Source organism: Nicotiana tomentosiformis, chromosome 7 (assembly GCF_000390325.3).
Source record: "Nicotiana tomentosiformis chromosome 7, ASM39032v3, whole genome shotgun sequence".
NCBI classification, from domain to species: Eukaryota; Viridiplantae; Streptophyta; class Magnoliopsida; order Solanales; family Solanaceae; genus Nicotiana; species Nicotiana tomentosiformis.
Genome location: NC_090818.1, coordinates 22,847,412 through 22,991,590, shown reverse-complemented (window position 1 = coordinate 22,991,590; position 144,179 = coordinate 22,847,412). Strand labels below are relative to the sequence as shown.

At 37.6% G+C, this 144,179-nt stretch overlaps 5 protein-coding genes and 3 long non-coding RNA genes across 12 annotated transcripts in view; 4 read left to right on the top strand and 4 right to left on the bottom strand.

The window, feature by feature from the left end:
* Positions 1 to 26,964: 26,964 nt before the first annotated feature.
* Positions 26,965 to 30,003, bottom strand: LOC138895352 (probable F-box protein At1g60180). Its single transcript, XM_070180032.1, has 3 exons — positions 29,005 to 30,003; positions 27,813 to 27,992; positions 26,965 to 27,282 (listed from the first exon to the last, which is right to left on the bottom strand). The coding sequence occupies exons 1-3, from the start codon at positions 29,821 to 29,823 to the stop codon at positions 26,965 to 26,967; spliced, it is 1,317 nt and encodes a 438-aa protein (XP_070036133.1). The 5' UTR covers positions 29,824 to 30,003.
* A 9,853-nt stretch (positions 30,004 to 39,856) lies between these two features.
* LOC104090933 (protein LAZ1-like) lies at positions 39,857 to 52,347 on the bottom strand. Of its 4 annotated transcripts, XR_011409583.1 has the most exons (9): positions 51,963 to 52,346; positions 51,823 to 51,879; positions 50,299 to 50,407; positions 48,994 to 49,178; positions 48,814 to 48,902; positions 48,210 to 48,471; positions 47,780 to 48,031; positions 44,757 to 47,299; positions 40,555 to 44,439 (listed from the first exon to the last, which is right to left on the bottom strand). XR_011409583.1 is itself a non-coding variant. In XM_070181387.1 (8 exons), the coding sequence occupies exons 1-8, from the start codon at positions 52,143 to 52,145 to the stop codon at positions 40,264 to 40,266; spliced, it is 1,482 nt and encodes a 493-aa protein (XP_070037488.1). In that variant the 5' UTR covers positions 52,146 to 52,342; the 3' UTR covers positions 39,857 to 40,263. The 4 variants fall into 4 exon arrangements, 2 of the variants coding, with proteins under 2 accessions (XP_070037488.1, XP_018624541.1); XR_011409584.1 differs by lacking the exon at positions 44,757 to 47,299 and having other exon boundaries at positions 39,857 to 40,608; positions 47,780 to 48,036; positions 51,963 to 52,347; XM_070181387.1 differs by lacking the exon at positions 44,757 to 47,299 and having other exon boundaries at positions 39,857 to 40,608; positions 51,963 to 52,342.
* An 806-nt stretch (positions 52,348 to 53,153) lies between these two features.
* Positions 53,154 to 58,842, top strand: LOC104090932 (uncharacterized). The gene is made up of 2 exons (XR_685021.4): positions 53,154 to 53,613; positions 56,364 to 58,842. It is a non-coding gene; the product is annotated as an uncharacterized lncRNA (long non-coding RNA).
* A 9,965-nt stretch (positions 58,843 to 68,807) lies between these two features.
* Positions 68,808 to 69,445, bottom strand: LOC138895118 (uncharacterized). Its single transcript, XR_011409318.1, has 2 exons — positions 69,263 to 69,445; positions 68,808 to 69,167 (listed from the first exon to the last, which is right to left on the bottom strand). It is a non-coding gene; the product is annotated as an uncharacterized lncRNA (long non-coding RNA).
* A 5,827-nt stretch (positions 69,446 to 75,272) lies between these two features.
* On the bottom strand, positions 75,273 to 80,585 carry LOC104111333 (probable protein phosphatase 2C 52). 2 transcript variants are annotated; one of them, XM_009621010.4, is made up of 6 exons: positions 80,447 to 80,585; positions 78,873 to 79,356; positions 78,362 to 78,706; positions 78,156 to 78,273; positions 77,849 to 78,072; positions 75,273 to 75,821 (listed from the first exon to the last, which is right to left on the bottom strand). In XM_009621010.4, exons 2-6 carry the CDS (start codon positions 79,131 to 79,133, stop codon positions 75,351 to 75,353), a joined length of 1,419 nt encoding a protein of 472 aa, XP_009619305.1. In that variant the 5' UTR covers positions 79,134 to 79,356; positions 80,447 to 80,585; the 3' UTR covers positions 75,273 to 75,350. The 2 variants fall into 2 exon arrangements, with proteins under 2 accessions (XP_009619305.1, XP_009619304.1); XM_009621009.4 differs by lacking the exon at positions 80,447 to 80,585 and adding an exon at positions 79,719 to 79,876.
* Positions 78,641 to 79,017, top strand: LOC138896443 (uncharacterized). Its single transcript, XR_011409582.1, has 2 exons — positions 78,641 to 78,759; positions 78,847 to 79,017. It is a non-coding gene; the product is annotated as an uncharacterized lncRNA (long non-coding RNA).
* Positions 80,586 to 119,342: 38,757 nt separating the features above from the next.
* On the top strand, positions 119,343 to 119,726 carry LOC138895351 (uncharacterized). Its single transcript, XM_070180031.1, has one exon. It carries the CDS (start codon positions 119,343 to 119,345, stop codon positions 119,724 to 119,726), a length of 384 nt encoding a protein of 127 aa, XP_070036132.1.
* Positions 119,727 to 143,509: 23,783 nt separating this feature from the next.
* Positions 143,510 to 144,179, top strand: part of LOC104111334 (photosystem II repair protein PSB27-H1, chloroplastic) — a 963-nt gene continuing 293 nt past the window's right edge. Inside the window, exon 1 of the mRNA XM_009621012.4 lies at positions 143,510 to 144,179. This exon is cut by the window's right edge and continues 293 nt beyond it. Within this exon, the coding sequence (XP_009619307.1) occupies positions 143,758 to 144,179 (422 nt within the window). The 5' untranslated portion in view covers positions 143,510 to 143,757.

Genomic DNA, 144,179 nt, shown 5'->3' with positions numbered 1-144,179 from the left:
CTGTGGAATAGGTGGGGCCTGAGAAATCCGTAGAGGTGCACCACTCCTAAGTCTGGGGCAATCCCTCATGATATGACGAGTGTCACCATACTCAAAATAAGCCCTCGGAGTACGTGGCTGCTGGGACTGGTTCGGGCCTGATCGACTAGACTGCCCGCTGAAAGCACCCCGTACAGGAGGTATAGAAGACACTAGCAGTGTATAATATGGAACCTGAGGTCTGGGAGTTGCCGGAATACCACTGGAAGCTGGAAATGCTGAATGAATAGGACGACTCACATAACCTCTACTATGACAGGCTGCAACTGGGGCACGAGAATTATTATATGTGCCAGAATCTTGGGGTCTCTTAACTTCCCTCTCTTCCCTCTCCCGAGTCCGCATACCTTCCAATCTCCTAGCAATTGACACCACTTGTTGGTATGTGATGTCCATCTCTAACTCTTGGGCCATACTGTATCTGATACTAGGGTGGAGACCCTCAATAAATCTACGAACCCGCTCTCGAACAGTAGCAACTAAGGCTGGTGCATGCCTAGCCAAATCACTGAATCGGACCGCATATTCTGACACGGTCATAGAACCCCGGCGCAACTGCTCAAACTTTGCGTGCCATGCATATCTAAGACTTTGAGGAACATACTCCCTTAAGAAATTATAGAATTATTTCTAGCCATAATTAATTCGATACAGTCAACAAAAATTATAGAATTATTTCTATAAGAAAATACTACATTTTCAATAAAAATCCGAAATTAACCCAAAAATGGCCCGTGGAGCCCACGTCTCGGAATCCGGCAAAAGTTACGAAATATGAGCACCCATTCAATCGCGAGTCTAACCATACCAAAATGACTAAATGCCAATAAAAATTCGACCCTCAAATCCTCAAATCTATCCATGAGGGTTTTTCAAAATTTTCCAACTTAAATCACTAATTAAATGTTAAAAACAGTGATGAAATCGGGTAATCTAACCAAGATTGAGTTAAGAACACTTACTCTGATGTTTTCTCTGAAAATCTCCCAAAATTCGCCTCAATCCGAGATCCAAATCGTTAAAAATGGAAAATGAACTTAAACATTCTGCCCAGTGGTTTCTTCTTCGCAAACGCGACCCTTGTCTCGCATTCACGAAGCACAAAAATGTGCTGCCCAACTTTCCTCTTCGCGAACGCGACCAACGCTTCGCGAACGCGACCAACGCGAAGCTTTGCAAACTCAGACCTTCGCGAACGCGTCCCTTACCTCGCGAACGCATAGAACAAAAGACTGGGGTTCCTAGCTGCCTCACTCTCCTTCGCGAACGCGACGCCACTCACACGTTCGCGATGCACACACTACCCTACCCTTCGCGTTCGCGTCCTCTCCTCCGCGAACGCGTAGAACAAAATTCTCACTAAGGACAAAAATGATTTGTTAACCATCCGGAACACGCCCGAGTCCCTCGGGACCTCAACCAAATATACCAACAAGTCCTAATACATCATACAAACTTAGTCGAGTCTTCAAATCACATCCAACAACACTAAAAATATGAATCACATAGATTCAAGCCTAATAAACTTTGAAACTTCAAATTTCTACAAATGACTTCGGAACCTATCAAATCACGTCCGATTTACCTCAAATTTTGCGCACAAGTCATAAATGACATAATGGAGGTACTCAAATTTTCAGAATCGGATTTCGACCCGATATCAAAAAGACAATCCCTCGGTCAAACTTCCCAAAAATTCAACTTTCGGCATTTCAAGCCTAATTCAACTACGTTCTTCCAAATAAAATTCCGATCACGCTCCTAAGTCCAAAATTACCATACGGAGCTGTTGGAATCATCAAAATTCTATTCTGGGGTAGTTTGCACATAATTCGACATCCGGTCACTATTTGAATTTAAACTTTTAATTGTTTTCTTCAAAATTCCATATCTCGGGCTAGGGACCTCGGAATTTGATTTCGGGCATACACCCAACTCCCAAATCATGATACGAACCTATCGAAACTGTCAAAATACTCATCCGAGTCCATTTGCAAAAAATGTTGACCAAGGTCAACTCAGTTGAGTTTTAAAGCTCTAATTCACATTTTAATTCATTTTTCCCATAAAAACTTTCCGAAAAATTTTACGGACTGCGCACGCAAGTCGAGTAATGATAAATAGTGCTCTTTGAGGTCTTAGAACAAAGAATTAATTATTAAATTTAAAGATGACATTTTGGGTCATCACATGGACGACACATTGTAATAATGGTTGAACAACCCTGGCACCCTTATAACCCCTCTGTAGCATCACAAACCGTTGGTGCATAGTTGATAACGAGTGCACAATTTCATACACGAGTGGATGCAAAAGAACATAAGATATATGCTTCAAGCTGAATAAATGTCGCACGATAAGGAATGAAAGAAGTGAATGTTTCCTACTAGCTTTGTAGCCTCTCGAAGATAAGTACAGACGTCTCTGTACCGATTCGCAAGACCCTACTAAACTCGTTCGTGACTCGTAGAACCTATGAATCTAAAGCTCTGATACCAACTTGTCACGACCCAAAATCCCACCACAGGCGTCGTGATGGCACCTAGTCTTTAATACTAGGTAAGCCGATTTCTATTACATTTTGAAGCCTTTTTTAAAAATAAGTAACCAAAACTAACAGTGGAATAAATATGATTATACAACCTCCCAAGACTGGTAGTACTGAGTCATGAACTCTAACTGAATACATGGAATGATCACGAGGACCAAATATACAATACTGTTTGACTAAAAATTAACAGTATAATGAAATGAACAGACTCCAAGGGACTGTGACGACCAAGCAGCTCTACCTTGAATCCTTGCGATCACATTCTAACTTTGTCCGGGTCCGATACCTCCAATACCTGCTCTGCACAAAATTATGCAGAAGTGTAGTATGAGCACACCACGATCGGTACCCAGTAAATATCAAGACTAACCTCAGTGGAGTAGAGATGAGGTACAGTCAAGACACTCACTAGTCTAATAGCCTGTGCAATATAATATATAAGATAGTAGGCAGCAGATAACAATAAGGACATCATAAAACAACCAGTGATATGCACATCAAGACAACAAAACACCATTTAATATCGCTCAACAAATAATAAATACAAGTACACCTAATTAAATCAAATTCTGCAAATAAATGTCCTTCACATATAATTCTACCAAATAACTCTTCTTAAAATATAATTTTTCTCAAATAAAATATCTTTCAAATATAATTCTATCATATAATACTTTCTAAATAAAAATCCTTCCAAATAAATATTTTGAATATAATTCTTCAATTAAAAAATCACCATATGATGCCTCATTTCAAAATCATAAAAATATGGGTCTCAGCCCATTTTCATATCTCCACAGAAATTCGTGCCCATAATTAAATCATCATATTTTTCCAGCACCTCGTACCCTCATTTCATATCACAACTGCACGGATAATTCACATGCCAATATCCTCAATGTATATAAGATCCACATGATCAATTTATTTCCACTAAAGTGAGTTTAGAATTTTTAAATAAAGTAAGAAATCATTAAAGAAATGAGTTTATTTTTTAACTCGTGTTGGTGAAGAAAATGACATTTCAATTAAAATGAAACATCCGACGACTACTAATTTGGATGTAAAATTTATTAAATTAAATCATAATAGTAATTTCTTTTATTCGGAACAACTCAATTCTCGAAAATCAGTAAAAACCATAAACACAAATCAGTTGAGTCTTGTACAAAGAGCCAAAGCCAACACAATACAACAAGGAATACCAAAATACATAATAAAATTAAATAATACATCATGGAAGAACACAATAATTTATATATCACGGAAAAACAAAATAACCAACGACAAGTGCATTCATAGAAAAATATGCAAGACATGGGGATCTCCCGAGGTACCGCCTCGTAGTCCCAAAAGTAAATATGCAAGACAGGGGATCTCCCGGAATACCGTTCCGTAGTCCCAAAGTAAATATGCATTGCAGGTGGATCTCCCGGAATACCATTCCGTAGTCCCAAAGTAAATATGTCGTTCCGTAGTCCCAAAGTAAATATGCAAGGCAGGGGGATCTCCTAGAATACCGTTCCGTAGTCCCAAAGTAAATATGCAGGGCAGGGGGATCTCCTGGAATACCGTTCCATAGTCGCGAAGAAAATATGATTTCAACAACTGCACATCAAGTGCTCACATATCACAAATGCCTCATCAAGTGCTCAAATATTTCAACTTGCCACAAAAATCAACAATACATCATTTTCCACAATAAGGATCCCATGGCTCGACCATAATGTCAACAAAATCTTAACAAAATATCCGGGAGTGAACAACTCAACAAAATAATATTTCACATAAATTCAAGGTGGCAATCACACCAAATCATCATTTAAAAACAAATTCAACAAACAAGGATCTAGGCATGACAAATAGAGGATTTCATAAGTGCCAATATTTTCCAACTTAATACATAAGGGCGTCTAAGGATTTTAATCAACGAAAATTGCACATATAAACCAAGTACATACTCGTCACCTCGCGCACATGGTTTTTAATTACACAATTTGCACATAATACTCAATGCCTAAGGGGTATTTCCCCCATTCGAGGTTAAGCAAGACACTTACCTTTTTGAAGTTATGCACATATTCCAAAATTGCCTTCTTTCTTGAATTGACCTCCGGACCGCTCAAATCTATCCAAATTAATTGTATAACTTCATTAAAATTCACCGGAAATAATTCCGGATAATAATACGTCGACTTAAAAATTTATTCCAAAAAGTCGACAAAAGTCAACGCGGGGCCCGCCCCTCGGAACCCGGCATAATTTTCATGAAATCCAAACACCCATTCAATACGAGTTCAACCATACTAATTTTATCGAATTCCAATAACAACTCGACCTTAAAATCTTAAATTTTTATTTTTGGAAGATGTTTACAAAAATCCTGATTTCTTCCATTAAAATCCGAATTAAACGGTGAATATAATCATAGATTCATTAAATATAAATACTTTAGGATATAGAACACTTACCCCAATCCATATGGTGAAAATCACCTCAAAAATCGCTTCAATCCGTCAAAACTTTTTGTACAAAACTCCAAATGATGAATTGTTTAACTTTCTGAAAACTAGATTCCAAGGTCTGTAACTTTCATTTGTTTCTCATCTCCAATTCCTTATATATTTCGAGATACAAGCTTCCAAAGTCAGCCCTATACAACAGATATTTCCAAACTCTTCCCGAATAGCCTGTATTTTATCTACAATACCTTTTTGTACACAACTCCAAGTGATAAATGGTTTACCTTTCTGAAAACTAGACACAAAGAGCTACAACTTTTAATTTTGGATCATCTCCAAATTCCTTATAGATTGCGAGATACGAGCTTTCAAAGTTGGGTCAGTGCGGCAGGAGTTTCCTCTACGCGATCGCGAAAAGGCTTCCGCGATCGCAATTCACAGTCTCCAAACAACAAAATTGCTCTTCGCAATCGCTATCGTTTGTCCGCGATCGTGAAGCATACCTCTGTGGCATAAAACCAGCAACTAAAAATGGCCTAGAAATGATCTGAAACCACCCCGAAACTCACCTGAGACACTCGAAATCCTGTCTGAGCATACCAACCAGTCCCAATACATAACACGAACCTGCTCGAGGCCTCAAATCACATCAAACGATATCAAAATTACGAATCACACCTCAAATCAAAATCTATGAACTTTGAACTTTCAAATTCTATATCTTGTGCCGAAACAGATCAAATCAATTCAGAATGACTTCAAATTTTTGCACACAAGTCATAATTGGCATAACTAAGCTATTCCAATTTCCAGAATCGGATTTCGACCCTTATATCAAAAAGTCAACCCCCGGTCAAACTTCCCAAAAATTCATCTTTCGTCATTTCAAGCCTAATTCAACTACATACCTCCAAATAATTTTTCGGACATGCTCCTAAGTCCATAATCACCATACGGAGCTATTGACGTCATCAAAATTCCATTCCGGAGTTATTTGCTCAAAAGTCAACTCTCTGATCAACTCTTTCCATTTAAGCTTCTAAATAAGGATTGTTCTTTTAATAAAATTCTGAATCTTCAGTAATTATAACTCTACCACATCCGCAGGTCATAATACATATTGCGAAGCTGCTCGATAGCTTAAGTCATTGAACGGGGCATAAATTCTTAAAACGACAAGTCGGGTTGTTACACAATGGGATATTATTTCTATCACACTTTTGACCATAAAGTGTTTGTGGCTAGAGGAGCAACCTTTTAGAAAAGGAAATTTCTTTTGGAAGGAGATTGTAGTGGGGAAATAGAACTTAATGAAGTTCAAGAAACTAATGAATCAACACAAAATTAAGATCATAAGACACAAGTTGAAGAACCTTTATTGGATGTTTCAAAGTTGAAAAAGAAGTTGCCATCTTCAAAGGCTGAAGTTCAATAACTAAATGTAGTTCAAGAACAGGTTAATGAACCAGTTCCAAACCAAATTGAACAACAATCAAATCCAGCACAAGGTGAACAAGTTGTACAAGCACCTCTTAGAAGGTCTACACGAGAACGTCAAGTACCAACTAGATTAAATCTAATGGTATAATATGATGTATCAAATGAGGTTGATCATAATGATGATGACCTTAAGACCTATGAAGAGGCTATACATAGTTCTGACTATGAGAGATGGCAAAAGGCCATGGAATCCAAAATGGAATCCATGAAAGAAAAGAAAGTATGGACTTTAGTTGAACCTTCAAAGGATATAAAATCTATAGGTTGTAAATGGGTTTTTAAGAAAAAGATTGGAGCAGACGGAAAGGTGGAGACCTATAAAGCCCGTCTTGTTGCCAAGGGATATCGTCAGAAAGAAGGAGTCGACTATGACGAGACTTTCTCTCCTGTGGAAATGCTCAAATCAATTCGGATTTTGCTTGCTATAGAAGCATACTATGATTATGAAATATGGCAAATGAATGTGAAAACAGGTTTCCTTAATGGTGAGCTAGAAGAGGATGTATACATGACACAACCTAAAGGTTTCACATCTCCGTCTGATCATAATAAAATTTGCAAGCTACGAAGATCCATTTATAGACTAAAGCAAGCTTCTCGAAGTTGGAATATTCGTTTTAACAAGACAATCGACAAGTTCAATTTTGTTAGATGCAGAGAAGAGCCATGTGTGTACAAAAAGGTTAGTGGGAGCACAATTATATTCTTAGTATTGTATGTTGATGATATATTACTCATAGGGAATGATATACCGGCATTGCAAAGTACCAAAATTTGGCTATCTGAACAGTTCTCCATGAAAAGCTTGGGAGAAACAACTCATATATTGGGAATAAAGATCTATAGAGATAGATCAAGGAAGCTGCTTGGACTTTCCCAGTCTTTGTACATTGATACCATTTTGAAAAGGTATAACATGGATAATTTCAAAAGAGGCTATCTACCGATAGGCACTGGAATCACTCTCAGTAGGGAGGATTGTCCTAAAACACCTGAAGAGAGAGAACGTATAGGTAGAATCCCATACGCTAGTGCAGTGGGAGCTATCATGTATACCATGACATGTACACGTCCTGATGTGGCTTATGCACTTGGAGTGACTAGCCGATATCAGGAAAATCCTAGTGAGGAACATTAGAAGGTGGAGAAGACCATCCTTAAGTACTTAAGAAGGACTAAAGACCAATTGCTTATCTATGGAGATTCTAAGTTGAAACTTGAAGTTTATATTGATGCAAGTTTCTCTTCAGATAGAGATAATAGCAAATCTATTTTTGGTTATGTATTCACCTTAAATGGTGTCGTATTCCAAACAAGCTACAGTAGCTGATTCAGTAGCTGAAGCAGAATATATAACAGCTAGTAAAGTTGTTAAGAAAGTTGTGTGGATGAAACAATTCTTAACTGAACTTGGTGTAGTTCTTTCAATAGAAGGTGTAGTTCCATTATTGGGTGACAATACTGGAGCCATTTCTCAAGCAAAAGAACCAAGATCACACAAAAAATCCAAACATGTTCTGCGAAGGTATCACTTGATAAGAGAAATCAATGAACATGGAGATATTGAGATACAAAAGGTTGATGGAAAGGAAAATGCTGCAGACCCATTCACTAAAGCTCTTGGCGTAAAGGAGTTTGCCAAGCACAATTAAAAATTGGGAATGAAGTACAAGAGCAATTGGCTCTAGGGCAAGTGGGAGATTGTTGGGGATATAGTAGATATTGTCACGACCCAAAATCCCACCACAGGCGTCGTGATGGCACCTAGTCTCTAAGACCAGGTAAGCCGATTTCAATAACATTTTGAAGCCATTGTTTTTAGGTAATCAAAACTAACAGCGGAACAAAAGTGAATATACAACCTCCCAAGACTGGTAGTACTAAGTCACGAACTCTAACTGAATACATAGAATGATCACGAGGACCAAATATACAATATTGTTTGATTAAAAATTAACAGTATAATGAAATGAACAGACTCTAAGGGACTGCGACGACCAAGCAGCTCTACCTTGAATCCTTGCAATCACATTCTAACTCTGTCTGGGTCCGATACCTCCAATACCTGGCTCTGCACAAAAATGTGCAGAAGTATAGTATGAGTACACCACGGTCGGTACCCAGTAAGTATCAAGACTAACCTCAGTGGAGTAGAGACGAGCTACAGTCAAGAAACTCACTAGTCTATTAACATGTGCAATATAGTATACAAAATAATACTAGAAAGTAACTAGCAATGATAACAACAAAATCAACCAGTGATATAACATCAATGCAACAAGAACATCATAATTATTGCTCAGACGAATAAGGAACACAAGTACAACCAATTAATCAAGTTCTTCAAATACAAATTCTTTCACCTATATGTTTTTCAAATAAAAATCTTCAGGATGTAATACTTTCCAATAAATATATTTTCAAGTAAAAGTCACCATGTGACACCTCATTTCACAATCATAAAAATTACGGGTCTCAGCCCACTTTCATATTTTTCACGGTACCTCGTGCCCATATTTCTATCACAACCACACGGACAACTCACCTGTCCATAATAAAAGTATATAAGATCCGTAGGATCAATTTATTTTCAATAAAGTAAGTTTACAATTTTTTTTTAATCAAGTAAAAAATCAACAAAGAAATGAATTTATTTTAGAATTCATATGAGTGAAGAAAATAACATTTGCACTTAAATTAAAGCATCAGATAACCACTAATTTAGATGTAAAACTATTTAATTTAAAACATAATAATTCCTTTTATTTAAATCAACTCAATCATCAAACATCAGTAAGAAAAAAAAAAAGAAATATACTTCTTCGGAGTCATGTGCTAAAAAGCCAAAGCCAACACAATATAATTAGGAGCATAAAACACATAATAATAAAGTCAACTAGTACATCACGGAAGAAAACAAGAATTTACATATTAAATGAAATAAAATCACCCAAGACAAGAACATAAATAAAGAAATATCAACAGGGCACTCCCGAGGTACCGCCTCGTTGTCCCAAATAATAATTAAATTTACAATATCTCATTTTCTTATATCACCGCGGGAGCCTTCACATTTAATTTTAAAGAAATTATTTTCCTGAAATAGCATCCCGCGTTTTAGCCACCCTTATCACACCGCATGACTTCTAGTAGTTCCTCTACTAGCCACGCGTTTCAAGCCACCCTTATCTCACCGCATGCATTTCAATACCCTGACCTTATATCACCGGATGACTTCTAGTAGTTCCCCTACTAGCCACGCGTTTCAAGCCACCCTTATCTCACTGTTTGCATATCAATATCACAATATTTCACAAATCACACCTCAAGTGCCCAAATATCACAACAAAATACAACTTGCACCTCAACTGCTCACATATCACAAATTGTACGTCAAGTGCTCAAATATTTCAACTTGCCACAAAAATCAACAACACATTATTTTTTCACAATAAGGAGCCACGACTCGATCATAATGTGCACAATATCTTAACAAAATGTTCTTGAGTGAACAACTCAACCGAATAATATTTCACAATTTGGCACTTTGCCTCAATATGATTCACGGCCTTTATAATTCAATACCAAATTTTCAACAACGTGAACTAAAAATTAATTCATCAAGGAATAACACTTCTTTTAAATCACAACTTCAGGAAATAAATAGATTTATTCATCTTATTAACTAAATTTTTCATTTAAATTATCTGTGGGTAAAATCAATAATGAAAGTATTTTCCATAAAAATGGCAACTCAAACAAACACAGAGTTCACATAAAAGTCAAGTAGCAATCACACCAAATTATCATATAAAAACAACCTCGGCAAACAAGGAATGAGGCATGACAAATAAGGGATTTAATAAGTTACAACGATTTTCCAACTTAATACTTTAGGGCGTCTACGAATTTCAACAGTTATAATTTGCACATATAAACCAAGTACGTACTCGTCACCTCGCATACATGGTTTTCAATTACAAAATTTTCACATAAGACTCAATGCCTAAGGGGTAATTCCCCCACTCGGGGTTAAGCAAGACACTTACCTTTTTGAAGTTATGCCGATATTCCAAAATTGCCTTCTTGCTTGAATTGACCTCCGCACCGCTAAAATCTATTCAAATCAGTTGTATAACTTCATTAAAATTCATCGGAAATAATTCTGGATAATAAAACGTCGACTTAAACATTTATTCCAAAAATTCAACAAAAGTCAACGCGGGGCCCGCTTCTCGGAACCCAACAAAATTTCCACGAAATCCGAACACACATTCCGATATGAGTTCAACCATACCAATTTTATCAAATTTCAATAACAAATCGACTTCCAAATCTTAAATTTGTGGTTTATGAAGTTTATATAATTTTTCCCAAATTTCCATCTCAAAGTACAAATTAAATGATGAAATCAGTGATATATTCATGTATATTAACCAAATCCGAGTTAGAATCACTTACCTCGATGAATTTCTTGAAAAACCCACGAACAATCGTCTCAAACCGAGCTTCCAAAGTCCAAAAATGAAATAAAAACCTAAACCTCAGATATATAGTACATCCTCTGAACTTCCAATGTGCGGTCCGCACAAAATTGGTGCGGCCTCACATCCCCAGCTCCTGCGGTCGCACAAAAATGGTGCGGTCGCACAAAAATGGTGCGGCCGCACTCTCTTGGAACTACACTGCCAGGCTTTAGTATTTAGGCCATAACTTTCTCTACAGATGCCTCAGCACTCCCGAAACTCATCCGGAATCTCCCGGACACAAACCATATATGAATTTCAATCATAAAACACGCTACGGACCTGATCGCGCACTCAAAACACTGAAAAGAGGTCGTCTTGACACGATATTGACGATGGACAAACTCCCAAATTTTTTAACTTTACTAATCTCTCAACCAATGATCCAAAAATACACCCAAGCCCCTCGGGACCTCAACCAAATATAGCAACACGTCCCAAAATACAATACGAACTTAGTGGAGGCTTCAAATCTAGTCAAACAACGTCAAAATTACGAATCGTACCTCGAATCGAATTATGAGTTTTTGAATCTCCCAACTTCTACATTTTGCACCGAAACGTATCAAATCAATCCGGAATGACTTCAAATTTTGCACACAAGTCATAAATGACATAATGTAGGTATTCAATTTTCAGAATCGGATTCCGGCCCCAATATCAACTCGTTTCTTTTAAGCTTCTTAAATAAAAATTGTTCTTTTAATTAAATTTTGAATCTTTCGAAAATCAAACTCGACCATACCCGCGGGTCATAATACTTATTACGAAGTTGCTCAAGACTTTAAGTCATTGAACGGGGCATTAATTCTTAAAACGACAAGTCGGGTCGTTACATTCTCCACCTCTTAAACAAATGTTCGTCCTCGAACGTGCTAAGAATTATTCTGAGGTTACCAAATTGATGATTTTACTTTTACATAAATACTCACAGTTGATCTCCCGTTACCGCATTTGAGATAATCCCGACAACACCATCTCATTTGAGATTATTTCTTTTATCCATATTTGTAAACTTTAAGATCAATTTCTCACACTCCAACATTTTCAAAAGGCCTGATTTTTTACAACAACGCACGGTATTAGTCTCAACTGGCTATAGCAACTCGTGCCTACGCACACATCAACTTTCTTGACAGTGTTGAAGTACTTCAAAAAATTTCTGGTGTGTTACATTCTTTCCCGCTTAGGATCATTCGCCCTCAAACACATAACATAATTTATCTCTTCTTTTGCACATATCAATCTCCCAAAATTTTCTAACTCCCAAATTTTTCAGAAATTTCGGCAATGTCTCCCATGTAATTGGGCCTATCCACCTGCCAGAGTAACACCAAAACAACTCCTAACAACACATCCACAACCCAACAAAATACCAAAATGTATATATCAATAACACTAATCGAGCATTATAAGCACTGCATTATCACAATGATATCAGGACATGAAGCACATTATATGTATGCTCATCACCACATCTCTGGTCTTAAAAGTCGTTCATAATTAATTCCAGCATCATCAATTAATCTCATATTAACCCCCACCTCATTTCGAATTTTTACAACACTGACAACAAAATGTGAGGAATGAAGACTTCATGATTACTTACTCGGATAAATGAGTCACATTTAACGCAACCTGGTCACTCATCTCATAGGCTAAAACTCAATGTTTACAGCACGAAAATGGCTGAATATGCACAGAAAATATACAAGAATTATCAAATAATCCTAACAGGCATGACTCCCTATTAATATTATTGTACAGATTAAATTTCACACAGGGAGAATTTTAAACTCATAAATATTTCACCACAAGGACCTCGTCCTTATATGACTTCCACTGCGGCTTATAGCCCGGTTTAAATATTTCACATCATATAAAAATGCGAGGATTTCATCCTCAACTCCGAATCACAAGTATTTTGCACATTGTGCCAACTGAAATTTCAATTTCCTTTCTTTCTTCTTTTCAAAATATTTCATAAATAGTTTTCACAACACATAATGAACCCTCATACTGGTAGGGCATACAATTCATAAAAATTGGAATCAATTATTTCGAAACACATTAAACCCACTGTAATGAATAATAAAAAATTTTTTGGACTTATAGCCCTCAATGATGTACAAAAATAAAATGACAGGCACGGGCTCACATCTTCAAATCTCCCAACAGGGATAAACATATAAGTGGGTCACAAGAATTACGAAGCTCACCCATAAGCAGAGCATAATAGGAGAACTCACCTCAATATTCAGAACCGAATCAAATTAAGGGAAAATATCCTTTTATAACAAATCAGGATCGTACCTGTAACGACATCATCTGGTGTATCGGCCTCAGCCAAATCATAGCGATTATATCAACGGGTCGAGTCTCTACCTCTTAGGCGCCCTCTACCCGCCTGTCCTCCACCCCTAACTGGTTGTGCCCGTGGAGTATTACCTGCATTGGGGCCTATAGTCTGAGTGTTCTGATAAAATCCACCCCTCCCAAGTCTGGGATAGACTCTCATAATGTGACTAGTATCACCACACTCATAACAACCCCTCTGAGGTAGCGATTTCTCGTACTGAGTCTGTGCCGGATAACTGGAATAACCATTATAGGAATCCCGTGTCGGCGGTGCATTGTAAGAACTTACTAGAGCACTCCGAGTAACCTGATGTGTGGACTGAGCTGGCCGACTGGTCGAGCCTCTGCTATAATGGGTCCTAGTTGAAGAGTAAAATCCACTAAACCCTCCAGATCTTCGAGACCTTTTGGCCTCCTTAGAATCCCTTTCCTTGCCTAAAACACCCTCAATGTTCTTTGCAATCTCCATTACTTGTTGAAATGGAGTATCAATTTGCAACTCTCGAGCCATGCATATTTTAATATCATAATCTAGCCCCTCAATGAATCTACAGACCCATTCTCTAACTGTAGGAACCAAGATAGGTGCATGACGGGCTAACTCACTGAACCTGATAGCATATTCTGACACTGTCATAGTACCCTGACGCAACCGTTCAAACTATGTGCGCCACACATCTCGGAGAGTCTGGGGAACAAACTCTTTCAAGAACATTTCCTAAAATTGACCCCAAGTTGGTGGTGTTGCATCGGCTGGTCTACCTTCTTCATAGATTTTCTACCACTGATACGCTGCGCCTGACAGGTGAAATGTAGTAAAGGCAACTCCATTCACTTTCACAATACCATGGTGCGGAGAATACGGTGACAATTTTCTAGAAATCCTTGGGCATCCTCTGTAGTTGTGCCACTGAAAGTAGGTGGACTATACCTCTTAAACCTTTCAAGTCTCTTTTGTTCTTTTTCTGATGCCTCTGGTCTGACCTCAGGCCGAACCGGAATAACAGGTTATACCGGTACTACACCCAGAACCTGACCAACATGAACCTGTTGCTCTGGAGTTGTGGTAGGAGTCTGGGCTACTCCCCCAATCTGCGAAATATATGGTGCAACAGAGATCAATCCAGCCTGAGTTAATGTACAAAACATACTCAAGAACTGTGTTAAAGTCTCCTGAAGTCCGGGGGTAACAACAAGTGCTTCTGGTACCTGTCCCCCAACTGGAACTACTGGCGGCTCCTCAACTGTTGTTCTGACATGTGCTCTAGTCGCGGCACGTGCCCTTCCTCGACTTCTGCCTCGGCCTCGGCCTCGGCCTCTACCTCGGCCCTAGCCTTTGCAGCCCTAGCGGTATGTGTGGATGCCTACTCAGCTAACCCGGTAGCACGTGTCCTCACCATATGTGAGAGAATAGATATACAAAGGCTCCAATTCTACAATCAACAAATCCGCACAACAGGAATGAAAAAAGTGGATATTTCCTAACAGCTCTGTACCTCTCGAAGATAAGTACAGACGTCTCTGTACCGATCCACAAAACTCTACTAGACTCATTCGTGACTTGTAGAACCTATGAACCTAGAGCTCTGATACTAACTTGTCACGACCTAAAATTCCACCACAGGCGTCGTGATGGCACCTAGTCTCTAAGACTAGGTAAGTCGATTTCATTTACATTTTGAAGCCATTTTTTTAGGTAATCAAAACTAACAGTGGAAAAAAAGTGAATATACAACCTCCCAAGACTGGTAGTACTGAGTCACGAACTCTAACTGAATACATAGAATGATCACGAAGACAAAATATACAATACTGTTTGATTAAAAATTAATAGTATAATGAAATGAACAGACTCCAAGGGACTGCAACGACCAAGCAGCTCTACCTTGAATCCTTGCGATCACATTCTAACTCTGTCCGGGTCCGATACCTCCAATACCTGGCTCTGCACAAAAATGTGCAGAAGTGTAGTATGAGTACACCACGGTCGGTACCCAGTAAGTATCAAGACTAACCTCAGTGGAGTAGAGACGAGGTACAGTCAAGACACTCACTAGTCTATTAACATGTGCAATATAGTATACAAAATAATACTAGAAAGTAACTAGCAATGATAACAACAAAATCAACCAGTGATATAACATCAATGCAACAAGAACATCATAATTATTGCCCAAACGAATAAGGAACACAAGTACAACCAATTAATCAAGTTCTTCAAATATAAATTCTTTCGCCTATATGTTTTGCAACTAAAAATCTTCAGGATATAATACTTTCCAATAAATATATTTTCAAGTAAAAGTCACCATGTGACATCTCATTTCACAATCAGAAAAATTATGGGTCTCAACCCACTTTCATATTTTTCACAGCACCTCGTGCCCATATTTCTATCACAACCACACGGATAACTCACGTGTCCTTAATAAAAGTATATAAGATCCGCATGATCAATTTATTTTCAATAAAGTAAGTTTACAAAAAAAATTTAATCAAGTAAGAAATCAACAAAGAAATGAATTTATTTTAGAATTCATTTGGGTGAAGAAAATAACTTTTGCACTTAAATTAAAGCATCAGATAACCACTAATTTGGATGTAAAACTATTTAATTTAAAACATAATAATTCCTTTTATTTAAATCAACTCAATCATCGAACATCAGTAAGAAAAAATAGAAATATACTTCTTCAGAGTCACGTGCTAAAAAGTCAAAGCCAACACAATATAACTAGGAGCACAAAACACAAAATAATAAAGTCAACTAGTACATCACGGAAGAAGACAAGAATTTACATATTAAATGAAACAAAATCACCCAAGACAAGAACATAAATAAAGAAATATCAACAGGACACTCCCGAGGTACCGCCTCGTAGTCCCAAATCATAATTAAATTCACAATATCTTATTTCCTTATATTACCGCGGGAGCCTTCACATTTAATTTTAAAGAAATCATTTTTCCCGAAATAGCATCCCGCGTTTTAGCCACCCTTATCACACCGCATGACTTCTAGTAGTTTCCCTACTAGCCACGTGTTTCAAGCCACCCTTATCACACTGCATGCATTTCAACATCCTAACCTTATATCACCGCATGACTTCTAGTAGTTCCCCTACTAGCCACGCGTTTCAAGCCACCCTTATCTCACCGTATGCGTATCAATATCACAATATTTCACAAATCGAACCTCAAGTGCCCAAATATCACAGCAAAATACAACTTGCACCTCAACTACTCACATATCACAAATTGCACGTCAAGTGCTCAAATATTTTAACTTGCCACAAAAATCAACAACACATTATTTTTCCACAATAAGGAGCCATGACTCGATCATAATGTGCACAACATCTTAACAAAATGTTCTTGAGTGAACAACTCAACCGAATAATATTTCACAATTTGGCACTTTGCCTCAATATGATTCACGACCTTTATAATTCAATACCAAATTTTTAACAACGTGAACTGAAAAGTAATTCATCAAGGAACAACACCTCTTTTAAATCACAACTTCAGGAAATAAATAGATTTATTCATCTTATTAACTAAATTTTTCATTTAAATTATATTTTGGTAAAATCAATAATGAAAGTATTTTCCATAAAAATGGAAACTCAAACAAACACAGAGTTCACATAAAAGTCAAGTAGCAATCACACCAAATTATCATATAAAAACAACCTCGGCAAACAAGGAATGAGGCATGACAAATCAGGGATTTAATAAGTTACAACGATTTTTCAACTTAATACTTAAGGGTGTCTACGAATTTCAACAGATATAATTTGCACATATAAACCAAGTACGTACTCGTCACCTCGCGTACATGGTTTTCAATTACAAACTTTTCACATAAGACTCAATGCCTAAGGGGTAATTCCCCCACTCGAGGTTAAGCAAGACACTTACCTTTTTGAAGTTATGCCGATATTCCAAAATCGCCTTCTTGCTTGAATTGACCTCCATACCGCTCAAATCTATTCAAATCAGTTGTATAACTTCATTAAAATTCATCAGAAACAATTCCGGATAATAAAACGTCGACTTAAAAATTTATTCCGAAAAGTCAACAAATGTCAACGCGGGGCCCGCTTCTCGGAACCCGACAAAATTTTTACGAAATCCAAACACACATTCCGATATGAGTTCAACCATACCAATTTTATCAAATTCCACTAACAAATCGACCTCTAAATCTTAAATTTGTGGTTTATGAAGTTTCTATAATGTTTCCCAAATTTCCATCTCAAAGTACTAATTAAATGATGAAATCAGTGATATATTCAAGTATATTAACCAAATCTGAGTTAGAGTCACTTACCCCGATGAATTTCTTGAAAACCCCACAAACAATCATCTCAAATCGAGCTCCCAAAGTCCAAAATTGAAACAATAACCTAAACCTCGGATATATAGTACATCCTCTGAACTTCCAATGTGCTGTCCGCACAAAAATGGTACGGCCGCACATCCCCAGCTTCTGCGGTCGCACAAAAATGGTGCGGCCGCACTCTCATGGAACTGCACTGCCAGGCTTTAGTATTTTGGCCATAACTTTCTCTACAGATGCCTCAGCACTCCCGCAACTCATCCGGAACCTCCTGGACACAAACCATATGTGAATTTCAATCATAAAACACGCTACCGACCTGCTCGCGCACTCAAAACACTGAAAAGAGGTCGTCTTGACACGATATTGACCATGGCCAAAATCCTAAATTTTTTAACTTTACTAATCTCTCAACCAATGATCCAAAATTACACCCAAGCCCCTCGGTGTCACAACCCAAATTAACCCTCCGTAAGGTGTCGTGATGGCACATAGTCTTTATGACTAGGTAAGCCTAATATTACAAAAAAACATAAAGAAAAACATAACATTTTTAAAGATCAACAACATATTGTGAATTGCCAATAGTAGTACCACTCGGCATATACAAAATAATTTCTCAAGACCCGGAATATCACTAAGTCACAAGCTGCTATAATCTATGTAGCTCTATACAAAAGTCTGAAGATAATAAAGAGAGTCTCTAGGCGAGGTAGTGGAAGGGGACTCCGAAGATCTACGGACGAAAGCAGTAGTACCTTGAAGTCTCCTAAAATCAGCAGCACACACTAGCCCAGAGGCTGATGACTCACACCTGGATCTGTACATGAAAACATGTGCAGGGAAGGGCATGAGTACACCAAAATAGTACCTAGTAAGTGCCAAGCCTAACCTCGGCCGAGTAGTGACGAGGACAGGTCAAGGCCCTATCGGAGTAAATATAATAAATTAAACAATAAAAGATATAAGTAAAATTTACGGTAACACAGTTAAAGAAATTCTTAAAAATTTAACAGTTAAGGGAGCCCTCAGCTCAGAACAAGGTAAACACAGTGGGAAAGATCCCGGTATACCGGCCCGTAGTTCCAAATGAATATGCAGTACAGGGGGGGATCTCCCGAAATATGTCTGTAGTCCCAAAGTAAATATGCAGTGCTGGGGGATCTCCCGGAATACGTCCGTAGTCCCAAAGTAAATATGCAGTGCTGGGGGATCTCCCGGAATACGTCTGTAGTCCCAAAGTAAATATGCAACGCTAGATGAAATGACAGGTATGGCATCGAGTTATACGGTTTATACTGAACACAGATAAGGAAAATAGGGACTTAACTAAGCATGGCGCACAAAATGTCAAATAGGCAGTTAAAACACGTAAGCATACTCCTCTAATCTAAGCTAAATAATTAAACGTATTAGTGCAATTTAATAAGGGAAAACAGTTTATGATTTAGAAAGGAAAAATGGGATTTTTGCAATAATAGCCCATGTACGTACTCGTCACCTCACGTACACGGCGCACACACATCAATTAATATCAAACATCTTAAGGGAAAAGTCCCCAACACAAGGTTAGGCAAGCCACCTACTTCGAACCGCTCAAATCAACTCGATATCACGTTCTTGCCATGAATATCCGACTCCAAATGACCCGAATCTATTCAAATTAATTGCATAATGGAAATATAACTACAAGTAACTAATTTAGCTAATTAATTCGAAACTAAAACGTTAAATTAGGGAAAATGCCCAAAACGTCTCCCCGGGCCCACGTCTCGAAATCGGGTAAAAATTACAAATTATGAACACCCATTCACTCACGAGTTCACTTGAATAAGAATCATCTAAATCCGACGTCAAATTCCCATTCAAATCTCAGATTTACAATTGGGGAACCTTTTCCCCCATTTCCAAACTTCTACCCTCAATTTCCATAATTAGACGAGGAAAACAACAATAGATTACTGTATTATGATCAAAAGAGAGTTAGAATTAGTTACCCAATAGTTCTCCTTCAAAAACCCTCGAGAAATCGTCTCCCACCGAGCCCTAAATCGGTTTTTGTGTTATGAAATTTCAAACCCTCGAACATCACCCTCATCTCCAATTTATTCGTGGTTTTAAGTGTTTTTGACTATTATAAAAACTTATTTGGAGACCAAGGAGAGGGGTCATCTTCGGCAACCAACCGGTGGAGTGTCATCCCTGAGGATCTGGGGAGCTAACTCACTGAAATGGACTGCATATTTCGACACAGTCATAGCACCCTGACGCAGCTGCTCAAACTCTGCGCTCCAAGCATCCCTGAGGATCTGGGGAACATACTCACGCAAGAACATCTCTGAAAATTGAGTCCAAATGAGTGAGGTTGCCTCGTCCAGACTACTCAGCTCATAGACACGCCACCACTAATATGCCGCTCCCCTCAGCTGGAAAGCAGTGAACAAAACCCCACTCGTCTCCACAATGCCCATAGTGCGAAGAATACGATGACACTCCTCAAGAAAACCTAGAGCATCATCTGAAGCTAGTCCGCTGAAAGTAGGTGGGTGGTACTTCTTGTACCTCTCAAGTCTGAGTTGCTCTGCCTCAGAAGCAACTACCCTGATCTCATGCTAAACACAGTGGGAAATCTTCCGGGATACTGTCCCGTAGTTCCAAATGAATATGCAGTACAGGGGGATCTCCCGGAATACATCCGTAGTCCCAAAGTAAATATGCAGTGCTGGGGGATCTCCCGGAATACGTCTGTAGTCCCAAAGTAAATATGCAGTGATGGGGATCTCCCGGAATACGTCCGTAGTCCCAAATTAAATATGCAAGGCAGGGGGATCTCCCGAAATACGTACGTAGTCCTAATTTAAATGTGCAACGCAAGATGAAATGGCAGGTATGGCATCGAGTTATACAATTTATACTGAACACAGATAAGGAAAATAGGGACTGAACTAAGCATGGTGCACAGAATGTCAATTACGCAGTTAAAACACATAAGCATGCTCCTCTAATCTAAGCTAAATAATTAAACGTATTAGTACAGTTTAATAAGGGAAAACAGTTTATGATTTAGAAAGGAAAAACGGAATTTTTGCAATAATAGCCCGTGTACGTTCTCGTCACTTCACGTACACGGCACCCACACATCAATTAATATCAAACATCTTAAGGGAAATGTTCCCAACGCAAGGTTAGGCAAGCCACTTACCTCCAACCAAGCTCAATCAATCGGTCACAATGCCTTTCCATCGAATATCCGGCTCCGAATGGCCCAAATCTAGCCAAAAACAATTACATATCATAAATACAACAATAATAGACTCTTCTAATTAATGAAATCAACATTTTAACGAAAATTTCGAAACTAACTCAAAAATTGTCTGTGGGACCCACGTCTCAGAATCGGGTAAAAGTCACAAAATACGAACACCCATTCCCTCACGAGTCTACGAGTCTAACCATATAAAATTTGCTCAAATCCGACCACAAATCCCCTTCAAAACTCGAAATCTTTGTTGAAGAAGTTCTTCCAAAATTTTCCCAATTTCAACCCCCAAAATCCGAAATTAAAGAGGAAGTTAATGATAGATTATTGGGATATAACTATAAAGGAGTTAAGAATCGTTACCCAATCGATATCTCTGAAAATCCCTCAAAATCTCGTCCAAATCCGAGATCCCTATCTCAAGTTTTTGGAAAAATGGCAAAACCCCCATTTTTGGAAATTTTAACACTGCCCAGTGATTCTTTAATCGCGATCGCGGCAATAGCCTCGCGATTGCGAAGAACAACTTTGATGCCCCAGAAATTACTCTACGTGATCGCGTAAAACACCACACGAACGCAATGCTCTGGCTCCCCTACTCACGCTATCGCGAACATCCGCACGCGTTCGCGATGAGCAAAGCGCGTGGTCCAACTTTGGAGCACTTAACCCTACGCGATCGCGACCTTGTCTCGCGTTCGCGGAGCACCACCTCATATCACTACACGTTCGCATGACCACGTTCGCGAACGTGAAGAACAATTCCATCCTCTGCCCAGCTAAGCCTACGTGATCGCGGGTCACCCCACGCGATCGCGTATAAGGAAACTAGAACTCAAACACCAGGATCTCCCGGAATACGTCCGTTGTCCCAAAGTAAATATGCAGTGCTGGGGGATCTCCCGGAATACGTCTGTAGTCCCAAAGTAAATATGCAGTGCTGGGGGATCTCCCGGAATACATCTGTAGTCCCAAAGTAAATATGCAGTGCTGGGGGATCTCCCGGAATACGTCCGTAGTCCCAAAGTAAATATGCAACGCAAGATGAAATGGCAGGTATGGCATCGAGTTATACGGTTTATACTGAACACAGATAAGGAAAATAGGGACTTAACTAAGCATGGCGCACAAAATATCAAATAGGCAGTTAAAACACGTAAGCATACTCCTCTAATCTAAGCTAAACCATTAAATGTATTAGTGCAATTTAATAAGGGAAAACAGTTTATGATTTAGAAAGGAAAAATGGGATTTTTGCAATAATAGCCCATGTACGTACTCGTCACCTCACGTACACGGCGCCTACACATCAATTAATATCAAACATCTTAAGGGAAAAGTCCCCAACACAAGGTTAGGCAAGCCACTTACCTCGAACCGCTCAAATCAACTCGATATCACGTTCTTGCCACGAATATCCGACTCCAAATGGCCCGAATCTATTCAAATTAATTGCATAATGGAAATATAACTACAAGTAACTAATTTAGCTAATTAATTCGAAGCTAAAGCGTGAAATTAGGGAAAACGCCCAAAAAGTCTCCCCGGGCCCACGTCTCGAAATCGGGTAAAATTACAAATTATGAACACCCATTCACTCACGAGTTCACTCGAATAAAAATCATCTAAATCCGACGTCAAATTCCCATTCAAATCTCAGATTTTTAATTGGAGAACCTTTTCCCCCATTTCCAAACTTCTACCCTCAATTTCCTTAATTAGACGAGGAAAACAGCAATAGATTAATGTATTATGATCAAAATAGAGTTAGAATTAGTTACCCAATAGTTCTCCTTCGAAAATCATCGAGAAATCGTCTCCCACCGTGCTCTAAATCGAATTTTGTGTTATGAAATTTCAAAACCTCGAACATCACCCTCATCTCCAATTTATTCGTGGTTTTAAGTGTTTTTGACTATTATAAAAACTTATTTGGAGACCAAGGAGAGGGGTCATCTTCGGCAACCAACCGGTGGAGCCGGCCTCCCCGCCGTCCCCCCTGCCCGATCAGAAAGATTTGTACGGAATGTCCTACTCCTGCCTGAGCTTTCCGATCAACCAATCCCCTATTTCAGGGACATTTGTGCTAGGTAGGCCCAGGGATCACTGATTAGTCGAATGAGCCCATCTCTCTGGCCTATCATTTGTTGGTCGATCCGGCTGGCGGCTCCTGCGTATGAGTATATGTCACTAATCGAAGTTTCAAAAGCCAAAAGAGAGGCCAGCTTCTTTTGAATGGGTCACCAATAGAACCGTCAGTTCTTCAGAATTTGGGTCTGATTATAGGTACCATCCATTCTTAACCTTGGATCCACTTTTCTGGCCAGTGATTTTCGCACATGCGCGTATGGGGCCGCACATGCGGAAAAATCAATGCAGGTGCGAAGTTCACTTATCAGGGCTGGGTACGCACTTGCGCGCTTGAGTCCGCAACTGCGGATGCGCTTTTGTGCTCAATCGTCTGCTTCTACGGAACTTTTGGTCCTTCTCACCTTCGCATCTGCGACTGCCCTTCTGCAGATGCGGCTCCGCTCCTGCGACTCACTCGTCGCATATGCGACCATTGACTCCCTGGCCTAAAAGCGCACCTGCGATCCCAACCTCGCTTCTGCGAGGCCGCACCTGCGGAATCCCCATCGTAGGTGCGAAAACATAAGAACCAACAACTCAAAAATTCCTCTAAGTCCAAGCTCTCACCCGTTAAGCATCTAAAACACACCCGAGGCCCCCGGGACCTCAACCAAACATACCAACCAATCCTAAAATACCATACGAACTTAGTCGAGCCTTCAAACCACATCGAACAACACCAAAATCATGAATTAAGCACGGATTCAAGCCTAAGAATTTTTAAAAAATTCCAAATTCTACAAACGATGCCGAACTACATCAAATCTAGTCCGAATGACCTCATATTTTACACACATGTCACAAATGACACCACGAACCTATAGCCACTTCGGAATTCCATTCCGAACTCGATATCAAAATTTCCACTATTGGCCGAAATCGCCGAAAAACTAACTTTCGCCAATTCAAGCCTAAATCTACCACAGACCTCCAAAACACATTATGGACGTGCTCCTAACCCCAAAATCACTCAACGAAGCTAACGGAGCCGTCGGAATTCCATTCCAGATCCGTCTTCACACAGTTTCGATTACGGTCCAAACTCTAAGGCTTAAACTCACAACTAGGGATTAAGTGTCCCAAAACTCTCAGAATTCCATAACCAATCACACCGGCAAGTCCCAAAAGCAGAAACAAATATGGGAAAAACAGATATTAGGGGATCGGGGCTCTAATTCTCAAAACGACCGACCGGGTCGTTACACTCGGGACCTCAACCAAATATACCAACACATCCCAAAATACAATACGAACTTAGTGGAGGCTTCAAATCTCGTCAAACAACGTCAAAATTACGAATCGCGCCTCAAATCGAATTATCAGTTTTCGAATCTCCCAACTTCTATGTTCTGTGCCGAAACGTATCAAATCAATTCGGAATTACTTCAAATTTTACACACAAGTCATAAATGACATAATGTAGGTATTCCAATTTTCAGAATTGGAGTCCGGTCCCAATAGCAAAAAGTCAACTCTCCGGTCAACTCTTTTCTTTTAAGCTTCTTAAATAAGAATTATTCTTTTAATTAAATTCTGAATCTTTCGAAAATCAAACTTGACCACACCCGCGGGTCATAATACCTTTTACGAAGTTGCTCGAGACCTTAAGTCACTGAACAAGGCGTTAATTCTTAAAATGACAACTCGGGTCGTTACAGATATGCCCTAGATCCAATCTCACATTTGATGATTTGAACGTATTTTTATGAACGTTATTTGATATAAAACATATATGGCATTTGATATTCTTTTATCATTGTTATTATTAATTATTTAATTAACTTGATAAGGTCCTTAATTAAATTTTGAGACTTGTCATCATGATGGAGATCATGATAATGAGGGTAAAATTTCTTATAATTTAATCTAAATTTATTCTTGATCATAGGATTATTAAATTGGACATTAGTAATCCGGTTAGATCAATATTTATGTGATTATCTTTATTGGATAAAGATTAGTTGATCTTATAAACTAAATCACATAGATAAATGATGCATATAGAGATATGATCATTGAACCGACTCATTGGATAATTCCTAATAGTCAGAATTACCATAAACTGTCAATATGATAATCTCTTGAAGAATGTGATGTAAGAGTTTCCTTTGACCTGAGATCGTCATAGTAATTGACAAGTTATTTATTGTGCTTTGATACTAGATACCTATGGCCCTAGAGCTATAGTTGAAAAGATATTGGGTATGACTAAATACTTGTAGAAGTAGTGATTGATCAACATGGAATCTGTCGACTCTTGGTAATGAGTTTAAGCTCCATGTTGCCATGAATTATTAACGATCAAATTAGGACCTTGGTCAGGACAATTGAATGAAAGAAGAAAAGAGTTTCTTAGGTCATTCAATGGTCGATTATATTTGACATGAACATATAGTTGGTCGCCTATTAGGATTTGACAGTTGAACCATATCCTAGGGTAACCCAGAGCTATAAGGACAGAAGGAAATACTACATTATTCATCTATCGGTTCTTGAGAGTAAATTGTATTCTTCATGCTATCCGGTCGTTAAGAAGTGTTGCTAGACGCCACCCTTGATTAGTATACTGATATGATCAATTTACTACCGGCTTAGTATTGAACCTATGGGGTCGCACACTAACGAGTGTTCTGATCTTTGCTAAAGAATTAATTATTTTATTGTTTGATAATTAAATTAAAGAATTTGATTAGTCAAATAAAATAAATTATTAGTCCAAACGAAATATTATAATGTTTGCTAGCACAGAGGATATAATTAATATTGTGAACAAATTGAAGTTTTCTATTTGGAATTGAAAATTAAATTATCTCTTGGTTGAAATATATATGTGATATATATACATATAATTAATGTTTATTTATATAAAGTATGTATATAATATATTATTTGGAAATCCAATTTATAATTGGACGGACAACAAAGTCCAAAAATGGACGTGAGATTAGTTCAAACCCATTAAATATGGGATTGATATTTTTTAATATAAAATATTAGTTAATTCTCATAATCCAATCAAATTTGGAATTGAATTGGAACGTCCATAAAGGACAAGCTGACGACGGCGCACGTATCCCATTAGGAATGGTATATACGTTTCTCCAATGGAAAATTTCATAAGTTTATTTTGGAATAAACTTTTACCTAAGTAAATCATTACCTCAACCAGATAGGAAAAGGGTTTACAAGTGATGCTATATAAAGGATGATAAAAAAATTTGCCACATTAAGTCTTGAGAATAAAAATCACTTTGTGAAAGAAGAATACAATACAAAGCCAAGAGAGAAAATACAATTACAAGAAAAGTGTTTCTTGATCTTCTACCGTTGAGTTGAGATTTGTGAGAAAAATTCCAGCACAAGCTTTCATTCAATTTGTTCGTGTATTTCATTAATCAAAGAGTTTATAGCAAGGATCGGTCTCGGTGTGAATACGCATAGAGTCTTCGCACTATCGATGAAATAAGACTCTCTTCACCAGGTACGTCTTAGACCCGATCTTTAACATGTAAATAAACCCCTCGCAGCAGAAGAATGGATGTCGTACATACAAGTCTTCATAGCTATTATTATCGTCTCTTCTTTTTCTGACTAATCCTTAGTAACCCATCTTCGGCCACGAACTTGGATACCCATCTCCAACAGGAAAACTCTTCAACAGTTTATTACAGAAAATGCAGGAAGCGGTCCACGGTACAATTCATTGAGCACATTATTATCATAAGTTCAACTTATAAACACAAACAGTGTAAATAATTTTTAAACTATATAGGTAAATCATTTTGAAGGGTTCACCATCAATAGAAAATCACTGCAGCAGAGGCAGAGGCTTTTGGGGCATTCATTAGCCTCTCCTCGAATTCCTGAACCTTACCAGACATAAGAGTAATTGGGCCATAGATCCACGTCTGCTTCTCCGTGAATATCACCATTTCCTCTAACACCATGGAACTCCTGAGCAAATATTCCACAAAATGAATCACATGCTTCTCCATTACGAAACCAGCTACCTCCACCGTCTTGAGGTGATGAGTTAAGCACTGGACAGGAGTATCTACCATATTCCAAAATTCATCTCCATCAAAGTCATATGGGTGAATCCACGAGGTTGCGTTCTAAAATAAGCACAAGAGGAAATATCCAGTTAAGAATTGTCCTGAGCTATGCATAACGGATACTAACAAGGACTCGGAACTACAAAATCTTAGGGTAACACATTATGAAAATACATCTATAGTTACTGTGAAACAAACATAGAAAATCATACATGTTTAGAAATTTAAGTTTTCACCTTGAAGAAACATGATGTCTTATGTTTCTACTTGATGGTTTCTCATGACTCCCCAAATAATGAGTAAAAAGGAGATTAGGGAAAAAAAATCCTATTTGCATATAGTAGAGAGACACTCACATTTCACAGTAGGGTCCCTTATATGAAATTTAAAAATGCTATTTTTAAAATAATGGAAAATTCCAAAGTTAGTATTCAACACATCCCAACATGCCAACTCGGGTTAGTGTCCTACCAGTGTCTGATACCAACATGTTTCCAAATCTTTAGGGTCAATGATAATAGGCTCGACTCAAACATTGCAAAGAATACAGTTAACAGCAAGAGCAATAAAACAATTAAATTTTGTCATACTCGGGATGGATAATCATAGTAAGCAGTTATTTCAATGATAAGATTCTCCAAGCTAGGACAGTGCTTCAGCAAGTTCAGTATTCCTGGTAAGTGCCATTTCACAAAATCCAATTGAAGGTGAAGCATCTTGCAACTGAAGGTCGGAGCTGGTAGATTTGTCAACTGCCATGAAGAAAATACCTAGGCAGACAAAAAATAAAACACAAAAGTTAAAGAAACTAAATACATAGATTTTTGCGTTGGGGTATTCAAACGCTTGGTCAACATTCTTTGTTGCTATGTGAAACATGAGTATTCCCCCATCTATTTATTTGAATAATGCATCTCTACACCATGAAAAAGATATTGTCTGTAAGTTCAATTTAAGATTAAACACATTTGACGCTTAAACACATTCAATGCGCTGCACAAATTTGGTGTGTGCTTCAGCACATAAGTAAATTAGTGTGTTGGCCAAAAGGACTATGTCTAAAAGGAAATGGTCCTATGCACTGTGAACGGTGCTTCTAAGTTATCAAGAAAATAAGGAGGTTTCTTCCTTAGGTATTGATATGATAAAGAATGCAATCAAAGAGATGCTTACAATAGCAAAGAATGCTGCATCCACCAAATTTGACGTAAATGCTTGCTAAACTGAACCATGAAAATGCAGACATCTAAATTGCTTAGAGGAAGTAGCCCACAGTCATATGACAGCTTCACTATACTCTGAGTTTTTATTGTCTAGCCTCCATAAGACTCTACATTAAAGAATATGCCTTTTGCTGATTGCACATTTACCATTTCTGAGTTTATGGAAAACAATATGAGAAGGTTGTGTTTGTAATCTGATGATATTAAAATAAAACTTTCTTTTTTCGATAAATTAAAATGAAATTTCTTAAGAAAAGCAGAGAAGCACAAACACAAAATGACAATTTAATCAAGGACGAGTGCTGACAACCACAAGGTACAAAATCATTAAAAAACTGAATGCATAATATACATGAAATGTTGATGGACGCCTAAACCTGAGACCTTAAAGACAAAGTCCAACACCATAACCCCTCAGGTCCATAAATTTATTGATATTCCATATCTTGAATAGAAGAGTTTATAGTTAGTGTGTCCACCTAAAACGCTATTTCTCCATAGAGTCAGAAATCTCAAATATACCTGGAGAAGTTGTTGAGAAAGAGAAAAAGCCACATACTAGAGCAAACCAGGAACATAGCTTGAGAGTTTTGGCCCCTGTAATTGTTTGGAGGAGTATTCTCATTTCTTGATAATCATTGTACTCTTTGAAATCAAACTTCTCCATACGATTGACAGACACTTCAACAATAGATGCTACATTGGTAATATCCAGCACCTCCACAGTTCCAGACATGTCTAATGATAGGAGAGTTGGACAGGAGACGTGTATCCTTGTTCCAAACCATCTAATGCCAAGTACCAATGTCTTTAAATTCGAATTGAGCAGAACCAGTCTTCTATGGCCGTAGCAAAACCACAGAGTCAATTCCTCAAGCACCGGGCAACTAGATAGAATATAATCCATCGATTGATCCATTAGCATAACATTATCAAGATAAAATGTTGTTAGAGCCTTCAGCTCGCTCTTCTTTTTCGCATTTATCTTACAGTATGCCAATCGGAGTTCAACCAAATGAGGACTGCTTAGAACAAAATTAGGCAGATCATAATAAGCCTGGGGCTCAAATGTACCATGTGCAGAGAAAGACAAGTCAAGGACCTTCAAATTCTTATTTAATGCGAACTGGATCCAGGTACCAATTTCATTAGCCATTCTTTTCTCACTCCTCAAACAGTCATACTGCCATCTGTCTGTTCTACTGGATACTCTCTGTCGAACTGAATGAGATAAGCTAAAATAAAAATCAAGGCATAACTTATAAAGAGTTGGGCTCTTATTAAGAAGAAGCACATGACGAACAAAGTTCAAGAACCTTTCGTCATAGTCAGGACGATTAGCTTGACTATAATAGACGCAGTTGTGCCCCGGAAACATGCATTGATCAAAAGTGAGTGTGTGGATGAATGGCCAGAGGTGATTAAATCATCGAATCAAGATTGTGTTCAGAGAATCGATTGTTGGCAATAAGGAGAGAATATGGATGAGGATGGCATCTGGTAGTCCACTTATACGGTCTTCGTTAAAGTTACAGCTTCTTTGCCTTGCAGACATATTCCTTCTGTAAAACAACATAGCACATTTTTAGGTGCGATAAATTGCAAGCTATGAAATGACTGAGCATATGTTATTCCTAGAAACCAAGAGGCACAGAACAAGAACTTTCCTCCCTCTAGTTAATCAGGCTGAGAAATCCTCGAGCGATAATCTCAGCATATTAAATTTCCATTTAGAGATAACAATTCATGATGATAAAACATGGGATCAAAGAGATTGGGAAACTTTTTAAGTAATTACCATTCATAGTTTGGATCAAAAAGTTTCTAAGTAATTTCATTAAGGACATACATCTGCCGAAGATCCAAAACTGAATGCATAACCTTCTATACGAGGCAAATTGATCCCGATACAATGAGGGAACATATACCGATGAGGATACACTATACGACATTTGAAGACCATTATGTGCAACAACAATGACAAGAGAGAATGAACCTGCAAGTGCTTTCATAATGAAGCACTTCAACCCTGGAGAGAAAAAAGCCCCAGATCAACTTTCCTGAAGCAAATACTTCAGCTTCCTCGGAACAGAAGAACGATGTAGTAGAGAGGGAAAAAAACTCCAGATTTCGAAGGCAGCATCAGCGTGCGTTGCAAGTCTTCAAAGCAATTATTATCTGCTCTTGTTTTTCTGACTAATCCTTAGTAACCAATCTTCGGCCACGAACTTGGATACCCATCTCCAATAGGAAAGCCCTTCAACAGTTTATTACAGAAAATGCAGGAAACGGTCCCCGGCACAATTCATTATGCACATTATTATCATAGAGTTTTAACTTAAATACACCGATAGTGTAATAATTTTTACACTATCTAGGCAAATCATTCTGAAGGGTTCACCATCAATAGAAAACCACTGCAGCAGAGGCTTTTGGTGCATTCATTAGCCTCTCCTCGAGTTCCTGAACCTTATAAGACATAAGAGTAATTGGGCCATAGATCCACGTTTGCTTCTCCGCGAATATCACCATTTCCTCTAACACCATGGAACTCCTGAGCAAATATTCCACAAAATGAATCACATGCTTCTCCATTACGAAACCAGCTACCTCCACCGTCTTGAGGTGATGAGTCAAGCACTGGACAGGAGTAACTACTATATTCCAAAATTCATCTCCATCAAAGTCATATGAGTGAATCCACGAAGTTGCGTTCTAAAATAAGCACAAGAGGAAATATCCAGTTAAGAATTGTCCCGAACTATGTATAATGGATACTAACAAGGACTCGGAACTGCAAAATCTTAGGGTAACACATTATGAAAATACATCTACAGTTACTGTGAAACAAACATCGAAAATCATACATGTTTAAAAATTTAAGTTTCCACCCTGAAGAAACATGATGTCTTATGTTTTCTACTTGATGGTTTCTCATGACTCCCCAAATAACGAGTAAAAAGGAGATTAGGGAAAAAAGTCCTATTTGCATATAGTACAGAGACACTCACATTTCACAGTAGGGTCATTTATATGAAATATGAAAATGATATTCTTTTATATAAAAAAAAAAGGAAACTGCCAAAGTTAGTATCCCAATCATGCCAACTCGGGTTAGTGTCCTACCAGTGTCTAACACCAACATGTATTACCATTGCAAAGAACACAGTTAACAGCAAGAGCAATAAAACAAATAAATTTTGTCTTACTCGGGATGGATAATCATAGTAAGTAGTTATTTCGATGATAAGATTTTCCAAGCAAGGACAGTGCTTCAGCAAGTTCAGTATTCCTGGTAAGTGCCATTTCACAAAATCCAATTGAAGGTGAAGCGTCTTGCAACTGAAGGTCGGAGCTGGTAGATTTGTCAACTACCATGAAGAAAATACCTAGGCAGACAAAAAATAAAACACAAAAGTTAAAGAAACTAAATAAATAGATTTTTGCATAAGAATATTCAAGCCCTTGGTCAACATTCTTTGTTTCTATGTGAAACATGAGTATTCTCCATCTATTTATTTGAACAATGCATCTCTACACCATGAAAAATATATTTTCTGTAAGTTCAAATTAAGATTAAACACATTTGACGCTTAAACACATTCAATGCGATGCACAAATTTGGTGTGTGCTTCAGCACATAAGTAAATTCTTGTGTTGGCGAAAAAGACTATGTTTAAAAGGAAATGGTCCTATGCACTATGAACAATGCTTCTAAGTGATCAAGAAAACAAGGAGGTTTCTTCCTTATGTATTGACATGATAAAGAATGCAATCAAACGGATGCTTACAGTAGCAAAGAATGCTGCATCCACCAAATTTGATATAAATGCTTGCTAAACTGAACCATGAAAATGCAGACATCTAAATTGCTTAGAGGAAGTAGCCTACAGTCATATGACAGCTTCAATATACTTTAGTTTTTATTGTCTAGCCTCCATAAGACCCTACATGAAAGAATATGCCTTTTGCTGTAGGACTTAGGATATTGACTTATCTACCATTTCTGAGTTTATGGAAAACAACATGAGAAGGGTGTGTTTGTAATCTGATGATATTGAAATAAAACTTTCTTTCTTTTTCGATAAATTAAAATGAAATTTCTTAAGAAAAACAGAGAAGCACAAACTAAAGATGACGATTTAATCAACAAGGACTTGTGCTGACAGCCACAAGGTAAGTGACAAAAGCATTAAAAAACTGATTGCACAATGTAAATGAAATGTTGATGGATGCCTAAACCTAAGACGTTAAAGACAAAGAGCCCGTTTGGATTGGCTTATTTCAAGTGCTTTTAAGGCAGAATAACTTTAAAGTCATTTTGTAATGTTTGGATAAAGTAAAAAAAGTGCTTTTAAGCACTTGTTTTTAAGTTAAAATGACAAAAACAAGCCAAAAGTCAAAAGCTAGAATTACTAACTTATTGGTTTATCCTTACAAGTCACTTAAAAAAAGCCCATCCAAACGGGCTCAAAGTCCAAAACCATAACCCCTCCGGTCCATAAATTTATTGATATTCCATATCTTGAATAGAAGAGTTTATAGTTAGTATGTCCACCTAAAAGGCTATTTCTCCATAGAGTCAGAAATCTCAAATATACCTGGAGAAGTTGTGGAGAAAGAGAAAAAGCCACATACCAGAGCAAACCAGGAACATAGCTTGAGAGTTTTGGCCCCAGTAATTGTTTGGAGGAGTATTCTCATTTCTTGATAATCCTTGTACTCTTTGAAATCAAACTTCTCCATACGATTGACAGACACTTCAACAATAGATGCTACATTGATAATATCCAGTACCTCCACAGTTTCAGACATGTCTAATGATAGGAGAGTTGGACATGAGACGTGTATCCTTGTTCCAAACCATCTAATGCCAAGTACCAATGTCTTTAAATTCGAATTGAGCAGAACCAGTCTTCTATGGCCGTAGCAAAACCACAGAGTCAATTCCTCAAGCACCGGGCAACCAGATAGAATATAATCCATCGATTGATCCATTAGCATAACATTATCAAGAGAAAATGTTGTTAGAGCCTTCAACTCGCTCTTCTTTTTTGCATTGATCTTACAGTATGCCAATCGGAGTTCAACCAAATGAGGACTGCTTAGAATAAAATTAGGCAGATCATAATAAGCCCAGGGCTCAAATGTACCATGTGCAGAGATGGACAAGTCAAGGACCTTCAAATTCTTATTTAATGCGAACTGGATCCAAGTACCAATTTCATTAGCCATTCTTTTCTCACTCCTCAAACAGTCATACTGCCATCTGTTGGATACTCTCTGTCGAATTGAATGAGATATGCTAAAATGAAAATCAAGGCAGAACTTATAAAGAGTTGGGCTCTTATTAAGAAGAATCACATGACGAATAAAGTTCAAGAACCTTTCGTCATAGTCAGGACGATTAGCTTGACTATAATAGACATAGTTATGCCCCGGAAACATGCATTGATCAAAAGTGAGTGTGTGGATGAATGGCCAGAGGTGATTAAATCGTCGAATCAAGATTGTGTTCAGAGAATCGATTGTTGGCAATAAGGAGAGAATATGGATGAGGATGGCATCTGGTAGTCCACTTATACGGTCTTCATTAAAGTTACAGCTTCTTTGCCTTGCAGACATATTCCTTCTGTAAGACAACATAGCACATTTTTAGGTGCGATAAATTGCAAGCTATGAAATGACTGAGCATATGCTGTTCCTAGAAACCAAGAGGCACATAACAAGAACTTTCCTTCCTCTAGTTAATCAGGCTGAGAAATCCTCGAGCGATAATCTCAGCATATTAAATTTCCATTTAGAGATAACAATTCATGATGATAAAACATGGGATCAAATAGATTGGGAAACTTTTTAAGTAATTACCACTCATAGTTTGGATTAAAAAATTTCTAAGACAAGGCAAATGTATTTTTAGATTCAATCACTTTCTAAGTGTACCCACTGATATAAAAAACAAACTTCAAAAGGAATCCACTTAGAAGAGTTTTAAGGGAAAAAGAAATGTATACGCGCACATATCCAAGGCATCCACCTAAAAGATAAACAAACAGAATCATAAACCAAAAGAAAAGCTTAACAAGTTTCTAGTATCTAAACCTAAAAAATATCAACAGAAATACATGGACCAATAAGTAGCAATGCAGCTCAGGTTACAATGTCACATAACTACATTTTATTCGGAGATCCAAAAATTTGAAAACAACGCAGCAACCCGGATTTGCTATTCTGAATGGGCCCTACCAAAAGTTTACCGGCACACAAATGTGATAAGCGCATAAAATGTATACCAATTCTCTTTTGTAGATGACCTCAATCCAAAATCTCATATATAGCGTCGAGCTTACAATAGACTCAAACCAAATTTTAACCATAAAAGGGAGACAAAATTTTAATATCTAAAACCAGAGTACTTAGACCTTTTACACCCTGAAACAGAAAGAAACTGAAAATCATAAGATGCATTGATAAAAGAAAGATCCAATACAGTTTAAATCAAAGCAGGATTCTCATTCGGGATTCAACATTTTGAACACAATGCAAAATCCTAGATTTGCCAAACCTAAACGCCCCTACCAAAAATGAACCTGTATAAACATATGAGCAATTCCAGCCATAAAGTTAACAATTATCCAAAAGGAAAGAGAATGAATAGCATAACATTTTTTCATATACCTGTTTCAGGACTGATTTTTCTAGTGTTAGATAAGAAATCAAGCCCTCTTTTAGCGCAAGTTACACACTCGCCTATTTAGTACAGAAACGATATGAGTTTTGCTTCTGAAAATTACAGTGTTACACGAAACTTATATAGAGGATATCAGGCGCTTTCGGCCAAAATATCTTACCACTAGGCTCACTCCGGTGCATGCTTTGCTGTCAGTAAATTAGATACAATCGTCCGCTATAAGCAACCCTCGCTTCGCAATAAATAAGTCAAAAATTATATATATGTCAATAACTTCATATCACAAGGGTTATATGTAACCAATCATAAAAGTAGTATAACGTCGCAAAAATACAACACAGCCATAACAGGAAATCTAAAACTACTCCTATATATTAAATTCCTAAATTATTCACGCGACCTTGTTCCTACCATATAGAGCTACTCAAATTGAGAAATTCTTACTTAAATGAAAAAGGAATAATCAAGGTATTTACCTCAAGTATTCAGAAACCACGTCGCTCTTTTATCTGAATTTGTATGAGTGCCACTGCGTTGACCTAGATTCCAGCAACCACAAGCGTCTAAGATGACTCCATTGTCAATAAAAAACTGCATTTTCGCCTTAAAGCGGAAAAATAACTCCAGTTCCATTGCCAACAATCGATTCTCTCAACACAAACTAAATCCGAATTTCCTTGACCCCAAATACTTTTGTAGATCAACTTTTCTTCCCTTTTGGAATTCCAAATAAATTGCAAGCATACTTCCTAACCGCACTCTTTGTCATCGATTTCTTCCCAAAAGTAAAAGATAAAAACATACTTGGTTCAATGCGATCAAACAATAACATAGTCCAAGAGTCCGCCCGAGCTACCAATAAATTTATTTATTGTAAAAACTAAATAATAAGCAAATTTCTAAAATGTGCAGCTCTCATGTTCACAAAGCACAATATTAGGTCAGAATTATCAACACACTTCATATCAATTTCAAATTCTTGAGCTTAATCTTAGGATTAAAACCATAGCCCCACAAATGTTTTTACACAAATAAACATGTAATTCAAATCAAAAGAGCTTAATACCACGGTGTGGATTCATATTTCATAGTTCATATACGCATGCATGAATTCAAATCAAAAGAGCTTAATACTACTATGATTTGAAAAAATTATACAGAATTTTAAATAATTACTATGAATGAGCAGCAACAAGCCATCAATACTAGTATTATTTGGTTTAATTTTAACAAAATATTTCTTCCCTGAGTGAGGACTGAATCACCATTGCAGCAGAAAACACTATTTAAGCAAATATTCAGAAATTGATTAAAGGGGAAACCCTCAACTGGGCCAAGATCGGTGTTACACTTAACAGCTTCAATTTCGACTTTCACGGTCTCCAATATTTATCTTAATCAACTGCACTCACAATTCCAAATTAATTAAAGTCCTATTTACTATATGTATTTCCAGCTATTCAAACTCATTCATATATTAATTTCACATTTGGTCCATAAACTTTAGCCACTATATAATTCAAGTCATGAAACTATTTTATTTTACGCTAAAGTATTCGAATTATATGTTAATTGCTCAAAAAATACACATGACTTCAGGTTGTGACAATGTCATTCTTCATGCATCCAAGCTATGTTTTGTCGCTCTATAACTTTTAAGTCACAAAATTATAATAAAATTAAACTCATTGTAAAATATATTTAAATAAATAAATAAAAAGTATATTATAGAAAAATAATTCATAAAAAAGATTACTATGTACTTTAAAGTAATATCTTTGTAACTTATGGTCTTGTTATTGTGACTTGATTTTGTTGGAGAAATATACTTTCTTGAACTTTATACTTACTTAAGAAGTTTAAATAGAAAGTGATTAAGAAAGTGAAAAATGTAATAAGATTTAAATAAAATAATAAGTTTTGAATTTAATATCTATTAAATCTAAAATGTTAGTACTAAGTTGCATAATAATGTTAATTTTAGTATTTCAAATTAGCACATGTTAAAAATATTACTCCATTAATTTGCTAAAATTTACTCCAACTACTTTAGCATATTATTCGATATATACTATTTTTTATTTTCTCTTGTTCTTTTTACTTAAAACTTCTTGAACTGCAAGAGAAACATAGCGCTTCATAAACTTAATTAATAAGTAGTTAGAGTTAATAAGTGATTTTTTTTTGGGGGGGGGGGGAGGGGGTGGTCTTAAGAACTGCACTAAATTTTTTTTTAGTTGGTAGAACTTGTACTGACATTTAAGTTAATTATCCTGTTTTGGGAGTGGCAAATTGACAAAATCTACTAACTTTTGTATTAACTTCAGTTCATATTTATCCTAGTAAAACACATAAAGATAATCTGGAATTGAAATCTGATCATATCCATAGTTATAAACTCTGGCCTAATTAGTGTAGCTAATGTATTCCCTGCACTAGTGGTGCTTTTTGTTGAAGTTTGGTGATTGTTATATTTATGGTCAAATTTTACTCTCTCTTCCCACTACTAGAAATCCGGTAAAAATCGACCACAAAAACCGACCAACGTTGGTCGGTAATGGTCAAAAACCGACCAAAACGCGACCATTTACGTGTGGACGGTATTTTTGTGGTCGGAAAGGCATACCGACCAAAGTTGGTCGGAAATTACCGACCAACTTTGGTCGGTCAATTAAATTAAAAAAAAAATATTGCAAAAAAAATCGACCAAAGTTGGTCGGTATTTTAATTATGTAATAAAAATATTCACCATCTAGGAATCGAACCAGAGTCTGTACTGTGGCAGAATACTATTCTACCACTAGACCATTGATACATTTTGTTTTAAGACTATCTTTTATTTGATTTATATTCTTTAATTGAATTTTCGCACGAAAATAACCGACCAAAGTTAGTCGGTTTTATTAAAAAGTAAAATTACCGAACAAAGTTGGTCGGTTTTTTTAAATGACCGGCCGAATTAACCGACTAATTTTGGTCGGTTTTTTTAATATTAATTTTTATTTATTTTAATTGAAAAAACCGACCAAAGTTGGTCGGTTTCTTGAAACATAAATTTCGCGGGACACAAAAATAGTTTTCCGTATTTTTGCGCAAAAGAAAACCGACCAAAGTTGGTCGGTTTCGTAAAAAAAATATATATTTTTTTTTTTTTTGAAAAACCGACCAACTTTGGTCGGTTTTTTAACCGTCAGTCGATCTTGGTCGGTTTTTGCCAAATTTCTAGTAGTGTCCCTTTTCATATTTTTCGCATACTCCTTAAGAAAGATATATATAATAGCTCTAGTTTGTTAGTTTTAATTGGAATAATAAGGATATATTAAAAAAAAGTAACATAAATAATTTCTTGTTTTTCTAAAACGCCAATACTTTTAAAATAAATCAACTTTGTTAACACGACTAATATTTGAAATAGGAGGAAGTAGTGGTAAATGCTATGACGAACACTAATTTTAGTCTTTTACCCGTAAACAATTGACTTGGGAGCACTTGGACAAAAGAAATTTTATAGAATCTATAACTGACTTCAAATTCGTACTCATCAGGAAAATAATGATAACTCTAATATTATCTCCAGTTATCCTCATAAACCACTAGATAATGTAGCATTGAAGTCTGTTCACATCTCTTAGTTTTCAGTTACAAACTTGGGTTTGTATTTGACCTTGGACTTATCGCAATTTGTTTGTATCTGCATGGCAAGCACAAAAAGATAGTTTATAACAGCTAGTATCGGCAGAGGCGGATCCAGTGTGAGAGTTACGGGTTCAATTGAACTCATAACTTTCGACGCAGAGTAGAAATTTATGTGTAAAAATTTATTAAAATTACAAAAATAATAGATTTGAACCCATAACTTTAAATATATAATGGGTTCAATGTTAAAAATCTTAAAAATTGAACCCATAAAATTTAAATCCTGGATCCGCCTCTGAGTATCGGTATCGTTTGTACTAATGTGGAAATTAATGCCAACTCCATATCTACTTATCCTCATAAATCACAAGATAACTTAAAATTAAAGTCTAACCACATCAATTTGTACATTAATGTCTAACCACATCAATTTGTAGTCAAGATCTTATTTGCATAGCTCATGCTTTGATCATAAACTCGTCAGTTCTTTCAAAAAAAAAATGAGTCGCAAAAGAAAAAGATAATAGATTGAGGCTTTAGGTAAAATTGATCAACCCTTTACTATTTCACCAATTCTTTTGAAGTAAACCAAATTTTGGCCTTTAAAATCTCAACATAATCAAACAAGTTGTCTTGGTCAAGTTCAAATAGAAAGGAAACGTCAACCGATCTATCTTAAGTAAGAATTAGTACATTCATCTAATTTTATTAAGACGGAATTTACCTATTCAAAAACTACGTTAAAAAAATATAATCACCACATTTAATTGATAAAAATATTTAAAGATGTTTGAAGTTCATAGTCGAAAGAAAAGAAAAGACAATTGTGCATATACATTGTATTACTAAACTAATACACACTTTACTGCACCTGTAGCGACTGAGTACATAAAAATACCAAAATGAATATTTGAGAAGCTTTGCACTAATTAAAACTGTTGTTTTTGCTGTTAGATTATTTTGTCATGTCTCAGCAAAGTATACCCAAGTCAGTTATTGAAGGTCTTGTGCTAAAATATTGTAGCATTGACATACTGGCTTAGCTCAAAGCAAAATGCTTTCTTTCAATAAATTATCAGTAAAATGCTGGAGAAAAACACCATCTGATAGATTAATGGCTGTGATCGAGTTAATTTCATTAAGGACATACATCTGCCGAAGATCCAAAACTGAATGCATAACCTTCTATACGAGGCAAACTGATCCCAATACAATGAGGGACCATATACCGATGAGGATACATCTATACAACATTTGAAGACCATTATGTGCAACAATAATGACAAGAGAGAACGAATCTGCAAGTGCTTTCATAATGTAGCACTTAACTCTGGAGAAAAAAAGCCCCAGATCAACTTTGCTGAAGCAAATACTTAAACTTCCTCGGAGCAGAAGAATGATGTAATGAAGAGCTAAACAACTCCAGATTTTTGAAGGCAGAGGTGCGCATCAAGTCTTCAAAGCAATTATTTTCTGTTCTTGTTTTTCTGACTAATCCTTAGTAACCCATCTTCGGCCACGAACTTGGATACCACCAAAGCTCTGATCACTGCTACTTTCTCCACCACTTTCTGCACTGGTATATCCAGATTTCCGGGAGCGGTGCTTCTTTTTCCTGGAAGTTCCACTGTCACTAATGCTTCCATGTAAAAGGGGATCATCTATCCCACGTATGACTCTCCGTGCTGGAGACGATGTTGCAATGCAACTGTCATCCTTCGTTCGCTTCTCTTTCTCATGCTTCTTTATGTTCTGAGAGATCTTATGCAATTTTTGAATTCCTTTCTCTACAGGCTCCACTGCTTGGGTTACCGTGAATTTCAAATCATTCACTATCTGGTAGAAAGTATTTGTTAACAAGGGAATCAACGATAAGAGGGAGATAGAAGAAATAAGAATGCCAATCGTTTCAGATTGATATTTTACTTTTCACAAGATAGTAGGTAAAGATCAACACCATATATATTAAAGTTGGATATAGGATCCTTTCTATCCAACCTACTTTATTAAAGCCTGTTTCATTCCAATACTAAATGAATTATGGTTTAAAGCAAATTTGAAGTTATCTAAAAGTAGAGGTTCTTTGGATCTCGCACTTATCTCAACACTGACATACAAGTCTATAACCAAACTAAAGAACTCTTGATGAACATCGAACCTAATTTCTTGATTCCATGAGATTGTATGTCATTTGAGACAACTACTCTCCAAAATCATTAGATCTACCTCTTTCCCTCTTTACTGTTCTCCTCTATTATATTATAGCACATATGAACTGTACATTTGGAGTCTACATCGGAGGTAGTGTCAAACCATCTCAGGAGACCAGCAATTCTATCCTCTATGTCTTGAACCCTCTATTAGATGTGAATTTATTTTGTCCAATCCTATATGACCTTAAAAGCTCATCTTATTGGTATGGCCTTTAGGGGCCTAACATGCTCTGACATATCGCATTCACTTTATTACTGTGAGAAGGCACGGGAAAAAATATGTTATTGATATTGGATGATAAATACAATACAAGAGGTCCCTATTTATAGCTATACAGTACAAGGAGATATTACTCCTCTTCCAATGTGGGACAAGACTACACTATACATATCTATAAACTAACACTCCCCCTCAAGCCGGTGCATACACATCATATGTACCGAGCTTGTTACACATGTAACTAATACGAGAACCAATAAGAGACTTAGTGAAAATATCTGCTAGTTGATCATTCGACTTTACAAACTTTGTAACAATATCTCCTGAAAGTATTTTTTCTCTGACAAAGTGACAGTCGATCTCAATGTGTTTAGTCCTCTCATAGAACACCGGATTTGACGCAATATGAAGAGCAGCTTGGTTATCACACACTAGTTCCATCTTGCTGATTTCTCCGAACTTTAACTCCTTGAGCAACTGCTTGATCCAAACTAACTCACACGTCGCCATAGCCATGGCCCGATATTCGGCTTCGGCGCTAGATCGAGCAACTACATTCTGTTTCTTGCTCTTCCACGAGACCAAATTACCTCCTACTAGAACACAATATCCAGACGTAGAACGTCTATCAAAAGGTGATCCTGCCCAATCAGCATCTGTGTACCCAACAATCTGCTCGTGGCCTCGATCCTCGAATAGTAATCCTTTGCCTGGAGCTGACTTTATATACCGAAGAATGCGAACAACTGCATCCCAGTGACTATCACATGGAGAATCCATAAACTGACTTACAACACTCACCGGAAAAGAAATGTCAGGTCTAGTCACTGTGAGGTAATTCAATTTGCCAACCAACCTCCTATATCTCGTAGGGTCTCTAAGAGGCTCCCCATGTCCAGGCAGAAGCTTAGCATTCGGATCCATAGGAGAGTCAATAGGTCTACAACCCATCATTCCAGTCTCCTCAAGAATGTCTAAGGCATACTTTCACTGTGAAATAACAATACCTGAGCTAGACTGAGCGACCTCAATACCTAGAAAATACTTCAATCTGTCCAGATCTTTAGTCTAGAAGTGTTGAAAGAGATGTTCCTTCAGATTAGTAATACCATCCTGATCATTACCAGTAATAACAATATCATCAACATAAACCACTAGATAAATACACAGATTAGGAGCAGAATGCCGATAAAACACAGAGTGATCAGCCTCACTACGAGTCATGCCGAACTCCTGAATAATTGTGCTGAACTTACCAAATCAAGCTCGAGGGGACTGTTTCAAACCATATAGTGACTTACGCAATCTGCACACAACCATTAAACTCCCCCTAAGCAACAAAACCAGGTGGTTGCTCCATATAAACTTTTTCCTCAAGATCACCGTGGAGAAAAGCATTCTTAATATCTAACTGATAAAGAGGACAATGACGTACAGCAGCCATGGACAAAAAGAGACGAACAGATGCTACTTTAGCCACGGGAGAGAAAGTATCACTATAATCAAGCCCAAAAATCTGAGTATATCTTTTTGCAACAAGACGAGCCTTAAGCCTATCAACCTGGCCATCCGGGCCGACTTTGACTGCATAAACCCAACGACAACCAACAATAGACTTACCTGCAGGAAGAGAAACAAGCTCCCAAGTGTCACTCGCATGTAAAGCAGACATCTCGTCAATCATAGCATGTCGTCATCCTGGATGAGATAATGCCTCACCTGTAGACTTAGGGATAGAAACAGTGGACAAAGAAGATATAAAAGTATAATGTGGTGACGACAGACGATGATAACTTAAACTGACATAGTGGGAATTAGGATTAAGTGTGGATCGTACAGCTTTGCGGAGTGCAATTGGTTGACTAAGAGGAGACAAGTCCGCAGTAGGTGCAAAATCTGATGCGGGGCGTGAATCACCTGGGCCTGATGCTGGATGTGGACGACGATGATAAGCCAAGAGTGGTGGAGCTGCAGAAGGTTGAACTGGATTATGTGGAGGAACTGGAGCTATAGGTGGTGGAGCTACAACCGGAGTTGTAGGTGGTGGAACTGGAGCTATAGGTGGTGGAGCTACAACCGGAGTTGTAGGTGGTGGAACTGGAGCTATAGGTGGTAGAGCTACAACTGGAGCTATAGGTGGTGGAGCTACAACTGAAGCTGTAGGTGGTGGAGCTGGAGTGACTGAATCTCCAAAAGATGAAACTGGTAGTACCTCAGAAATATGTAAGTGATGACCTGAACCTGTGAAGTATGATTGGGTTTCAAAGAAGGTAACATCAGCAGACATAAGGTACCGTTGGAGGTCAGGAGAGTAGCATCGATACCCCTTTTGTGTTCTCGAGAAACCCAGAAATACGCACTTAAGAGCACGAGGAGCTAACTTATCTGTTCCCGGAGTAAGGTTATGGACAAAACAAGTGCTTCCAAAGATACGGGGTGGAAGAGAGAACAAAGGTAAGTGGGGAAACATGACAGAGAATGGAACTTGGTTCTGGATAGCTGAAGATGGCATACGATTAATAAGATAGCAAGATGTAAGAACTGGCATCCCCCCAAAAACGCAACGGAGCATGAGATTGTATGAGTAGGGTACGAGCAGTTTCAATAAGATGTCTATTCTTTCTTTCAGCTACCCCATTTTGTTGAGATGTGTACGGACAAGATGTTTGATGAATAATCCCATGAGATTTCATAAACTGCTGAAATGGGGAAGACAAATACTCTCGGGCATTATCACTACGAAATGTGCGAATAGAAACCCCAAATTGATTTTGAATTTCAGCGTGGAAGGTCTGGAAAATAGAAAACAGCTCAGATCGATTTTTTATCAAAAATATCCAAGTACAACTGGAATAATCATCAATGAAATTGACAAAGTAGCGGAATCCTAAGGTGGAACTGACCCGACTAGGACCCCCAAACATCTGAATGGACTAAAGTAAAAGGTGACTCTGCTCGATTATCAAGACGCCGAGGGAAATGGGAGCGGGTATGCTTACCGAGCTGACATGACTCACACTCTAGAGCTGACAAGTGAGATAAACCAGATACCATTTTCTGAAGTTTTGACAAACTGGGATGTCCCAACCGTTTATGTAATAAATCTGGTGAATCAGTAACAGGACAAGTTGTAGAAGGAAGACAAGATGTGAGTCCATGTGATTTAGCAAGGATAAGGTAATAAAGTCCGTTTGATTCACGCCCGGTACCAATGATCCGCCCCGTACTGCGTTCCTGTATAAAAACATGGTCATCAAGAACTAAAACAGCACATTTAAGTGATTTGGCTAAGCGACTAACAGTTATGAGATTAAAAGGACTATTGGAAATATAAAGGACTGAATCTAAAGGTAAGGAAGGAAGCGGGCTTGCTTGACCTATTGCAGTTGCCATGGTTTGAGACCCATTGGCCATTGTGACTTCTGGAAGAGATTGAGATTACGAAATAGTAGTGAAAAGAGATTTGTTACCAGAAATATGATCTGATGCACCTGAATCAATGACCCAAGACTCAGAGGATGAAGATTGGGAGAAACAAGTCACGTTATTACCTGTTTGAACAACAGAAGCTATCTCAGAAGATGTCTGCTTACATGCTTTATACTGAAGGAACTCAATATACTCTGCTAAAGAAACCATCCGACTATTCAAAGCATCGGTTCCCATGTCGCTACAATTAGTAGTAGTAGGGTTAACTTGAAATAGTGAAAATAAGTAACTCCTGTGAAAAAACTGAAGAAATAGCTTGAAAAACACTGTTTACAGCAGGAAAACAGAACATTGCTCTGTGCCAGAAACACTGTTCACGCCGGAAATACTGTAGCTCGTCGGAAAATTCCAAAGTTGTCGGAATTTGTTCTAACCAGGATGGATAGACTTGGAATTACTTTACGAGCAAGCTGTCCTGAAGAAATATTTTCAAAAAATGGCCAGAAGGTCACTGTTCACACCGGAAAAATATAAAAGTGGCCGGAATTTGATTTGAATTAGATGGGTAGGCTCGGAATTTTGAGGAGAACATACTGTCCTGAAGAAGCTTCGCGAAAAAATGGCCGGAAAGTGGCCGGAACCCTCGCCGGAAAAGTTGTTGCCGGCGTGTGGAGGAGCGTGGCGGCTTTTCTGCCGGATAAAATTTCAGGGGTTGGTAGTCGGAGGGTGATCTACCTTGTGGTGGTGTTGGTTTTAGCACAACACCTACAGAAAGTGACTTTCACTTAGACAAGCCTTAGATCACCGGAAAAATTATACGATGACTAAGTTCTTTCTTCCCGGTTAACGCTGGAAAGACGCACAGCGATCTTTTCTCACTAATGCTCTGATACTATGTGAGAAGGCACGGGAGAAAATATGTTATTGATATTGGATGATAAATACAATACAAGAGGTCCCTATTTATAGCTATACACTACAAGGAGATATTACTCATCTTCCAATGTGGGACAAGACTACACTATACATATCAATAAACTAACAATTAGATATATTCTTATATGCATAACGTTCATGCAGCACTTCTCCATTTCAATTATCCTAAGTACTACATCTTTATCTATCAATTCTCTCTGGAAGACTCAGCTTAAATATCTTGCTTGGCTACATTAGGTAAAATAATCTCGTCTAATCTCACTTCATCTCCATTCTTAGGTGCTAGATTTTTTACTTCATATACTTTTTTTTTTTAAAAGTAGAAGTGTCGGACAATGAGCAAACTGTGCTCTAGAGGAGAACCAAACCTGCGAGCTTCAAGTAGTTTTGATATACTGCAGTCTGCATATACTGTGTTACTTCTATTATCTTAAAACACCTTACTTTCTAGTTCATATAGTTCTTCTCCATAATTCGAACTTCTAGCCGAATTTTTCACGAGTTCTATCAATAACACTATCATTTTTAATTATACTGCACCATGGAACCTCATGTATTCCTATTGATTATCTCATCCACAACTAGGGTAAAGAAGTGTAGATAGGGGTGATCATTCGCAGTTAGGTTAGGATTAAGAATACTTCGATTTAATTTTAAGCTTCCGGATTTAAGAAATTACAATTCAAATCAAACAAGCTCAGTTTGTTTCGGTTTTTTAGAGTTTGATTTCGGATTAATCGGTTTGGTTATTTGGATTTTAGTTTAAGACTAAGTTGGGCTGCTTCTTACCCGGAAAAAAAAAATCCAAATAAAGTACTCATGTAAAAATTGCCTTAACAATTCCTATCTACTTCAGTCACTACTCAGCTTCAGCTATAGATTTGAGGCTTTCAGCAAAAGAGCAAAAAGCGGCAATAGTGGTGAGAGAAAAAATAAGGAGAAGTGAACTTAGATGTTTTTTCCTTTTTCCATTAAGGTAAATGATAACTAAAAATTCTCGAAAAATCCAAATAAAAAGGAACAGAAATAATAATAATAATAATAATAATAATAATAATAATAATAATAATAATAATAATAATAACAACAATAAAATAATAATATATATTTCACACTGTTTTTTCTAAAAATGCCCGAACACTATTCTTAGCTTCATAAATTAAACTAACAGTTGTCACCATCACCAACGAGCCAGTCAGTGAACTGGTTAATTAAAGAAAATGAGCAATCACTTAGTAATCACAGCGACTGGCCGCCCATTATTCGGATCCACTGAGAAAACCATATCAGCACTATCATGATTCTGTTATCACTTAGACCAGAAAATAAAATCTAAACTTGCCCAACCCTGGCAACTGTGTGACCAGCTATGGTCCATTGGTACATCCCTAAGACCGGTATCATTTCATCAGTCTATCCTAGTGTCAAGAATAGATTCTACCACTTCTCCACAAGCCAAGAAGAAGGATAATGAGATAACTCAGACACTAAGCAAAATACATCATCCAATCCCACCCCAAGAACAATGTGATGAAAGTGTTGGATAAACTAGGAAACTCAACAATTTCCCTACATTTTAGAAAATTGTAGCATTGGCAAGATTCACATAGTTGAGCTGAATACAGTACTATAGATTCAGTATTCCCTTTTGTTCATTCCTTGTCCCCCGTTCTTATTTTGGACTATATATTCTTATCTTGACCACAGTGAATGACAGAGTTCATGGATGCTGAAAAGAAATAGGAACTTAGAGTTCAATCACAGGTATGATTGCCAGGACCCCTCCTGCACTTGTCATTAATCAAAACGGGAAGACTTGATTTTGGATGGTGAGGATATCTTAGAAAGTTGAGTTATCCTGAAAAAGGCAAATAAGCTCTTTGCTTTCAAATAACATATCGGTAATATCAAGAACGACATAAGCTAATTCAACCTATCGTGGTGTATTCCCTGGTATTAAAGAACAGAAAAGGTAAGGTGCAGAAAATGCAATAGGATCAATTCCTTGGAATGTCCATTTCTTTTATCCTTAACTCTCTCTCTCATGACAATTAGGAGTATCAGCACCCGGATAAGACTTCAGTTGCTGAGAAGATTATTGAGATCTCATCATTTGTAATACATAGTTGTGAGGTTTTGACTCAGTTGTACGGAGATTCAAAAGATATAAGATAGCTCAAATCTTTAGCAAAGAGAAAGAGGCACTTACATATTCTCCACCTCCAATAAAGACATCCTTAACGCTTTCTCTAATTGTCATTCTGCTCTTAGTATCAATGTCAGGTTGAGGAAGGCGTAATTTGGTCGGACGCTCACTGTCTCTAACTTCCTCAGGATCTACTGGCAAGTCAGCAGACACATAATCCCCAAGAACAGCAACAGCCCCAGTATAGCGTTCTCCCATCAGCTCGTACGGTTTTGCTGGGAAGACATAAAGATGAACTGCAGAAGCAACACCCATCTGTACTGGATGAATAAACAGAGCTGTTAAAAAACTGTCGAAGTAAATCAAGCATCACTAGATCACCGATAAAAACTTAAAGCATAACATGCATCCATAATAAAATTCTAAAAATCATAAAAGCAAATATTCAGTACACTATGAGTAATATATGCACGGCCAATTTCAGAACAATTACCTCGATGCATATGATGAAATCTTGAATACTGGATTTAAATTGCAAAGCTTCAGCTATTGGACTTCGAAACAAACCAAGGCTACAGAGAAGAGCTATAGCCACGCCTTGCCACCAAGTTAAGAAGACAATTGACTTGAACGTCAAAAACTTGTACAGCGGTTTGATGTGAGCTAATTCATTCTTTGTAATGGCATAAAATTGTACTAAACAATACAGCGCCCATGATTGACTGAAATTTAAAACCACTGCCACATATGGATACCTAAAAAAGCAGAATTGAAGCAAGAGATAGTATTAATTACATGTAGATCAGCCCAATAAGTCATAGCACAGTACTGAAAAATCTTCCAGATTACAATAGCTTGTAGGACTATCTACCACATGAATGCTATGGAAATTTTATGGCATGAAACTTGGTGTTAATAAAGGACGATATTTGCCTACTTTAGAGAAATGTACTTGGAACTTGCAACTATCGAGGCATGTCCAGTCATTATCCATAAACTAATAAGAGGCCTTTTTTTTTAAAGGTACTGATTGTATTAATAAAGAAGCGTAACAAGAGTGCTAGATCTGTACAAGAATAATAAGAGGTCTTTCTTACCCACAATTCCACTTGAAGTCTCCTTCACAATACACATCAAAAGCTTCAAGAATCACTGCTGAAATAGCGGTTAATGCTTTTATGATCATCTACAAAGAAAATTGTCTATCACGTTAATCACAAGGAAAAGATGATCATAGCTTTTTAATATATAAGATCTAAGTCAGGTAGCATGCTCACATATTGGACAATTCCAAATTTGATAACTTGGTAGACCCACTGACCAAGCTTCCATGGCTTTAAAAAGTAATTCATAGGAAAAAGATGCTTGACAACCCCCTTCTCAGAGCCATGATCTAGTAGTGGCATCTTTGGAGCTGCACGCCCTTCCCTCTCCATAAATAGTATAGCCCTCTCCTCCCCACCTAAGTCACAAAATTTAAAAGAAGGAAAAAAGCAACTTTTTAGTAATGTTCTAAAAACATACTTGTAGAATCAAACTTTCAACACAGGTTTAATCATGGTAGTCTTCAGTCAGCATTTTCAAAAATACAAGAGAACCTAGAAAGTTCATCAGCCAAGAAGACATGCCAACCCTTTATATCAAAGGGCCATGTGTTAACATGTAAGAGAGTAAAAATCAAATGATTCATTGACCTCAGTGACTCTTTGAGCTCTTATCAAAGAAGAATAGAAGAGAAAAGTACACTATCCAATGTCCTCAACTTTCTAGAAAAAGGAAATCACATATTTTTCTTTAGGCTGTAACGTATGAATTACTGTCCTGAATTTACACATTAAGGGACCATTTGGTTGGCTGCTATAGTAAAGATACATAAGTAATACAGTGTTTGGTTGGTCGCATAAGAAAAGATAATCTCAGCATAATTATTGCGACATTTTGTTGGCCGCATAAGTAAAAATGATCTCCGCATAACTAAATGCAGTGTTTGGTTAGTGGTATAAAATGTAATACATTCATAACTTCTTTTTTCTTTTCTTTTTTTAAACAACCGTGGTGTTCGGGCCAACTTCTGCTACCTCAATTATTCTGTCGTGTACCTACTATCTTCCACCAGCACATATACTAGGCAACTCTGCTCACCAAGGCTTAGGCAAATGGAAAGAAATCATCTACTATTTTGTCTCTGCTGGAAATTTGAACCCTTGACTCCAAGGTTTGTACCCACATCATTGACCATAAGGACACAACCTTGGGTGCTACAAACATACTTATAAGGGAATCTTCATATTATTTTGGGAACAAAATGTGGAACAAGATATAAGTATTAGCAATATGTGGATAAGAGTATCTACAGATAATAAAAATGTCCTTAAAGTGGGTAATCCCTGCATACACATGCCATGTATTATTTTTCACTACACACTGATCCTTATTATTACCCACTACATAGCAACTCCTACATTGTTATTAACAACATAAAAAGCATTGCATTATTGTCTAGACATAACTAGTATACGAACCAAACGACCCCTAAATAAAAGTTAGCAAGATCAAGTTTAAGACAAAAAACTTAACCATACCTAAGCATGCAACAAGATACCTCCCAAAGCAGTACATAGCAAAGGATTCATAGCAATCCCGCAGTATCCCAATGTGAACACTAACTGCTGGATGTACCAATGACACAAACTGTGAAAAATAAACGTAGAATTAGAAAATTGACAAAGTATAATCTAACAGAGTTCAATGACAACCAACTTGAGATTGACCGGATACTTGGAGCTGATATTCAATAAAATATATGCCTTTAGGCAATTACATCAATAACTCAGTCAATGTAACGAATTCAACTTTGTGAGAGAAGTATATTGTATAAATTTCATAACTTACAATATCTATAGTAGCATGCAATGTTAAATGTATGTCTCATTTATTCAATTCAATTGACTGCAGTCAAAAGCAAAACATATTTGCTAATGAATGTTGTTAGTTTATATATAAAGAGATGGAAGGGACCATGTAAAAGAACATGTCACCCCCGCTAAAACTCGAACATTTTCTGGAAAACTCACTTTAGATCAACTTTATAAGTGCTCGCTATCTGTAGGTTATCAATTTATTTATGACCAACATGGATATCTTTACACCGTATATATTCCTTTTCTCCTCTATCCCTAGTAAAGTTTTGACTTTTCAAATATCTAGGAAAATAATAATATTGGAAAATAGGATTTATCTTTCTTTGCCCTTACTTTTCTTTTGTTTTGGTGCTTTAATGTAATTCTCTTCAGTCAAACTAGTTTAAAAATAAAAAGATATATCCCACTTGTTTTGGCTTCAGAAGTATACGCATTATAAATATGTAAGAGAACAGCAGAAAGACGCAGTTGAACATGTAGGTTGTACATAAAAAAGAGAAAATGTGCTCAGAAATCCTTGGTAGATCACAGTTAAAACTTAACCGATGACACCATACAACAACTACAAACCCAGTGGGATCCCACAAGTGGAACCCGGAGAGGATAAAGTATACGCAGACCTTACTTCTACCTTACGAAGGTGGAGAGACTGTTTCCGGTAGACCCTCGGCTCAAGAATAGTGAAAAAGAAGCAATAAACAAATAATAGCAATGATAGGTAATAGGCAACGGAAGCAAATGGCGAAGCATGTAAGCAAGAAAAGATAAATTAAAAGACGAAGCCTTCTTCCCCTCAATGAACAACAAAAAAAGACTAGACTTGAGAAGCTATAACAAAAAATAAATTCCACTAGTAAAGAACATGGGATAGCACAACTTAAGCTGACACGTGAATGTTACTCTCTTTCTGCACTTCATTAGCAACTCTTTTAGCAATCTTTCTTTTTTTCCATTCAACAATCAAGACCTACCATATGTTCTCTATTTCTCAGATCGTTTACTCTCCAAGGGCTTTACAAAACTAGTTAAGTCAGAAGTGTGGAGAAGCGGAAGAACTCATAGAACCTTCACCACAAAAAAAAGGGAGTGATCATGTCCAACTTACGCAAAAAAATCAAAACTTTATCTACACCCAAATTGATATAAACCACTATAGCTAACAAAGAATATATATTTTTAACTTACCGATTCAACTGCATAACAAGGCACCATCAAAATCACACCAATCAAAAACTTTTGTTCCTGCCAACACAAAATGAAAACACTATCTTATTAGAAAAACCGAAAATGATAAAAACAAACAGAATTAAGAGAAATAATTGTACCTCAGGGTTTTTGTAAGCAGAGAGATGTTCAAATAGGAGGTACATAGAAAGTGTGAGAGAAACAACAACGAAAACTCCAGCAAGTAGTGTTGCCCATACAGGAGGTGAGTAATTACTGAAAAGGCCATGAATGACCTGATTCAAATGCTCCGATGATGATGATATTGATATTATCCCTTGCATCAGCTACGATTTTTAGGGTTCCGATGATCGGAGCTCATATGATTTTTTTTCTCCGGTTGAATTTTGGTAAATGTTAAAATAAATATTTTCAAAAAAAATTGGAAGTTGAATTTTGAATGAATGATTGGTAGGATTCGTTGAAGCTCCTTCCTGATTATTTTTTATTTTTTTCTTTTTCTCAAAGTCGAGTTCTGTCGAAGCTTTTGTACTATTTATGATTTGGTCCCTTGAAGTTTTGGGTTTGTTTTTCTGTCGTCATTATAAGTGAACAGAAGCGGTCTTTTATTTGGAATTTCCGAGATTAGAAGGGCCCAACAGTAATTGAAAATGATAGAGGAAGGGTGTTCCAGAAAAATGAAAATATAGTCGAAAATTGAATCAAATCTATTTAAAAAATTTATATGAATTTGATTTGCTATTAAATAAGGAAAAATTATATCAAATCAACATATAAATATGCTTATCTTTTATATAAGAATTAAAATTTGAGACAACTTTTTCTTGACCTGCTAAAATCATCCTTTTGTTTGAAATGTAATATCTAGTATAACTATTATAGATGATTGAGTCTTATTTATTTAAGAAGTTGATTCTAATTTGTATTATAAACTTTTTATCAAGGTATTATTTAGCTATTTCAATCCTTGTTTTTTATTTTTACAAGTCAATATTTATTGAGCTCTTATATTTTTTTCTATTTTGAATATTGCTTTATTGTAAACTCCTACAATAAACAAAGCATATCAGATTTTAAAAATATAAAAGAAGTCTTACAAGACGATTGTTTTGTTTTATGAGAGATTGGATTTAATTTTGAAAAATTAACTTTGAGATTGTGAATTATTTTTTAAGTAATAGGTTTAAAAGTAATGTTAAAATTAAGATCTGCTCTGCATTTAAAAGTAACTTAAAGTTGTCTTTACTTTGAGTACTAATAAAATTTTATTTAAAAATAAATATAAATTAAATGAGAGCGACCAAATTGGGTGTCTCATAATTTTTTTTAAACCGATGATAAATGTTAAGTCATGGATTTAGTTCTCCTTGTATATAGGGAAACTTGTAGCTCATAACATAGGTCAATGAAATTGGAGAAAACCTAGGAGGCCATGGTTCAAAACTTCAAATTCCAGCAAAGACTATGCTATAGGTGATTTCTTTACCAAGTCACGTGTGGTGCATATGCGAGCGACAAAGCGCGGGTATACTAAAAAGAAACAAAGAAGCAGAGAAGCCAAAGGCAGATCTACAGCTACAAAATAAATTCTTTGATCTGCGGTTTTGTTTGGGAATAAGAATAATGGGAAAGGTGGAATCAAACGAAGACGCCTCAAATCAGAAGAAGAGGGTGAAGAGAAACCATGGATCCACTAAATTCTTTGTGTTTTTAGATTATGTATTCCTCTTTGTATTCTTTTGTTTCCTCTGCTACATTCTCTTCAAAATGGTCGGGATTTGATCTATCCAGGTAATTCTTGCAACCACTTTTTGATATATGTTTCAACTGTCTATTTCTTTAGCTTCCCATTTCGTTTTCCGTATTATTTGACTCAATTGTTGCATCTGAGCTTAAATATTTGTATTTGTGATAATTGTGAATGTTGGGATCCGAAAAATGGGAGATTTAAGATGCCTAAACCATTTAGAAGATAAAAGGCTCAAATTTTAAAACTGTTTACTCGGTTTCTTGGTGAAAAACTTTGTATAGAAACCTGAGATATATAGGACATATTGGTTACTATTAATTTGAGAAAGCGAGCTTAAATTGTGCCTCATGAACAGTGATGATTCATATACCCAGACCCTAAATTGCTTGGGATTGAGGCGTAGTTGTTTGATTTGAGATAGTGGATATCTCTCTCTTAAAGTATTTCACAAACTCTATGACGAATGGGTTTCAAGTCACCTGCATCAATTGGGAAGTTCATTTCATAGGGGTTTTTGAATGTGTTATTCCCGCCAATATTGCTGTATTTGTAAATAATAATTCTGCAAAATATAAGTTAACGTAATGAAACAGTAATTAATTCGAGCCCACTGAATTCACAGTGTTTCCTTAAGGAATTTAATCCCCTCCTAGTACCCAAGGTTATGGATTATTTCCTCCCAGGATAGAACGAATCACACACTGGTGTAGCGGTACTTCAAACCCCAGTGTTTCAGCGAACACAAAGTTCGGTAGCAAATCACACTTACAGTTGCTTTGTTTGAACTTAAAAACAATGCAGAACGAAGGAGTAGAAACTCAGAAAATCGTATGGAAATGCTGAGAGAAAGGAGTGCAATGTATAGCCAAATATGTTGAGCGATTTCAGGATTTCAGTTTGTGTGCTGCGTGTTGAGTGTTTTTCTTCAACAGTTGCTGCACATATATATAGCAGCCAGTGTTGAAGAAGACCAATCGTCCACCCTCCATGGTGGAGCAAGCATTAGCTTGTTTGTGGAGCAAGCACATTCATGTTTGTAAGAGCATTAGGCGGCTACCAAATGGTCAATACACGGATTGGAAAATATCCGTTACAAATGCGGATAATCTTACGTTAATATTTACTATTAACAAATAAATTTGGTCCAAAAAATTAATCAATCAATGACCAAATCCGAAGCCGAAGCCGAAGCCGAGCCGAGCGAGCGACGACGACGACGGCGCGAGGCTTGCTTTCTTCTTAACTCTTTAAGAGCTACAAGAAGAGCAATTATATATATACCCACCAAAAATCTTTTCCTCTTCCAATATGGGACAATGTCTCATTGTCAAGAGGGGAAACTTAAAATTTTACTCAAAATTTCATTTTCCCTCCATTTCCCATTCACCCTCATTTTAAGACTATTTCATCTTAAAAACAAAAAACTCAACAGAATGACCCCAAGTACTGTAAGCTAGTGAAGATATCTTTGATTAGCCGAGTGTTTGGTTAATTTGGAGTTTGTTTAGTGAATTGTACAATGGAGAAATTTGAGACATCGGCTGCAATTGGATTGGTCCCCAAAGCTAAACCATATCCTTGCCAACAGTTCCGGTGTTGAGAACAATTTTTGGCTCGGGTTCTTTTGAAGAAAGAAATTGTGGTTTGGAATAGTATCTCGATTGCTAATTTGAAAAAGAAAAATCTCTAGTTTATTGGTACTTTAATGGTGGCTGTTTAGCAGTCCGTGAATACAAAGGGCCTTGTAGCAGGAGTAGTATCTTCTCTAATTTCGGTACGTGGCTTCTATATCTAATTTCGTCTTTTCTTGTGATGGTAAACATAGGAGGATCCAGCATTTAAGCTTGAAGCCATTTAATAAGATACGAGTTTGCTTTTCCAGCTATTGCATGTATTTTGGAAAACCAGTAGGAAGTACCTATATGTGTGTATATCGGTGCTGGAAACGGGCTCCTTTAGAGTTAGTTGAAAGAGAAAATCTGTTGCTAAGAAAATTAAAGTTTTCTAGGAAAAAGGGTAGATAAAGTAATGTTGTTGAGTGCATTGATCTAAGAGTGGAAAACTGGCTGGAACTTTTCATCCCAATCTGGATCGTTTGTACTATGAGCAGCCCTGTATTCTCTGAACTTAAGTTTGATGTCTTTTGTTCCTCAACCAATCTGGATCTTATTAGGTGATGTGCTATTTATGAGACCCATTGATTGCAAACTGAATTATGGACCTGGATGTTCTTGAGGTTGTTCATTAGTATAACACTGAAGCTTTTTGCCCAAGTTATCAGCTAGCTCATTTTCATAGTTATCGTTGTTGTTATTCAAAGCTCTAGTTAATCTTTCCAACTATTCTAATATGCGAAAAACTAAAGATAGATGTGCAGATTTTCATTGCTTTTAAGCTTGAAAATGAAACATCATAAGGGAAAAGGATAATGAAGAAGAAGAAGAAGACGACATTTGAGGATTGCTTTGCTATTTGAGGTTCTTATGTGCAAGCATGGCTCGCACATTCGTCTTGATACTTTGGCAACCGCAAAGATGTCCTTTCTTTGAGTTTTTCTTGAATCTCCAATTCCCAGAACACATGCTCTTAGAAAAGTTGGGACCCTATAAAAGTTGAAATACATGAAGTGTGCATGCTACCATTGAAGGATAAATGGGTGTCCATTAGTATCGTCTATCAAAATATTTATGTCGAATCACTAATGTATATAGAAAAACACGTGCATGAGAGCCTGCAATTATCCAATTTCCTGAACCATTCCTTTGATCATTACATTTGTCTTGATTTTCAGGTTTAATGATAAGCTATATCCAGATCAATAGAGTCCAAGTTCTTATGAAATGCAAAACTGCTGGTTTATTCCAGTTTAGAGATTCTTTCCTTCTTATTTTGGACACTGAGATATGGAGAGGAATGAAGTTGTTGCACTGGTGTTCTGTGTCAAATTCACCTATGCCACGCGAGTTACTTGTTTAATATACTTAAAATATATGACATTGAGTAGCTTTCTTGGTGTGCCTGATCACACAATTTACATGTTGATATGGCGCTGAAAATATTCGGATGCTCAATTGATAACTTCTAGGATCTCCTTCACTATTCCAAAATTATTTTTATTCTTTTTAACTTGGGCACAAGCGAAATATACCATATTGATGGGGACTCGAAATCATCATTTCAGTTTGATATTATTTCCAATAAGTATATCAGCCAAGGCAAAGGTTTAAATAATGATCTTTTGGTAAGTATGACTTATTTGTTCGACGTTGATAAAGCCTGCAGATGGCTTCTGTTAGTGTAAAAGTAGTTGGAAATTTGAATACTGTAGACTGTAGTTGCTTTCTCCTTTTCCTGTGTTGATATAAGAGAAGGGGACACGATTATCTCTAGTGCTTTAATAGAAGCATCGTCAGCTAAGTAGTGTCTAATATTTGAATTGACTGCATTTCCATGATTCCATCTCATCGTTATTGCTCTATAGGCTACACTATCACAAGTTTCAAATTAGGCTACTTTATCTTCTTAAATGCAATAAAGAATTTGGTTTCTCAAGTACTCATTCGGAGTTTTGTTTGTTGTCCTCCTAACCATTAACCAATGACCATAACATCTTTAGGGTTACCTACAAAATGCAGCATTAAAATGAGGTATGGTTCTGCTGTGTGTACTTTGTCAGTTCTTACAACTGTGGTCACTATCCCTTCTTCCTATAATTTTCTGAGCTAAGTCAGGCGCAAAATCCAGCCACCTAATTAAACAATTTCCGGCATTTCAATAGTGAGCATTGTGCACATACTACTCTCCACAAACCCTACTTGTGGAATTACACTAGGTTTTATTGTTGTTATTGTTGTTGCAGTGGTGACGTTCCAATTGCGACATAATTAGAGTGGTTTCTCTCATGGGCAAATAACCATTTGAGCATGAAAAATAAAAAATAAAAACACTGAGGATATTGAAAGATTTATTCAGTGAAGAATACATCTTATATATGGTGAGGGTAACTTGAACATTGAAAAAATTGTGAGATATTGACAGAGACATAAGATGGCATATATTCGTGTAGAAAAGTGGTTGGGAGGAGGTAATGTTTCAACTTGTGGTTGACATGACCTTATTCAAAGAGCATTATTTTCGGGACCATCAATGGTTAGTCTATTTTACACACTCGACTATACATCGAGTAGGCAAAACTAATGTAATATAGCCATATACCTCTCCTTATTTCCCCTTTTCTCCTGAGGCATTGAGTGGCTGTTTTTGTTTTTTTGGTTAAATTCCAGCATACTTCTAGTGAAATTTGAGTAATATATATCTCTCATTTTTGCATAGAACAGCTTTTCAGTGAACTTTGTCTCTTAATTACTCATGCCAATCATCCATCTAATTAAACTGTACTGGAACCAGATGAATGTTATCACTTAAAATTATTGTATTTGTAATCACCTTATAAGTGACGGTATAATTATTATTTTTATACATAGAACTAAACTCTTCCTCCTTAGGGTCTAAAATAATTGTGCCAGCCGCTGGGGCACTAAATGAGGAGTGATTCCAGTTCTGGAATTGTATTTTGTTGGATGCCTTACAATATTTAACTCTGTTCTTCCAACTGCAATAGTATTAAGTAATAATTTATGGTCATATAATTAAGACAGATAACAGTGACATTTATTGGAGAAACACTAGAAAGTCATACTCCTCTTAAACCTAACACCCAAGATTAGAGATAGATAACCAAACAATATTTCAAAAACACAACCCCCCCGACACTACATTTGCATACTTATTTCATGAACGATAAATGACGGAATCAAAACTAAAGAAACTCAATGACGAGATGGTGGTAGGGGGATGCTTCCACCACCTGGAATTTCAGTGCCAGTTCCTGGGTTGGGAATAATGAAACCAGTGCCAGTATTGGTACCAGTGATAGGATTGTAAGTGAAAGGGTTGAAATGAGAGCCTTTAGGAGGGACAACAACACGGCCAAATCCTGGAATTAGAACAGTGCCATCGTACTCTATGTAAGAGTCTGGTTGTTTTTTGTCACTGATTTTAGTGCTCTTGTAATTTGGGATGTCACGCCCCCCAAGTGCATGCCCTGAGAAAGAGAGTAAAATAATATTGAGGATAATTAAGATGAAGGAAAATATGGAATAGTGTCCATAGTTGGCCATTGTTGAGGAATTTTTAGGTAGATACAAGATTCAAAGATTTATCAACAAAACAATGAAAGTTTTTGGGAGGGAAACTGTTGCTTAATTGCTGATGGAGTAAGATTGTGAACAAGACCGTTTTATAGGAGAAGTATGTGGCAAAGTTGGGTGGATTTTTGGCGGTGCATTATTAGGCCAGAGATTCTTGTTTCAAGTGGTGCATGCATGCATAATATGAGTACTACTCCTATAGGAGAATAATAAATATTATGTTTTGAATAAATAACTTTAAAACTATAATAAATTAAATGATAAAATCATAAGACTGAACACATCTAAGTTAAAATCCTGCAACCACCTCTTCGATCGAGAGAAGCCAATAGTCCCCGAAGCCCACAAATATGCCTTAAAGTCCCAACTGCTTTTTCAGTCAGCAAATATTGCACCGTATCTGTTTGTTACCGTCATTTGTATATTTATTGCACGTTAATATATCTGTGAGATCTACTACCAATCTACCATGGAAATTTCGTGGCGTTCTTTATTCTTTTGTTTTAAGCAGGGCAGGCTGAAGTGCCACGCAGGTAAGACATATGCCTTAGGCCCCCAATTTTGAGGGACCCCAAATTTAAAAGGAATATGTTATATGTTAGTAATTTTTTTCTTAAAAAAATTTATGTATTTTATAGTAAAACTTTTATCATCGTGAAGTTGATGTGATTGTTGAGCGATGAAAAAGTCCTCCCGAGTAAAGTAAACATATCTTTAGGATATAATCTTTATTTTGCATTTTTTATATTCTGACCATTAAAGCATAATAGTCACTCTAATATTGATGTCTTAGACTTATATTTCGAATTAAAAGCGTTAAAAAAAGTATTACAAATAGCAGATAATACTCTCATCGATATACTTAATTATATAAAAAACTTGATTCTTTTGCAAATGCCTAACAGTCGCCTCAACGGAAAGAAATTTTTCAAAATAAAAATAGATAAAATCTTATATAAGATCAATAACGTCTCAACAATGATTAAATCAGTTAGCTATATTATCGATTAAAAAATAATTACTAAAAAAATTGATTATAAAAATTTGGGCCTCTAATTTAAAGCTGACAGGCCAAAAGTATGTTGAGCCGACCCCGATGGTTTGGTCTATAGATTTAAAAATCTGATACAATTGGTTTAGTTTGGTAATTGCAAAATCCGAACCAACCCGATCTATGTACACCCCTACTTAACCTATCATATTCCAGTCTCGATTAATCACACAAGGGGCGAGCCCGGTTTTGACCGTATACAATTTTAATTATCAAATCTAATTTATTTTGTAATTTCTTGTCAGTATTTGCAAATTAAATGGAATTTGTTTCTGCCTCAACGTAGTTATTAGTTGCTCATTTTCACTGTTATTTTATGATTTATCTACTGTCGATTTCAGTTAAATTAAATTTGTTCTTCATTCGAGTTGAATTGTTTTTTTAAATTTCGTTAGCATAAGAATTCTTTATCTAGCTTCATCGAATACTGAGAACAGTAATTTGAGAAGTTATCAAGCGCATGAATCTAATTGCACTGATATTTGTTTATTGTTAATGGTAGTGCTCTCCTTGTTCTTGAAACAAAATGAACATATATTTGGAATATATAGTCAGAAACGCCGTTATATAAATTCCTTTATCATTTTTCTGTTAATGGGATCGGATTACATTATATATTATATTCCTTTATCATTTTTTTATTACATAGTAAATTTATTTCAGTACAGTTCTTACTAGACATGAAATTTGTTGAGGTTTTGTATTTAAGATGAAATATTCTTAAAATGAGGGTGAATGGGAAATGGAGGGAAAATGAAATTTTGAGTAAAATTTTAAGTTTCCCCCTCTTGACAATGAGACATTGTCCCATATTGGAAGAGGAAGACATTTTTGGTCGGTATATATATAATTGCTCTTCTTGTAGCTCTTAAAGAGTTAAGAAGAAAGCAAGCCTCGCGCCGTCGTCGTCGTCGCTCGGCTACGGCTTCGGCTTCGGATCTTGCACTCCTTCTTGGCTGCTATATATATGAGCAGCAAATGTTGAAGAAAGATACTCAACTCAACATACAATTCGCTCAACAAATTGGCTATACATTGCATTCCTTCCTCTCAGAACTTCCATACGTTTTTCTGAGTATATACTCCTTCGTTCTGCATTGTTTTTAACTTCAAACAAAGCAACTGTAAGTGTGATTTGCTACCGAACTTTGTGTTCGCCGAAACACTGGGGTTTGAAGTACCGCTACACCAGTGTGTTATTCGTTCTATCCTGGGAGGAAATAATCCATTACCTTGGGTACTAGGAGGGGATTAAATTCCTTAAGGAAACACTGTGAATTCAGTGGGCTCGAATTTATTATTATTGTTTCATTACGTTAACTTATATTTTGCAGAATTAATATTTACAAATACAGCAATATTGACCGGGAATAACAATCTTAAGGAATTTAATATTTATTTCTGTACTTGTGTTATTCTTATTATTCTGCAAACTAAAACCTTTGTGGTTTGTGTACTCCCGTTTTGGAGAGTTAAGCCTTCGTGGCGTTTTGTTGGATATTAAAATCTACGTGATTTTTACTCCAGTTTGAAAACGTGTATTAAACGTTTGTTTGTGTCATTCTTTTACAGAAAAAATGATGACTGAAAACGAAAACCAAGCTGTTCCGATGGTAACTGCCAACGCATCGACAAGCCGAACACCGACGTTGGCACCGGCAGAAAAACCCGAAAAAAATTTCGGGATTGATTTCAAGCGCTGGCAGCAGAAGATGTTCTTCTATCTAACTACGTTATGTCTACAGAAGTTCATCAAGGAAGATGTTCCTGATCTGCCAGATAAAACTCCAGAGAATGAACGCTTTCTCGTGATTGAAGCGTGGAAGCATTCTGATTTTTTATGCAAGAATTATATTCTTAGCAGACTGGATGATAATCTGTATAATGTATACAGTAGCATGGAAACGTCAAAAGAATTGTGGAATGCGCTTGAAAAGAAATATAAAACTGAAGATGCCGGGATGAAGAAATTCGTTGCCGTAAAATTTTTGGACTACAAAATAGTAGATAGCAAATCTGTTATTACCCAAGTCCAGGAATTGCAAGTGATTATTCATGATCTACTTGCTGAAGGTCTTGTCATCAACGAAGCATTCCAAGTAGCAGCAATGATTGAGAAGTTGCCTCCGTTGTGGAAGGACTTCAAAAATTATTTGAAACACAAACGAAAGGAAATGTCCCTTGAAGATCTCATTGTTCGGTTGAGAATCGAAGAGGACAATAAAGCTGCTGAAAGGAGAGGCCGTGGAAATTCAACAATAATGGGAGCAAATATTGTTGAAGCTAACAAAAAGAGGAAGAAGGCTTCTGGTCCGAAATACAACCCAAGCAAGAAGCGGTTCAGTGGAAACTGCTACAACTGTGGGAAAACCGGACACAAATCTACGGAGTGTCGTGCTCCGAAGAAAGACAAGAAAAGGGGTCAAGCAAACATGGTAGTAAACCATGATGATGTTGATAACTTGTGTGCCATGCTCTCTGAATGTAACTTGGTGGGAAATCCTAAACTGTGGTGGTTTGATTCAGGAGCCACTCGCCATGTTTGTGCAGTTAGAGAGGCTTTTGCTACCTATGCTCTTGCTGAACCCGGAGAGACAGTTTATATGGGAAATGCTTCAACAGCAAAAGTTGAAGGATATGGGAAGGTATTTCTAAAAATGACTTCTGGCAAGGTCATGACTTTGAACAATGTCCTTCATGTTCCCGAAATGAGAAAGAATTTAGTCTCTACTGGACTTCTTGTTAAGCACGGTTTTAAGTGCATTTTTGTATCCAACAAGGTTGTAATTAGTAAGAATGAAATATTTGTGGGAAAAGGTTACCTCACCGAGGGCCTTTTCAACCTAAATGTAATGGTTGTTGAAAATAATAATAATATTTCAGCTTCTTCTTACTTACTTGAGTCAAATGATTTATGGCATGTACGTTTGGGTCATGTCAATTATAAAACCTTGCGAAAAATGATTAACTTGGAAGTACTGCCCAAGTTTGAATGCGAAAAATCAAAATGTCAAACATGTGTGGAATCTAAGTATGTTAAACATCCTTATAAGTCAGTTGAAAGGAATTCAAATCCTTTAGACTTAATTCACACAGATATTTGTGACATGAAGTCAATACCATCTCGCGGTGGAAAGAAGTATTTCATAACTTTTATTGACGATGGTACTCGATATTGCTATGTTTACTTACTGAATAGTAAAGATGAAGCAATAGACGCATTCAGGCAATACAAAAATAAAGTTGAAACGCAACTTAACAAGAAAGTAAAAATGATAAGAAGTGATAGGGGTGGTGAATATGAATCTCCTTTTGAAGAAATATGTTTAGAATATGGAATTATTCATCAAACAACAGCCCCTTACACGCCCCAATCTAATGGGATTGCGGAAAGAAAGAATCGCACATTAAAGGAGATGATGAATGCGTTGTTGATAAGTTCTGGTTTGCCACAGAACTTGTGGGGGAAAGCCATTCTTACGGCTAATCGAATATTAAATCGAGTGCCCCATAGCAAAACACAATCCATTCCATATGAAAAATAGAAAGGAAGGAAGCCCAACTTGAATTACTTTAAAGTGTGGGGGTGTTTGGCAAAAGTGCAAGTTCCTAAACCCAAAAGGGTAAAGATAGGACCGAAAACCGTTGATTGTGTTTTCATAGGATATGCGACAAATAGTAAAGCATATCGATTTCTGGTTCATAAATCAGAAAATCCCGACATTCATAATAATACGGTTATAGAATCAGATAATGCTGAGTTCTTTGAAAATATATATCCGTATAAAAAGGAATGTGAGTCGTTTGATGAAGGATCTAAATGACCTCGGGAAGAAACAAAAGAAAGTACATGTAATCAGGAGAATCCAAGACGTAGTAAACGTCAAAGAACGTCTACTTCATTTGGACCAGATTTTGTGACTTTCTTATTGGAGAATGAGCCTCAAACATTTAAAGAAGCTATGACTTCTTCGGAATCATTATTTTGGAAAGAGGCAGTCAATAGTGAAATAGAATCCATATTGAACAACCATACATGGGAATTGGCTGATCTTCCTCCTGGAAATAAACCTTTGGGTTCTAAATGGATTTTTAAGAGAAAAATCAAAGATGATAGCACTATTGATAAATTCAAGGCAAGGCTCGTAGTCAAAGGGTATAGATAACGAGAAGGTCTAGACTACTTTGATACATACTCTCTAGTTACAAGAATTACGTCCATACGGATGTTAGTAGCATTAGCTGCAGTGTATGGTCTTGAAATTCATCAAATGGATGTTAAGACTGCCTTCTTAAATGGAGAGTTGGAGGAAGAAATTTACATGGAACAACCTGAAGGGTTTGTGGTTCCAGGTAAAGAAAAGAAGGTATGTAGACTTGTTAAGTCTCTTTACGGACTAAAACAAGCACCCAAACAATGGCATGCGAAATTTGACCAAACAATGTTGTCAAATGGTTTTAAGATAAATGAATGTGATAAATGTGTGTACATTAAAAATGTTCCAAATCACATAGTCATTGTTTGCCTATATGTGGATGATATGCTGATAATGAGTAATGACATTGCCAACATAAATGCTACTAAGCATATGCTCAATAGCAAGTTTGATATGAAAGACTTGGGAGTTGCTGATTTAATTCTGAGAATTAAGATCCATAAGACTCCTCAAGGTCTGGCATTGTCACAATCTCATTATATTAAGACAGTACTTGAAAAATTCAAGCACTTGGGCTTTAAAGTTGCAAAGACTCCAATTGACGTGAATCTTGCATTAGCAAAGAACAAAGGCCAAAGCATATCACAATTGGATTATGCTCGTGTGTTGGGATGCTTAATGTATATCATGAATTGTACACGACCAGATATAGCTTGTGCTATAAGTAAACTGAGTCGATATACGAGCAATCCAGGCCAATCTCATTGGATGGCAATGAAACGAGTTTTGGGATATTTAGAACATACCCAGAACTTTGAATTGCACTACAGTAATTTCCCTGCGGTGATTGAGGGATACTGTGATGCAAATTGGATCACCGGTTCAACTGATTCTAAGTCCACGAGTGGATATGTATTCACTATTGGTGGAGGAGCGGTATCTTGGAAGTCGTCCAAACAAACATGTATTGCCCGCTCTACAATGGAGGCTGAATTCATAGCCTTAGATAAAGCCGGTGAAGAAGCTGAATGGCTCCGGAATTTCTTGGAAGACATTCCATTTTGGCCCAAACCGTTGGCACCAATATGCATACATTGTGATAGTCAAGCGGCAATTGGAAGGGCTGGGAGCGTTATGTATAACGGTAAATCTCGTCATATACGACGAAGACATAAAACCGTTAGACAATTACTCTCTAGAGGAATTATCACGATTGACTATGTAAAGTCAAGTGATAATGTGTCGGATCCACTTACAAAAGGCCTAACTAGAGAGGTAGTTGAGAAATCATCAAGGGAATGGGGCTATGGCCGAGAACAACTCATTGTGGCGGTAACTCTACCTAGAAGACTGGAGATCCCAAGATCTAGGTTCAAGGAGATCAAACAAAGTCATTAATGATGGTTCAACATTGTCAAATAAAATTTTAGTCCGTTCTCGTGATGAGACAATGTTCAGTACCAAGGATAAAGCATTAAGGCTTTTTAATGATTTCTAAATTTGATACGGGGTATATCAAATAGTGTATCTACAGGATGACACGTTTAGGAATCACCTATGTAAGTGTGAAGTGTTAGCCGCTTCAAGGAGAACTTTGTAAGGCCAGTTCTCTACGCACTTATGAAACCAGGCGGTGTTCATGGCTGAAACGAACACAATAATGAGAACCAAAGACGGTTAAGGGTTGATTGTGTGACTTATGGTTGTCTAGGTATACACCAAAGATCGACGGTTCAAAGATATCAAATCTACCGATTGACCGAGTATATCCGACATAAGTTTACTACGGAAAGTTCAAAGGGAAACCTACTTATCCAGATGCGATTAATCCTTACTTGTAAATCACACAGTTTTTCCATGCATACTTCCGTGATATAGTCATTCCCCATTCATGTGGGGGATTGTTGAGGTTTTGTATTTAAGATGAAATATTCTTAAAATGAGGGTGAATGGGAAATGGAGGGAAAATAAAATTTTGAGTAAAATTTTAAGTTTCCCCCTCTTGACAATGAGACATTGTCCCATATTGGAAGAGGAAGACATTTTTGGTGGGTATATATATAATTGCTCTTCTTGTAGATCTTAAAGAATTAAGAAGAAAGCAAGCCTCGCGCCGTCGTCATCGTCGCTCGCTCGGCTTCGGCTTCGGCTTCGGCTTTGGATTTGGATTTGGATTTGGATTTGAATTTGGTCAAATGATCGATTGATTGATTAATTTTTTGGACCAAATTTATTTGTTAATAGTAAATATTAACGTAAGATTATCCGTATTTGTAACGGATATTTTCCAATCCGTGTATTTGATCATTGGCAGCCGGATAATGGTCTTCCCACCATGAAGTGCTTGCTCCACCATGAAGTGCTTGCTCCACCATGAATGTAATGCTTGCTCCACCATGAAGGGTGGACGTTTGGCTTGCACTCCCTCTTGGTTGCTATAAATAGGAGCAGCAAATGTTGAAGTGAAACACTCGGAACTCAACTGAAATTACCAAGAACTCAACATACAATTGGCTATACATTGCACTCCTTCCTCTCAGAACTTCCATACGTTCTTCTGAGTATATACTCCTTCGTTCTGCATTGTTTTTAACTTCAAACAAAGCAACTGTAAGTGTGATTTGCTACCGAACTTTGTGTTCGCTGAAACACTGGGGTTTGAAGTACCGCTACACCAGTGTGTTATTCGTTCTATCCTGGGAGGAAATAATCCATTACCTTGGGTACTAAGAGGGGATTAAATTCCTTAAGGAAACACTGTGAATTCAGTGGGCTCGAATTTATTATTGTTCATAACTTTAACTTATATTTTATAGAATTATTATTTACAAATACAGCAATATTGGCTGGAATAACAAAATTTTAATAACCGAAGAAAAAACGCTATGGAATATTCTCTTTATTCTTAAGTGATAAGATCAGACTCTTAGTATCACGAATTTTTATTGTTTGCCTGTAATAGCTATTAGCTCATTCTCTATATATATTTTTTATGCTCAATCTTTCTGATTTCCTTTTTCAATCTAAGAGGTAAGCAAAGTGACTATTTAATGATAAACATGAGCGTTTAGAGGTGCTCAACCTTAATCATTTGATACACTAAGCATTTAATCACATACTTAACGATATTCCTCCTCATATCTTTTAACTAGTGATTTTTTCGCGCTTCGTGCGATTTTAGATTAAAGAAAATTATTTAACTGTGGCCCAAATAGCACACATGCGCTTCCTCTTCTGCGGGCAACAAGCGCTTCTATGCACACGCACCTGCGAAGTAAGTTTGCTTCTGCGCCCCCGGCCATCTTGGCCAACACCGCTTCTGCGACCTCTCCTCCGCATCTACAACCTCGCAGGTGGGGAATATTCCTCACACCTGCGCTCCAAGGCCATCTCCACAAATCCTGCACCTACGATGACTCACCACATATGCGTAACCGCATCTGCGGCCACTTCCTCGGCAAGTGTGATGACACCAGACTTTGGCTGCAACAGCATCCCTCTACGTCCAAATTTCAATCTATATTCAATCCGTCACCCGAGGCCCCCAGGGCCCATCCAAACATGCCAACATATCCTAAAATATGATACAAACTTAGTCAAACCCTCAAATCATATCAAACAATATCAAAACACTAATCGCACCCCAATTCAAGCTTATTGAAACCAATGAATTTTCAACTTATACAATCGATGCCGAAACTTATCAAACCAACTCTGATTGACCTCAAATTTTGCACATAAGTCATAAATGACACAATGGGCCTATTCCAACTTTCAGAACCAAATTCTGAGGCCGGTAACCACAAAGTCAACTCTCGGTCAAACTTCTCAGCTCTCCAAACTTCAACTTTTCCAATTTTCGCCAATTCAAGCCAAAATTAACTACGAACCTCCAAATCAATATCTGAACACACTCCTAAGTCCAAAATCACCATACGAAGCTATCGGAACCATGAAAACTCCATTATGGAGTCATGTTCACATAAGTTGGCATCCGGTTAACTCTTTCAACTTAGGCTTCCAACCTTGGGACTAAATGCCCAATTCATTCCTAAACATCCTCGAAACCAAGCCATATGTGATTATGGAAAATTCGAACAAAATGAGACAAGCTAGAAATATATAGTAACAAGGATTTGCTACGCTTGAGAAGATCAGGAAAAAACTTACAGAAACATCCATAAATCTAGCTATAAAAAATTGAGCATAAGAGAATATTATAGTGGCTAATTTACTGTAGTAGTAAGCCTCAAGGAAGAGTCTTATTTTTGTCAAGTGAAAAAACTTCGTAAAAATAATATTAATAGTAAATTAACGGCTCAAAATAATTATAAAAGCAACTAAAGTTAAGAGTCTAAATTAGAGAAAGGAAAAAAAAATAACCGTACTAAATTATCTTTATCCTTTGGGAAAAAATCTTTAGAAGGGCAGTTTTGGAATAACGGTCAACTTGTTTCTACGTGACTTACAGATCACACGGGTTCGAAATGTGAAAATAACCAATAATGCTTGTATCAAGGTAGTGTGAGACCTTTTCTCGAACCATGTATGAACGTAAAATATTTTGTACACCGAGTTACCCTTTGTACTTTGGGGAAAAATCTTTACCCCACTTTCAGTCCATTATCACGAAATAGTCACTTTTTGCAAGGACATTGTTAAAACTTGATTGACGAGCAATTGACGAGCAAAATCACTGAAGATTATTTGAGTTCATAGTGAGCTCAGAGAGAGAGAGAGACGAAAGCTTCTAGGTTTTCTATTTTGCTCAAAAGTCCAAAAATAAAAATCTAGCCTTACAAAATATGTTGTTCCTCCTATCTATAAGTGGGTGAGTCCACTAATTACACTACAGACTAAAATAAATACAATATGGGCTTCTGGGCTCAATAGTAAAAGAAAGAAATTAGCCCAATTGGTTAAGTGATATCATTTGCTTGTATCTCAACACTCCCCGGCAAGTTGGGGGGTGAGATAACCCCTAACTTGCGAAGATGCAGATGATGAATAGCTCCCCCCAACGATTTAGTGAACATATCAGCAAGCTGATTGGCACTGGAAGTGTGAAGCAGCTGAAGCAGACCTTCATTCAACTTGGTGCAAACAAAATGGCAATCCAACTCAATGTGCTTGGTGCGCTCATGGACGACAGGGTTCTTAGCAATGTGGATGGTTGGCTGGTTATCACAAAACAGAGTAACAAGAGAAGAAAAGACAACACCAAAATCAGAAAGAAGCATGCAAACCCAAGTGATTTCAGCAGTGGCCTTACTCATAGACCTGTATTCGGCCTCTGCAGATGACAAAGAGACTACAGATTGCTTCTTGGACTTTCAGCCGACAAGACATCCCCCTAATAGAATGCAAAACCCATTGATGGACTTCCTATTATCCGGGCAAGAACCCCAATCACTATCACAATATACACTGAGAGAAAGATCAGGAGAATTATTGTAGAAAACACCAAAATCAAGAGTACCCTTGAGATACTTGAGCAAACGTAAAGCAGCCTGCATGTGAGGAAGGCAAGACTTCTGCATAAACTGACTTAAATGTTGCACTGCAAAGCAAATATCAGGTCTTGTATGGGTTGAGAAATTGAGTTTACCCACTAAACACCTATAAGTCTCAGGATTGGGCAGGGGATCACCATGATCAGCCTGCAGCTTGTCATGCATCTCAAGGGGAGATATAACTGAAGAACAATCATAGGAGTGGAACTCTTTGAGGAGATCATGCACAAATTTTTTCTGATGCAGCAACACCCCACCCTCAGAATACAACACTTCAATACCCAGAAAATAGTTAAGATGGCCTAAATCCTTAATCTTAAATTGATCATGGAGGAAGCTTTTCACAACATCAATCTCACACATATCTGTCCTAGTGATGATGATATCATCAATATATACCACTAAGAGTACTAAGGTATTACCAGAACCCTTAGTAAAAAGTGAATAATCATTGAAAGAATGCACATAACCTCTAGAGGACAAAATTTGAGACAACTTGGCATACCATTGCCTTGAAGCTTGCCTCAAACTATATAAAGATCTTTTCAGTTTACAAACCAAAGGAGTGGAAGTAGAAGCAGAAGATGCAGTATATACTGAAAGATCAGGTAGGAGCTTCATAAAAACTTCTTCATCTAAGTCCCCATGCAAGAAAGCATTATTAACATCTAGTTGGAAAAGTGGCCAATTTCTTTTAACAGCTACAACAATCAAAGTTTTAATAGTAGACATTTTAACTACAGATGAAAAGGTTTCATTGAAATCTATGCCTTCAACTTTTGTATCACCTCTAACCACAAGCCTAGCTTTATATCTTTCTATACTCCCATCAGCTTTGTACTTAATTTTGTATACCCATTTGCAGCCAATTGGTTTCTTGCCTTTGGGTAACTCAACTATGTCCCAAGTACCATTAGTCTCCAATGCCTCAAACTCTTTTCTCATAGCATTCTGCCACTCAGGGATAACTTCTGCCTGAGAATAAGTAGTAGGCTCAAATGCATGATGCTCACTAGAAGTAGACACAACAGTTGAATTAGCAGACCTGGAGCTAGGATTAGGGAGAGTGCAGACATAATTCTGTAGATAAGAATGAGGATTGTGAGTCCTAGATGATCTCCTTAAAGGAGGGAAATCAGATTCAAAGAAAGAAAATGGGAGATTAGAGGAAGTAAGAGAGTTGGGACTAGAAGAAACAGGGAGATTAGAGTTGTTGTTCAGAGTATTTCAGAATCAGAAGGAGCAGGATTAGAGGGATGAGGAGAAGCAGGGGATGTTGATGATGGGACAGGGTAAAATAGATCATGGGAGAGTGAAGAATGTTGCTTAACAGTGTGATCAAAGCAGGCAAAAAATGGCATATTTGACATGGTAGGGGAAGAAGATCCAAATTTAACAAAAGGAAAGACATGTTCATGAATTATAACATCTCTGGAGATAAGACAGACTTTATTCTGTAAATCATACAGCTTATAGCCTTTCTTCCCAAAGGGATAACCAATGAACACACAGGGAATGACCTTAGGCTGCAGTTTGTCCCTATGAGGTTTTGGAACAGTTGAGTAACATAAGCAGCCAAAAGCTCTAAGATTTGAGTATGTAGGGAATTTGTTATATAAGATCTCATAGGGACTCTTGTCCTTTAACACACTATAAGGAAACTTATTTATCAAGTAGGTGGCTGTGAGTATGCAGTCTCCCCAAAATCTAAGAGGGAGACCAGATTGGAAAAGAAGAGCTCTAGCAGTTTCTAAAAGATGTCTGTGTTTCCTTTCCACAACTCCATTTTGTTGTGGAGTGTGAGGATATGTTGTCTGATGCAATATCCCTTTCTCAGAAAATTTTTTTGATCCAAGAGTGTTGGATCCCACCTCCAAGGCATTATCACTTCTTACATGTTGAACTTTCAATTGGAATTGAGTTTCAGTCATAGCAATGAAGGCTTTTAAGATGTCAAAAGCATTGCTTTTGGCTCCCATTAGGTGGGTCCAGGTGGCTCTTGAAAAGTCATCAACAATGGTCATAAAATATTTGGAGCCAGTATAGGTAGGAGAGTGATATGGACCCCAGGTGTCAATGTGGATCAACTGAAAAGGCCTTGTGGATTGTATACTACTATCAGGAAATGGTAATCTTGTTTGTCTGGCTAGTGGACATATTGGGCAAGAAAAAGATTGTTTGGAAGATAACTATGAACCAAGCATAGAGATATGTTTCATTCTAGAAAAAGGAATATGCCCAAGCCTATAATGCCAAACCACATCCATTTTATTGATATTATTCAGAATTGCATCAGTATTTACATGTGTTTCATCAGCATCAGCAACATTGACATTCTTTACATTTGCTTGTATCTCAGGAAAAACACAAACAGGGGAAATAACAGGGGGAATAACAGGGGAAGTAATACTAGAAGAGTAATTGGATGTAGTATTGGGAGAAGCAACATGAGGAAGTAGGAGCTTATAGAGATTGTGGTCCAGTTTACTAAGAACCAGAGGCATCTTCAGAGAAGGGGCATGTATAGCACAAAGAATTCTGGTAAATAGAACAATCTTATTGTATTGTTCTAACAACTTATGAACTGAAATTAGATTGTATTGAAAAGAAGGAACATAAAGAATATGATGAATTGTGAAATTTGAAAATAAGGTCAAAGATCCTACTAAATGAACTTTGACTTTGTAACCATTTAGTAGAGAAACTAGACAAGGCATAGGTAGTGTTTTCAGATTAAAAAGTAAATCCTTATGAGAAGTCATGTGGTCAAAAGCTCCAAAGTTTATTATCCAAACAAAACTATCTACTTGTGAAAGCATGCATGACTTGAGCAGAATACTTTCTGATAACAGCTTACCAGCAAAGTTAGCAGAAGCCATCAGAGTGGGAGTAGAGGAGGAATCAGCAGATACATGAGATTGTTGTAGTAATATCATCAGCTGGGAGAATTGACCTTGTGTTAAACCAGGAACCATTGAAACATTACTAGATTCAGATGACTTGACAGAATCAGGAACCATACTAGAATCCACATTAGTAGGAGGGCAAGGAGAGTTCACTTCAACATGAGCTGCAGTTTTCCTACTGCCAGGCCCTTTTGTGAACTTAAAATTTGAAGGATACCCATGTAGCTTGTAGCACTTGTCAATGGTGTGACCTGGTTTCTTACAATATTTGCATGTTAGGGCTCTTTGAGTATCAAAATTGACTCTGTAAGGAAAACCTTGCTTAGACACCCCCAGCATTGAAAGAGGCAGATGTAGGGAGAAACTAAGGAGAAGTAGAAACCTGCCTCTACTTCTCATCTAACAACAATATACTGTAGACAGTGCTCACAGATGGAAAATGCTTAATCATGAATATATTGCTTCTAGTTTGCACATATATATCATTGAGACCTATCAAAAATTGATACACCTTTTGAACATCATCATCTTTCTGATAATCAGATTTGAACCCACAATTGCTACAGGACCTGACTATACTGATTCACAAGGCATCAATTTCATCCCACAATTGCTTAATTTTGTTGAACTATGAAGCAATATCAAGTGATCCTTGTGAGATGTGAGCAAGTTATTTCTTAAGCTCAAATACCCTTGCAGCATCTGCTTGATCATATCTTTCCTCCAACTCACTCCAAATATCTTTGGCAAGTTCAGAGTACTCAACACTACGAGCAATGTCTTTGGACAGGGAGTTGGTTAACCAAGAGACGACCAAATCATTACACCTCTGCAACTGTCTCGCCAAGGGAGAACTGTCAGGAGGCTTAACTGAAGATCCATTAATGAAATCCAGTTTATTTCTAACAGACAAGGCCACAAGGATGGTTCGTCTCCAACTCCCATACCCAGTACCATCAAAAGGGTACAGAAACTAAAGAAGACCTTAAAACATCAGACGGATGCACATAAAAGGAATGACATGGATGCGTATAATCATCCTCATGAAAAACTTAACGAGAAGTATTAGAACGAACAGTTAGTAACGCAAATGTGGAATCATCATTCGGCATTTTGTACACAATTAATGAGGAAAAGATACGCACACAAACAAACAATGAGGAGAGATAACTAAGGTTACCAAATTTCCTTCGTGACCGGAAGGAACAACGGCCTTGTAAAACAAAATCAGTGGCAAGGACGAGCAAACCCTAGCTGAATGAGCAGTTTCAGAAATCACCAAACCCTAGGTTGAGAAAGACGCCTCAGATAATATCAAAATAAGTTCGATCAATCAACAGTCGTCGTCAACACCGGAAAAACTCAAAACAGTGATGAAAAACTCGTCGGAAAAGCTCAGAATCGCGAAGAAGCAGCGAAACCTCAAAACTCCAATGAAAATGTGTGAGGGTAACATCGGACGAGAGGTAATTACCCAATCTATCCAGATCTGGGCTCTGATACCATGTTAAAACTTGATTGACGGGCAAAATCACTGAAGATTATTTGAGTTCATAGTGAGTTCAGAGAGAGAGACGGAAGCTTCTAGGTTTTCTATTTTGCTCAAAAGTCCGAAAATAAAAATCTAGCCTTACAAAATATTTTGTTCCTCCTATCTATAAGTGGGTCAGTCCACTAATTACACTACAGACTAAAATAAATACAATATGGGCTTCTGGGCCCAATAGTAAAAAAAAGAAATTAGCCCAATTGGTTAAGTGATATCATTTTCTTGTATCATCCTTACACCTCCTTGGGCACTCTGTCTCATTTTCCTTTCCCCTAAAAATCAAACGCCAAACTTTTACACCCAAAGTGGAACCAACCAAAAGTTGGTTCTTTTTGTGTAAGGATTTAATGTCTACACTTCTAGGTTCATTTCTTGAATGTCTTAGTTTTCTTGTGACGTGTTTTATTGCCACAACACAATTAGCTAAGAGGGATATATAGAGGATACTCAATGATCAAGAAAAATCAGATCTTCGGAGTCGTTTTAAAAGGGGACCATTGGACAAATATGTCAATTCTCGTAACACATCTTTGAATACAAATATCGAACACTAATACTGTCTAATCATTTGCATTAATGAGGACCTGACACGTTAAAGATAATTATAAAGGTATATGATAATGATATGGGATAAATAATTGCCTATCACTATAGGAATTATGTTTTTTGCCTGCTTTGTTAATTTGAAATATGATAAAAGCAACATAATGAAATGAAGATGTTCCACAAGTTGTGAACCCCACCACATGCAAGGCTCTTATGCAGCCTCATTTATTTATTGTGAAAGAGACTAATAGCCTATTTGGTCAAAACAAATTTAGGTCATATGTGTGTTGTTTTTTTTCAAAAATTGAGGTGTTTGGCCAAGTTTTTTTTAAAAAAAAAAAAAAAAATCAGAAGAAACAGAAGTTGTTTTTGAGAAGAAAAAAAAAAATAACTTCTCTCCAAAAGTACCTTTGAGAAAAATACACTTAGAAATAATTTTTAAAAACTTAGCCAAACACTGATTACTTCTCAAAAGTGATTTTTAAATTAATTAATCAAACACAAACTGCTTATCACCAAAAATACTTTAAAAAAAATATTTTTCAAAATAAACTGATTTTAGAAGCTTGGCCAAACATGCTATAAAATCATATATGAGGGGCTAAAATTTGTGGCACGCTAAAAAATTAAAGAATACACAAACAATTTTTATGATATATCACCCTTGGCATGATAATATCTTAAAGAAAATTAGACTTTACAGTTAGACCTTAACTGAGTGCATAAACCAAACCCCAAATGCATCATAAACGTAACAGACTAAGATGCTGCAGCAAAATTATATATCCTTACACTTTAATAAACGAATTTATATTACATTACAACAAATATAATTGAATTAAAAGGTTAGGGTCTAGGCCTCTCTTCAGAAAATCTTGGAAGCTGAACGAGGGAGTTTACCCGAGTGACACCTTCTAATCCTGACCAGTTCTCATCTTCAGTTGCCACGGTTTCTTGATTTGCTTCTGCTTCTGCTACAATTCGTTTGTAGGCGCTGTTCTCTTCAGCTGATCTGACGGTAAAGTTTCTCTGAAGAGATGGCTCGGAATTCTGTCCATCCTCTGATTCTACAGCATTACCAGAATGGTTGCTCTGAAGTGTAGCAGAAGAGAAACATTGGTCTTCGTTGTCAGATTCAACGTCCATTTTCCCGTCCAAGAATAGGCACACAACTGCACAATCATCCATCTTTGATGTTGGATATTTGGTTTTCCATTCGCGTGCAGCGGAGTCGACCAGGATTCTGGCAGCTGACGCTCGTGTAGGGGCTGATGACACTATCTCAACCACTTCCTCGTTACTCAAGACGTCCCAAACCTGCAGCCATATAAATCTTCAACTCAGAAACAGTAAATGAGGCCAAAACCTCAGATTTTTAAGTATTGCATAGTACTTTAATGCATTTTTCTAAACGCTAGCTTTTGCCGGGGAACTCTTTTTAATTGGATCACCAGTCCTAGCATGGACCAGATACTGGATCACAGCTTGGTTCAGGTTCATCTTTAATGAAAGCCCCAGAGAGGAGCACTATTAGATAAGGATTGGAGAGTAACCAGAAAATCACTTTGACAAGAAGCAACATATGACCAAGATGAAAGCAGATCACATATATTCTAGGATCGAAAAGCTCTATACAGTAGTCTAATTGAAAGAACTTCAAATGAAGAAAAAAAGAGAGCAAGAAAGCCTTCATTCAAGAATAGTGCAGGAAATATAAATGCCAACAGGAATCACTAAGGAAATTTTCCGACCATGTTCTGTTTACTTCAACTAAAGAATAAGAAAAAGTCTGTACTGAAACAAGACATTGCTTAAGGAAGCAGTAGAGTAGAGTTCCAATAAGGAAGGATCGTCTTTCCAGATCTTCTCTAGTAATCAGAAATTCCTGTTCATATTTTCCAATCTAGACTGCAGTGAAGTTAAAAAGTTATTTCATATATTTCATCCAGTAACCAGAATCAAGAAAGCCATATTAGAACTCTCGTTGAGTACAATATCCATTAGGTCAATGGAAAAGCTATGTCTATGTCATCACTCATCAGAACTCGGCATTGCCAGGTATAAAAGGAATTCGCATAATCATGTCATTAGCAATTAAGGAAATAAAGGGATCTTTATAATTTCAGGATGGGAAAATCATGCCCAAAAAGACAATTGTCTGGAGATTTATATCAGGAGATAGAGTTCCAGGATTGAGATGGAAACAGAATCAACCACTTCGCGGAAAAGGAAGTTATAGAAATTCAACAAGCTCACTTTTAGTTTCCTTACAGGAATTTCAAGAAGACCATAAAGTATACCAAAGTAGGTCGTGTGTAATAGAATTATTTTCTACTTTTGGAAACCAAAATTGCGAAGGATTTATCTAAAGATTCTTAATATATGATGCAATTCAAAAGCTCCTTTGTCTCCAGCAGCAGGAGCAGTCTTTTATCCAGAATAAACTCTACAGCTGTCAAATATCCGCAAAAATATTACTAGCAGTTAAGCCAAGTGCACTCTTTACAGTCTTAGCAAGGCAGATGCTAAAACTAATCACAGGTCCTTCCGCCAATCGGGCTGAATGTTAATACCTCGTGCAAAATCTAGCAGATTTTAAGGACCAGCTTCTCCCCTTTCTTCCACCAAACCAGAAAGCCCCAGAATAGACCGCCTATCGAAACAGGATGAGCTAATACCTTTCAAAGTACACAGGTGACTATCACCTATGAGGAGTCTAGACACATTTAATTAAAGAAAATCAGACTCCTTTCCTCTAAATACAGGATATGAACGTCTGTCCAACATGCGGATTCGCATACAACCTAAATGCTTCTTTCTTCCGCCAAAATAGAAAGGTATTGACTAGCCAACCTAACTTGAACAGTCACCTAATACCTTTATACCATACTAACAAAAGAAAGCCACTTCACAATGAATCATAAAATTTAGAAGAATGACAACTGAATGTGGTAGCAACATTGGTAACAATTGCTGGGACTTAAACTCTGAATGCCCAACTGATAGAGGAAGTTCAATAGGCTAGATTATATATGCTGAATCATCTTTTCCATTTGGATGCTCACTTTTAGGAGATGAATTGTCTATATTATATTTCAAAGTTACCTCTTTTCTCCAGATCATTACAGGTGGCATTTCAAACAAGTCAAAAAAATCTGAGATACACAAAGTTTGTCACAATCATCAAAATACAACTGCAAATAACAGGGTAGGTAGATGGTTACAGAAATCTTATTAGAATTTAATAAAACTTGACATGCTTAATTTGAGTTTGAATTAAACTACTTCGACAAAATGATATCTAAGTTAGCAAACTATATAAAGATTTCGAGACGGCTACATACCCCATCAGAAGCTAGAACAATGAACTTGTCCCTTTCGGTAAGAGTACGGTGAGAAAATTCTGGAACAGAAATCACACCATATTCCTTCAAGCAGAAATCCCCAAATGCCCGAGCCATTGCTAAACCAGGGGCATCATCAAATGGCAGCCACACTCTCTGCACCTCAGGCTCATCTTGCAATGCAAAAACCCGACCTTTACATCGTTTTATCCTCTCAGCTTCCTCTGGCACAAAGAACACTACATCAACAAAGAGAATCCAGAGAGAGATCACATACCATAAAAGATTGGCTATCATATAGACATACTTGGTAAATCGGGCTTCAGATCAACAGTCAATTGAACTGCTATCATTGAATCATTATTGTCCTTTGATGCCAAGATTGCCCGAGAATCACCAATATAGCCCATAAACAGGTTTGCACCCTTGTGACACAAAATATTAAAAAGAAGCTTAGAAGAAAAGAGAATGAAAGAAACTCCATGGACAATCAAACCAAATGCAACTGGTTACCTGTTTCACCAGAGTAATGGCCGTGCTCCCACTGCAAAAGCAATCTAAATTAGGGTGGGATCTTAGTTCTTTATCCATGGCCTTGTATGATTTAAGGAAAGCTTCTCTCCACAAGTTATCCACTTTATCCTCCATCCCTTCATCCTTATCAGGATCCACCACATCCAACTTTGGATTACCATTGCAGCAATTCGCAGTAGAACCATTACGTTTCGAGTCAAATGATTGCAAAAATGATGATAGCTTCAAGGGCAGTGCATCCCTTACTTTGCGAGCAACAAGATGGCCATGTGGACCATGGCCATCAAATACCCCACAAAAGGTCACATCTTCAGCCATGAAATCCTGTCCAAAAAAAAAATCAATCTAACATAATTCACTCGAAAGACACAAGAGTAGTTCTAGTCACTAGTTGCTCGGACTCTCCGAAAATGTTACCGGGTACGTGTCGTGCGGCAATATTTTGGAGAGTCCGCGCAACATAGGTTCTAGACAAGCGAGAAGGACTTACTTCCCACACAATCATGGCATCCTGGTTTATGCCTTTACGTCCCTGTTGGGTGAATATGCAAGAAGTCCGGCTCTTTCCATTTTTGAATATCCGATTAGGTATTGAAGACAAATGTTGCAATGTAGTGACAGGATCGGAAAAAGTTCTTCTAATCCTCTTTCGAGTAAACATCCTTATTCCCAAACATTCAGGGGAAACTCTTTCTCCGTTGCTCCTGCTACTACAACTACTCCGGCTACTGGTAGAAACACAACCCCCCATTTTCTCAGACCCACAAACAGACCATCAGACCCACAACAAAAGAAACGTTCTGGATCTCACCACGTTCATGGATCAGATTGTATCACCTAAGCAAAAAACTGTCGAACTCGCAAGCATCCAACGCAGCAAACAGCGATTCCACTTATTATAGAAAACAATGTTCTGTTTTATCTTGGTCAAAGTATTGCCACTGAACAAGACGTGAACTGATAAACGAGCACAGCTAAACAACAGAAGAAGAGATTAATTAATGTAATAGTTTATTCAATACTAGTACATAACAAGATGGATATGGCTGCAAATATGGAAACTAGACTAACCAACCAACACATAGATTAAAAGATTTTGCATGTGAATCAATGAATATACTAATATAAACATCAAGCTGTCTTAAGCTTTCGTCATTCAATGGGAATCTCAAATTATACAAATCAAAATTTGAGAGATTTTATGCACCCTTAATCCTCAAATAAACAAATAAAGCTAAGAAGACAGAAAAACAGGATATTCTGGGAAACATAATAAAAAACAAACAATAACAGGAAACGAGGTAGCATTAATAGTTGTCAAAGCTTGATTTATTACCCAGAAATCTTTTAATCTGTCACCATGTTCACAAAATCAGAACTTATCCACAAAAGCCTAAGCTTTGGTAGTAAGTAAAGAGAAGATATTTATCAGAATCCAAGTTCCAAAATTGTTATTTTTTAGAGATCTTATAGAGAGAGAAGGATAAGAGAAGTAAAGTTTTAATGGGTGGATTTGTAGCATAAATATACTGTAAAAGAAAACAAAGAAGAAAGATTCTAAAGAAACCTGAAAAAGAAAAGTTACTGCACACAAATGTCAAAAAGTTTCAACCTTTCACACAAATGTCAAATTTTCAGTCTTTTCCAGTTCTGATAAAATTCGAATTTTCGCACTACATAGTGGACCAGACACAATAAAGTAAAAGAGTTTGAACAAAGTGGTAGATTTGTCGACATAAAATCTTTATACGTAATCCCAAAAGCAAAACAGCATTAGATCAACGCATTATCACTTGGAAAAGTAAGAAAACTGAAAAATAATTCATAGGAGAATTTAAGTTTGAAAGTGAAGAAAAATATTTAAAAAGAAAAAAATAAAACCTTTTTCAAGCCATTAAAACCCAAGTGTTAGAAATTATCAAGAACACGAAATGCAAATTGTGGGAAAGTAGTAAACAGAGGAAAAAGAAGGCTAAAACAAGGGACTTTCTTGAAAAAGTTCAGATTTTTGAACATTTCAAAAGCCAAAGAGATTTACAAATGGAGAGCTGGTTAAAATGGTACCTTCAACTTGATTTCCTGATATTCAAGTTTTGTGAGAGATGGGATCAAGAATGTGCCATTATAAGTGAACTACTCTCTTTTTCAAGCTTGTAACTATTTGTTTAAGGAAAAGAAAAGGAGAAATGGAGAGTGAGAAGAGAAGTATGGGAATAGATAGGAGTTGGCTGCAATTAATTGCAAAAGCATGAAAAAGGAAGCCCTGAAGAGAAGAGGGGTGGGTTCATTTTTTCTTGGGGCTATTCCTATTTGGGAAGAAAAGGTAGAAAGGAAATCCTGAGCGTTGTGGTCTGGGATGGCCGAGTGAGGCCATGTCCTCGGGGAACGGGGGTGGGGCGGGAGGTAGGGGAGGGTTTAGGGGTGGGCGGGAGGCAAGGGAGGTATAGGGAGCAAGGGTGCATGTAGGTTGAGAATTGGGTCATGTAATGTAGGTACATTGACGGGTAAATCTATAGAGTTGGCGAAAATCCTCCAGAAGAGTAGGGTCAATATAGCGTGTGTCCAGGAGACAAGGTAGATAGAGTCGAGGGCAAGGGACGCAACGGGTATAAACTTTGATACTCAGGAGTCCAGAAAGATAAGAATGGAGTGGGCATCTTAGTGGATAGGGAACTTAGAGAGTCTGTGGTTGAAATTAGACGAGTGAATGATAGATTGATGATTATTAAGTTGGTAGTTGCAGAGTGCACCCTAAACGTCATTAGCACTTATGCGCCGCATGTCGGCCTAGATGAGGAGGTTAAACGGTGCTTCTGGGAAGGATTAGATGAGATTGTGCGCCAGGTTCCGCCTGTTGAGAAGTTATTCATATGAGGGGATTTCAATGGGCATATTGGGTCGACCGTATATAGATATGGCGAGGTGCACGGAGGTTTCGATTTTGGGGAAAGGAACGGAGGAGGTACATCGTTGTTGGACTTCGCTAAGGCTTTTGGGTTGGTGATTGCGAACTCTAGCTTTCAGAAGAGAGGGGGGCATTTGGTTACTTTTCAAAATGCGGTGGCGAAGACTCAGATTGACTATCTTCTCCTCAGGAGGTGTGACAGAGGGTTGTGCAAGGATTGCAAGGTGATTCCGGGTAAGATACTCGCGACGCAACATAGGCTCTTGGTGATGGACGTTAGTATTATGTTAAAGAGGAGGAAAAGGTCTACCCAAGAAAGATCGAGAATCAGGTGGGGAGCCTTAACTAAGGATAAAGCCCAAGCGTTGGAGGGGCGGTTGTCGGCTATGGGAGCTTGGAGGAGCAGTGATGACGCGAGCATTATGTGGTCAGCGACAGCAAACTGTATTAGGGAGGCTGCGAGAGAGGTGTTAGGGGTCTCGACGGGTGTCTCTGGTGGGCACAAAGGAGACTGGTGGTGGAATAAAGTCGTCCAAGGTAAAGTGGAAGCAAAGAAGGCGGCGTACCTGAAGTTAGTGGGGAGCATAGGTGAGGAGGAGAGGTGAGCGTGCATGGAGAGGTATAAGGCAGCTAGGAAGGAGGCTAAGCTGGCGGTCAGGGAGGCTAAGACTGCGGCTTATGATCGTATGTACGAGGAATTGGGGAAAAAAGGTGGGGAGAAGAAGTTATTCCGGCTGGCCAAGTTGAGAGAGGGGAAGGCTCGGGATTTGGACCAAGTGAGATGCATCAAGGACGAAGATGGTAGAGTACTGATGGAAGATGCCCAGATTAAAAGGAGATGGCAAACTTACTTTCATAAACTTGTGAATAAAGAAGGGGATCAGGATATTGTGCTAGGCGAATTGGAGCATTCCGAGAGTCACCGTGACTTTGGGTACTGCAGGCGTATCAAGGTTGAGGAGGTCGTGGGAGCTACGCGTAAGATGAGTAGGGGCAGAGCGACTGGGCCAGACGAGATTCCGATGGAATTTTGGAAGTTTGTGGGGAGAGCAGGTTTGGAGTAGTTGACTAGGTTATTTAATATTATTTTTAAGGTGAAAAGGATGTCGGATGAGTGGAGGTGGAGTATGGTGGTTCCATTATATGATAACAAAGGTGATATCCAGAGTTGTAACAATTATAAGGGTATCAAATTACTGAGTCATACAATGAAAGTGTGGGAGAGGGTGGTTGAAGCGAGGGTGAGGATTACAGTGTCTGTATCCGACAACCAGTTCGGGTTCATACCGGGTCGTGCGACTACAGAAGCTATATACCTTGTTAGAAGGTTGGTGGAACTGTACAGAGAGAGGAAGAAGGATTAGCACATGGTGTTTATTGACCTAGGGAAAGCGTCTGACAAGGTTCCTAGAGAAGTTGTCTGGAGATGCCTGGAGGTAAAAGGTGTATCGGCTCCCTATATTATGGCGATTAATGACATGTATGATGGGGCTAAGACTCGAGTTAGGATAGTAGGAGGCGACTCTGAGCATTTTTCGGTTGTAATGGGGTTACACCAAGGTTCTGCGCTCAGTCCGTTCTTATTCGCCCTGGTGATGGACGCGCTAACATACCATATTCAAGGGGATGTGCCATGGTGCATGCTATTCATCGATGACATAGTTCTGATTGATGAGTCGCGAGCCGGTGTTAACGAGAGGCTGGAGGTTTGGAGATAGGATCTTGAGTCTAAGGGTTTCAAGCTGAGCAGGACGAAGACGGAATACCTGGAGTGTAAGTTTAGCGTTGAGCCAAGGGAAGTGGGCGTGGATGTGAGGCTTGATTCGCAGTTTATCGAGTAGAGGTAGCTTCAAGTACCTTGGTTCGGTTATCCAGAGGGGAGGGGAGATCGACGAGGATGTCACCCACCGTATTAGGGTAGGATGGATGAAGTGGAGGTTAGCATCTGGAGTCCTGTGTGACAAGAGAGTGTCACCGATACTCAAAGGTAAGTTCTATAAAGCGGTGGTTAGACCAGCCATGATGTATGGGGCTGAGTGTTGGCCCGTTAAAAACTCACATATCCAGAAGATGAAAGTAGCAGAAATGAGGATGTTGCGGTGGATGTGCATGCACACTATGATAGATAAGATTAGGAATGATGATATTCGGGAGAAGGTGCACGTGGCTCCCATTGATGACAAGATGCGGGAAGCGAGACTTAGATGGTTCGGACATGTTCAAAGGAGAAGCCCAGATGCTCCGGTACGGAGGTGTGAGCGGCTGGTGATGAAGGGCACGAGAAGAGGTAGAGAGCGGCCTAAGAAGTATTGGGGAGAGGTGATCAGGCAGGATATGGCGAGGGTCCAGATTTCCGAGGACATACTACTTGATAGGAAGATGTGGAGGTCGAGTATTAGGGCTATAGGTTAGGAGATAGTTGAGTCGTGCCTTACTTCATACTATTGTGGGACTAGCCATGTAGGGGTTTTGTCTAAGATAGCTAGTGGCAATGTTGTGTCTTACTATTTCGCTTTTCAGTGAAGGTCCTATTTACTAGCTATTGCTTTTGCTTTGCATCTTTCTTCTAGATTTTATGGTGTTCTTATTTTTCTTATGATTGTTGTGGTGATACTAATATTGTCTCCCTTTGCTTTGCATCTTTCTTCTGGATTTCATGGTGTTGCTTTTTTTTTTTACGATTGCTGTTGTGATACTAATATTGTCTCCTTATTGTCCTTTTATTTTTTTGAGTCGAGTGTCTTTCGGAAACAACCTCTCTACTCCTTCGGGGTTGTTGTTGTTGTTGTTGTTGTTGTTGTTGTTGTTGTTGTTGTGTTAGGCTGTATATATATAACTACTGGACTAGAGTTTAAGGACCCGTTTGGCCATAGATTTTGCCAAAATAAACTTGAGTTTTATTTGGCAAACACATATTTAGCCATAGATTTTGCCTACATTTTGGCCAAATCCCAAATCCCAAAACCTGGGCCAAAATATCACTATTATATTTTTTTAAAAATTATCCCAAAATTTTATATTTTATAAAAGAGCCCACTATTTATTATTTTGTAACGATGTTGTTTCGTATTCTAGGTCATCTGATAGTGTATCATGTAGTTCATTATAAAAATAATAATTTTGTATCAAATTTATTTATGTTCAGGACTATAGTTTGCAATAATATAATGAATTTTATTGATAATGATACTGTTAGGTATTTATGATAGTTTTTAAAACTTGTGGGTATAAGTCATGCTTCATGTTTTTTCAAACCAAACTTCACCCAAAATAAATGTCCAAACACATTTTCATCTTCAAATCAAATTTTATCCAAATTAAATTTTTTAAAATAAATCTGGGAATCTACGGCGAAACGTTGTGGCTAAACGTTGTGGCTAAAGAGTGTAGAGATAGGCTACTTTGATTACACACGCCCCAACCAAATGATGGAAGTTTGAGATGTCAGTCGTACGCTTATTTCTTTAAGGATTCAAGTTATATATGATGTACTAGTAAATATTTTCTCAATTACATTATTAATTACATGTATTTATTAAAATATAAAACTTTATTTGTGTTTACTGTTTAAATAAAGTGATTATATAAATAATTTTTTATTATTCTTGCTTAAAGTAAAACTATTTTACCGGAAAATTATGTTGAGCATATAAGTAAGAAAATCAGTGTATATTCCTTTACCCAATGAAAATTCTAGTTTAGTAGTAAAGGTGATTCATTTTAAATTATTTTATTTTAAATTATAAATTTGATCTAATTTATTAAATAGGAGTATTGTTTTTTATAAATAAAAGAAACATATTTTTGAACTTTTCTAAATTTAGGTAAGATATCTTGCAAAAATGGAAAAAAACTCCGCTGGGGAGTAAGTTTGACTCATCATGCAAACTTGTGGAACAAAAGGTACATGAACATAACAAAGTGAGTCAAAATAGGTATCTTTATTTTCTAAGTAACTAAACATAAATGCGATATTATCTATTTATAGGGGCAGTTGTAATAATTTTAAGATCGTCAGGTCGACAGAAGATTTAAGCGCAGATAGATTAAAGTACAAAACATCTTTATAAATTATGCAAAATAAGGTCTGAAAAAGCAAGAAATTAGGTTATGATCATGAAAGACATGATGTATTAACTACCTTTTTTGCGCTTAATAGCCAAATTTATTAGGACATGGCTCCTCAGGACAAAACAAACCTAATACTTTGTCAATAAAAAAGTTTTTGCATTACTCGTTTTATTACATTATTAACTTATATTTAACTCCTGTCAGGTCTTGCAAATTATACTCAATAAGACGCAAGAAAACACCCAGGGGTCCATGTGGTTTAACTAAACCTTGTAATTGAAGCTATACCAAAACAGAATTTTGGCTGTTGGTATCTTAGAAGTCTAGAAATGTATCTATAAAATGCAAAATTACCAAAAATAAATTACTACGTAATTAAAATTATTATTAAAGTGTAAAGTAAGAGTTAATTTTAATTAAAAATAAAATTCTTGTACGTACCTCCATAAGTCTAAGTCATTACAGTTAAATTTTGTTGACAAAACAACGGCAATAATCAAGGATAATTTCTTCCGATATGTATAAACTTTGATGGAAAAAATTATTCTTTTTTTTTTTAAGGAAAGAATTATTTGATATTTGTATTGATTTAAATTAACATATACCCATAAAATCAACCGAGAAGCAAAGGTCAACTCAAGATAAATTGTGATTTCGTCGTTCCATGGAACAAATTGTATCATCATCTATAATTTAAAAATAAAATAGTTCTATTTATGTAAGATGCAGGAATGGTTGCACCCCCAAAATGTTTGATATAAAAAATCACGTAAATTTTGCTGACGAATCAATTGAATGGTAAGTGAAAGTGTGGCTAGAGGAGCAAACGTCAACTCAAAAGTTTACTTGCCGCTCAAATCAATCAATCAAATGGCAAGTGCTTGGCACGCGCAGCAGATGATGTGAGACCACAACAACAAATCATGATCCAGATAAGCACGCGATAGCCTACTACATAGTAGCTAAATTGGTGGGGTCAGATTACGTGGCATAAAGTCAATTAAATGAGTGGATACACCAAATGTAAAGTTGTAATTTCCCGGCTGGTCTAATCTCTTGTTTTGTGGTTCCTTGCATGGCCAATTTGTACCTGCAAACTTTCCTAAAAAATAAAAATAAAAAGCTTTTCAAAATCAAAACTGTCTTCTTGGTTTATCACTCGGTAATCAAAATACAGAGTCAAGAATCAAAGTATTATTTTTTTTGTACTCAAAGCACAAAAATAATTTAAAAAATCAATTAATAATCATTTTATATATAACGCATGGGTTGAATGCGTTATACTTTAACGACACGTTTGTCCGTTAAAGTATAACGCATGTCACTCATGCGCTATATTTGAATTTTACTGACCCACCAATAATTGAGGCTATAGTGCACGCATTTATAGCGCTACATATATAGCGTATATTATGAATGCGTTATACCCACGATTATTATACCTCGCATTATTTTTTTACTTATTTAAGGAGTTTCATTGTTTCGTTAAAAATCCATTCAAGATCTTCTACATCCCTTTTTATTTTCTTATACTCATTCCGAAATATTTGTTTGCTTAACTTTTTTTGCATAATGTCCGAAGAGCGAAAAATTAGGGTTGCATTATATTGGGAGGGGGGTGAGGTTGTCGTGGAGAATAACTCAGTACGCTATATTTGTTATCCACAATGTATTGTTAAGTTGCCACTTACAATGGAGTACGATGGATTGTTTCGTTGTTACGTAAAAAAATGAGTGTGAGAAAACGTTCGCTTAATATTAAAGTAACCGGAAGATATCCGTATTCTGTTACTCCGCAAGGGGTTGCTTGTTATGCTGAGTTTAACATCGAAGACGATGAAACTCTGACAGATTTTTTGAGGACTCCGGATAGACACCGAAAACTTCTTGTGACAGAAATGTTGGAAATGTACGTTCGCAATATTGAGGTTCCGAAAAATAGGGATAACCCTCAATCATCGGGTGGTTTTTTTGGAGCAGATTTATCCGAACAGGTTCCGTTTGAAAGAGTTTGGCCAGATTTAAACTTATCTCCACGGGAGAATGAGGAGTGAGGACATAATTTCTCCCCAAGTTTATATAATTCACAAGTCGAGTGGTAAATTTTAATTTTCTTTTGTATTACTATATTTTTTTATATGTATTATATTTGTATTAACACTCATATATTCCAAAGGGGGTACCGGCTATATATAAATTTTACAAGCTATGAACCAACGGACAGTTGGAATATGCCCAGTTTTGGTGTGTTGGATCATAGTGGTCCATCCGGAAGTTATCGGCAACAGGATAATGTGCATCATGGGATATCAACAGATTCTGATTTATAAGTTAAGTGATAAATTTTATATATAATGTTTGGATGAATTTGAGAAACTCATTATTTTATTGGTTGTGCAGTGAAAACGAGCAACTTGAAGGTCATGTCCTTACTCAATTGCCCGAAGACGATATATTTAATCAGGATCTGGCAGATGCACACAATCAGGAGGATGATAATGATTAAAGCAACAATGTTGATGAGTCTCAAGATGACACACCCTTCCCTGATGAGGGTGATGATGATGAGGATGAGAATGACCAACTTGATTTGCCGAGGGAGCATGATGCCACCAATGAGCATGCTCCAAATATGCAGACTCCACCTCCCATTAGACCCAGAGTGTACGAGTCACATGTGCCCTTTCATTCAAGGGGAATTCTGTACCTTGATTAGTTGCCTAGTATGCCAGATGTGGATGTCGTCATAAGGGATCTTGACAATATTCGGACAATAATGGGGGATGAATCTAGACCAACGGTGCTGTCAAAGAATATGTTTTTTGCTGATAAAGCGCGCCTAAGCAGGGCAGTGCGCATGTACAGCTTAAAAGAGTGTCGTGAGATCGTGGTTCATGAGTCATCTCCAGAAGTATACACGGTTATTTGTCATAGATGATTTCAAGGTTGTATATGGATGCTGTGTGCGAGAAAGTATAAAACAAATATGTGGATTGTAGTGAAATACATTGGCACCCACACGTGTGATATGGACTCATTAAGTGGGAATCATTTTAACTTGAATGTTGACTTGATTTCGCTTGTCTTGATTCCACACATTGAATCGTCTATAAGGTACAAGAGTAAAGAGTGTATAACATCTGTCCACCAGGTATACGGAAGTATAATTACCAAAAGAAAGGCATTTCTCGGGTGTAAATGTGCGTTCGAAATTGTTTATGGTAACTAGGATAAGTCATTTGCCGCTCTACCCAAGTAGATAGTTGCATTGCAATAATTTAACCCCGGGACTGTTGTTGAATGGAAGCTTGAGCGGAGTCCGGGAATATAAGAATTCATATTCATATTTGTGTTCTGGTCATTTAAACCAACCATTAATAGTTTTGTGCATTGTCGGCCGGTAGTATCCATAAACGACACTCATGTCTATGGAAAGTATGATGTAAAGTTGTTGATCACCGTTGCAATAGATAATAATGGAAGCAAATTTTCCCTCGCATTTGCTATTTGTGCCAATGAAATCCAAGAGACCTAGACATTATTTTTGAATCACTTGAAGGAGTATGTTGTCCGACATCGTTCAGGTATTTGTCTAATATATGATCAACATGGTGGTATTTTAAGTTCTATACAGAATTTGTGTGCATGGCAGGAACCGTATGCCTACCACTGTTACTTTGTTAGGCACTTGAAGGCCAACTTCTAGAGGGTTCATCCGAACAAGAACTTACATGATTTAATATGGATAACTGCAACAGATCACTAGGAGTGTAAATTCAGGAGGCGAATGGAATTAATTAGGCAGGAAGACCTAAAAGCCTATCGTTGGTTGATGCAACATGAGCTTGACAAATGGACTTTTCATAAGGATGGTGATAGAAGCTAGGGAATTTTGACTACAAACGTGTCAGAGTCTTTCAACGAGTTGCTGAAGTCTGCACGTGAATTTCCTGTCACTGCCATGGTGCGGATGTCATTCAAGCAGATGGCAGAGAGGTTTGTTGAAAGATCCAGGTGCGCATCATCATTGATGGAAAGGGGTGTTGAATTTATACCACAACCGATGAAACGATTTGAGAAATATAGGAAGCGAGCACAGTGGCATATATTTTTGCGGTATTGTAGCGAGCGAAATATTTTTGAAGTTCGCACTGGTCTGCATCAAAACAGCGATAATAATACTCACACCATCAATGAATCTAGAAGATTATGTTCGTGTGGGAAATAGTCGATCTATCTCTTGCCATGCTCATATTCCATGAAGTGCTTTCAATATATAGGTTTTGCGGCGACGAGGTATGTTGATAAAGAATATAATGTTGCTGTATGTGTAAATCCCAATACTGATCCTCCGTTCCTTGTAGGTAGTTAAGATCATCCAGTGCATGATGAACGGCTAGTGCCTTTTCCATCTCTAAAATCTCCTTCATCAAATGCCGAATCACTTCTGGTTCATCTTTGTGTGTGTTTGTTTGGAAGGCTGCAGACAGTGCTTGTGGTACAACTAGCACATGCTAGTGGCATAGTACTTCATAATCACATCTTTTTGAGTAAAGGGTCCATTGTAATTTTTTCCCCCAAATTCGCATATCTTCGGGCTTTGTAGAATGCGCTTCACCCTCAATAATGTGCCCTGCAACTTTGAGATAAGTGTGTATATTGATAGGCTTATTTTTCAAGGGACGTAGAACACCATACCACTTGTCATCAACCAAATCAGTATAGCAACCTAGCATATTTTTTTAAGGTAGGGATCGATTGTGTTATGACGTGTTCCATGTGGATCTGTTGAACTAGCTTCACCTGTTTGCCTCTTCTTAAATCACTTATTAAATATTAGTGGCATTTCTGAAATAGATGTTGTAATGGTTGTTGAAATAGTTTTTGAATACTGGAATGTGGTTCAACTTAAGAAGAAGTAAACTATATGAACTTTTATGTTAAACGTAGTACATCAGCAATATGTGTTATGTGTATTGTCATGTCGATTTGAAAAAGCTGGCGACCTGAAAAGCTGCACCCACTTGTATCCTAAAGAATCATTAGCACGCGAAACATAGCGCATCACCAATATGCGTCATGTGTATAGTCATGTCGACCTGAAAAAGATGTCGACCTGAAAAGTTGTACCCACTTGTACCCTTAAGAATCATTAGCACGCGAAATGTAGCGCATCACCAATATGCATTATGTAACCTAAAATAACTCTTAACTGCCTATAAAAAAACCCGCACATTTTGCATTACTATTTGCATTGTAACCAAACGAAGAAAATAACTTTTCATTATTTTTTCATTTTCGAGCATTACGACATGTCTGGAAGCAATGACGTACCAAAGTGTTACTGTGGCAAACATGCGATTTTGAAGCCATGTTAGTCAAATTGCAATCTAGGGCGCATACGTTGGATGTGTAAATAAGTTGTAAGTTAATATTATTGAAAGTTATGTTTGTTAATAGTTTTTATATAACATGTTAATTAATAGTCTTTTGTTATCATTCCCATTGGTAGAACGAAAATCAATGTGATTTTGAAGAATGGTATAATGAACCAATTAACTAGGAATACTATAAATCATGTTTGCTAAACATTTGGAATCTGATCGGTGAGTACGAACTCCAGATCTTAAAACTGCAAGAGCAACTTGCGACAGTGAAAGAGAAGCTGAAAGAGGCAGAAGAAGAAAATAATCGGTTGGAAGAAAAATCTAAGTGGTTGAAGCATAGAATAATGGGCGATAGTGACAAAATAAACACATGGATGCGTTAAGTGTGACTTTTTATTTTTATGTTGTATGTGTCATGTATTATCTTTAATTTCTAATGAATTTAAATTTATGATAAGTTGTCTTTTTTTGTGTGTTCTGGTGTTAAACTAATAAATAACTCAAAAAATAAAAACACACGTGCAAATTATGTAAAACATCAATAATTTTGCTATTATATATTTAATGTCATATATACAACTCAGAATACATATCAATGAGTCTCACATCATGTATGCTTTAAAGCATTGGCTGGCCTGAGGCGCATCCCATCCCGTCCGGCTATGCTATCAGGATCATCCTCATTACGTCGCCTCTTTATCGGAGGATGCGTTGCAGCATGATTGTCAGTAAGGCTGGTAGGCTCGGTAGAAGCGATCGTTGGGCCACCAGTAACCTACAAAATAATAAGATATTTTAATATATGAAATATTGAATACTAGCGTATGTGTTAGGCAAAAACATTCAATGGTCGTACCATGGTCTCAGCGGGCTCCTGAATAAGATCATCTGTCTCCGGCAAGCGAGTATCGCACAATGTGGCCTCCGTGACGGGTGATGGCGAAATCTTTAAAAAAATGTAAACAATTTAGATATTACTGACTAATCTATAAGGTAAAAACAAATTGAAATAATAGTAATACAAACAAACCTGCTCCTGAGTAGCCACACAATGCTCTATTGGAACATCGAGGTGCACTGGAGTAGATGAAGGTTGTGACGTCTCGCCCCAATTTGATACATCCCTATCTATGCTTGAACGATCCTCAGCAGCCCTCAGTGATGAGCCATATTTCAATTGTCGCCTACTATGTACCTCTCATATCAGACAATCAACAGTAATCCTTGATGGCTCTGGACGATCAGAAAAATATTGATCCCATTCATGCTGCATAATGGTCGTGCACGCGATTAACATTGGAGCTGACGAGGTCAACTGTGAAGTCCCTGGTGATAGTTGCAGGCTGAATGACGACATATAATGAGGAACATCGTGTGGCTCAGGGTAATCACCCGGTTGATCATCTCTAATATTCTCCACGGGTGCCTCAACGCCCCCTTTTTGGGACCCCGTCCTCGCCGACCACTATGACCACGTGGGCCACCACTTCCTCTCTGGCCATGTCTGCCACCTCTACCACGTTCAGGGGCCACTGATGGCCCATGATGGTACTCCTCGGGCTGCACATAAGCATCATCGTATCTTAAGCGCCCATCCTCTCGGGCACGTCTCAATGTGTCAACAGCAAGATCAATAACCCTACAACCAAGCTAGTGCACAACTGTCGCTCCCTCGCCTGTATGCTGTAGCATCTCCAGGTACAACTAGTAGAACTGGTATAAGCCAATAACCTGCATAGTATATAAAATATTAATTAAAGAAAGATGTTAAAGTAATGTAACATTAAAAGTAAGTATAACAAATAATATACCAGTGCCTCATACCTCCCGGCGTATGAAACGTACCGACCACCAGTGCGATGAACGGGATTCCCGATGAGAAGATGGGTAAAACTGCGATACTAACCCATGTACTCATGCTCGCCGTCCAAATGGACAGGTGGAGGGTGTGGCGAAATCAGGCCATACCTCCGATCCTAATCCTCTATCTGAGCCTCTAGCCAGGTCAAGTATGTCTGGTCGACCTTGTGGCGATCATCACGCTGGTAATGTATGGAATTCCAAGTGGGCGGAATAGGTACAAGCTAGGGTCGACCAAACTATTGAAGGAATCGCTCGGAGGCATGATGCTCGACTATATCGAGACATATAAGTGGGACGGAAGAGCTCCACATAGCTCGACCGCAAGAGCAATAATCTGGCAATCCAGCTATGAGTGTGTCGCTATATGGCCTCCATATGAATTATTTATTAAACATAATAATCATGAGTAAACACAAAACATATCAAGCTAGGCCAACTAAACTTAAGTATATATGTACCTGAGCAAGTATATATGTACCTGAGCACCTTCAAGTAAATCCAACAAATCCCTGTATTGAGGGAGATGATGTCGAGCCTCGACCTCGCGGGCTTGGCCTCACCTATCTACCCACCTCCTAGCTAGTGGGAGAAACAGTAGAAGTGGTGTATCCAGAGCTATCGGTGGCAGAGGTGGTTAGAACTGCAGAAACCGCTCCCAGGACAAAACCTAATATAGATTGTGGACGTAAAATTTAAGTAATTTTTTACTATGTATGTTTTAATCATAAAAAGAATTAACTATGTTTCTGCAACAGCGATATAAAACCGACAACGTCTCTCACGGTGCCCATGCATGCCCGGCACATCTGCATATACGGGTAAGCTAGAACAACTCCACCCCATCTGTAACCAGGTAAATCATCTAGCCGCTCCAGATGATGTAGAAATCGCAAGCTGACTAGGTTTCCCGAAGTGTTCGGAAATAGTATAGCACGAAACATCATCAGCAGCAACAGTCTCATCTGCCGGTCAATATCAACTGGCGGTGAGTCATCAGTAATCTCTGCGTGCAGCGCCACCAGATGCTGCCTAACGGGCGTCAACTGCAATCGACTGGCCCCACTCAATGCAGTCGGCTTCGCAGGCTGGGAACCGGTAAGCCTCTGCAACATATGAAGGTAGTCCTCTCTCGTATAGTCCCTAAGAGGATGGGGGTAAGCTATAAACATACCATCAACGGGCAACTCAAAAAGAACCTCCACGTCCTCTAGCGTGATGGTAGCATCGCCGATGGGTAGATGAAACATGTGCGTCTCCGGTCACCACCGTTGTATCATAGCCGTAATCATCACCCAGTCCAACTGTAACCGGACGATCTCTATAATCCTGTAAAAATCCATCCGCTGAAGGTGTCTAACTGTAGGGGATGCAGTGGGTGGTCCCTAATGAGCTCCCACAGATCGTCTATACGTGTGGGGTTGAAGGTCTGGGACAAACACTGCATATCCCAGATGTGTGAAGACCTATGGTTGCCCTAGAGCATCAGTAGCTCTCGAGATGCAGGTCCGTGATGCACAAGGGGAAGCTTCATGACGATATTTGTAAATTGAACAATATTAATTAAAGTATTTTGTTGTTTAACCGTTTAACATATTTAAATATATTGCAATATTTTTTATATTATTATTTAATCGATAAATTTTCTATATTATTACTTAGGTTGATACATTTTCTATATTATTATTATTTTATATTTTAGTTTCTTACATTTGTTTTTACTAGAATTCGGCAGGGTTTTGTTTGAACTATCATCCTTTTTCAGCTATTTTGGGTTATAAGAGTTTTAAATAATTAATTTTCATAACTAATCATGATATATTTAATAAATATTCATATAAAAATAATTAGGTTGACAAATTTTCTATATTATTATTTTATATGTTATTTTCTTACGTTGTTTGACTAAAATTCACGAGAGTTTTGTTTGAACTATCATCTTTTTTTTTTCCAGATATTTTTGAGGTTAATAGAGAATTAAATATTTAATTTTCAGAACTAGTAAGATATTATAGTAACTATTCATATACCAAATACTTAGGTTGATAAATTTTCTATATTAATATTTCATATGTTAGTTTCCTACATTTTTTTACTAAAATTCTGCAGGGTTTTGTTTGAACTATCATCCTTTTTTCAGATTTTTTGGGGTTATAATAGAATTAAATATTAAATTTTCATAAGTAATCAAGATATATTCAATAATTATTCATATAAAAAATACTACAAACTTAATGTTAAATAATATTGAGTCTATTTCATTCGTAACGATTTATTTGTTAACTGTCATATTTTGCCCAAAATATTTGGGAGTGTATCTTTTGTAATGTCAACTGATTTTGTGATTCATATTTAATATTTGATAATTATCTACTAATATATTAAATCCTTAATTGAGTACTCTATCCGAGTTTGTTAAGGAGAGCACATAGTTTTTATTCTAGACTACAGAATCTTAAACAGCACTAAAGTCACACTACTCTAAATGGCGATAAACAAAGTCAACTACCATAAGCTAAGATTTATTATCACTTTTACTACACTAAAGGGCACTACATAACAATTAAAGGCACAACATAACACTAAAGGGCACTAACAACAATAAAGTCACATATTAATACACGTACAACACTAAAATCACATATATCACTAATTATTCAATAAAATAATAATATATATTTTTAATAATTTTTTAGCACATAAATAAATAATCCGGATAAAAAATAAAAAAATAATTATACCACAAAATGATCACAAAAAATATACAACACAGTAGAAACAACTAATATACACTTTATATACACGCGTTTTACCAAAAAGTAAGTCGGAATACCTCGATTTACAGCTTTTTGAATTGTGAAAAATTGATGATTTGGGAGCTGAAACGAGCAATAGACGAGATTCACTACACGACAACGCCTTGGATCTGGTGTTAGCTCGCTAAAATAGGGAGGGGACATAATTTTTGTGGGACGGGTGGGCTCCAATGGAGATTTTTGCAAAAAAAACGGGGGGGGGGGGGGGGGGAGGGACCGTTTCACAGCGTTCTGTCGAGGAAGATGGATGAGCCATTTTTTTTATATAGACATAGCGCATATATGGGATGCGCTATACCTACCTGTTTTTTTCAACTTCAGGCATAGCGCATCCCGTATATGCGCTACACTTATATTTTGACCGCCATTTTAAAATTTAAATATAGTACTTGAGTGACATGTGCTATACTTTAACGGACAAATGTGCCGTTAAAGTATAACGCATTCAACCCCATGTGTTATATATAAATTGGCCATCAATTAGTTTTTCACCTATTTTTGTGGTTTGAGTCCAAAAATATAATGCTCTGGTTTCAGACTCTAAAATACACCGAGATCTATTCACTTGGGACTCATTTGATGGTTGATCAAGTTATTTTGAAATTATAATAATCGGATTATAATAAGATATTTAAACGATATTAGGAATATTCAGTGAATATATTTTTATTTGTAAATATTTGATTCCATGATTGTTACCACATAATATAAAAGTGTTGCATAAAAATAATAGCATCATTATGATATAAACAATCGTAGATGAATTGCTAATATAGGTGTAGATAATAAAATTGCGTCGAGAAAATAAAATCAAGATCGAAAAATATTGCAACAATCATAGTATTTTATTTTAAATATTCGAGTGTTACAATTTCTATGGTTCCTCTGATTCTACTTTTTCAATATAAATTCAAGGGCTTTCGAGCTTGATTTTGAATCTATATTTGTTGTCACGGACGATGATCTTGGTTTCAACTAGAACGGACTTTGATTTGAACTCGTACTCCTTGAATCTTGATTTGTTCTTCGTTCTTGAGCTTGAACTTGAACTTAATTTGTACTTCGTTCTTGAGCTTGAACTTTGTTTGTTCTTCGTTCTTGAGGTTGAACTTGAACTTGATTGCTTGAAACTTGAAATTTGTGGAGGAATTTGCTGGAGGAAGAGATGAAGGGCAGAATTGGTCCTACCGGGCGTGCCAATTTGTTTGCAATAAATTATTGTAGAAAAATAAAACTGCAATCACAAACAACAATAAAGAAAAAAAGGATTTTATTGATAAACATTGCGGGTTATAACTCTGTTTCCTTGATTCTTCCCTCCGATTTGTTCTACGTGATTCGAGAACCTTAGCGGCGTATTTCTCGAACGTAGGACTTTGAGCAAGAAATATTTGACATGAATATTCCAAGAGTTTCATGAAATTTCGGAGATTTCCTATTTGATCTCTTTATGCATATTCGGAGAGTTTATGAAATTGTTGAGATCGTCTTTGAAGGGCATATGTAGCCTTATTTATAGGCATGAATTAGGGTTTGGGTGGAGTAACCACCAAGTAACCCTACTAGACTCCTAATATTTCAAGAGTCATATTGAATTTAGGATTTATCTTGACCTGTTAAAATTTCGGTGTCTACAATAGGAATCAACGGTTGTATCAAACATAGAATAAACTAATCTCACAATTTATTTTCGAAATTATTATTATTCCACAAACTTGACGACCACTTAGAGAATAAAGCACTTCTTGTCAAAACAATAAAAATAAATATAAAAATATAATATTTTAGTTGTTCTAAAAAATAATATATATATATATATATATACTTTTTTTTACTACCAAATATAATTAATTTTGATCGATCAACTAATTTTATATTTTACCTAAAATAAAAAGCTTTTCAAAATCAAAACGATATTTATATACGTACGCCGATGGTAAAGTTGGATGAACGAATGGAGGAAAAGGGTTGGATAGGTGGTGGGGGCCTTATTTCTTGCAACTTACAACTACACACGTAAAAAGCAATCAAAGTCCCTACGATATTCCTTCCACTTCACATTCTTTTCTTTTTTCTTGTATCTTTTGCTTTTTTTTCCAAATTTTTGCATTAAAAGAGGTTCACAATTATCTTTTCTTCTCTAAATAAAGTCTTCAATCTGCCCCCAAAGATTTGGGTGGACAAAATATTGTAAAAGTCTATCAACAAGTCGAACTTGCGCTTTTAGAAAGTACTGGCCTCTGGTTTTGCTTTTGAAAAATAAAAATTATCAATAACCTGCTTTAACTCGTCACTTAATATATATTCCCATATAGAAAACCAAAAAATGGATTATTTGCATATATGTTGTTACAACTTATTCTTAAGTTTCTTGTAAATAAACTTTTAATAATTTGCTATGTATGCTATTCCCATAATAATTATCTTCATGTAATTATGAGTATGAATGGGATAATTCTGTTTAACGTTGAGGGAGTAGGTCTCTTATCTATATGTTTATAATTATGATATTTTTAAATTATTTTCTTATTGAAGCATTTGGAAACTCTTTATACTCAAAATAATCCTTAATATATAACTGCAATTGCTAGGTTAATTTGTTTCTCCTTTTAATTTGTTTCTCCTTTTAATTTGTTTTCTCTAAGTTTTTTATTTTTTATTTTATTTTATTTTCTGTTTTAAGGCTGGAATCAGTGATTTCCCTCACAAGTATACTGTTGTCCAACCAGAAACTCCGGAACAACTATCCCTGAAAACAGATTTGCATTGATTAGAAAAAAGGGACAACTTTTGAATCCAGTTGCATATACCTTAAAGAAAAAACACGAGGCCTTTCTTTTGCTCAATTTGATACGACTTTATATCCTTAAATCTGAAGCTGCTAATAAATTAAACAAAGTACAAGACAGCCAAGTATATTACGTAGCTGTAGCCATATTTTTTTGTGGCTAAAGAAGAAGACATAAATTTAACCGAAATGGTTTTTTGTCAACTTGTTTCGCTTCTTTACAACATATTTAAATCAAGAAAAGTTATTGTTTATGTTCAAACAGATAACAATTGAATTTATAAGTGGTTTTAAGGGTATGTGGATTAATTCAATACAAACGATAAATAACGTTAGATTAAACAGATAAATGATGTAATAAATTGTCAAACCAATCAAGAGGAGTGATCCCGGACTTAGTAACATCTTAATAAAATGCCTGCCTTCGATCCCGGGTTCACGTTACTGGTGATTTGATTAACAAAAATAAGAACTTTGAATAACGGAGAAAGTAAGAGTATATTGCCTTGATGTGTGTGTTACAGTATCCCTAATGAATAATAAGACCCCCTTTTTATATAGTAGGGGAGTTTTACCCTAAGTACAATTCCATAAAAGGTAAAAAATTTCGGTTTAACTAATCACCGATTTTCTGTCGATATGTGCCGAGATTCATGCCGTAACATTCGACTGGTCACGGATATCACAGTCTTTTGTTGGTCGTGCCCGATTATCTCGTAATGTTCTCTAAGGCCTTTGGGACTCGAACCTGGGTCATGGTCCCGATACTCCCGAGGTCAGGCGTTTTTCCCGGACCCCGGTTCGAGCGGCTCTTTGCTTTGACTCTGGTTCCTTACTGTCACGTCTCTCGCTCCGTTTACATCATCGAAAACTGAGGCATCCCATGGGTTCGGTTTCGCCCGCATATATATATATATATATATATATATATATATATATATATATAGTCCCCTCGTTTCTCGGAGAGTAAGTTTACGAAAACGTCGAGAAATGACATGTGCACTTTGATCCCTTATTGACACGCCGTGACAGAAATGACAAAGAATTCGGAACGTCCGTCAGTCATGCCATAATGACTTCAAACGCGTGTCAGCCATCGGCAGACCATCCCTGGATGTGAAACGACGCGAAGCCTCTATAAATACTCCCTCATTCGTTCATTTTTTTACCTTTTGACCAAGCTTTGACCTTCGAATCTTCAGGATATTACTGCCTTTCTTCGTACTCCAACTTTTTTACCTCCGTTCTTCAAGATCTCTCAGTAATTTGCAAGCTTTTACTTATTTTCTACCCAAACCAGCGCACTTGATTTTCTCAGCAAAGCTTTTACCTTTCATCTCCAACCTTTCTTCATATTTTTCAGACTTTTTCCAGATAGTAATGGCATAAACTTCCAAAACCGTTCCTCAAAAAGTTACTTTTTCTTCTTCACAGCCAACCATCGAAGCCGAGGGGACCACTCCCGATATGGTCATCCTCGAGAGAACCACTCCGGGCATGGCTACCAATGAACCGACTCCCGAGCCTCCCTTGAAAATGTTTGTCCCCGGGGGAGGGGGTGCTCGATCACAGATGATTTTAAGGTTGAAAAGCCCTCGTCGGTGCAAGGCCGATGCGAGGCGGTATCTAGGTATATTTGCTCCATCACCAAAGAAGTCCTTCCTGTGGTTCGAAAGGACTGCGGCTGGGCGGATAAGGGCATAGTAATCCCCGGGCCCAAGGAAACCATTACTACCCATGTGTAGGGATATCTGAGTGCTTACACTTATCCCTTCACACTGGGCCTGGTGGATCCGGTCATTCTGGACTTTTGTAGGAGGTATGAAGCATAGCTCGGTCAGATCCACCCATCGCTGTGGACTGTGGAGGATCGTAATCCTCATTCGATACTTCGTGAACAAAATCGACTCATGTCGATTCACCATCGATCATTTACTTCGCATATATAGTCCCCAAATCTTTCGAGGGGGCTGATAAAGCTCGTATGCTGAGCTAGCAAAGCCCCATTCTCAAGTATCGATGAGGACCGGGATCGGGGCTGGCAGGTACGCTTCGTCCAGGTGAGGACCTCAGACTTGATCCCAGCCGAATTTAGGCCATTCCCTAGAAGTGGAATGTATCACGTAAGCACAACTCTCCTTTAAATGTTGATTTTACGTTCATCTCCTTTTTTTCTTACCAGTCTTTGCGGTGGTGCAACTGTTGCTCGAGCCCTAAACGTCATTCCTCAGCTCAAGGAGTGGATCGAGGGTATTAGTTCGCAGATGCCTTACTTAGAGCGCTCATGGCGCGATCTCTCGAAGGACCGTTGGGAGGCTCGTTCTCACGGTAAGATCTCTTTTCCGAATAAGTAACATTAGGCTCCCCTTTTAGCATCACATTCTCATTTCCTTCATGTTCTTTTCGTAGGCCTACCTAAGACCATTGAGCTTAGGCCTCTAGTAGGGGATGAGGACTTGTCTGTTGATCCCTACGCCTCGGGACAGCTCGAGGCTGCTGCAAGAGAGAAGAAGAAAATAAAGGCTCCGAGTTCCCCGAGCTCGGAGAAGAAGAAGCCAAGGAGAAGGTTGGCCCGCAAGCCAAAGGAGAGTTATGGCTCTCAAGCACCCAACTCGAACTCACTTTATCATCTCAGGAATGAGCCCGAGGAGGATGATATTTTTGTGGCCCGTAAATCGATCTCCCCCGAAGGGCGGGTGGCTGTTGAACGGGAGATTCAGGAGGCCGTTCTTCCACAGATTAGGGAGGCCGATGAGGAGACTGTAGCCGAGTCATCCCGGGATGTCGGTCATGCCCCGAAGGAGGCACCCGGTGTAATATATATTTCAGGGTCACCTTCTTATACCGAGTCCATGCTCGAAGAGGATCGAACGGCGAAGGAGCGATCCAATGAAGGGGCTTATGGTTCGGACGATTCCCTTCGTTCTTTTTTTGAGTGTGTAGACTCAGCCGCTTTGGAAGATTTCACCGGGTTGGGCAACCTGAATGTGCCAAGGAACAACCGTCTTCAGAAACCGACAGGCTGAATTTCAGCCCAAAGTTGATCAACCAGTTCTCCGCCCCGAGCATGGATCCTGGCCGTAAAAGGTCAATAATCATCACCGTCCCAGAGGATACCCGAGTTCTTTCTGCCCCCGTTGGAGTGGCGAGCTACCTCCGGTGCCTGGTAATCGAAGGAGACTAGGCAAAAATGAGTGATATGGATGTGTCGTGCTTGTTTAACGAAGCGCAGCAGGCGCTCTATCGGGTAAGGCATCGTTACGTTCTTCCATCTTCTGATATTTCTCATGTCTTCTCTTTTTTATCTTTTTGCAGGCTTCGATACTCCATCATGAAAGTTTCCTATGGTATCGGGCCGAGGTTAACCAGTTCGAGGCTCAGGCCAGGGAGCTTGCATAGAAGAGCAACACGTATAAGCTTCTCAACGAGCAACACGAGGGTGTCGTTAAGAGTCTTCGGGCCGAGTTGGAGGCGGCTCAGAAGGAGCATGCCGACTTGGTGAACATGTAAAGATTTTTGAAGTTAGCAAGGATGACTTAGCCATGGCGACTAACGACCAAACCTCGCAGGTCCAATAGGAGATTGATCGGATCAACCAGCTCCAGGCTGAAATGAACGATATTCAGGCCTTGGCCGATGTTTGGAAGGGAAAAATGGACCGACTAGCTTCGGAGAAGGAGACCGCCCGGGAGCAGTTGACATTAGTAGAGGTCCAACTCCGAGTGGCAAAAGAGAAGGCCGATACACGGGCTCAGCGAATCGAGGACCTCCAAGATCAACTGGGCTCGGCCATTGCTGAACAGGATGCCCTTGGAAAGGAGCTCGAAATAATGAGGTCTGAGTCGAAAATATCCAGGGCCGATGCTGAAGAGATGATGGCCCATTACAGGGCTGATGTTGAGGCAAAAGTGGATGTCTCGAAGGTAGACCCTCGAGGAGATTCATGCCCGAAGTTTCGACCTGTCGGCATGAGATCGAAGAAGCGAAGAGGCTCAAGGTAGATGCCAAGAAGCTGGCCGAGCCTGAGGGCGAAGAAGGCTCTGAGGGCTCCGGTGAACCCGAAGATGGAGAAGACCCCGGCGACTCTGATGATGAGGCGGGTTCTAGTGGAGATCAGGCATATGTGCCTTAGGAATTTTTGCCTTTGTTTTGCATTTTGTATTTTTATTTTGTTAAGGCCGTTTTCATTGGCCGTTGTAAAGACATTTTAGGATGTGTATATACAAGGTTCTTTTTCCTCTTGGCAATTTCCAAGTTTATTACCTTTAACATTCTTTTTACAATTGTAAAGATTTTAAATTCCTTTGCACGGGATAAAATGCAGTAATAAGTTATTTGTTCGGAGGTCCGAACGAGACTTTTTTAATGTAGGTTTCGTTTGAAACTTGTGGAAGCTCGATATGACCTGAAGCTTTTCCCAAAAGTATTGTTCAGATTGTTTAGACTTTAATTTTGCCGAGGGTAACCTTTGAGTCAGTTTGGAATTTTGAAAGCCTTATGTTTTGATTATGGGTTTCCGACATCTCAGAGCCATTTTTAGAGTGTCCGTAGCCTTTTAAGTTCAGGTACTATCTAATAGGCTTTGTACCTCCGGGCTTCGATAACTCGAGCCGTCCGAGCTTGCCTTGGATGACAGTCCCTGAGTGGGGGTGGCCGTAGCCTTTTAAGTTCAGGTACTGCCTAATAGGCTTTGTACCCTCGGGTTTCGATAACCCGAGCCGTTCGAGCTTGCCTTGGACGACAGTCCCCGAGTGGGGATGGTCTAATGGATCTGGATAGAGGCAGCATTTGGGATCGATATCCTTAAGGAACAAAATGTAATAGTCTTAAAGGACAAAATATGTATCTGCAAGGTAGAAACTTTCTTTCATTCTTGTGCGTAATATACAAGATTGTAAGTGTGTACAAGCTTCGTGTTATGGCTTAGGTGATCTATGCGGGCACGATTCATTTGACTGTTTGGCCCTTACATTAAATCCTATTCACCGAGCCCAGACTTTTTAAGCACAAAATTTCCTTCCTTGATAGAATAATTATCCGACGATGATGGCCCCCAGTATTCAAGGTCGATCGTTAAGCGGGATCGGATACTGTTGATGTGACCATCGACTCCGGTTCATAACCGGCCTTTGATTCTAAGTGAGCACGACCCACTGTTGCCTCGTTAAAAACCTTGCCGGAAAACCTATTTGCGACAAAATCGGTTCAAGGAAAAAAGAGTGCAACGTGTGCTTTTAGGCCTAACAACTACACCTTCCTTTGGCTGTTGCCTGCAAGTGTTAGTCCAATTCACAATATATGTAATTATAAAAAAGAATGAATGTGGTCATACCTTAGCAGTAGTATCGTTTTAGGTGGGTTATGTTCGAGTTATTCGGTAGCTACTCACCGTTCCCCGCTTCGAATTTGTATGAACCTTTACCGGTAATCTCGATAATTCGATATGGACCTTCCCAATTCGGTTCCAGTTTTCCTTTGTTCGGGTTCCGGGTATTCAGTGTCACCTTTCTTAACACCAAGTTCCCAGTATTGAAGTGTCGGAGATTGGCTCTCCGATTGTAATACCTTTCGATCCGTTGTTTCTGGGCGGCCAACCGGACGAGGGCGGCTTCGCGCCTTTCATCCAATAGTTCTAGGCTCGTGCTCATGGCCTCACCGTTTGACTCTTCGGTCGTATATCGGAACCTATAACTTGGTTCTCCTACCTCGACCGGTATTAGCGCTTCGGCATAAAATAAAGTCATGAAAATGTTGGGTATTTGGGGGGAGAGCACAAGAAACATCGGGACTTGGGGGAAGGGGTGAGGAGTGTAGCACAATAAATTATTTTTTAAAAAAATATTTTGTACTCTCTAACCAAATGCTAGAAAATATTTTTCGGAAAAAGATTTTCACTCATCAACCAAACAAGTAAAAATAAGTGATAAAATCACTCATTTTACCTGAAAATATTTTGAATGAAAAATATTTTGGATGAAAAACATTTTTCTTCGTACCAAACACACCTTAGATATTGAATATTATTTCTGCGGACATGGATAAAGTTGGACGGTTATCTTTAGTCATGACCAAATTATAATTTCGGTAAGGCTCTTACATATATCGTTCTTCTCTTTTGTTATATTCTCAATCTTGTCACATGGTTCGAAGTGTTTCTTTTTTTACCTTGAAATGACATAAAATTAGACTTCTAATCCAGAAATGAAACAAATTCCCCTCATAAAAATCGTGAAAGTGGAAATAAAAGTTATTGCATAAAAGAAGAATTCGATAAAGGATTTAGGTTTGGTACACTTAAGATATAATTAATTTTATACTATCATTATAATTTAACTCGTTATATCATATTATTACTCTATTTTCCATGTTATCATATGAGACTTATGTAAAAAAGTTGTTATTGTAGATCAATGTTACCTGATTGTGTAAAAATATTTATACATTATTAGTGTACGAACTTAAACTTATTAATAAAATCATAAATGCATGCCCACAATGCTGGAATTATAGGATATAGAAGTATAGAACATAACAAAAGACATGTAACTAAAAGATTAAAAGAAAAGAAAAAACAATATATATATATATATATGAACATGCAAAATGAGGAAAAGGAAGGGATACTAAATCTTTGTAGATTCAGGAACACAAAGAGATGGTCAAGAAAATAATTTGGAGGGCCTACCCTTATAGTAGCTTTCTTTTTGAAAGCTTTACAGCAGAAACGATGGCACTTAAAAACTAAAGGTAACTGGAAAGATGCTGGTTGTTCTTCAATAATAAATAAATTACCTTAAAAAATACCATTAGTTACATACTATAGATTTTGTGGACAAACATGACGTAAAAAGCCGAAGAAAGTGGAAATATGAGACTATTGTTAGTCCACTTATGGATAGAGAGCTTTTACATCATGCCTATTGTTGAAATAAAAATAATGAGATGCAAATCCAACTTAGTGGGGCTGTTTAAGGTAAATGACTTTTTCTTCTTCTCTTACCAATTAATGAGAATGATTCGACAAATAATTACAAGCATTATCTTCGAATTTTATGAACGGAAGATGAGAATATGATGGGCACAACTGCATACGGACGAACCGAACTCATGGGACGCCTCGATTTTCAACGAAGTAAACGGAGTGAGAGACGTGACGGTAAGGATACGGAGTCGAAGCAAAGAGCCCCTCGAACTGGAATCCGGGCAAACGCCTGACCTCGGGTGTATCGGGACCATGACCCCCAAGTTCGAGTCCCAAAGGCCTCAGAGAGCATTACAAGATAATCGAGCACGACCAACAAAAGATCGTGATATCCGTGACCAGCCGAATGTCACAACGTGAATCTCAGCACGTATCGGCAGAGAACCGGTGATTAGTTAAATAGAAGATTTTTACCTTTTATGGAATTGTACTTAGGGTAAAATTACCTTACTATATAAAGAGGGTCTCATTATTCATTAGGGACATTGTAACACGCACATCAAGGCAATATACTCTTATTTTCTCCGTTATTCAAAGTTCTTATTTTTGTTCATCAAATCACCAGTAACGTGAGCACGTGATCGAAGGCAAACATTTCATTAAGTTGTTACTAAGTCCGGGATCACTCCTCTTGATTGGTTTGATAATTTATTACATTCTTTATCTGTTTAATCTAGTGTTATTTATCGTTTGTATTGAATTAACCCACGTACCCTTAAAACCACTTACAAATTTAATTGTTATCCATTTTTTTTAGGGTAAACAGTTTGGCGCCCACTGTGGGACTAAGGGTAATAGTGGCAATTTGTTACAAATTTCCATAACACACTTTATTTTACACTTGTTCTTTGAGCTTTTAATTTCAGGTCGGATTAAAAATGTTGAACTCCTAATCTGCCCATTTGGATGTGGATGTTGAGTCATGCTACCATGGGGAAAACAACAACGCGTTACCCAGCAACGAGGTGCCTCCTCCTGACCCCAATGGAGTCCCAGTCGTCGATCCGATCGATGCTAACTCACACGTGGTTATCGAAGCAAACTTGCCTACTGACCCCAAAAACAGCATTCGTGGGGGAGCCCGGTCGATTGCCCGGAGTACACACGACAACGAAGGTGACGGGATCAACTTGCGCGTGATCTTCAAAATGTTACAAGCTCAACAGGAAGCGATAGCCAAGTTGCAGAACCAAAGTCAAGCCCTCAGTAGAGTTGAGCCCGAACTGTCCCAAAAAAATGTCCACAGAAATGAACCGGCCACAGACAGGCCGGATGAAGCAGAACCCGAGACTAATCCCGAGATCATAAAGATGCTTGAGAAACCGACAAAACTTTGGAATCGGGAGAAAATAAAATCGAAGCAAACGATAAAAAAGTGGAGACCTATAACTCCAGGGTTGACCAAATCCCTGGAGCACCATCGATACTAAAGGGCCTAGATTCCAAAAAAAATTATTCAAAAACCTTTCCCTCCAAGCGCAGCTCCGAATCCGATCCCAAAGAAGTTTCGTATCCCCAAAAATTCGAAGTTTAACGGGACCACCGATCCCAACGAACATGTGACCTCATATACGTGCTCCATCAAAGGAAATGACTTGGAAGATGATGAAATCGTATCCGTTCTGCTGAAAAAGTTCAGAGAGACCTTGTCGAAAGGAGTTATGATATGGTATCACAATTCACAACTTACCCACTAATTCTATTGACTGGTTTGCTATGCTTGCAGATGCCTTTGTAAAAGCGCACGCCGGGGCCATCAAGGTCGAGCCCAGGAAATTAGACCTTTTCAAGGTAAAGCAATGAGATAACGAGATGCTCAAGGAATTCGTATCGAGATTTCAAATGGAACGGATGGACTCAATCCCCGAAGCTCAGGCCTTCACCCAAGGACTCAATCCCCGAAGCTCATTGGCTTCACAGCAGTTGAAGCAAAATCTTATAGAATACCCGGCAGTTACTTGGGCCGACGTCCATAAATGGTATCAATCAAAAATCAGGGTCGAAGACGACCACCTCGGGGGCCCTTCCGGGTCCGTTTATACCGTCAGAGCTGGTGACAGATCCAAAAGAGACATTTATTATGAACCAAGATTGAATAAAGACCGGTATCAACCATACAATAGAGACCAAAGAGGTAATGGGTACGGACGCAACACTGTGAGAAGTGAAAGAAGGAGCGACAGAGGTCAGAATGGCTGGGGACTCATGAGCAAAAGCGGTTTTGATAGACCCATCGGGTCTAAGGAAGCACGAAAGTTATCAGAGTATAACTTCAACGTCGACGTTGTCGCCATCGTATCAGCCATCGGACGCATCAAAGATACTAAGTGGCCTCAACCGTTGCAATTCGATCCTGCTCAAAGGGACCCCAACCTAATGTGTAACTATCATGGCACTCACAGCCACAGAACCGAAGATTGTCGACAACTGAGAGTGGAAGTATCCCAGTTATTCAACAACGGATACCTCCGAGAGTTTCTGAGTGATCGAGCCAAAAATCACTTCAGGAACAAGGACTCTAACAAGCCGATCTAACAAGAGGAACCTCAGCATGTCATTAACATGATCATTGGAAGGATTGACATCCCTTAGGTGCCGATGTTAAATCTCACTAAAGTGTCAATTACAAGAGAAAAACGGACTCGAGATTTTGTACCAGAGGGAACTGTATCTTTCAATAATGAGGATGATGAAGGTATCGTGTCACCACACAATGATGCACTGGTAATATCTGTACTCATAAATAAATCTCGAGTTAAGCGTGTGTTAATTGATCCAGGTAGCTCGGCCAATATCATCAGATCGAGGGTTGTGGAACAACTGGGTCTACAAGACCAAATTGTGCATATAGTCCGAGTTCTAAACAGGTTTAACATGGCATGTGAGACGACTAAAGGGGAGATAACCCTACCGGTAAACACCACCAGAACCGTTCAGGAAACAAAGTTCTATGTGATCGAAGGAGATATGAGATACAACGCTCTATTCGGGAGGCCTTGGATTTACAACATGAGGGTAGTACCCTCGAGGCTACATCGGGAGTTGAAATTCCCCATACCGGGAGGAATCAAAATGGTTTACGTAGAGCAACCGGCTGCAAAAGAGATGTTCGCGGTCGATGAGGTGGTCCCAATATCTACATTCTCAACGTCGAAGAACCTGAGTTCGGTCACCAAGGAAGAAACCAAATAACAATCATTGATACCGGCCCCGACCGAACCAGAAAAGCAGGGGACGTGCGAGGAAGACGATTACGGAGTCCCCAGGTCTTTCATAGCCCCTGGCGATTCCGATGACACCAAGTCTACGGTTGAGGAGCTGGAGCAAGTCATATTGATTGAGCACCTGCCCGATCGGAAGGTATACCTAGGCATGGGTCTTACGCTCGAGCTTAGGAAAAAACTCATTGAATTTCTTATAGCTAACATGGATTGCTTTGCTTGGTCCCATCTTGACATGACAGGGATCCCGCCGGGAATAACTAATCACAAGTTGAGCTTAGATCCGAGGTTTCACCCAGTTAAACAGAAGAGGAGGCTTCAGTTCGAAGTCAAGCACGCATTCATCAAAGACGAGGTATCTAAACTTCTTAAAATAGGTTCCATTCGGGAAGTTAAGTACTCGGACTGGTTAGCAAACGTAGTGGTAGTGCCTAAAAAAGGAAATAAATTAAGAATGTGTGTAGACTATAAAGACTTGAACAAGTCATGCCCTAAGGACTCTTTTCCTTTGCCTAATATGTCATGATCGATGTGATGGACGGCCACGAGATACTTAGCTTTCTCGACGCCTATTCCGGGTACAACTAGATCCGGATGGATCCGGGCGACAAAGGAAAAAACTTCCTTCATTACTAAATATGACACCTATTGTTATAACGTAATGTCATTCGAACTAAAAAAATGTTGGTGCCACTTACTAACGCATAGTAAATTGGATGTTTGAAGAGCAAATAGGAAAATCAATGGAGGTTTACATTGACGACATGTTAATTAAGTCCCTACGATTAGAAGACCATTTGAAATATTTGCAGGAAACCTTCAACATACTGAAGAAGTACAATATGAAGCTGAACCCGAAGAAATGCGCATTTGTAGTCGAGTCCGGGAAGTTCCTCAGATTCGTGGTGTCCAACCGGAGAATCGAGATCAATCCCGAAAAAATCAAGGCCATAGAAGACATTATCGTAGTGGAGAATGTCAAGGCCGTTCAAAGACTAACCGGGCACATAGCTACCCTGGGTCGATTCATTGCAAGGTCCTCCGATAAAATCCATAAGTTCTTCTCATTATTGAAGAAGAAGAACAACTTCTCGTGGACTCCGGAATGCCAAAAAGCTTTGGAAGAGCTCAAACGGTACTTTTTGAGTCCGCCTTTACTTCATACTCCGAAAGCAGACGAGCAGTTGTACCTATACTTAGCGGTATCTGAGATAGCGGTGAGTGGATTCTTAGTCCGGGAAGAAGAAGGTACGCAATTCCCTATAATATGTTAGCAGGACTCTAGGCGAGGCTGAAACGAGGTATCCTCACTTAGAGAAATTGGCGCTCGCTTTGCTAAGCGCCTCCAGGAAGTTAAAGCCATATTTTCAATGCCATCACATATGTGTCGTGACCACTTACCCATTAAGGAACATAATACACAAACCCGAGCTCTCGGGATGATTGGCCAAATAGGCCGTGGAAATTAGTGGGTACGATATTGAATACCGACCCCGAACCGCAATCAAATTTCAAATTTTGGCAGACTTCATGGCCAATTTCATGCCGGCCTTAATACCCGAAGTTGAAAAGGAATTGTTGTTAACCTCGAGGACTTCCTCGAGGATCTGGACCCTCTTTACGGATGGTGCTTCGAACGTAAAAGGGTCCGGACTCGGCATCGTGATGAAGCCGCCCACGGGTAACATAATTAGGCAATCTATTAGGACTGTGAAATTGACTAACAATGAGGCCGAGTATGAGGCCATGATTGCAGGTCTTGAACTGACTAAAAGCCTGGAGGTCGAGGTGATCGAAGTTAAATGCGATTCCCTTCTTGTGGTGAATCAAGTCAATGGGACATTCGAAGTGAAAGAGGAATGAATGCGAAGATACTTGGATAAGCTACAGGTAACACTACATCGATACAAGGAGTGGACCCTGCAACATATATATTGATAGCAAAACAATGAAGTTGATGCTCTAGCTAACTTGGGGTCATCGGTTGATGACGATGAATTCAGCTCGGGAACGGTCATACAACTCATGAAATCGGTAGTGGAAAAAGGCCGCACTGAGATAAACTTGACAAGCTTAACTTAGGACTGGAGAAACAAATATATAGATTACCTGAAGGCAGGAAAGCTGCCCTCGGATCCTAAAGAATCGAGAGCTCTGTGCACGAAGGCGGCCGAGTTCAGCCTATCCAAAGATAACACCATGTTCAGAAGAACGTTCGATGGCCCACTCACCATATGTCTGGGACCGGGAGATACTGAATACGTTTTGAGGGAAGTTCACGAAGGCACTTGCGAGAACCACTCGGGGGCCGAATCGTTGGTTCATAAGATAATCAGAGCCGACTATTATTGAATCGACATGGAGAAAGATGCGAAGGAGTTCATACAGAAATGCGACGGCTGTCATAGGCACACACCGAAGATTCATCAGCCCGGGGAGTTACTGCATTCGGTCTTGTCACCCTGGCCATTCATGAAATGGGGAATGAACATCGTCGGTCCCCAGCCATGGGCACCCGGTAAGGCTCATTTTATATTATTTATGACTGACTATTTTTCTAAATGGGTCGAAGCTTAGGCATTCGATAAAGTCAGAGAAAAAGAAGTCATTGATTTTATTTAGGACCGCATAATATGTCAGTTTGGAATACCGTCCGAGATCGTATGTAACAACGGGAAGTAGTTCATCGGCAGTAGGGTAAGCAAATTTTTCGAGGACCATAAGATCAAAAGGATCCTGTCAACACTCTATCACCCTAATGGGAACGGGCAGGCGGAGTCTACAAACTAGACCATACTAAAAAACCTTAAGAAGAGATTGACCGACGCAAAAGGAAAATGGAAGAAAATTTTTTCCGAAGTCCAGTGGGCATACCGTAAGACTTCAAAGTCTAGTACCGGGGCCACCCTGTTTTCGTTGGTCTATTCTAAAAATTTACACAAACCCAAAGAAATTAATGTGTTGCTTTACTTTTTTACGCAAAAACAACATTGAAATTCGTGCTCAATAAATAAAATAAATACTCTTTTTTTGTTGAAAAAAAAAGTACTACTACAACATGAAAATAAAGTACTCATTTTGTTGAAATGAAAGAAACTGCTTTTTCTGCATTACGAAAAGAAAATATTATTTTTGTTGCAATAAAAGAAAATACTTTTTAGGGAGAGGTGGGTGGAATTGGGGTGGGGGTGTGAGAGTGGATTAGTGGGGATGGGGAATGGAGGGGAAAGTTGGAAAAGAGTTTTGAAAAATATTTTCATTCTCTTGGCAGGTGAAAAAAATATTTTCCAAAATATTTAAGCCAACCAAACATATAAAAATTAAAAAATATTTTTCGAAAAATATTTTCCTTCGTACCAAACACACCCTAAGTCTTGAGATATTTGTACTCTTAGGTTATATTTATGTGAACGGAATTTTGCACTTTACTGGGGAGCAGGATTTAGCATATGCACAAGGTCGAGCACTAACAAATTAAAGGAAAAAAGGAGAAAATAAAGCTAGATCTTGACTGCTTTTCTTGTACGTATAATGTGAAAGTCAAAAAGATAACAGCTCCAATTATTTTTTTTTAGATAATATTCTTTTTAAAAACTACTTATATGTACTACGCCCACATCATTTGAAAATACTACAACATAGGTATTAATTTAGAACAGAAAATAAAGTCTTAGACATTAATTACTATAGTTGCAAACATAAATCACTTAAAAAGCAAATTGTCACAATAAATTGGTCCTGCGTTGACCACGGCTGGGTTATCATATCCCTCGGGAGGTTAGTTTGTAAGCAAATTGTCACAATACCTGAGTTCTTGTTGTTATCATTTTGTTTAGGAAGAAGGGCCAAATATACCTTTCTATATTGTCTACATTTAACATCCGTTATATTATCTGATCAAATTTATCCTACCATTATACTATCTGACCAAATTTACCCTTACCATTAGTAAACTTTTAAAAATTAACCCTTAGTCCGTCAGGTGACCCAAAATCTCCCAAATCATTTTAATTAAGTCATTTATTCTTCTTCTTGATTCATTATTTTCGAAATAATTGGCATATACCTGCTTTTTAATAGAAAAAAAGTAAGAGAAAGAAATATTAAAATAATACAACAGTTTGCAAAGAAAGTCTAGTAAATTGAAGAATCTTAATTAGGTACCCTGTCTAAATTCTAAAAGTATTTACAACACCTCAACTTTAATGATTTTGTTGCCCAAATGTATAGAGACTTTGCAAGTATTAGTGGAAAATTGAAGTTACTTGGAAAATTTACATTGCGAATTCAACTTTATTTTAATCAAATGCCTACGCATTGTGCACTCTTAAATTAGACGATCGAACTTTACACTAACAAGACATTAACAAAATATATTCAAATATATATGTACATACATGATGAGCAGTTGCATATAATACACAATATTTAGACTCACTGAATTCTACGATATGTATAAGGTTAATAAATAAATAAATTTTAAACCAATTCCAAACACATTATCACAAGAAGAGAAGTATGTGCATTGATAATTAAAAATATCCATGAATAATTTGTATAGTCTAGTACATCAATAGTAATTTCTGAAAATAGTGGAGCAAGAAGAACAACAAGTGATTTAAATAAAAGGAAATTGGGAGATTTTTTATTACCTAACAGATCAAGGGATAATTTTTAAAAGTTTGCTGATGGTAGGGGTAATTTTTTTTGGCCGGATAATATAACGGTAGGAGTAAATTTGGACAGATATATAGTATAACGGAGGTTAAATATAGACAATATTCTAAAGTACATGAGTATATTTGGCCTTTTTTCCATTTGCTTATTACAGCGCTGCCCAGACTTTTGCAGAACTGATCATGATCTGAACTATGGATGTCAAATAATGCAAGTATACTCCACGTAGTGAAAATTCTGGGACCTATTTTTTCCATGCTTTTCACTTTACTTGAGTACAACTCGACAATCCAGATAGAGATCCCAAGATTCATTTGCTTTCCTCACCCCAACTTGCACCTCCTCCTTCTTTTGTGTTAATGCTACCCATAAAACATAACGTATCTTTTTCTTTGTAAGAGGAATTACGTATTAGAGTATATATTACAAGTATATATCTTCAATAGATCCGTCACCTTAGCTGGAAAAAAAACCCGACATTAATAAAATATTAAGCAAGAAAGTATACATAGGGAATTAGTATAGTAGCATGTGTTTCCTAAGAATAGGGTTTTTTCTCAACATCGCCTACCATATGTTATTTACTACAAAAATCTTACCCCAACTAGTGTATACCCAAACTTTAATTAATTTTCTCTGGGAGCCAATATTAAATAATTAAATTACGTTATTTTATATGTTACGGTTGAACACTCACTTTACTTATTATTTTTGTTTGATTGATTATCAATTATATTTAGACTTTAGAGTGTGTTGCTCTGTCTGGAATTTGTTAGCTATTACTACCACTATTTTAGAAATATATAATACGTTATACCACTTCCTGTTTTGATTTATATATAACATTTTGTGAAAAGTTAGAAAATTAAGTGATCAAAATTTATGTAAAAAAAATAAACACAGATGTAGTTCATTTATTGGACTATCCATGCATGGGCAATTCGGTACTACACCAAGCATCCCGCATTCTCGCAGAGTTCGGGAATAAGCTGTACTCCAAATGTGTGATGTATATAGTCTATTCTAATGCAAATATTAGTGACTGCTTCCATCATTCTAACTCATGACCCGTCGGCCACACATAAATTACTTTACCGTTACCGTTGCTTCAAGGATTCCTCGGGTCTAGTCTATATATCCGGTGATTTTTTTTTTTCCAGTTGGTTATTGGTAATATGTTAAGTACTATTATGCTTATTCCTTTAAAAGAGAGGGATCACAAATTTATTGCACAATCTATGGCTGAGAAAATGACTTGTCTGGAATAATGACTTGACGAAGTTCAATCCATGATGTCTGTGGTCATGATTCCACTTTGTCAAGATATGGAGGCTGTACACTACTTTGTTAAAAGGTACACAACTCATTTAAAATTTGCGTAACATACAAGGTAATTGTGTGATCATTTACATTGTCTTTTTCACTTAGTAAGATACTCTTCAGCTGCCATACGCGGTTTAAAGTCAACTACCCTTTATTGTAACTAGTATGCATTTTAGCCAAAAGAAATTAAGTTATGATTCCTTTTTTCCACCTTATAAGGCTTTTGGACAGACATCAAGGGTTTTGTATCTCTCTAGACTATGAAATCAAAGCTTATGTAATAATAATCAGGTGAACTTGCGGAAGGATCGTTGTCAAAAAAAAAAAAAAACGTACGCAATTCAAGTTCCAAAGAACTAAAATTATAAAGGAAAAGGAAACTATTTTTTTAAACTTCTCACGTAGTTAATAGGAGAATAAAGTATTTAAATCAAACGGTAAAAGACTATTTGGATACGAACTCACACACAAATGTGTTAAAACTTAAAAGTCCTTTTTAGATTCTTACTCTTTGCTGGGAGAAGCTGAGTTGGGCTTGTATATAGACTATCATCTTTTGTCTATTTGGGCTTGAGGAAATTTAGGGGAGTTTTCCGGGAGAAATTCAAAAATAGCCAGATTTACAAGTGGTCATTCAAAAATAGTCATAATTTTAAAAGTAATCGAAATTTAGCCACTTTTTATGTAAAGATAAATTTGAACGAAAATATTGTTCAAAATCCGAAAAATACTCCAGCATAATATACTGGAATTCCAGCATAAGTACACTGGAACTCTAGTAGATTATTCTGGAGTTCCAGCATAAGTATACTGGAACTCCAGCATAATATACTGGAGTTCCAGCATAAGTATATTGGACTTCCAGCATAATATACTGGAGTTCCATTATAATATACTGGTCCAGCATAATATGCTGGAAGTTCATACACAGGTGCACCGATCTCCAGTATATTATGCTGGACCTTTCCGTGATGCAGCAAAATTGTGGCTATTTTTAATGACTTTACAAACTCTGGCTATTTTTGAATGACCAGTCCGAAAACTGACTAGCCCGTGCTATTTTTACGAGTTTTTACTACATATACTATAATAGGAACTTATTAATTTATTTTCTCTAGGTTTTGTAGTTTTCAAAAAGTATCTAATTTTTTTCTTACAAATTATATACATTCCCCCTTAAAAGGCTCTTATTCCATTATTAATGCCTTAAATTAAGGAATTCAATTATATCCTTTCCTTTTTTTCTCACTTCTTCTCATTTCCTGCGTCCTAATATCTTGCAGATTTCCTCTTCTCTCTCTCTCTCTCTCTCTCTCTCTCTCTCTCTCTCTCTCTTCTATAGTTGCATGTCTTCAACAAGAAGGTGGTAATTTTATTTCAATTGTTGAATGGTTTTGGTTGAATGGATATAATGTCATACAACATATTATATGTTCATATTATCCTTATAATATTAGGAAAGTAATTTCATATTAGCAACAAAAAAAACTTTTTCTTTGCAGTTAGAAATCTATACACACGGCATATAATGTCATGCGATGACAAAAAAAAAAAATCAGTTGCTAAAAGTTTCTTCAACAATTTAAAAATCGTTAAACTCTACCAAAACTATTACTAATAAGATAATGGCTCGTACAAAATTCAAATGTAAAATTTGTCACAAACTTACAATTGTTGGTCGCCATATATAATTAACATACAATTATCATACATTTGTGCTATAATTTATGCAACAATTATGATACAAATACAATAATGATACAATCATGATACAATTCTAAAAAATTGTGATACAATGCTGATCTTCATCTTCTTCAAGTTTCAATAACAACTAGAAACTTAAATTCTGATATAATATTATATTAAAATTGTATTAGTATTGTATCATGTATTGTTTTAGGTATTGATGTATCAGATACAAGTCAAATACAACTTTGATACAATTGCAATACAATTATGAAATAAATCTGATACATTTATGATACAATTATCATACAACCGTGATATAACTCAGAAACTTCTTCTTCTTCTTCTTCGAGATTCAATATAAAATTTTACCTAAAAATAACTATAAACTTAACCAATCTTCCTCAGAATTGAGATATAAACTCTAAGATATATTCTCAATCGTTTTCAAGAACATACAATCCAAATAAATCACAAATTCGTAAAATCCAAATATTGAATTCAAAGCTTTAAATTTTTTTAATGATTGTCATTGGAGAACTCTTTGTTGTTGCAATTTTAGAGATAATATCGATGGATTTGTGTGAAGAGGGAGAGATTTGGGTTGATTTGTACGAAAGAGAAAGAAATATTTTATCTTTTTGAAAATGTGATGAAAAAAAGGGCTTTGTATAACAGATATACATTAGAGTGAGATGGGGAGGGGAGTGGCGTGAGGAGGGGGTTTATATCAGTTACATCCTAATTCTAAGGGATGCTCTCTTTATTAAGATTTTTTTTATATAAATAGTAAATATAGATAGAGAATGTAATGTTTAAGGAACCTAAAGAAAAATGGTAAATAAGTTTATATTATAGCATGATTAGGTAAATTTTGACCTACGCGGATGTTATAGTTGCCTAGTTGGGCTAATTAGTCGATTTACACCTGCTGTTCATTGGCCTATTTCTCTTTCCTAATTCTCACTATTTCGAATTCAATTTGGGTATTTAGTTCACCAGTCACCATTGTCTATGATTTTATCTGAACCATTTAGTAGCTTGATAGAATGATAGTTTTTTAGTTTTATTTATCTAGATATATTTTAAAAAAGTCAATGACATGATTTAGAACTTATTCTATCAGTAGGTCGTTTTTAGTTTTGGTATCTTGGTCAAGGCTCTACATCAACTCACAAACACTATTTCAGTATTTGAACTTCAAGTGCAATATTAAGATGCTGATCTGACAATGTATTTTGATGAAATACTAGTTTTCATTAACATATTATAACTTTTGCGAAATTCTTCTTAAGTAAAGTTCATGTTTAAATACAACTTCAATTGCCATAAACTTTTTCTCGATTTCAACTTTAGAATTCTTTTCTTAATTTCAACTCGGATATTGTCCAAACATTTACGAAACATCATAAAACATCTCCAACCTTCTTTTTTAAAATTTCTTATTTAAGAATACCAATTGAGAAATTTTATTATTTACCCGTAAAACGGTACAGTTGAATTTGTAACGTTATTTATATACACATGAATTAATTTGATCCAAAAATATAAAGTAACAACTCCGGAAGCAAGAACAAGAACAAAGTATAGATCAGAAAGAATATTACAATAAGAGCAAGTTTAGCCTTTTTTACGTAGAGTTGTTCGTACTTACAATGAGTTCAAATTCCTATGTTTATAACTAAAATCAGGGAGACAGAATCCTCAAATCAAGCTCTTATTTAATATGAGTAAAGACCCCTCTTGATGGCTGCATAATAATTGAGTATAAATGCACAGATTTTTTGTAGCGACCGCTCCTTGAATGCTGCCTTCTCCAACCAATATCTTCTTTTCAAACTTTCGTCTTGTGTACGGGTAAAATCGGGGGCAATGTCCACCCCGATTTTTTGATGAGAGAACGAAGGGGGAGCACAAATCCGTGAGATTATAATCAAGGCAAAAAATCTCTCATATTGAGACCCAGGAAGAATGAACATATATCCAACATCGGATATGGTACAACAACGGACTCTGGACCGAGTATATCTCCTAAACCTCAGGAGACGCGGTGGACAGTTATGCACGATGGATAGGGGCGCAATATTAGGCCTCAACCGGATATCACGGCGCGATTCTCGTTCAGTATTGATTATGGATCAACAATTACCGAAAAAGAAGATTTTTACCTTTTTTAGACTTATACTAGGACTAAAATTCTCCTACTATATAAAGGAAAAGTTTTTTATTAGTCTAGCATATTGTAACACATAATTCAAAGCAATAAAAAAATTTACTTTTGTTTTCTAGCCACCGTTCAAGGCAGTATCTATTTGTTCTTTTCTTTACTCACGATCGAGCTTACACCGAGGGTCCGATCGAGGACGAATTCCACTTATCAATCTAAGATCAAGCTTGGTCATCGCATTGCAATTGGTTTGATCGTTTATTTTGTCTTTACTTTATCTATCTGTTATTCTTAATTATTTATATTGAATTAAACTACGTATCCTTTAAACAACGTACAAATTTAATTGTTACTCATTTTTGGGATAAATGGTTTGGCGCCCACCATGGGGTTGAGGATAATAATGGTGATTTGGTACGAATCTCCATTACACACCATATTTTACGTTTGTTCTTTGAAATCTTAATTCCAGGTCAGCCTAAAAATGTCTAACTCTCAATCTGCTTACTTGAACGTTAATGCTGAGTCAGGCCATCATGGCAAAAATAATAATATGGTGCCCAGTAATGATGTGCTTTTTGCCGATCCCAACGGTGTCCTAGCGCCGACCCGGTCGATGCTAACTCACAGGTGATCATCAACATTAATTTGCCAACTGATCCCGAAAACAGTGTTTGCGGGGGACCCCGACCAACAGCTCGAGAAGCACCCGAAGGTAAGGTGTTGGGGTGAGCCTACGACTGATTTTCGAAATGTTGCAGGCTCAAAAAGCGGCAATAGCACAACTGCAGAATACAGGGAAAGCACTCGAAGAGATGAACAAATTACCGAGAGACCGGGTGAAGCCAAGCCGGGGTAACTTCAGAGGTAATGAAGATGCTCGAAGCGTTGACAAAACGGGTGGAATCAGGCGAGAAAAATATTGAGGCCAACGACAAGAAGATGGAAACATACAACTCCAGGGTTAATCAGATCCCGAGAGAATCCCTGATATTGAAGGGACCAGAATCCAAAATAATTATCTAGAAGCTCTTTCCTTCGAGCGCGACACCAAAGCTGATCCCAAAGAGGTTTCGTATGCCCGACATTCCCAAATACAATGGGACCACAGATCCAAATGAGCATGTGACCTCCTATACATGGGCGGCCAAAGGGAACGATTTGGATGATGATGAGATCGAGTCGGTGCTGCTGAAAAAGTTTGGGGAATCTTTGTCTAAGGGAGCGATGATATGGTATCACAACTTGCCTCCCAATTCTATTGACTCGTTTGCTATGCTTGTAGATGCTTTTGTAAAGGCCCATGCTGGGGCCATCAAGGCCGAGACCAGAAAGTCAGATCTTTTCAAGGTCAAACAAAGGGATAACGAGATGCTCAGGGAGTTCGTGTCAAGATTCCAGATTGAGCGGATGGACCTACCACTAGTTGCGGATGATTGGGCCATTCAGGCATTCACTTAGGGGATCAACCCCCGAAGTTCCGTGGCCTTTCAACAGCTAAAACAAAATTTGGTGGAGTACCCAGCGGTAACCTGGGCAGACGTCCACAACAGGTACCAGTCAAAGATTAGGGTCGAGGACAGCCAACTCGGGGGCCCTTCTGGTTCTGTTTACCCCATCAGTACCGATTATAAATCTAAGAGAACCATTGATCAAGAGCCAAGATTGGTCCGAGATCGATATCAACCATACAACGCGGATCGAAGGGGAAATGGATCCGGACGTCACCCCGCAAGGAAAGAGAAGAGAAGCGATCGAGGGCCTAGTGGCTGGGGCTTGATGAGAAAGAATGGTTTTGACAGTTCGCTCAGAATAACTGGCAAAGGCTCGCATAAACGCGAATCGGGAATCGATGTACAACTAGTTAACAACTAGAATATGGCACACTTAAAGCGGTACTACTGCTAAGGTACGAACTTAATCATTTTTAATTTAGTTACATTACGGACTAACGTATGTAGGTACCCGGTCAGGGGCGAACGTGACTATTAGGTATGAAAGCACGTGTTGTACTCTTTTTCCTTTGAACCGATTTTGTCCCGAAGTGAGTTTTTTGGTAAGGTTTTTAACGAGGCAACAGTAAACGTGTTACCTTAGATTTGAAGACCGACCTTAAACCGGAATTGATGATCGTTTGCATCGAATCGACAATATCTGAGCCCTCTCAAGTTTGGCCTCGAATACTGGGGGCCATTACCCCTAGGTTAAGATCTTTAGCAAGGGAAAATTTTATATGTAAAAAGCCAAGGCTTGGTGGTTAGGATCCATTGTAAGGGTTAAACGGTAATTCGAACCATGCCCATGTATCCCACTCTAGCCACAACACAAGGTTTATGCACCTTCGATCTTGTACCCTACATATAAAACAATGAAGGAAATCTCTGCTTCCTTTATACTTTATTTACTACGCAATCGCTTTTTCGATCCTAGATCAAGCCCACGAGCTACCCCTACTCGGGGACTGTCATCCGATAAAAAATTCGGACGGTCCGGGCTATCGAATCCCGGAGGCACCAAGCCTATTAGGCAATGCCCGAGTACGAAAGGCTACGACTACCCTAAAAATGGCTCGGAGACGTCCGAAGTCCGTACTAAAAAAAGGCACTTACGTATAATCAAAACTTATTAAAAGGTTACCCTCGGCAAAAATATCGTCTAAGACACTTACGCATCTTAAAGACCTTCGATTTTATCAAAATCTCGAAGCCACAAGTAATCCAGAGTTGCTATCGAAATCGGGCCCCATTTGGTCCTCAGAAGAACGGATACTCTAGATTACGTTTGATTCTATGCTAAGGCATTAAGAGCGATACATAAATAAAAATTTTGCAAAAAGATATGGTATTGCCAAAGGGAAAATTTTATATATTTCAAAAAATATTTACAAAGGCACGACAAAATGGCCTCAAAATAAACAAAAAAGAAAAAATACAAGGGAAAACCAAAAAAAAGACAGGGCATCTAAGCCTGGCCTTCACCGGGGCTCGACTCGTCACCAGAACCGTCGGAACCCTCGGAACCTTTGGAGCCGTCGGGACCCTCAGGTCCATAAAGTTACTTTACCTCGAGTCTCTTGGCTTCTTCGATCTCGGTCGACATGTCAAAACATCGGGTGTGAATCTCATCGAGGGTCTCTCTCGGGATAGCCGCTTTACATACTCGATCTTCGTCTTTAAGCGGGCCTCGGCTATCTCCACATCAGCCTTATACTGGGCCATCATTTCCTCGACATCGGAGAAATCAATTGAAGTCGCCTCCAATTTGGACCTCAACGTAGTGAATGCTTGGCCAAGGGCATCCCGTTCCGTGATGGCTGAGTTCAGCTGTGCCCGAAGATCATCATTTAGCCGTGACGACTTGTCAGCCTTGTCCTTTGCCACCCGGAGCTGGTTCTTGACCGATGCCAGCTTCTCTTTTGTAGCCTTTTTTCCGAAGCCAGTAGGTCCATCCTACCCCTCGACGCCTCGACTGTTGCCTTGACCTCATCCATCTCAACCCGAAGCTGGTCAATCAAGTCTATCTTCTCTTGAACCTGCGAAGTTGCGTCATTAGTGATCACGAGTAGCTTCTCATTTTTAGCCTCAAAGATCCTTACTTTCTCGAACAGATCGGCATGCTCCCGCTTCACAGATGAGGCCTTCTTCTACGCCTTTTCCAACTCGGCCCGGAGAGTTGGGAGATCTTTAAGAGCCTCGTCTTGTTGTTCAATGAGAGCCCTATACATGTCCTTCTTCCGGACATGCTCTTTGAGCTCGAACTCGAGCTGGCTGATTTCCAAGCGAGACCGGAGGAAGCTTTCATGATGAAGCACCGTAGCCTGAAAAAAGATGAGGTCACTAGAACATGCTAAGCGAAATCCGCAAAGGATACAAATGATAGACGTCTTACCCGGTTCAGTGTCTGTTGCGCCTCATTGAAAAGGCTCGATATGCCTACTTTGTTCATCTTTGCTTGGTCCTCCTCGGTCACCAGGCAACGAAGGTAGATGGCCACGCCCACCGGAGTAGACAACGCCTATGCGTCTGCTGGGATAGTAAGAACGGCCATTCTCTTACGATCGGGATCCACACTCGGGGCAGGGAACTGCCTTACTAGTTTCGAGCTCTGTGAGCACTTAATTTTTGACTATATTTAAATTTTTTATCACTTTTTAGTATGTAAATATATTTTAAGTTTAATCTACATATTTTAGCTCTTATTTCTTCTTTTATAGGATTTGCTTAAGAAAATTAAAATCACAAAAAAAGAGTCACATTTTAGTATAAGTTTTTGTCATTATTTTACAAAGAAAGAAAAGATTCCAAAAAAAGATCTAATTTTATTTAGTTTAGCTTAATTTTAAGGGAGAGGTTTTAAGAATTAAATATTGAGTGTAGTAATTTTACCTTGCTTATTATTTACTTATTTAGTAGGAGTAGACTTTATTTTATTTATTATCAAAAAGAAAATCATCCAAAAAAAAAGTATGAACCAATCACAATTTGCCACCTAGCAAGATTCTTCCATATCTTTTGTAACAAATTTCACATGCTCACACTACACAATGCACATCACACACACTTTTTTTTGCTTGCTCTCAAATTCACACCCCCAAAAAATACTCTATAAAATAATACACACACTCACCTCACAAAAAGGGGGACAAAGAAAAATAGAGGGGAAAAAACGAGATCTGGAGAAAAGCGAGGGAGAAAAATATCTGAAAAAAACTGAGAGAGCGAAAAAATGCAAACGCAGCAACGGAAAAGAGAAAAGCAGCAACTCTTTCTTTGGTCGCCACAGTTAGATAGTGTGTTCGTAGATTCATTGAGGGACTCAGGCATGATATTCGGTTTAGTATGGCTCGGGAGTTAGAGTCAGATGTTTCGTTTCAGCAGGTGGTAGGGATCGCTCGCCGTGTAGAGGATATGCAGGGCCATGAGAGAGAGTACATGCGAGATCAGGAGAGAGAGGACAGGTAGGTGAGGAGGCCTCGTAGACCAGGGAGATCTACTGGTCCTTATTTTGGAGGCAGGGTACGAAATGGTAGAGGATTTGTGGGTCATCCAGTTCGGTTTGCACTTCAGGCTTCGCACAGTATGTCAGGTGCTCATGGGTATCAGAGTACCCGTACCGCACAGTTCCCATAGCCATGCCAGCAGAGAGGTTGCTTCGAGTGTGGAGATACCAGCCATAGGGTGAGAGATTGTCCTAGACTCTAGACAGGTGTGTCACATCAGAGTATTCAGGCGAGTAGAGGGTGCCCAAGAGGGGAAGGCCCTGCACGTTAATGTGTTTCATATAATAGGCTTGAGGCCACTGCGCCAGATGATATCATACAAGTATGCTTTTGATTTGTTACAGAGGGGCACCATTCGTATTTTGATTCGGTTCTGCTTATCGGGGCGAGTTTCCTATTTGTTATCCCACCTATAGGTGAGTTCATGACTTAGTATTATACTTAGGTGTTTACCCCTGTTGGGAGACTCTATGAGTAGTAACCCGTGTCTATCGTTTGTTTATATTCATTATCAAAAGTTTCGAGACTAGAAGTGAATTCATGTTGTCCATTATGGCAGGTTTGATGTGATTCCTGAGTAAATTGGTTACGATTTGTGATTCGATACTCTACTGGGCTGAGGGTTTAGTAAGTGTTGTGATTTTATTGGCAGAATTGAATTAGTGGAAGATTTCCATTGGTATGATGTGTATTCGACTTGTGATTCAGAGTTGAGGGTGAGACCCTCGCGATTCCATGTGATTTGATATGTTTGAACCGGGCTGAGTACCGCGGTGGAAGTTATATCAAAATGGGACCCTTGTGATTGTTTATATGCTTTAATTCTTTCCTTGTTATAATGTTTTGTAGGTTAGTATTGATAGAGAGTTGTTCCTGTCGGGCTTGTTTGGTAGTTTCCTTATGTTTTTCTCTTTTCATATTCAGTCAATTTCGTTCGGTGCTTCTTGAGTTTTAGCTTGCGGTGTGTGTGCCCGGTGGTGTTAGTTGTGACTTGTTGATTCGGGTGTATAGTTAAGAGGTATTCGTGTTTCTTGCATCATTGTCAGTGTTGTGGAGGTTTGAACAGGGTTCTAACGGATATGAGGCTAATTGCCGGTGATGGTTTTGATTACGGGCAACTATTATGATCAGAAATGTTATTATGGGCCTATGTGTGGTGTGTCTTGTTGTGTGGTCATACCTTGTGGGTGTAGGCATGAGTTGTTGCAGCTGGTTGAGACTAGTTTCGGTTATGGATTTAGAATCGGGTCTTTCGAAGACAAATAAAAGGTGAGAATTTTGACCCTAAGGCTTATCGATATTGATAGAAAGGATAAATTGCAGTTAGGATGGTGTTGTTAGGCTTATGTGGATTGGGGTGACGTGGGGTCCCCCGCAGGTGTATGTTGAGTATGTGCTTTCAGTGATTGAAGACTTCAAGGCGATTCTTAGCACGTTCGAGGATGAACGTTTGTTTAAGAGGGGAAGGATGTAACGACCCGGGCGGTTGTTTTGAGAATTTAAATCCCGTCTAGTGGCATAAGGCCCTGAGCAGCTTCGTATTATGTGCCTTGACTTGTGTACGTGATTGAATTCAATTATCGGGTGATTCGAAGTGAATTGGGACACTTAGTCCCTAAATGAGAGTTTAAGTCTTAAAATTTGGACCGTAGTCGAAACTATGTGAAGACGGATCCGGAATGGAATTCCGTCGACTCCGTTAGCTCCGTTAGCTCCGTTGAGTGATTTTGAGCTTAAAAGCGCGTCCGGAATGTGTTTTGGAGGTCTGTAGTAGATTTAGGCTTGAATTGGCGAAAGTTAGATTTTCGGCGATTTCGGCCGATAGTGGAAGGTTTTGATATCAAGCTCGGAATAGATTTTCGAAAGTGGCTGTAGGTTCGCAGTGTCATTTGTGACCTGTGTATAAAATTTGAGGTCATTCGGACGTGGTTTGATAGGTTTCGACATCGGTTGTAGGAATTTGAAGTTTCAAATTCTTTAATTTTGAATTGGAAGGTGATTCGTGATTTTAGCATTAGTTGATGTGATTTGAGGGCTCGACTAACTTCGTATGGTGTTTTAGGATTGGTTGGTATGTTTGGTTGAGGTTCCGGGAGGCTCGGGTGAGTTTCGAGTGCTTAACGGATCAAAAGTTGGATTTGTGTTGCTGCTGAAGTCTTCAGGCATCTGTCATTTTCGCACCTGCGGGGGAGAGACCGCAGGTGCGTGATCGCACATGCGGAGAGGTAAGCACAGAAGCGGATTTGGGATGTGTGGTCAGGGGTCGCAGGTGCGAAGGGAAATGCCGCATCTGCGATGCCTGCAGATGCGCTAAAGGACATGCAGGCGTGGAGGAGATCGCAGAAGCGGACAATAGTCCGCAGGCGCGCACTCGCAGGTGCGGCCCTTTTTTCGTAGAAGTGGACCCAACCCTCTTAAGTCATTTCCGCACCTGCGAAGAAAATTTCACAGGTGCAGCATCGCAGGTGCGACCCAAGGTCCGCAGATGCGGAATAACTGGGCAGAAAAGGGGCAGATTCGAGGGTTTGAAGTTCACTTCACAAATTTGATTGAGAGCTCGGTAGAAGGAAAAATTTGGAGAGATTTTCGGCGGAAGTTTTTGGGTAATGATTCTTAAATCCCTTATAGTTGTATTCCACTAATATATGCTCGAATTCATCGTTTAAATTCAGATTTGGGGTGAAAAATTGAGAAACGTTCTTAGGCCGAATTTTGAGGTTTTGATCGAGATTTTGGTATCGGATTTTAGTAAATTTGATATGGTTAGACTCGTGAGTGAATGAGCTTTCGTAACTTATGACTTTGACCTGATTCCGATAAGTGGGACCCACGAGCAATTTTGAGTTAATTTCGGAATTTTCGTTAAAATGTTGATTTCATTAATTAGATGAGTCTATTTTTATTATAATTATGATATGTAATTGCTTTTGGCTAGATTTGGGCCATTCAGAGCCGGATATTCATGGAAAGGGCATTCTTACGGATTGATTGAGCTTGATTTGAGGTAAGTATCTTGCCTAACCTTGGAAGGGGGGGGGGTGTAGGGGAACTACCCCTTAGGATTTGAGTCATTTATGTTGATTGTAGTCTGTGTACATGAGGTGACGAGTGCGTGCTCAGACTTATTTATGGAAAATTGACCTTTTAGGGTTCTTATGTCCTTATATTCACCGTGTATGATGTTATTTTTGATACGTTTGAATTCCTATTTGCTAGTTTCACCTCTACACGCTTTGATTAGAGATAATTGCTTTAGGATTCACTCTTATTGTCTATTTGACCCTTATTCGACTTAACCAAAGATTTTACCTCTTCTATCGTCGTGCTATATTTTTCATAACTGCTTATCTTTAGTTGAAATCATTATTTTCTCATCCTATAATTGTTTAGTCTTAATTGGAGTTATGATTATCTTCCGCTGCTTATCCTTACTTGAATTGTTGAATATTCATCGAAATTGCTCAACCTCAAAAGGAGTTTAGATAACCTATATCTTAGTTGACTTGCCATTATTTGGAACTATTTGACTTGTGTTGGCTTCTTATTGTTGACTTGAATATTGTGGAATCGTTGCTACATTTGTTTTGTTTTGTTTTCCCTTGCTAAGCTGTTCTCCTTGTGCCTAACATTCTTTACTGTGGTTATTCCTTGTGTATGAGTTCTACCGTTCTTGTGATTTAAATTTTTGAGTTGATTTGCTCGTCGTACTTTGCATTTCTGTCATTGTTATTTCTGTACTCGTTGTGGTGATGTACGAGGTTTTTGTCGTGTTATAGTTATTATCTTTATTGTTTGCACTGCATATTTAAATTGGGACTACGGACGTAATTCGGGAGATCCCCCCTGTCTTGCATATTTACTTTGGGACTACAGACGTATTCCGGGAGATCCTCCAGCACTGCATATTTAAATTGGGACTACAGACGTATTCCGGAAAATTTTCCTGTCTTGCTTATTTACTTTGGGACTACAGACGTATTCCGGGAGATCCCCTGCCCTCCCCCTCCTCCTCTCCCCCGTACTGCATAATTAATTCGGGACTACGGGACGATATCCAGGTAGATTTCCCCAGTGGTTATATCTGTGTTCGTAGCTGCTAATCTTCCATGCTTAGGTGTCACAGGGTGACTTATGTTTGAAGGCTAATTATTTGAAAAGTTTATATTTGAAAGGTTTTATCTTGAAAGAACTATGTTTGAAAGATATTTATTTGAAGGAAGTATATTTCAAAAATAATTTCTTATTGAAAAGGATTATATTCTAAAGACATCAATTTAAAAAAACTTACGGGTGAAAGTTTACACTTGAAGGATTTGACTAATTTATTGGAATTGTTGGCTGAGACCTGATGTGAAAACTATTGCAGCTGCTGAGTTACTACTTGCCTTTACTATATTGTGTTTATTTTTGATTTGGGTTGTGTTTTCGTTCATTCTTCTGTTTTTTATTCTAGTGTTCCACTGTTACTTCCTGTTTTCCTTCCTTATTGCAGTTGCTATGTCGTTAGCCATATCGCGGGGTCCTTAGATAGATATCATATTCTGTCATCCCTATATTCATGCTTGTTCAGTTTATTAGACCAGTGGGTGTCTTGACTAGTCCTCGTCACTACTTCACCGAGGTTAGTCTTGATATTTATCGGGCACTGATGTGGTGTGCTAATGCTACTCTTCTGCACAATTATTTTTATTTTTGTGCAGACCCAGGTATTTGTTCGTTAGCTAGCTGTATGGACTGTCGCTGCGGAGACTCAAGGTAAACCTGCCGTTGCGTTCGCAGGTTTCAGAGTCACCTTCAAGTTTTCGTTTTGCACTATGTATACTTATTTTTGGATAATTGTATTTAGCAGTTTTCTAGCAAACACTCTGTAGAGCTTATGACTTGTACTACCGATTTTGAGAATTGTAAGAAATTTCTATATATTTTGTTAGATGTTAATTAAATAATGTTGTTTCAATTAATGTTAGGCTTACCTAGTCCCTAAGACTAGGTGCCATCACGATACCAAACGGAGGGAAAAATTGGGTCGTGACAAGCTCGAAGAATTAATTGTAGTTTTGGTCTTATCCTTGAGATCGATTTATACATAACTGTTTCAAGTCTTATTAGCTAAAGTATTACTCTTTCTCCACAATAATTCGATAAATTTGGCCTCACAATGATCTCAAATATTAGTAAAATAATTCAACTACGCTAGCTGCTTTAGGCGTGATTAATAAATAAATTATCATGGTTATGGGTACGGTTCCCGTGGCATAGCTATGATACGTAAATCCAAAATTTAAGTGCGCGTTCATGCGATTTGACCATAACTTCAAATAATTAAAAATAAATATATTGTAAATCGCGGGTACATTTCACATGGCATGATTTACAATATGTACAAAAACAACGAGTACACGATACCGCGACTTGTTTAAATAAACTCCATAATTGTTTAAAATCATTAAAAGCAGTATAGAAGCGGTAAAGCATAAAATATTTTAAACATGTAATAAATCAGATAATTAGGCCAATTATTAATTGTTAAGTGACCGTGCTAAAATCACAGAACTCGGGAGTACCTCACACCTTCTCCCGGGTTAACAAAATTTCTTATCCGGTCTTCTATATTCGCGGACCATAAATAGAGTCAATTTTCTCGATTTGGGATTTTAAAATAAACTGGTGACTTGGGACACCTTTATAATTATCCCAAGTGGCGACTCTAATTAAATAAATAATCTCATTTCGAATAATGTCACTTTAATTGGAAAACTCCCTTATTCCTTGGAAAAAGGAGGTGTGACAGTTCTGGCGACTCTGCTGGGGAGACTTACCCAGAATTTCTAGTTCTGGGTTCAGAATTCGAGTTTAGAGTGACTGTTATACTTGGCTATTTGTGATTGTCTGATATTACTTGTTTGAGCCTAATGTGCTAATTGCCGTTTTTTACCTCTTTGATATTCTGTAAACTTTATATATAGACTGTTACGCCACCCTTCTTCTCTTTGAGTCTTCTAAATCTTCTGGGAAGCGCACGCTGACGTGGCTTCTTTTCTGTTAGAGTGTCATACCCCTAATTTTAGAACGAGGATTGGATCACTTACAAAGCCGGATGGCCTTTTGGTTCCCGGTACGTAGCCCCTCCCGGCTCGAATTGTCTGCTCGGGTAAGATGTTGAAAAATAGACTGAGATTTTGAAATATTTCTCGCTTCTGACAGAACTACGCGGGTCTAATTCTCAACGGACGTGAGATACATAGGCAATCGGTTCCGGCCCCCAATTTTCAAAAATCCAAAAATATATTCCTTTAGTTCCTTCTTTAGAAGTGTTTCATTAGAAAATTTCAAAGAAAAACAATTTAACCCAAATTTATTTTATTTCTTTTAGAAGTCTTTCATTCAAAAAAGAATAAATAAATAAATAATCAAAATCCAAAAATATATATTTTTTCCTTCTTTAAAAGTTTTTCTCCAAAAAAAAAAAAAAATTCAAAAATCAAAACCAAAAATTCAAAAATATTTTTCTTCTTCTTTAGAAGTTTTTCTTTCGAAATTTCACCAAAAAAAAAAAAAAAATCAAAATCCAAAAAATATTTTCTTTCTTGTTTAGAAATTTTTCTTTCGAAAATTTCCAAAAAAAAAAAGAAAGAGAAAGAATTCAAAATCCAAAAATATTTTCATTGTTAGGAGCTTTTACGATTAGTTTTCTTAAAGAGTAAAAAAATGAGTTAGTTTATTTATTTTATTCGTGATCTTTCCGAACTACGCAAGATCTGATTCATGTTCCCACATGATACGTAGGCAACCCACATCAGGTTCGATAGAATGATTTAAAAAAAAAAGAAGGAAAAAGAGAGTGTTCATTCTAACATGCTTGTTGTTTTGAAATAAAAGTTAGTTAAAGGTGGTTGGTTTGTTGGTTTGCAATGGCGAGTCCAGGATCCCTCGTAAATAGAAGCACCTTCTCAACCGAAGGAACAAGAACCACTATTGTTAATCCAACATAGATCACGAAAAGGCAAGTAGACAAGTTGGTAATAAAAATGAAGGCAAATGTTGGCTGACTTCTACCAGTTTTGAGCAACAGGACATGCTCTGCTTGGATGATCTGTGATGATAGGGAGACATGAGAATTGGTGTAAGTCCTTTGGAAAATTAGTTACTGTGAAAATTCCCATGTCGTTAGTCCTGAAATCCGACAGCCAATATTAGGAATGTTTTGATCAAAAAGTCAAAATTTGAGTGTTGAATTAGAAGGAACACGAGGGTTGAATGCCGTAGTAGTGCTGATGTGCAAATCTGTGGCTAAGATGTCGCTTAATAACTGGAAGTCACTCATCTTTTAGCCATTAAGGAGACATGATAGCTTATTTTGTCGTCTTTTCTTCTTCTTTTTGTGTTATCATACCCTGCTATCCTTTATTCAATAAAAATCAGTTAGTCATATTGTGTCCGTTTTGTGCATAGTTCTTTTCACGCTAGTTCTAGTGACATGACATGCATGCGAAATTTTTGGCCACATCTTAGAATACTGATTTAATCTTGAATTGGATAATTGAGAAAACGACACTTTAGAGGATGAATAAAGAGTCGAAACACTTTGGAATTAAGCTCGAGTAAAATTCACGTGGAACTAGAACAGTCATACCCCTGGAGGTTAATGATCTTTACCTTCAAATCATTGTTGAAGATCAGGTTTGAGAAAGAATCAATTAAAGTTTGGTGGAAAGTTTGACATTAATGGATGAAAAGTATCTTTCGACCACGACACACCAAGAAGACAAACATGTTCATCAATGCTGTGATCGCGAAAGGATACTATGTTTGGCGTTCTCAAGGCTGGGAGGCCCTTTTTCTGCTATCCAAACGCTTTATACCCTTCGTTACCCCTCTTGAGCTTGTGTTATTTTCTTTGACCATCCTCTTTTGGAATCCAGTTTTGAGTTAAAAGTCCAAAAAAAAAAATGAATAGAAAAGTCCATGCCCCAAGAGTACAAATTGGGGCAACTTGTTTTGAAAACAAAAAAGAAAAAAAAAAGAAAAAGAAGAAGAACAAAAAAGATAAATAAAAAGAAAGATGAAAAAAAAAGTTAGGTAAGATTTTTGAACTACGTTTGACCTGATTCCTTAAAAAAGAAGGATATGTAGGCAGCCTTACACAATTCGGTCCAACCAAATAAGTATTCAGAAAAAAATAAAAAAAAATTTCAGTATCTAAAACTGGTTTAAGCACGTAATTTTTGACCCGCGCAACTTTTAAAAGTAGTATTTTAAAAATATTTATTTATTTTCATTTTAATCGGATTTCAGTCAACTTTTAATTTTTATTTTTAAAATATAAGTTTAAAAATACAAAAAATAGTTTTATAATATTTCTTCTCTTATTATATATCTTTTTATTTTTATCCCCTTTTTATTTATTTAAGCTTATTAGTATTTTAATTTTTACCATTACTTTAACATAGTTTTTTCTACCTTTTTTTATAACATTTAAAAAATACCAAAAATATTTTCATTTTTATATATAGTTCACTTTAATAGTTTATTCTTATTAACTAAGATTAATTAGTATATTTTGGTAGTATTTTTATTTTTATTTTTATTTTTATTTTTATTTTTGTTCATTGAGAAAGAATTGAATTTGGGCCAATTAGGAGCTCATTTTCATATTTTAGTTGCCCAACATGACAATAGCCCATTCTTGCCAATCTTTCTTAGCGCAAACCCATTTTTAACCCATTAACCCATCAAATCCCTCTATCTAATCTTAGCCATTCATCTTCTTTAATCCAATGGCCAAGGTTCTTTCCCCAAACTATATATAAACTCTATCTTTCACAAAAAAACCTAACTCTATAGAGACCGAATTCCTCCACCCCTAAGATAGACCACCCTTCACTAACCCTAGGAACACAAAAAAAGGAGCAACACGCCCCACAAAAATACATACGCCTCTGCTGCCCCGTTTCCCCCCGAAAAACCAAATAAACCCAGATCTTCCAAAAACTTTGAGAAATCAGCCGCCCACCTCCCATAGGAAACCCTTCAACTCCTCCATTCTAAGCCGACCTCCCCCGGATTTTCAGGTCTTCAGCCGCATCTCCTCCGCCCTTCAACCATGAAACCACCATTGAAGCCTTCTTCTTCCGCGTTCTCAATCATAATAGTCACAAAACTTTAAAGAACTCAAGAGATTTTATTCCGGTTTACTATTTCAGAATCCGGCGAGCTCTCAAAAATTGGAAATATCCGTCGAAACAGGTTGGTTTCAATTGGAAAACTTCATATCTGCTCAAATCTGGCCAGTTTTAGGATTTTCCGGCGAGACATCCAAACAAAAGGGAGTTTGAGTCAGTGAGGTTGTCCGCTTGGATTCGTCGTTCGAGGTCTCTGTTCGATTTTTCCGGTCCAGGCTCTGTTCCACAGTTTCGGTCAAGTATTTGTACGCGATTTTGTTGCTTTCGCGTTTCAAAGCTTTCAACAGTCATGGTCAGATTCCGTTTTGAGGTCCATTTCCTAACACACTCTCCAACTTTATTGACCTTGTATGCCCATAATTTTGTTTGACTGATTATGTGAGATGATGCTCTTTATTTTGCTCTTGGTATGATTTTGGGTTACATATGCTTAATTTTGTGTAAATCTTCTGAGTTTAAATTAAATATATTATTGATGATATATCATTTTTATGGTGTGTAGCCTTAACGGAAGTATTTACTGTGTTTTGAGCAACTGTTCCATTTAGTTGATAACATGAAGGTGAATTAAGTCTTAAGATACTCTTTTGAAAAAAGAAGAATTACGGAATTAAGATGCAGAGATTCTAAGTTGGAAAACTAACGAGAAATAATAGGATGTGGGATTTGTGGACTAAAATAAAAGTGAATTAGGCCAAAGTGATATTGGATTGAATTTTGTTTGGCATGTGACAATTTGAGATGTGAAAGATTTTTGTCAATTCTTTATTTTTGCGTTACTAATGTAACCGCTAGTAGCATGTTTAGGCCGTCAACACTTGAGTAGACAAACTTGTAGGGTGTTTATGTTTTAGCTTTTTCGAGGTGAGAGGTCGTTCCCTTTAGTTCATATTCAGGGGAATGCCCCGTAGACTTTGTATATATTTTTATCCGGGGTATACCCCATAGTATGATGTATTTGGAGGCCGCGACGAACCTCATGGAAAAGCATAGTATATACTAGTATTTAGGACTTTACTTTACTTTTCTTTTTCTATTTTCTTTTATTAGGTGGGACGACCTCGAGCCTCTTTTGTGATTGCTTTCCTTTTTCTGTGTTTTAACCTCAATTTGAATATTTTAAAAGCAAACTTGATCATGTCCGCAACTGTACTAGTTACGGAACTCGGAGAATGCCTAACACCTTCTCCCCGAGTCAAATGAACCCCCTTACCTGAATCTCTGATACAGTTAGTTTTAGACTCTAAACGTGTTTTGAAAAAATAAATCATTTCTAAAAATGGTGGCCTGACACACCGAAACCAAATGTCAGGTGGCGACTCTAAAAATCTTTTGAACACAAATTTTTGTCACTTTCTAATTGAAAACCCTTGTGATCTTTACAAATCACCTTTATCTATTTTTAAAGAGGGTTAAGAGGTAAAAAAAAGGGGTGTGACAACTGGGGCATGAGTTTGTTTTAGTTTTTAAAAGAGTCGATTCCAAGAGTTGTAAAGTGTACAACCCCATCATATTGAGTCTTTTGAACTTTCATGCCGTCCTTTCTTTCTAACCATATCCAAAAGGCTTCCAAACAAGACCTCCTGATCAATTTTGAGAATGCTAAGGGAAATCCGCAATGAGCAATGGTTGCATATAATCAAGAAAATAAAAAAAAGAATATAAAAAAATGAAAGAGTCTTCCAAGTGAAAATGCTTATGGACACTGTAAGGCGACAGTAAGTAGAGATAAATAAATGAGAGAGGCTTGTTGGTAAAAATTTTTCGGGGCACCACTAGTCGAAAGTGAGTAGCGAGTCTGATGAAAATAATTGGCATAAAGATGCTCGATTTCAAAGCTCGAAGGAGTGACAAGAGAAAAGGTTCGATTGATTTGAAAGATTAGGCCGCTAAGTTCGAAATGCATGTCATGATCATTAATGATAGCTGCCAAAAAAAAAAAATCTTCCTTCCTTCCTTCCCGACAGGGGCATTTATTGTTAATATTGTTTCTTCGCATCATTATATCCTTTGCTTTGAGCCAGTCCTCATCGAAACAAGCAAGAAGCGATTTCAAAATCTGCTACCAGCTTTTCAGTTACACAAAGCAAATTCTATCTAGAACATTCAAGATAACATTATCAGAGAAGTAACATGCACACTCAGTTGTTACAGTCAGTATGTCTTGATGATTCGTGCGGTACAAAGATTCCCCACAAAGATATTTCTGTCTACCTACTTTTCAAAATCAAGCAAAAATAAAGACCGCAGAAATTGATTACGGGTTCCCTGTAATACTGAACAGAGACTATAAAGTGTGCATACCATGCAAAAGGCGCATACCCAGCTGCGATTCTCTCTGACAAACAAATTGCTCAAAAAATAAATGGCCATTCAAGATATCAGAAAAGGTCACCTAAGCAAAGATCTCCAGTTGAGATAAGGCTGATTGAGCCACAAATACAAATGGTACTGGGTGTGAAACAATCAGGGTTGATACAGAGCAAAAGTCTCTTGAAAGCAACAACAAAGTCTCCCAATAGTGCGTCCAACTACAAATGCAGTCAGTCTTCCAAAGTTGGATGATCACAAAGCCAAGCCGCCAAAGATATCAAGGCCACAAACCGACCACCACTTTTGGAACTCACAAAATTTTTCTTTGTTTGAAACAAGAACAAAGCAATGCAAGGAAATTGGTTCAAAAAAAAGGAAAAAAAAAGAGATAAAAAAAAAGGAGGATGAAAAAATGAAAAAAAAGAAATAAGAAAAGAAAAGAAAAAGAAAAGAAGAGAAAAGCTGACAGAGTGAAGTTTCTCAAATCTTTGCCTTTATTTTTCTTGTCAGAATGCATAAAATCATGCCATTGCTCTTTGCATTTTCCTCCTAGGGTAGTACATTCTAGTCTGATGGATTTTCCTCCCAATAAAATAACTTAGTCTCATAAATCTTTCTCCTAAGATAAAAAGACCTAATCTGATGAATCTTTCTCCTAGGATAGATGTCTTAGTCTGATGAATTTTTCTCCTAAAATAAGAAAACCTAGTCTGAGGAATTTTCTCATAGGATAGAAATTTTAGTCTGATGAATCTTTCTCCTAAGATAACAAAAAATAAAAATAAAATCTAGTCTGATGAATTTTCTCCTAAGATAGACGTCTTAGTCCGATGAATCTTTCTCGTAAGATAAGAAAACCTAGTCTGATAAATTTTCTCATAGGATAGAAATCTTAGTCTAATGAATCTTTCTCCTAAGATAACAAAAAATAAAAAATAAACCTAGTATGATGAATTTTCTCCTAGGATAGAAGTCTTAGTATGATGAATCTTTCTTCTAAGATAAGAAAACCCAGTCTGATTAATCTTTCTCCTAGGATAGATGTCTTAGTCTGATGCATTTTTCTCTTAAGATAAGAAGACCTAGTCTGATGAATCTTTCTCCTAGGATAGATGTCTTAGTCTGATGAATTTTTCTCCTAAGATAAGAAAACCTAGTCTGATAAATTTTCTCCTAAGATAGAAATCTTAGTCTGATGAATCTTTCTCCTAAGATGAGAAAAAAAAAGTCTGATGAATTTTCTCCTAGGATAAGACATCTTAGTCTGATGAATCTTTCTACTAAGATAAAAATCCCTAATATGATGAACTTTCTCCTAGGATAAAAATCTTAGTTTGATGAATCTTTCTTCTAAGATAATAAACCCTAGTCTGATGAATTTTCTCCTAGGATAATTTAAAAAAAGAAGAAGTTTGGATTAAAATAAAAAAATTCATTTGTTCATGCCCTTAGAAAATAAGCGTTGGGGCAATTTAATTTAAAAAAATATTTTTGCTTAAAAAAACAAAAATAAAAAATAAAAAATAAAAAAATCAGTCGCATATTAGCATAGGGTACATCTTTCCCGAGCTGCATTTTCCAACATAGGGTCTCCACTCCCTAGTTGATGTTATTTTAGACATAGGGTCTCCACTCCCTAGTCTTCTTTTCCAACATAGGGTCTCCAGTCCCTAGTTGATTTTATTTTAGACATAGGGTCTCCACTCCCTAGTCTCCTTTTCCAATATAGTTTTTCCACTCCCTAGTTGATATTATTTTAGACATAGGGTTTCCACTCCCTAGTTGATTTTATTTTAGACATAGGGTCTCTACTCCCTAGTCTCCTTTTTCAACATATGGTCTCCATTTCCTAGTTGATTTGATCTTAAATGCAGGGTACACCACTCCCCGATATCATTGCCAATATAGGGTATACCATTCTTTGGCCACATTTTTCCAACATAAACACCATCCAAGAAAATAATAAAAAAATCATCATGATCTTTTTGGGGTACTCCATTCCCGACCTTTTATTGCTTTCAATAAAGAAGTAGTTTAGAATTTTATTACAATACTCACGAAATTTTTCTAGTACAAACTGTGGCAGAAATTTTTTGTTCGTTTGTTTATTTTTGTGTCTGAGCAAGTTTTACCTTGAGGCACATGGTTCGAGATGACCCAAAGAAGAAATTTCAATTCATAATAAAAGAAAAGAAAAAAAGAAGTGAATCCAAAATGCAAAAGCAGATGAAAAGATGTGGACTGCTCAAGATATGACTGAAGTCACGAGTATTGCATTTCCCGTTTTGATCAGAAGAAGCCTTAGAAGAATGAACTAACACCTGCCGTTAGCAAGTATCAAGGTTCAGATAAGGGTCTGCGTGAAGAACCAGTCAAGATTCATGATCAAGTTTCAGAAGACTTATAGATAGGAATCTTGTAACTCATAGCTGATAGGCTTGTTTAGTTTCTTTTGATTTTGATTTTAATGTAATAAACAGGACCGTGGACCGGAGCCTCGACGGAACCTCACTCGACTCTCCAACTCATCATTCCGTCATTTTTCTTGAACTACACGCGATCTGATTCCCTTATGACCCGGGATATGTAGGCTGTCCAAAATCAGGACTCGGTTGCACCCTTTCCTTTGTTTATTTTTCCTTTTGAATAAAGATTTAGTCAAAAATTAGTCACATGGCTCACCTTGTCTTTGCCTGAAATCTCTTCATATTTTCAAGCAAAGAGGGGCAGCTGTAAGCACCTAATTTTTGACTATATTTGAAGTTTTCATCACTTTTTAGTATGTAAATATATTTTAAGCTTAATCTACATATTTTAGCTCTTATTTCTTTTTAAAAAAAAATAGGTTTTGCTTAAGAAAATTAAAATCACAAAAACAAAAAGAGGCACATTTTAGTATAAGTTTTATCTTTATTTTACAAAGAAAGAAAAGTTTCCAAAAAAAGATATAATTTTATTTAGTTTAGCTTAATTTTAAGTGAGAGATTTTAAGAATTAAATATTGAGTGTAGTAATTTTACCTTGCCTTTTATTTACTTATTTAGTAGGAGTAGACTTTATTTTATTTATTATTAAAAAGAAAATTATCAAAAAAAAAAAAGTAAGAACCAATCAGAATTTTTCACATAGCAAGATTCTTCCATATCTTTTGTAACAAATTTCACATGCTCACACTACACAATGCACAACACACACTCTTTTTATTTTTTGCTTGGTCTCTAATTCACACCCCAAAAAAACACTCTATAAAATAATACACATACTCACCTCACAAAAAGGGGGGACAAAGAAAAACAGAGGGGAAAAAACGAGATCTGGAGAAAAGTGAGGGAGAAAACATATTTGAAAAAAAACGGAGAGAGCTAAAAAAATGCAAACGCAGCAACGGAAAAGAGAAAAGCAGCAGCTCTTTCTTCTTCAACTAAGAAAAATCGTCCTCCGTTAAAACGAGCAGCCACCAAGCTCTTAAACCCAATCTTCCTCAGCTTAAAACCACCCAAAAACACCATGTAACAACCACCAAACTGCCGCTCTAAACTAGTCGAGAAATACCTCTCAAAACAACTTTTCTTTTACATAAAACAGTAGCGGCGAAAGGGGAGTTCGAGGTTTCCATTGAGGTATCCAGCCGCCGGCTCTGTTCGTAGTCACCAGAGAAAGCTCCGATCAGAATCGCCAAGTTGGTAAGCTTGTAGTTCCAACTCCATTCATTTATACAAGAGGTCCCATTTTTGCCTTATAATCTACTTCGTTAACGATTGAATTCCTTGCTTCCTTTTGTTCTGTCGAAGTTACTTGTTTGAACTCGTTTTGAATTTCGTTTTCACGTTTTTTAAGAATATAGAGGTGTTGATTCGATTCTTTTGGGTTATACCTTAATCATGCTACTTTGGTGTTTATTGGTAAATGGTGTGTAAATCATATTTTTTTGATAATACGGAATTCATGCTTGTTTTTGAATTGGTTAGAATTTCCAAATGTTGAACGCCACAATTTAATATATTTCGGATAAGCTTGGACATTTATATAATTCCGTTTGAGGATTTTTTCTTTTCTTCTCTATTGAAGTGAACATGGTTGGTTGGATTAGTGATATTAGTTTCCTTCTACTGAATCTTAGGGACTTAAAGGATAATCGCGTCTTGAGCAAGGCTAAAATGGGTTGCATGACTAGCTCGAAGAATTAATTGTCGTTTTGGTCTTATCCTTGGATATCGATTTATACGTAACTGATTCAAGTCTTATTAGCTAAAGTATTACCCTTTCTCCACAATAATTCCATAAATTTGGCCTCACAATGATCTCAAATATTAGAAAAATAATTCAAATGCCCTAGCTGCTTTAGGCGCGATTAATAAATAAATTATCATGGTTATGGGTACGGTTCCCGTGTCATAGCTATGATACGTAAATCCAAAATTTACCTGCACGTTCACGCGACTTGACCATAACTTCAAATAATTAAAAATAAACATGTCGTAAATCGCGGGTACGTTTCACGTAGCGTGATTTGTAATATGTACAAAAATAACGAGTGCGCGACACCGCGACTTGTTTAAATAAACTCCATAATTGTTTAAAATCATTAAAAGCGGTATAGAAGCGGTAAAGCATAAATGGTTTTAAAAATATAATAAATCAGATAATTAGGCCAATTATTAATTGTTAAGCGACCGTGCTAAAACCACAAAACTCGGGAGTGCCTCACACCTTCTCCCAGGTTAACATAATTTTTTATCCGGTCTTCTGTATTCGCGGACCATAAATAGAGTCAATATCCTCGCGGACCAAGTGGCGACTCTAATTAAATAAATAATCTCATTTCGAATGTGGTCACTTTAATTGGAAAAACTCCCTTATTCCTCGGAAAAAAGAAGGTGTGACAGGCTCGAGCTTGGCTTGCCCACTCCCGATGTCACATCCTTTTTTGGGACCTCCAGGTGACCAAGCCCGGAGTAGTCCTCCAATGCGGTCATGTCCATGCCATCGAAGAACATTTTGAGGGTATCATTTGGGCCCGCAGCCATCTCGTTTGATTTCTCTTTGTCAGGTTGAGCCTCTTCGAACATGGACTCAGTGTGGGATGGCATCTCCATGATGTCGATGACACCAGCTACCTCCTTCGGGGTAGGAGCGGCTTCTTAGGAGGTCGTGGCTTTCGACTCTCCTTCTGGTTCCCGAGCTAGGTACTCCTCCACGTGAGTGGTGATGTCTTCGTTGGGCCCGGGACAACCACCTCCTTGCCCTCCTAGTTACAGTCTACCCGAACTGTGGGGAGTGTGTCCTCAGTAATAGAGATATTTCTCCATGCTCTCTCGCCTCTGTCCTGTTGACTAGAGGCCTTCTCGACGTTGAAGTCGTTCTCAATGGAACAGCCCTCGGGGACAAAACTCTTCAAGGGAGGCTCCTGAGCCACCTCGAGAATGGCCACCTCGGCATCTATGGCCGAGTTGGAAGATGAAAGGGCGGTTTGCTGAGGCACGAATTTGGAAGTTTTTGCCTTCAGATTATGAAAAATATGAAGGTTTGAAGTAAATATATGAATAATTGAGGATAGGATGAAGATATGAAGGTAGGAGTTAAAGGTTGAAGGAGAAAGTATGAAGATTTGAGGATGACGATATGAAGATCTACGGATCAATGTATGAAGATCTGAAGAGGTTAAAGGTAAGTAGAGAATTCGAAGGTAAATCAAAGAGCTCTAGAATCGGAAAGTGGAGAAGTGAAAAAGGGGTCGGAGTCAACCGACGTTGACAATATATGAAGAATTGAAGAAAATATATGAAGAATTGAAGATAGGATGGAGATATGAAGGTCTCGGTTGAAGGTTCAAGGAGAAAGTATGAAGATTTGAGGATGACGATATGAAGATCTAAGGATCAATATATGAAGATCTGAAGAGGTTAAAGGTAAGTGGAGAATTCGAAGGTAAATCAAAGAGCTCTAGAATCGGAAAGTGGAGAAGTAAAAAAGGGGTCGGAGTTTTTATACAGGAAGGACAATCAATGCGTGACGTTTCACATTCGAGGACAGTCAACTAGGGCTGTGCATAATTTGGTAAATACCGAATTACCGTACCGAAACTGAAAATTTTGGTATTCGGTATGGTTTTTGGTTTAAGTTTTAAAAAACAATTGGTATTAGATATGGTATTTGGTATTTTAAAATGAAATACCGAAATACCGATACCGTATCGAAATAAATATTATATTACATAATACATATTTTATTAATTATAGCATAAGTATAAGAAATCTAAAATTTTACTTTCCTTTATTCTCTAAGTTCATCAATTAACTCTAAGCAAGTAACAAGATATTTCTCTAAGTTTTCTCTCTCTAGGTTGGTATATGCTGGTTTTGGACAAAACTTTTATCAACAAATATTTTTAGTTTTATACTTTTGAGTACTTTAATTAAGAATATTACCGTCTATGACTCTATGCACTAGTTAATATTCAAATAGAATAAACCGAAGTTACCGAATCGAATAAACTGAAATCGAAAGAAGAAAAATCGAACCATACCGAATTTAATTAGGTATGGTATTGGTATAGCATTTTACGAAACTGAATACCGAAAATACCGAACCGAAATATCTAAATACCGTACCGTACCGACTGACGAATACCCCTACAGTCAACCGACGATTGACACATGTCCGAAGTCAGAACGCGACTGATGGGATATTTTGTTGACCCGTCAACACGGTTGTAACGTACGAAGGAAGGAACTGGGGATCATTTATCGCTTCCCGTCGCTTCAATAAATTCACCCTCCGAAAAATAAGGGGACTATCTGTTTACGTGTAAAATTGGAGGCAATGTCTACCTTGATTTTACGATGAGAGAACGAAGGGGGAGCACGGATCCGCGAGATTATAATTGAGGCCAGAAACTCCTCATATTGTGACCCAAGAAGAATGAACGATATATCCGATATCGGATATGGTAAAGTAACACACCTTGGACCGAGTATATATTCTAGACCTCGGGAGACACGGTGGACGGTTATGCACGACGGATAGGGGGCCACAATATTCGCCTTCAACCGGATATTACAGCGCAAATCTCGTTCAGTATAAATTATGGATCAACAATTATCGGGAAAAAAAGTTTTTCTTACCTTTTTAGACTTATATTAGGACTAAAATTCTCCTACTATATAAAGGAGAAGTTTTTCTTTAGTGTGACATACTGTAACACGCAATTCAAAGCAATTAGAAAATTTACTTTTGTCTTCTAGCCACTATTCAAGGCAGTATCTGTTTGTTCTTTTCTTTACTCACGATTGAGCTTACACCTAGGGTCCGATCGAGGACGAATTCCACTGATCAATTTAAGATTAGGCTTGGTCATCGCATTGCAATTGGTTTGATCGTTTATTTTATCTTTAATTCATCTATATGTTATTCTTAATTATTCGTATTGAATTAAACCACGTATCTTTTAAATCACGTATAAATTTAATTGTTACTCATTTTTGGGGTAAATACGTCCCCGATTCCAGTCTTCGGAACTCACACAACATCGGTCACATGTTCGTAACCGGTACCAACTATTTGTTGACTTATATTCTACCTGTCTTTGCTGCCACGTGTCAACTCGACAATCATCCACGTGATATTTATCAATTTTACCTCGTACAATCACTCTTTCTAATCATTGTGTTCCTTTTCATCGATATAAGGTTTTGAAGTGCGGGATTTATAGAGGAATAAGTACGAGTAATTTGTAAGCTTAATACTGTCTTTTGTAGTTGTTCGACATTATATTTCCTCCTTTTTTTCTCACCTTTAACATTTATCATGAGGATCACTAATATTGTTACTTTCGTTTCACAAAAATCAAACCTTTAACCCGGCAATTAGTGGTAAAAGTGCTCCATCACTTGAGCAAGTTTCATTCGTCATATACTGAGTTTCCTTAAAAGTTTGCATACGATGTTATTCATGGTTTAAAATATAAAATCTTCATTTTTCTTTTGTACTTTGTACTAGTATTTTCATCATATGTATAATTTCCTAATAGCATATGCACAATGTCACTAATAATGATGGGTTTATGTTTGAGATATCTAATGGCTAGGGTTGGCAAATTAGCAGGTGGAGTCGGATATGGGTGGATCGAAATAGGTAATATAAAAAAAGAAAAATTATCTGATCCGATCCATATTTAATACGAACAAAAAATAGGTTACCGACTAATAATATGGATGTTCTTGAATATGATCACTTTCGAGAGATTTCTTAGTCTCCCAAACTTGAGTAACCCCTAATTTGAGCCATTATAAATATAAAAATTAAACCCATTAGTTATCCATTGTTATCTATTTTCTAAGTGGATACTATAGTTCTTATTCATTTTTGACCCGTTTCTAAAAAGTTCATTATCCAGCCCATTTTTAGTAGATACTATGTATGGATAACTGTTTATTTTATTCATTTTACCACCATTACTAATGGCTAACGGATTAAAATTTTAAGCATAATATCCCTGAGTTTAAATGTCTAAAAAGGAAATCTGTTGCACGAAGCATTCTGTATTTATGAAGGGTCCGGGAATGGTCATACCCCAAGTGGTATGATGTAGACAATTTATCCTTATGCAATAATTAGTAGTTAATTTCAAAGTTCAAATTCGAAACTTATAGGTTACACAGACATAATTTTACCATTGCTCCAATTCAAGAACTCCCCTTCAAATGACTGAATTTAAATGTCTGATCTCCTAAAAGCTACTGCACTACCCTATTTATTACATGGAAAAAGATGGGTCCAGAACTTCGTCGAGACCAGATTAATTTCCAGGTCATTCCATATCATACTACAATCTCATCAAACCTTTTCTCATCCATAAACTATAGTATATCTTAGATAAGATGATAAGCCAACGTGTCATTAATCCAACTATCTCCATTCATCATTCTCCCTTTACACCAAAACTACAACACACTCTCTTTCATCAACTTTCCTTCTCCTTCAACAACCAAACAAAACCATGGCTTCTCCAACCCTAATAACCCCATCCACCTCCACCCCAAAACCTCTTACCCCTATCCGATCAAAACTCTCCTCCACCACCACCGCCGCCAATGCCGCCACCGTCTCAGCCTCTGTCCCATCCACCCGCCGCCGTGAATTCCTCTCTCTGGCTGCCGGAATCCTCGCTCCGGCATTGCTCCTACCTTCCACGTCAGCATTCGCTGCTTCCGACGAGGAGTACGTGAGGGAAGCTTCTGAAGTGATTAAGAAAGTGAGGTCCACGCTCTCTATGGAGAAAGGTGATCCGAACATAGCTGATTCTGTTACAGAGTTAAGAGAGGCTTCTAATTATTGGGTTGCTAAGTACAGAAGAGAGAAGGCTTTATTGGGCCGGGCCTCATTCCGTGACATTTACTCGGCCCTGAATGCTGTTTCTGG

What these genes read in the sequence shown, in the direction of transcription:
- LOC138895351 (XM_070180031.1), top strand. Translation starts at nt 119,343, where the DNA reads ATGCCCGACATTCCCAAATACAATGGGACCACAGATCCAAATGAGCAT.
- LOC104090933 (XM_070181387.1), bottom strand. Translation starts at nt 52,145, where the DNA reads ATGCAAGGGATAATATCAATATCATCATCATCGGAGCATTTGAATCAG. An exon ending in ATTTCATCATATGCATCGAG is followed by an intron (nt 48,032 to 48,209) that starts GTAATTGTTCTG and finishes CATCCAGTACAG; the next exon opens with ATGGGTGTTGCTTCTGCAGT. An exon ending in TTATTGGAGGTGGAGAATAT is followed by an intron (nt 40,609 to 47,779) that starts GTAAGTGCCTCT and finishes ACTTTCTACCAG; the next exon opens with ATAGTGAATGATTTGAAATT.
- LOC138895352 (XM_070180032.1), bottom strand. Translation starts at nt 29,823, where the DNA reads ATGTTTCCGGGGCACAACTGCGTCTATTATAGTCAAGCTAATCGTCCT. An exon ending in TATGTTCCTGGTTTGCTCTA is followed by an intron (nt 27,993 to 29,004) that starts GTATGTGGCTTT and finishes TTGTCTGCCTAG; the next exon opens with GTATTTTCTTCATGGCAGTT. An exon ending in ACTATGATTATCCATCCCGA is followed by an intron (nt 27,283 to 27,812) that starts GTATGACAAAAT and finishes TGCTTATTTTAG; the next exon opens with AACGCAACCTCGTGGATTCA.
- LOC104111333 (XM_009621010.4), bottom strand. Translation starts at nt 79,133, where the DNA reads ATGGGGGGTTGTGTTTCTACCAGTAGCCGGAGTAGTTGTAGTAGCAGG. An exon ending in ATGCCATGATTGTGTGGGAA is followed by an intron (nt 78,707 to 78,872) that starts GTAAGTCCTTCT and finishes TTTTTTGGACAG; the next exon opens with GATTTCATGGCTGAAGATGT. An exon ending in TTGTTCTAGCTTCTGATGGG is followed by an intron (nt 75,822 to 77,848) that starts GTATGTAGCCGT and finishes ATATGGCTGCAG; the next exon opens with GTTTGGGACGTCTTGAGTAA.